Source organism: Strix uralensis, chromosome 1 (assembly GCF_047716275.1).
Source record: "Strix uralensis isolate ZFMK-TIS-50842 chromosome 1, bStrUra1, whole genome shotgun sequence".
Taxonomy (NCBI): Eukaryota; Metazoa; Chordata; class Aves; order Strigiformes; family Strigidae; genus Strix; species Strix uralensis.
This window is the reverse complement of record NC_133972.1, coordinates 115,097,636-115,241,814: the sequence shown is the minus strand read 5'-3', so window position 1 is coordinate 115,241,814 and position 144,179 is coordinate 115,097,636. Positions and strand designations below refer to the sequence as shown.

The 144,179-nt window shown below is 37.1% G+C and overlaps 1 protein-coding gene across 1 annotated transcript; it reads left to right on the top strand.

Annotated features, from left to right (window-relative positions):
• Positions 1-34,264: 34,264 nt before the first annotated feature.
• CDH7 (cadherin 7) lies at positions 34,265-117,048 on the top strand. Its single transcript, XM_074877663.1, has 12 exons — positions 34,265-34,775; positions 43,560-43,961; positions 72,792-73,086; positions 80,503-80,622; positions 82,895-83,062; positions 84,370-84,557; positions 94,032-94,285; positions 99,732-99,868; positions 101,815-101,936; positions 103,418-103,535; positions 105,639-105,890; positions 113,973-117,048. The coding sequence occupies exons 2-12, from the start codon at positions 43,752-43,754 to the stop codon at positions 114,464-114,466; spliced, it is 2,358 nt and encodes a 785-aa protein (XP_074733764.1). The 5' UTR covers positions 34,265-34,775; positions 43,560-43,751; the 3' UTR covers positions 114,467-117,048.
• Positions 117,049-144,179: the final 27,131 nt, after the last annotated feature.

Genomic DNA, 144,179 nt, shown 5'->3' with positions numbered 1-144,179 from the left:
ATTCAGTAATTTCTGCCCTTGATGCCACTGAATCCCATATTAATTACACTACACTTGATAAGTCTAATTTTCTCCTGGTATGACCTGATGGAAACTAGAGAGGGTGTTCTAGTGAAGAATTTGGCTATTGAGTTTCTCATATGCTTATATAGTAAATGTACTTGCTAGGTGTTAAGCTTGCCAAATAAACAGCATCTAATATGGGGAAGAGTGGACATTACACATTGATACCACGTACAAAGATTCCAACAATCCTGACTATATTCTAATAATAAATCTTGTAATGTTATGAACTTTCATATAGGCAAGTTTTAAATTTAAAAAAATGCAGCAGCAAGGATAAAATGTAATAATTTTTATGGGATAAATTTATCATCTCTAAATGGTTTACTAAAGGATTTTTTAAACATGACAGAATTCATCACGTTCAAAGAAAATTAAATAAATAGGCTCCTTTTTAAATATCTTGAACAACAAACAGTTGTAAAGCTCGTTTAGTATCCAGAGAAAGAGATAAACTCTACATTAACCATGGAAATCTAATTAGTAACAATGTATTCATACACTATATCTCTCAATGTACATGCAAAACAATAGCTTCCGTTGATGTCTTATTATACTGTTCATCAAATTATAAATGTAATATATTTTCTCCCATTTTGCATATAATATTTAAAAATATCTTGTCTACATTATTTTTTGTACTGTGGTCTTGGTTGGAAAACCTATGAATATATTTACCAAACAATTCATTTAATAGATTTTATAGTTTTTCAGAATGAGATATTGAACATTTTTTTCACTATTCCTCCAGCTCATATTATGTAAAATATTGCACATCTTAACATTATTGATTTTTTTTTTCCTTTAATGGAATACTTTGACATTCAAATTAATATTAAGTAACATTCTTTAAAGCTCTTTTGCTCAACTCTTGAGCTTAATAGGCTGAAATTCAATTTAGTGAAGCAGATAGGAGAGTGACTGTGCAGGGAGAGCACAAGCACAGTGGGTTTTGGGTGTGCAGTGCATCTGTGTGCAGCAGGGCTTATGTTCTAGCACCTGGTTTCCCCTTCCACGCTCAGTGCAGACTATTGCAATACACTTTATTTTCAGGATGCAGTTGGAAAATGCCAAGTATCTAAATCAGTGTACTGCAAGACCAGTTGCCTCTCACATGGTACAATTCATCATCATCAGCTTAGCTGGATGCCAGGTGCCCACCAAAGCCACTCTATCACTCTCCTCCTCATCTGGACAGGGGAGAGAAAATATAATGAAAGGCTCATGGGTTGAGTTAAGGACAGGGAGAGATCACTCACCCATTACCATCATGGGCAAAACAGACTCGACTTGGGGAAATGAGTTTAATTGATTACCAATCAAATCAGAATAGGGTAATGAGAAATAAAACCAAATCTTAAAACACCTTCCCCCTACTCCTCCCTCCTTTCTGGGCTTAAATTTACTCCCAATTTTCTTTAGCTTCTCTCCCCCCAAGCAGCGCAGGATTACTAGGAATGAGGATTACAGTCAGTTCATCACACATTGTCTCTGTTGCTCCTTCCTCCGCAAGTGGAGGACTCCTTACACTCTTCCTCTGCTCCATTGTGAGGTCCCTCCCACGGAGACAGTCCTCCATGAACTTCCTCAATGTGATTCCTTCCCATGGGTTTCACCTCTTCACAAACTGTTCCAGTGTGGGTCTCTTCCACAGTTGCAGTCCTTCAGGAACAGACTGCTCCAGCATGGGTCCCCCACAGGGTCACAAGTCCTGCCAACAGACCTGCTCCAGCCTGGGCTCCTCTCTCCATGGGTCCACAGGTCCTGCCAGGAGCCTGTTCCAGCATGGGCTTCCCATGGGGTCACAGCCTCCTTTGGGTGCATCCACCTGCTCTGGCATGGTGTCCTCTACAGACTGCTCCACCGTTAACCTCCATGAGCTGCAGGGACACAGCATACCTCACCATGGTCTGCACCACAAGCTGCAGGGAAATATCTGCTCTGGAACCTGAAACACCTCCTCTCCCTCCTTCTTCACTGACCTTGGTGTCTGCAGAGTTGTTTCATATTCTCACTCCTTTCTCTGGCTGCTGTTACTGTTGCACAGTTCTTTTTATTTCCCTTCTTAAATATATTATCCCAGAGGCACTACCACTGTCGCTGTTGGACTCAGCCTTGCCCAGTGGCAGGTCTGTCTTGGAGCCGGGTGGCATTGGCTCTATTGGACATGGGGGAACCTTCTAGCATATTCTCACAGAAGCCACCCCTGTCACCCCCTGATACCAAAACCTTGACGTGCAAACCCAATACATATGGTTTTAACAAAAGCTATTTTAAGTGCCTGTTTCCTTAGAAAGTTAGGAAAAAGACCTGTTTGAAAAGCCATTTTCTCTCCTTCCTCATGATGCCACGCTGCAGTTGTGACCAGCAGCCAGAGCAAGCCCATAGCCTCACTGTGCTGAAGAAGCTGGTGTTGCTGAAGGATCCATGAGTCTAGCCTATTCCAGGAGCCTCCCATGCCAGAGAACTGTTCTGGGCTGGAGTTGGGTCATCACCAGGGACTGGCAGACCTCTGAAACCCTGGGAGACACATTTTGAAAGCAAAAAATAGGGCCTGAAACAGATTATGGAAAAATTCTAGTTTTGGTACTGACCATTTGCTTGGGATACTCTGTTATATGTTAAAAATGAGGAAATAAATTACACTTAAACATTCTATCTGTTGTAATGGCAGGAGCAGACCTGGGCTCTTGTCTGAACCTAGAAACAAAGCTGCTCTTTGTCCATCCAAAGATTACAGAAATCATCTGGAAATCTCAGGTAATTGAGGCAATGCTAAGGAATGATTACTGTATTATTCATTGAAATGGTTTTCATTTAGCCCCATCATTTGGAGATGATGAAAAAGGGAAAATGAAAGGTAAAAGACAAATGTACCTACACAGAATGGTGCAAGTTTGCATGAAAGATGGTCATACACAGCATACGAAATACTGCTCTAAAGCGAAGATCCATGAGTTAATGAGAGTGTCAGTGGTGGTTAATGCATTGCTCTGCATGGGATATGAATTAGGCCATACCTTCCCATGGTAAGGAAAGTGTAATTTCAAATTGTCTCTGATATCAACATGCAACAACTGTGAGCAAATATTGAACTTGTAACGACATCCACTGCATTTCAATTACTGAATAAATTATGTCGCATATAATAGACAGTAAATACTTTGTTAATACTTTGCAACTTTTCAAATGCTAAAAAGAAAATAACTAAGGACTAAGAAAAAAGAATCCTGTTTTCTCAAAAACATGCAAAAATCAAAGTAAACCAATACTTTCCTGAAGGTGATAACAATTTTATCTGAAACAAACAAACAAGAGAATTGGAAAAATCATATCATAATAGACGTGTTTTCCTCCTGCTTATCTTCTACCTTCTCCTCAGCTCCTAGCTCAGATAGTCACAACAGTAAGGCAAATGGGATGACCTGTGTAGAACTCTTGAAATGTGAGTTGTATTGTTGAATAATCAGAATTTTTCTTCTAGAATGCCCATTCTGTAGTCTGAGCTAATACACTATTCTGAAAATTGAATATCTTTGCAATCATTTTAATATAGAAGAGAACAAAACTATGCTGAAAGATGCTTACATTTAAATAAATTAGAGCAAACTAGCAAATTGCAGAGGTTGATATACTGGATGAATTGTGGTCATGAGGCAACTTTATCTAAAAAAGGTTCAAAACATGTTTTATCTCTGAATTCTTGAGGGGTGAAAAGAAAATCAGCAATAAAGGAAGCAATAGGGGAAGCTTGCTTTTTCACACAGTAACCAAAACCTTTGTAAGCACAGATCCACTGCATAATCCCTATTTACTGGAGTCTAAACTCTTGTAGGCAAATATAAATATTCAACACAAGAATGTGTGCACAATGTAGACATTCTTTATTCCTTCAGAGCAAAGCCTCTTCAATATAGCTCATTGTCAATACAACTGTCTGTGTAGAGAAAAGAAAAAACCACATTGTCCACTGTAAACTTAAACCCTGCTCCAAATTGAAGGTTACTCTAATTTGAAACAAGTCTTTCTTGAGTCTTGGCATCAAGATTTTTTCAGGCAATAAATATGTATAAGCAAGTTCCTTATTACAAATTCCACAAAGGGCTTTATTTAGGTCTCAAACTGAAGTTTTTAAGAAAACCCTTTTTTGTGTGTGTGTAATGGGCAGTTGTTACGGAGGCTTCCAAATGAGCAACCCACCACCAATTTAAAAAAAATAAATAAATTTATTTTTTAATAAAACAACCAACCAGCTCTCCGTAAGTTACAGATTCGAATGTCCGCAAGAGGAGAACAGAATAACTTTCTGGGGTTTAACAACAACCCAAAACACTTTACAAAACCCCACTCCCCAGGGGTTTAACGGCAACCCCAAATGCAGACTTCACTTCCGGGGCTTTAACGGGAACCTGAAACGTAAAACAAAGCCTCACACCCCAGGGGTTTAACAGCAACCCCAAATGCAAACAAAACTTCACTACCTAGGGTTTAATGACAACCCAAAACGCTCTACACTCACCTGATAAGTGAGGGCTCTCAACCTCGAGGACCTGCTCAGGGCAGTGTCCTGACCCAAGGCACCTGGAGGAGTTTCCTTGGACGGCGTCCTGAACCCAAGGGGAGAGTCCTCAACTGCAGCGTGCTGCTCCAGGGGGACGAGCTCAAAATGGCTCCCCCAGGGGACTCCATTTATACCCAGGCCGAATCTGACCTGTAGTCAATAGTGGCTCCCATTGATCAAAGGTCTCAACTACCATGAGACCTTGAAAACAAAGGCAGCCAGAGGCTGCCACACTTCAGCAGCCAAGAAGCTCTGCTTTCACTGAGAAGATGCACCTGCCACAGCGGTTTCCACATTTCTTATGTTTGATAAAATTTGTAAACAGTCAGGATTTCATTAAATTACTGTGGCATACAGAGACACTGTAAATAAATATGACCAATGAACATAATCATTTTTGGAATACACAACGTGTGGCAATCATTTTAAATTAAGAATTCTCTAGTTCACTGTGTTTTTTCTTCATGTTGTCAGTGTGCTCTAGTGCAAGTGGATTGGTACTGTAAATTTTTAGTTAAGTTAACGGTCATTTTACACCATGCAGTGTAAATAGTTTGAATGTACCAAAAAAAAGGGGGGTGTGGGAGCACGACTTTTTTGAGTATTATTACTCAGTCATCTGAAAAGATTGGTATGTCATATTTTGTCATTTGATAATTATTTTGCAGTGTTCTTAGCAGACATATTGCTTCCCTAGGTAGAGATTGTCTGAAGATTTCATTACAAACAGGAGCCTTCAGGGAAGAATGCTGCCTAATGAAATTAATCATTGTACAGGTTTACACTTTAATAAGGTACTTTATAAGAAATTATTTCTAGATGAAATATATTAGTTCAGATATGCTGTTTTGACAGTCACCATGGTACAGGAGAAAGAGAGAGCAAGAGAGGAGGGAAGGAGGGGAAGAAGAAAGAGAGGGAGAGAAGAAGAAATGACCTCCGTACTGTCCCTTCCTTTTGCCCCCTTGATGCGTACCTGGAAACATTTGACCTCAGCAAACCATCTGGTTGTTAATCATGTAATAGACGATGTGAGATCTTGTTATGGGAGTCTGCTACAGACCTCCCAACCGAAGCAGTGAAGTGGATGAAGATTTCTATAAACAGTTGGGAGAAATCTCACGGTCACTTGCTGTTGTTCTTGTGCGGGACTTTAACCTCCTGGGTATCTGTTGAGAATACAAGACAACAGAGAGGGAACAATCCAGGACGTTCCTGGAATGTGTGGAGGATAACTTCCTCACACAGCTGGTGAGTGAGCCGACCAGGGAAGGTGTCCTCCTGGACCTGCTTCTTGTGAACAGGGAAGAGCTTGAGGGGTTAGTAAAGGTTAGAGGCCGTCGAGGGTGAAGTGATCATGAGATGATTGAGTTTTCAATCCTTGGAGAAACAAAGAGAGGGGTTAGTAAAACTGCCACCTTAGACTTCCGCAGGGCAGACTTTGACCCGTTCAAAAGACTGATTAACAAAATCCCTTGGGAGGCTGCCTTGAAGGATATGGGAGTCCAGGAAGGCTGGACATACTTCAAGAGCGAAGTCTTAAAGGCACAGGAGCAGGCTGTTCCCACGTGCTGAAAAACAAGCAGGCGGGGAAGGAGACCGGCCTGGCTAAACAGGGACCTTGGGTGGATCTCAAGAACAAAAGGAGAATCTATTGCCTTTGGAAGAGGGGCCAGGTCTCTCATGAAGACTATAAAGATGTAGTGAAGTTTTGCAGGGAGAACATTAGGAGAGCCAAAGCACAGCTAGAGCTCAACTTGGCTACAGCTGTTAAGGATAATAATAAATGTTTCTATAAATTCGTTAAGAGCAAAAGGAGAATTAGGGAAAATCTCCCTCCTTTATTGGATGCAGAGGGAAACATGGTAAGTAAGGATGAGGAAAAGGCTGAGGTGCTCAACGCCTGCTTTGGCTCAGCCTTTAGCAGTGGAACTGGCTGTTCCCTGGACACCCAGCCTCATGAGCTGGGAGATGGGGAGGGGAAGCAGAATGAGGTCAGCACAATTAAAGAGGAGGTCGTCAGAGACCTGCTAAACCACTTGGATGCACACAAGTCTCTGGGACCGGATGGGTTACACCAAGGGTGTTGAAAGAGTTGGCAGATGTGCTCGCCAAGCTGCTTTCCATGATTTACCTGAAGTCATGGCTAACTGGGGAGGTCCCATTGGACTGGAGGGTGGCAAATGTGACACCCATCTACAAGAAAGGCAGAAAGGACGATCCAGGAAACTACAGACCTGTCAGTCTGACCTCGGTGCCAGGGAAGGTCATGGAGCAGGTCATCTTGAGTGCCATTAAAACTCGTATAATGGACCACCAGGGGATCAGGTGTAGTCAGCATGGGTTTATGAAAAGCAGGTCCTGCATGACAAGATGACCCGACTATTGGACGAGGGAAAAGGTGTCGATATTGTCTACCTGGATTTTTGAAAAGCATTTGACACAGTTCCCCATAGAATTCTCATAGAAAAACTGGCTGCCCATGGCCTGGATGAACGAACGGTCTGCTGGGTCAAGCACTGGCTGGATGGACGGTCCCAGAGAGTGGTGGCCAATGGAGCTAAATCCAGCTGGCGGCCGGTCACAAGTGGTGTTTCTCAGGGCTCAGTGTTGGGACCATTTCTGTTCAACATCTTTATTGATGATCTTGATAAGGACACAGAGTGTATTATCAGTAAGTTCGCAGATGACACCAAGTTAAGCGGGAGTGTCGATCTGCATGAAGATAGCGAGGGTCTACAGAGGGACTTGGATAGATTGGATCGGTGGGCCAACGTTAACGGGATGAGCTTCATCAAGGCCAAGTGCCAGGTCCTGCACGTGGGCCACAACAACCCCATGCATCCCTACAGGCTTGGGGAGGTGTGGTTGGAGAGCTGTGTGGAAGAGAAGGATCTGGGGGTTCAAATCAACAAACAGCTGAACATGAGCCAGCAGTGTGCCCAGGTGGCCAAGAAAGCCAACGGCATCCTGGTTTGTATTAGAAATAGTGTGACCAGCAGAAGTAGGGAGGTGATAGTCCCCCTGTACTCTGCACTGGTGAGGCCACACCTTGAGTATTGTGTCCAGTTTTGGGCACCTCAATACAAGAGGGATATCGAGGTGCTGGGGCGAGTGCAGAGGAGGGCAATGAAGCTGGTGAAGGGCCTGGAGAACAGATCCTATGAGGAGCAATTGAAGGAGCTGGGACTGTTCAGTTTGAGGAGGAGAAGGCTGAGGGGAGACCTCATCACTCTCTACAGCTACCTGAAAGGACATTGTAGAGAGGTTGGTGCTGGTCTCTTCTCACAGGTGATTAGTGACAGAACAAGGGGGACTGGCTTTAAACTCCAACAGGGGAGGTTTAGACTGAACATTAGGAAAACAAATTTCACAGAAAGAGTGGTCAGACAGTGGAATAGGCTGCTCATGGAGGTGGTGGAGTCACCATCCCTGGATGTGTTTAAGGGTCGTTTAGATGAGATGTTGGGGGATATGGTGTAGGGGAGAACTTTGTAGAGTAGGGCTGATGGTTGGACTCGATGATCCCAAGGGTCCTTTCCAACCTGAATGATTCTGTGATTCTGTGATTCTGAGATGACTACGTAACTGCAAAGAATGAGGGTATATCCTACAGTGTATCAGGTTTAGTATGTTCTCAAGCTCTTAATTGTGCCCCACAGGTGTCAATGCAAATCAGATAATCAGTAGAGAGGCTGAACTTGATACAGAGGAGTTGGATTTTGACTCCTGTTCCTATCCCTTAGAATTTTTTCAGGTGGGTATTTGTAATGCAGGAGTCATCTGGCATTTTTTTTTCAGAATCATTGGTTCACTTGTCTCTGCTTCAGAGTATAGGACTTTAACTTTTTTCTTTTCCTTTTTTTTTTTTTTTTTTAATAGTGCACTGTCTATTGAGCTTGAGGTTACCTGCAATTATGCAACTAGGAAGACCTTTGATTTAGAAATAACAAAAACTAAATCAATGAATCCAAATTGCACGTTAGATATAATTTCTTACAACAACTCAAAAACTACTTTTAGTCAAACTTCATATCATTCACTGGTGATAGATTTCCCTGAAATCTATTTAGCTTATTTGTAAATATATTTTGCTTCCTATCCAATGTATTCTTAACTGTCTTTGAATATAAGCTAATACTTGGAGATTAAAAGAAGAAATGTGTTATAACTTTCAAGTGACCTTCATCAGTGTTAGTAGATGGCTGATGTTTCATGAATTACCATTTGAGACTTGTGTAACTGGAGAGTTTAGTCCTCATCTTTCTTTTCTTTAGATTTCATAAAGATTTTGTGTTGCCTCCAGAGTTAACTCCACAGGCAAGAAAATCAGCATATTACCTTGGGCACGAAATCAGAGTTGTCCCAAAAGTCAAAATCAGACAACACTGCAGATCATTCAAGGATGGTGGAGGATGATGCAGGAGCTCATTCTTCAGCTTCTTGTGTGTCCAGTGTTAGGTTAGTTTTCTGCCTGCCACATGCAGAAAGGCATGTCTTCTGCTTGGTGCTGGAGCAGGGGGTGCTGTTTTTCATGTCAGACGGTCCCTAATGGAAAAGGTATATGGTGGACTATTCCTTCCTCTCCTTCCATCCATGCATATAATCTCTTACAGATATCAATTTTTTTCTTTAACATTTGTTCTCAGAATTCACAATAAATGATCTGCTGAGGTGAAAACATTCTGCTACAACAAAGGGTATATTATGAATTTAACATAAAAATCAGAAATGTTAAAAATAGATAAGGCATATGAAAGGGCATAGCATTTTATTTGGTTTTATTTTTGTGAAGCTAGGTTTAATTCACAGAAATTAGCTAAAGATCTATAGGCTTAGTATTTTTCTCAGATAAAGAACACAATCTGCAAAAGAAAGGAGGAAAAAGCAATTATTTTTGGAATCATAAACTATAAACTATCAAATTTGTTAATTGGACAATAGCTTCTCTCTGAAGCTTAGCCAGCCTTTTATAATTTAACAAGTAGCCCTGATAATCTGCTATATTGTGCACAATCATTGTGCCATTTCTAATTAAAATTGACAAACCCCCTGAAACTTCCCCTGGACAAATGTGGCAAGTTTAGAATATCTTGAACTGGTTTAACTCTTTGAGACTGTATTTTTAAATAGGCACTTTTTAGAAGAGAAGCAACAATGTATAGAAAACTATAAAAAGCCTGTACAAATGCCCAGAAAATAATCATAGACTTCTTGTGATGATGTGTAAACAGTGCTTACAAAACCTTTACCATAGGAGAAAAAGTGGTGAAAGCACCATTTTCTCTCTAGGCATGTTAAAGATACTTTGTGCTTATTTGGAAGGGGAGTCTCTGAGAAAAATATTGTCTCATATACAGTGTGATCAGGGCTGCTGTCTGGATGGTTGCTTGTCTGTTAAACTTCAAACTCCTACTGCAAAGTACAGTGTGTGCTAGGGAATCTTATAAATGACCTACTTAATCTTGATAGAGGCAACATTGGACCACTTACTACAAAGGCATTGTTTGATACCTCCTCCTCTCCCACAACAAGGTGGTGTCCTTGTAGTGCAATAAAAGAGTGACTGGAGGGTGACGTGCAACAATTTGTGGATGAGGAAGCCAGAAACCTTCAGTCTTCGACTCTACATAATGACACAAAATTATTACAGTCCTGTCTTCCATAGCTAACTGTGATTAAAGCTGGTTGTGTAATTTAACATATTTATAGAAAAATATATTTCTCTACTTCTGTGAAAACAGTTCAGGCCTTAACAATCAATTTTTTGATCAAGCAAATTAAACAATGGGGAAAATGTTTCTAATATATACATATGCTCTATAGAGTCATGTAAGAATGTTTGCATTTTGCATATTTCAGGAGTTGAATTTTGCCTGCAGCAATGCAGAGCATTTCTGAAGGTACAGAGTAAATTCCTGAGACCATGCACGGGAGAGAGGAGAAAGAGTGGGGAAGAAATTACACCCAAATGCAGATCTGCAGCTAGTTGTATGTTAGGGGACTTTTGGAAACGGATGTTAACATCCTAACAGAGTACTGAAGTAGCTTTTATAAAGACATTTCATTCTGGAAGGAAAGTACATTTTTATTGATAGTAGCTCTCTTTTGCTGTATGGATACAGAACAGATGATGGTGAAGCCCCAGTCTTGGTTAAGACACCTAGCTAGTGTTGCAGTAGACATATATTATAATGCACATATTCAGTAAGCATCTGTTTTATAACAAGAACAGAAGTGTGTTCGTTGCATGTATGTGTTGCAGGTAGAAAAATCAGGAGATTGGTTGAAATACACGGTTTTGCATTCCTACTAAAGACTGTGTAAACAAAAACCAACCAAACAAAAAGTATTAGCCAGAATTCTTGTGGTTTCTGAAAAGACTTATTTTTCTCTATTTTATACTTGTGCCTTTACATGTGACAATGAGGTCCAAGAAGAGTTCTGTTTCCTTGAGAACTTAATGACACAGAAATTGGTTCAGGGAGAGGAAGATAGAGTTCTACGTAAAAGTTCTGTGATTTAGTGAGAAGAAAATCATTACAAGCTAAAAAAAAAAGTCCTTTCTCTGTCTTTATTTCCCATCTTTGCATATGTGTGTTTGGTTTTCTATTACAAATGAGTGAAGGCAGGAATTTTGAGAAAAACAACTTCTATTTATTACTTTAATTTGAAACCATTTTTTTGTAAGTTACTTGTGAAAAAAGGAAGATATAAAAGTCCATAAAAAGTTATGGACTCCCAGGCTTCCTAGTGCAATAAAAGGAGTCTCTTTTTAGATTGAATAATGCACCCGACCTAGCCTATGCTTCCTTGTTTCCATCTTTGTTGATGAGACATGAACAGCATTTATTTTCTGGCTGTCCTCTCCTTCTCTCCTTCTCTCTCTCTTCTCAAGTACTTGGATTCATGTATAGCATATTTTGGCTTCACGCATCTTCTTGCATGATGAAGCATCTGCCTGTGGTGCCAAAGCTACCGGCAGTGCCTGTGTCTGCCCCAGAGCACATTACAGATGGTAGTGTCATTGCAGATAATGATAGCCTAGCATACTCATGGTTGCAACAGGGGACAAATGCTGCTTTTGTTCAGTTTTCAGTGGCAGATCCACACTGCAGACTGGGGCAGAGAGGGGAAAACTCTAAAACAGAGCTGGCAATTTAGGCAATGGCCACTGGGTGGGGCAAAAGTGCACATCATTAAAAAAACCAAACCCCCCCCCCCCCCCAAACCGTGGATGATTTGTGGGAAACAACAGGGAAATCGAGCACGACCCTTTAGGAGGCCAGGAGATACTCAAATGTGTGAAATAACAGTTTCTACATACGAAACAGTAGACATTCTTCATTACTTTTATTACTTCCACAATAATCTACATCAGATTACGCAGGGGACCATTTTGAGGCATCTTGTCTTTCAGAATATGGATGTGAGTAAATCACGCCTTGTAATCTTCCATCATCCCCAGTGCTATTTTCAGTGGGGATTTACACTCACACGTTAAATAAACACTTAAATCCCCACTGTAGAATGGCAAAGGACCTTGCTTCCAGAGACTGCAAGCATCTAATATACATGCTGTTTATCTTTTGCCTTTGTGCAGCATAGTCAGATGAAGAAAGCTTTACCAGATCATTATATTAAGCAGAAATTTAACTTTATCACTATTTTTATTGAATGTAATGTTTTAACAATTGCATTTGTCCCAGTTCTCAGTTTAAGAGCTTGAGATCCTAAAAGAAAATTTACATTTTTTTAATGATTAACACAATTTTAGTGCAAACTGGCATTTTTTCCTCTTTTAGTTATCAACACTAATGAGAACATGGACCTCAAGATTATCCCTCATCCATGTTCAGCCAGTGTATCAGAAACACTGGAGAGAAGCCAGTAGCTGAGCAAAATAAATCACCCTGTGCATGAACTTAACTTGTTGTATATCCTTTTACCCATACTCAGATCTGCAATCTGTTTTCTGCCATAATGTGATTCCTCTGCTTGAGGTCCTTGAAGAGATTTCTTCCCATAGAACTGCTTTTCTTTTCATATTTTCCTGTGTGAAGGAAAACTGTTGGCCTTATTTCAGCAAGTCCTTAAAAAGGAAGACATAGGGAAGAGGGAGGAAGTATTACAGACATTTCTAACAATTTTTCCCAGACTTATTCCTGAAAAGTGATCAAAACCCAAATGAATAAACAGAAGAATCCACATCAACTTTATAACACAATTGTCATTTTATAAATTAGCCAAAGGAACTGATCTGCATATGGTCCAAGCACTAAATCCAGGATAGAGTATCACTCTTTCTCTTTAGAGAAGGCCTTAAAAATACGTTTATTTTTTTCCTCTTCATCTTCCCACTTCTCATGACTTTATCCATCTATAACTCTAGAAAGCCTCTCACATTTATGAACTCAGTAACTATTATCACTTGTGTCATAGAGTCAGTGGACAGGACAGTTTATAATACAATATCATTTTCTGGAGGGAGAAAAGAACACCATACCTTGTTTTCAGCAGAAAGACTAAAACAAGGTGATAAAATCATTATATTTCCTCAGTCGTTTAACTCCACATCTGGCACTATTTTTCACTGACCTCACAACTAGCTCTCTTTCTACAAACATCCCAAATAGAGGTACTTCCTGGGACCAAAACAACCATCTGGCAACGCTATGAGTCCTTCTGTCCCTAGAGAGAACTATTTCACCTCACTCTTTTTACAGGAGCTGACTGCCTGGACGTATTTCTACTTGCACTGCTTGGGCTACAAAACAAACTGCTGATTCCAGCCTGTTTCCTGTTCATCAGGCATACCAAACAGCAAAAATCATTAGAACAGATGTTACTATCTGTTAGTGGCTTTAAAAGAGAAGTCACTGGAGAGCTGAACTACCTGGCAGAAATTTCCGGATGTGAAATGGTCTAATGTGCATGACTTTCTTAATGCTCCTAGCCTGTGGATAAATGAACTTAATTCTCTGTTGTTGACAGCTTTACATTTTTCAAAATATTAAAAATATGAGGAAAAGCAAGCACAGTCACAGATAACAGCGCTTGGACTGCGTAGAGTGTTTCAGAGGAAACCACTGTGATAAACAAAAAAGCCTCTGCTACTGTCTTAGGATACCTTTTAATTGTCCTGTTGTGGTGGTTCTAAACATAGAAACAGAAAAAGTTAATCTCAACAGTGTATGTAGCTTTGCAGAAAGAGGGATAACTAAAACGTGGAGACACTACCCCTGGCTCACCAAGGAAGTGTGTAATAAAGCTGGATATTGGATATTGGACTCACATCTTCTGTCCTGTAACAACAAGATCATCTTTCCACTCCATCTTGCACTGCAAAGCTCAGAAAATGATGCTTTTTAATAATGTAATTCTGATAGTACTTATTACTTAAAAGATTACCCAGTGTTGTAGTACAACTGTCAGTCAAACTGTATCTGCTTATACCAGAGCTGAATCTGTTTCATAAGACATTATAAAATCTGAAGCACTTCAAACACATAGGTAATCACGACCGTATACAATGAGGATATTGAAATACAAGTTTGGGATTTTCCTCCAGGTAACTCACTCTATCTACTACTACAGTATAAAGCAGGGTCCTTCAAACAGATTCTGTTTTGGGGCCTAGCATACTTGAGCATACTCTAACTAGGTCTTCCAAGGTATCTTCTTCCAAGCATTGGAAGTCTGAGAGTTGCTCCTCTTCCAAAATGAGTCATGATCCCCATTTAAAGTAGTTGTAGCTTTCCAGCCTACACAGTGAGTACACTGCAGATTTCCATTTAGGTTTGTACCTCCTAACTTCCCATCCTTGTCTTCAACCACTGAGAAACTCTGTTTTTTCACAATTGTGTTGGGAATTAAATGTGGAAATACGTTCAACATGTGTTTGATAGTCAATAAACAATTGCCAATAGCAACTTGAAATATTCATTTAGGGCCTAAAGTAAATTTAATAAAAATTGCATAAGAGTTAATTAACATAAAACAGCCAAATGTAAAATGAATTAAATAAACTAAAATAAAGTTCATGTTTTAATCAGCAAAGCCTTGTTGCTTAACAGCTCCTCCAGGCTTAATGTTCAGCTTAGTTTCTGGATCACACTCTTTCAAATTGCTCCACAGAGACATAAATCTGACTGTAGTTACTCTATACTCTTGTGAGAGTGAGTACATGTGTATATTTCTGAGTGGGAATGTAAAATACAGTGTGTTGGTGTATTGCATGTGAACTAATAATTTCTGTAGTAGGAAAATACATTGTAATATTTTTCTCTTACAGAACACTGTCGAATATTTTCAACTTTCTTTTGTTTGGGGTGATACCAGAGAAATTCAGAAATAATATTGGACTCAGTTAGACTGTATGGAAGCAGAATAAGGTTATTGATGTCACTAGAATTTTCCTGAATGGACACCAACACATTTGAAATCTAACGCTAGCCCAAATTTCCCTCTTTTGGAGTGCCTTCACTGCAATTTTTCTTTCTTGAGAGGAAATAAAAAAAAACATTTCACAATCTGTTAATCCATTGATCTAGGATGCATGTATTTCAAAATAATGTCCAAATTTACACTTAAAACTCTTCAACTAGATAAATTATCTGGATTATACCATGTGTTAGCCTGCTCTTACTGATCTGTTATACTTCATTGTGCAATCCTCTGAACACTGTGAACACACGAGTGAAAATGCAGCTTAAGATGTCTTTTCTCCCTCCAGTTTCTTACTGAATTTCAGAAAAACTTGATCACAACATGCTCTAAGCAACAAGATTGCTGTTGTTTGACAAGGTACAGCATCTAAGCGATCAATACACTAGCTGGCCGCTTTTTGGATCTAAAGTGATGGGCTGAACTCCCAGTATGTCCACTGGCCCCCCTGGGACCCTGCCCTGGCTGCTGCATCTGGGAAGATGGTGGAAGAAATGTGTATCATTAGCTGTAACACTGGGTTCAGGATGTTTCAAAGAGGTATTTTTTGCGTGTTCAAAGATATGTCTGAATTTTCCTGATGAATGTAAAAAAAAACTTTAGGTTTTGTTTATAACTACATGGAAATCTGCTTTTATGGTCACCTAGCTTACATGTTTATTAATAATTTACTCCATTCTTCAGTCTACATTTCTGCTAAGGACTTCTGTTATCATATAAATTATCTGAGGTGGTATTTTTCCTAATTTTCCCCATCTGTAAGATCATAATGGTACTATTCTGTATCACAAAGATTGTGAAACAAAAGTGTCAGGAAGTGCTTTCTGAGCCTCAGATGGAAAGTTTCACACAAGTGGAAAGTGTCTTTTTATTTTCTGAAGTCTATAAATGAATCTGCAGCTCAGAGCAAGCTTGTGAAAAACAATTCTCTGAGGCAAAATAGTTCACATGGCCCTACTTAAGACAAACAGGTAATTTCTGTTGTGGCAGTTATGGGCTTCAAGTACAACTAATTGAATTCTAGAAATTTTTATGTGGGAGCAATTACTGAATGAAATCACGCTAATATTCATAATTAATATTAAGAACAACTTATTGGTTTTTTTAAGCAGTACTGATTTCAAGTATCTCATTAAATGACTGGAGATCACTACTAAAGAGGGTCCCCTCTGACAAGTCTGAAGCCATCAGTGCTGTATCTGAAAAGCAACACTTGTGAAAAAGAGGCCAGTCATCCTTTTACAGTTGATATGACTTAGTCACTGTATGAACTTTTCTGGGGTTAATCATATACTCAATGGAAAAGATTTTTAAGAGAAAAATGTAACAACGTGTTTGACAGCTGGGAGAAGACAACCTCTCAGGTACATGCTTGATTTTAAACAAGGTTGCTAAGATACAAGCTTTTGATGAATGATGTTTATAGTTTGAAATGCTTTCTCTAGGACCAACAACTCTGCATCAGTATCTCACTGCCAAACCCACCCACTATAACTGATCTGATTTTGATGTGATTTCCTACTCAAAGAACTTCTCTTTGGTAAAACTTTCCAAAAGAATGAGGCCTAGTGGGTACCCAAACTCATTTAAAGGCATCACAAGACAGAGGAACAACATGAACTGCAAAAATAACTATTGAAACACAGGTGGATTTTCCCTGTCTTGTACCCAATGATGTAATGTCACTTGGTCCCATGGAATCTCTTTTGATGGTATGATGGAAACTAAGGCAAATAACATTTTGCCTAAGATAATATTTCTTGGGAAATTTTTGTTACCTGATCATTGATATTTCCCATAAGCAAGGGTGGTCCTGGTTAAGGCATCCAAGAAATTGTGATAAGGGCTTTAAATCTATTTCAAAGCAGATTACATGTACTTAAACAGAACAAGGATATCAGCCCTGGACCTATGCCTTTTGCAGTCTCTCCACTGAGTTCAGATACAGCACATGCTGAAAAAAAAAAATGTTGCTGTGAGTTTGTCAGCAGAATGCCCCCAAATCAACACAAAAATAGAGGTCAGAACAGAAGTGGAGGGCAAATCAGTTATTGAGCAATCTCTAAAGAAAACTAAGGTCATGTTAAATGCAGCTTATGCAATCCTTTTTAAAGAGAAGATTCAATAAATTTATGGAGCTGCAATCTTGATTCTCAGGCTCAAACAAATGAGAGCTGAATGAGGAATACATTTTCTTTGTATCAATCTTTGCTGTTGTGTCACAGGCAACTGACCTCATGGATGACTTGAAACACAGTTCTATCAGTCATTGGATCCTTCAGTTGTTGTGTTTCCTTACCTGGGACCTCTGCCCAGCAGAACATTTTATGTTTTGAGAGATTGTTCATCAGTTATAAGGACAACTATTCAAAGTGAAGTAGAGGATCTCTCCAGACCAGAAAGAGAGGTTAAAGTACCAAAACATAACAAAATTTAAAATATTCAATGTCTAAGTTTAGATGCTCTACAATTAAAAATAGTATGATTTCAGAGGTCTTGCTTTATTTGCAGAGTTGTTCCAATATACAGCTATATGTGCAGACTAGTGAATGCATTTTGTTATATATAATGTATTCTAATTTAACCCTTTAACACTTATCTTCATAGGGCTTCTGTTGATTCAGCATCTACAGTACTTCTAAATACTGTGATTTTATTGATTTAACTTGTAATGTCCTAGCAAATCAGTTTGATGTATTTTTTCCTCCAGACTAAGAGAATTGACTTGAAAAGTGAGTTTACATTTTGGTTTTTGTTTACACCTCAGAACCACTGGTCAATATTAGATGAACAAAGCAACTAACTGAATTTATCAGTCTTGAACCCATTATTTTTAGTGCATATTTACATTCTAGGTTTTAATAGCAACATTCACAATATATCTCCCAGATACATAGAAACCACTGTAAGAACTAAAGGTAGAATGATCAAGGTATTTTATTTTAATAAATGAAATATCATCTGCATCTTCCCAAACTTGCAAATCTTATAGTATGAACATTCTTACTATCAACTAGCTCATCTGAGTATGGATGGCTTTGCTAGAGACAGAGCATATGTTCAGGTTTAACAAATCAGCCCAGTGTTCCACCTAGTTAAAATTACTTTTAGTAATGGTGATCATTGTGCACAATTTCAGGTGTGTGCTGTAATGCTCTTTCCAGCCAGCGATGGGGCTGAGAGGTGTAGTGTCTTCCCAGTTTACACTGATTGTTACTTTATGCCCAGGAAATTAAAAATTCATAGGAGATACTAAGGCATTTTATTTCTACATAATAAATAGAGAAGCATTTCCTCAGATACTCTTTTATTTCTTCTTTTTTTTTTTTTTTTTTTTAATCAGTGTTTTTCTTCTTGTAAACACAGATTTCTGTTGGTTATTTGTATACTGCATTAAAATATGCTTTTAGATGTATTACTATGTATTTTTACTCATGGTTTCTTCGTTCCACATTACAGCAAAATAGATGAGTGCATTGAATTGCTTTTTATAGATTTCAGTGTCTGATAGATGACTACGATTTTCAAAAGTATAGAGGGCATTTGATATCCAGTTCAATTCCTTCATGTCTCTAGGAAAGTAGTAACCTCACCAGACATCAGTTTTGTAGGCTCTTTCTTCTTTTCATTTGAGAAGAAATGTTCTTTTAAAATGTATTTTCTTTTGAAGGGGCTTGTAGCAAGCAGTAGTGGAATGCCCTTTGCCATAATCTCTCTAATTAGAGATCATGCTTGGGACAAAACGACCCCGCGTATTCATGAAGTTTCTGAAGAATAAATTTAGTTTGTGTGCTATTTGGGACCATTTCTGTGTTAAGATTGCTATATTTACTGAAGATAAAACAACTAGAAAAAATACTGTTTAGGTTCTTTACAGCTGGATTTTTTATCAATGGAAAATAACAATTGTATTTAAAAAACTCCAGAAATATTTTACCTCTTCCTCTACTTCAAACAAAGAAATCTTCTTAATCTCTATATAAAAGACTTGAGGACACTCATAAATATTTCTTGGGTGACCAAAACTAAATTCAGAATTCAATTTCAGGAAACATAACCTGTAACTTATTTTAAATGTACTTCATTTGATATGCAAGATTTCATGGCTTGTGTTTTACATTTTAAGGATTTTAAGTGATTGTAGTATGATTAAACTCTTCCTTGTTCCTGCTCTTTTTTGATAGGTTTCTCCTGTTACGTTATGATGTACTCTTCACTTAATTTCTTCTGTACTCTTTTTTTCAAAAGATAAGGACTGCTGTTGGACCAAATAATTAGACAGCTAAGGACCAAATACTTTTGGATGTGAATTTATAGCACAGTTCTCCCACAGTAATTGTGTGAGTGTTCCTACTGTGTGTCTGATGATAAGGTCAGGTAACCTGTATATCCCTCAGCTATTCTACAAAGGGAAAAACTTTATCAAATTTATTTTGTTACATCAGATCAGCTAATACATTAATTAATACTGTATTTCATATACTTTGTATTGTAGTTTTTTGTGGGAGTTGCCTTTGAAAGTGGAATTTATCTATAAATTTGTGATTTGAAATATTCAAACACCTTTGAATGTCCTAAGTAAGAGGATAAAATGGGTTGATGACTTCTAAGCCAGGGTATAGTTATAGTTATATCATCTTTGTAACTGTTTCCTAATGGGAAAGCATCACAATTATACTTGCAGTCTAGTCAGCATGAGAACAGTGTTTTACTCTGAACTGAAAATAGCAAAAGTAGTCCAAAATTGCATTTCAAGTATTTTAAGAAGTGTGCGCTCTCAGAATGTCTTAGTCTGAAGTTATCCTACATGTTGGGTTTTTTTCTCCCCCCTTATTTATTTTTAACCTGAATAACACCAAAAGAAGTACCAGATAAGTATGGAGGGAAATCAAAATATACTGAAGGTAAATTAATATATTAATGAAAACTTCTGGACTGGAAGGGAGCTTGTTCTTGGGTTTTTTTATGATATTCAACCCAGTGGCATATCTTCAAGCTTAAGTATCCTGGAATAGTTGGGGAATATTACTTTATGGAACACTTTATCTTGGAGAGACACCTGTATCCTAAATCTTCACTTTATGGCTAGTACAAGTCTTGTCTTCAGTGAGAGTTTTGTCTGAATAAGTAAGGAAGGAACTATTCACATAAAAATATATACATACACACACACACACGCAGATGCATAAACATACATATATAAATATGGAATCAGCAAATCTCAGAATACAATAAATGAAAAAAAGAAGGATAAAGAAAAATATAAAAATAGTATGAGTGTCAGATTTTAGAACTGGTGAGAGTACCATTTCATCTGTCAGGTAAGAACTACATTTAAATTCAACAAAAGGGAAATCTCTTTATTTCAAGATGTCAGTGATATTATTTGATCAAAAAGGAAGCTGAAGACATTAAATGAGGTTTTATAAGGAATTTTTAGCATTGGTTTGTCTTGACTGTTCAAGTAAAATTCTTAAGGGTAATTCACAAATGAAAATAGTGTTAATGTATGTTTTGTTGCGTAAGTATTAATCAGTTCGTGCTTATAAATTGCTTTGAGGAAGCACGTTGTGTATAGAAGGAGACATATTTTTACCATAATATCATGTAACTCCTCTAGCTATTTCCCACTTTCACAGTATATAATTTTAAACTATTCAGTAATTGATACAGACTTCCTTCTTGGGCAAAACTTGCATGAAAGAGCTCATCATTGAATTGTTCTACAAAGGTAAAGAAGTGACACTATGTTCACAATATATACACTTAGAAATGTTCCTGCAAAGTTACAACCAGTTCTGCGACTGCCTTGTTCTATTATTATACAAGAATTATAATACTGATTCAGATCCAAAGTCTGTCCTGAGCAGAGTCTCTCTCTGAGAAAGTGGTTGGTGTCAGATGTTTTAAAGTCCTGGAGCCTTCTCCATAGACACTCCATATCATACAGTCTGTCCCCACTTTTTACATTTTTTTTGTTTACAAGCAGAGATTCAACGCCCAAGCATGAAGTACTTCAATATGTCTCAATTTACAAAAATCTAATACTTGATATCTTGTGTGCAAAAAACCAAAGTTCTCCAGGTAGAGGTGGATGAAGAAAAGTTTTTGGCAGTCGTACACAGAAGCAATTGAGTGGACTGCTGTAACTATCATAATCATGTGAAAGATACTCAAAGAATAATGGTGTGTGCAAACAAACTCCAAAGTTTAGCTGCTTTTCATTCCCTAAAACCATCATCACCTCCATTATCCATCATCTCATTTTCAGTCAATTAATTTGCACCCATGTTCTGATTTTACTTCTCTGATGTTTTATTGCACTATCTGGGGATTATAGTGCAGTGTAACTTTCTGTATATGCTAATCCTCTCTCTCATAAATCATTTCTTTATTCTCATCTTAAAAATAAAACAAGATCAAAAACCTTCATAATCTTTTGTTTTATGTTTCATTTGGATAATTTTTTGATAGATCTTATAGATACTGTCCAAAGACTAGAAGGACAAGTGGGAATGAGTGAAGCCCCTTCTCTGTGAAAATATGACTGAAGTTGGTACTAAACCCTTGATCATGTTCCTAATTTGTTAGCATTTCAGTCTATATTCATGATATCTCTTATCAGGCTCTATTCAGTTTAAAAAAGATTGAGGACCATAGATTCCTGTGTAGTAGAAGGCATTTTACTTTGTCAGGAAGTTAGTTACCTACCTACCTAGTAGGACACTAACTGCAGTTGGTGGCCTCAAGGGCCCAACAGGGTGAGACTTGTGAACTAAACTGAAATAATGAGTTCTCAAGGGGGTGTGCTCTTCAGTCAGCACGGCGTTATGAGGGTCACCCACCTCTTCAGCATGGCCATATGCAAATGAGTGCCAGAGGTTCTGGTAGCAAATAATCATTGCTGAAGGGAGACCCATGAAGGGCTAAAAATGGTTGGAATGAGCACAGTTTACCCCAAAGGGTTCCCATGGATCTGCAGTGGGCTAAATTTCTGAATTGTTCTCCAGTCTTCTTGAAGGTCCTTGATTTGCCTGAGATTGCCAGCCTACCAAATGTAGGTAGCTCACATAAACATTAAATAAGGCAAGTGGTCATCCTGCATGCCAACTACAACCAGTGAAAACTGTGGTCGCTACAGAGAAAGAAGCCACTTCAGAGAGAAACACTTCCCTTTGTTTCCATCAGCTTGCTTCAGGTAGAAATAGAAAGACTATGCTAATGTAATTTCTTTATAACTTCTTTCTTTCAGGTAAATAGTCAAGGACAAAACTATAACACACTGTATCCTTCGGACCAGAACATCACTGTATGCTCAGTCCCAGTGAAAAGGGAAATAAGAAAGATTTGAAATAGTGTTTTTGACTTAGTTTTCCTTTAATTTGTAAGAATACTGGAGAGCAATGAATGCAGTTTGGTACAAATAAGGCATGCTCTGGCACTGCTGTGTAAAGACAATCACTTCTGGGTTGTGAGCTGGAATATATTCCTACTATATTTTCTGTCTCCTAATTAGCTTTTAATCCATAACATGACTGTGCATCATCCCCTCTCATTGCTTAATATCCTCAAAAGAAAAAAATTTTTCAAAAGGCTCTTGAAATTCTACATCAGTTACATCGCCTGCTTCTATTATGTATTTTGTTAACTATCCTAAGTAGTACTAACCCTTTAATAATGTAAAAATCTCTGTAACAATAAGCTTTGTAGTTTTTTCTTCTTTTCATGTTGTACTCATCAGGGATTCTTATGGACCTTTGGTCAGCGATACCAATTAGGAGCCATACACATATGGGAGATCAGACTTAGCTCCATACAGTTCTTGCTTGTTCCTATCAGTACTGAAAGTGCCTGGAGTACAATTAATGGGATGTGGATAGTACCTTTATTAAAACATGGCTAAGCAATAACCATTCATAAGTGAGGCTTTTAAAATTTCTTTTCTTTAGTGGCCTATCTGCTTAAATGGGCTTGAGCGTTTGGGTTTTAGGCTACAGTCTGCTGAGGCCTGTATATATATAGATATGACTTTTTTTTTTTAGATATCACCAAAACAGTCGTGCACACCTGAATATTAAGACTTGTACCATCAAAATGAATATATGGGAACTGATATGAGTTTTTTAAATAAGATTTTTTACCCAGAAAGAGCAGGCACAAGCTTTTGCACACTCAATATTTTTTTTATGCACAAGAAGAAACTGTAGAAACTCAAGTGAGAACTTGCTTCCTTCAACGCATGAACTCAGTCCATTTCTATTCCCTGGTGCCTAGCTTATTAAAGTGCACATCACCTCAGATTGACAACTGGCAAATGCCCATGCCCTTTCTACTGTTCTCCTTGGCAGTGTTTGACACTGTCAGTTATACATTCCTGCTTACATGTTGTAGAAATCTGGCAAGTGTAGGTAGAAGCACGCTGAAGTGACTTGATCTTTCTTGTCAGATTAATCCCAGAAGGCCCCATTTCCATCTCCAGAACTTGCCATTGAAGAACTTATAAGGTATAATTCCTTCCCCTTTCTCAGTCAATATCTATACTTTGGGAAACTATTATTTAGCAGAGGCTTGGGAAAAGACCAGCAAGAAGAACATATACCCCACTAGCAAAATGAAATAAAAACCAGATAATATACCAGCAGATGTGCTCAAATACCTTTTATATTGAGTTTCCCACAGAAATATGTATAAAGTTTCTGAAGGAAGTTTAAAGTGTAAGTTTAATTTTCTTGCTTCTGCCCTCTCAACATTATTTTTTTTGTTCTCCATAGTTATATATGGACTTGTGCTGTAAAGGTGATCAGGGAAGCGATCTATGTCAAATAAAACAAATCAGAAACTTCTCTTTTTTATTGCTTGATTTAACTTGAATCTTTGAACTGATCTATTTCACAACGTAGCCTCACACACATGATGTCACCCCAGCTGATGGGACAGTGAGCAGCAGCCCTGGAGGTAGGAAGGAAGGAGAAGAGGAATGTCTCAGCTGGATTTGTTACCAGCGAATTCCACCCATTCCCTAGCTGAAAACCACATGTCTTACAAACAGGAGTGAGTTTTCAGATGCAGGTCTTCAAAATTCATACACTTGGTATATCCAGTGCCTTAAAGAAAAGAAAGCTTTAAGAAGCACTATGAAGGAAATGTCATGAAACACATATTTATTTACTTATTGTTTCAAGGAGAAAAAGAAGTGAATTTTCTGTTGAAAATACAAGTTCTTCCTGGTCTTTTGTTAAAACTTTTCTTTGAACACACAGTACCTTTTTTTTTTCCTACTTTCTGTGTGAAAACAGTAGCAAGTAATAAGATGAAATACTAATAAAGGACAATTGAGATGTATCTCTGTTTTGTGTCTGTAATTCAAGGACTTAAAGATTTTTGTTTGTTTGCGGAGTCATATATCAGAGACTCTAGCATACCTTTTGGGCACTTTATTTTCTACATCTTAATGTTTCTGAGTCAGCGGGCAGATCTTTACATATCTCTTAGCTTCTGTTTCTATACCTGCTAATTGAAAATAGTAAGATCTTTTTCCTTTCTTCTCGAGCTTACTAAGCTACCTCATGGATAACTGTACTTCAAAGGCCATGTGCAATACCCAGTCATTCCATCTAAATGCAGAGCCAGAGTAAATGCTGTAATTCCTAATTTCCCCTGATCTTAAATCCATGGTTTTATGAATTAACATAAACATCCATTTTTTTACCAGTCTAGTAAAATTACCTATTTATCCATGGAGATTTTGTTTTCCTTTCAGAAGCATCAAAGAGTGCTTCCTTTTGAAGTGTTAAGTGCTTGGTATCGTGGCTTAATGCAGTACTGTATTGTTTTGTTTGGCCTCAGCCTCAGAGAGCTGTTGGTCTGATCCTTTACACAACGGAAAATTCTGTGATCCGATATCTGGGACGGAACCAAGTAATTGCAGGAGCTTGGCTGCACCGGGGAAAGGGGGAGGGTTATACCTTCATCTTTCCCTGTTAATGCCTGCTGTGTGCTCTTATCTTGTTTGGTAGATTAGAAAGAATTTAGAAGAAAGTAAACACTAATTTTCATCTTTTTTTTTAATTGCTTTTTTTCATTTAATTTCCCTTTTTTTTTTTTTTTTTTTTTTTTAACTTGGTTACCAGTTATGTAGCAGCTTCCAGTCACTGAACGAAGTTGATAATATGGTAGGAAATGGTGATCTCAGAAATAGAGTACTTGGAGACAATGTTTCAACAATATTGGGGGTGGACATACAACTGATCTTGAGTCACACTTACATCAAGAATATTCTTCCAAGAGCTAAACAGCAAGATGTTCCCAAGCCCGAACTGTCAGTGTTATTACTTTAAATGTTCCCCAATTAAATAATTAGGTGTAACTTAATAAATGTTTGAACACCTTTTTCTCCCCTCTTCTTTCAGTCCAACTGTCTTGTAGTTTATGTTACTATGGCCTACTTTTCAGCAAGAGCATGTCTTAATATTGAGTGTATCAAATCTAATCCTACGGTTTATTGTGGGCAGCCCCAGTCGGTCCTGTTCTAAGGCTTTCCCTCCCTTTCTGGTGAAAAGCACTTGTACCGTGGCCCTGCTGGTGGCCTGAATCACCTCAATTTGTTCTAGCAATCAGAGGCAGCTGCTCCATGTGAAAAGAGTGTGGACCACTGAACAGAGCATTAGGACTGACCTCAGGCTGAATGCAAAAGGCTCAGCCTTTTCTGCAAGGCCAGTCGAGCATGTGCAAACAGATTTGCTGAAGTACAAAATGGTCTGGTGATTTAAAGCAAGTTTTCTTCTCTCTTTCTCTCTTTTTCCCTTTCAGAAATGAAACAGGATAGAGGATAGCCTGGGTACAATCTTAGCAACATCTGTTGCCTTTCACTAGGGTCTTGGCCAAGGACAATATCTATACAAAGAGGTACTGACATTTTATTGAAAGAGAAAAAAGCCTTAAATAGAGAAGCGTTTGGACATGTTTCCCAACACACACAGTTGGGTCTTTTTATGGGTCAGAATGCTTTTGGAGAAACACATTTTTCCTCTCTCTCTCCTTTTTCTGGTGAAAGTGTCAGAAAACAAATCTTCAGCAAATTACAGAGCTCAGTGGGCTTACAACACTGGAGAACAGTTAAATTTTCACTTGCTTGCTTTTATTCTCTGAACCAAAGCATGTTTGACAACCAAACTCTTAACCACACTTAGTAAGAAGTGTGAAGGAATTTATGCTTGTTTCACATCTGTTACTTTCTAATTTCCACATTAATTTATCTTTTAAAATAACTAGTAATAGCAGAGGAGCAACTGCAGCATTTTAGCACTATTGCGATGACTGATGTTGTATGAAGATATATTTTGTAAAGTTATTTGTTATGTTTGTTTTCCTGTGTGCTCTCCCCCCCGCTATAAACATTAATTTCATCCAGCACTTAGGAAGAGGCAGTTACCTGTTTCTCTCTCCCTTTTTCCTCACATAGCTTTTCACAGGCAATTTTGCTCTGTCCAACCATGACATGCCTTCATAAAAATGACAGATGAAGCAGCTGAGTAACTGGTGGGTATATTATCCTCCTGCAGGCATCTGCTGCTCAAAAGGCACCTATTCTTTTGTTGGCCTTGAGACTGAGGATGTATATTGCATCCCATATGTGAAGACTTTCTTACCAGCCTTCCACTATTTTGAAGATAATCATGGTAAATTAAATAAAAGCTACTCAAAAGAAGTCTAGTAGAGTTATTCAATTACATAGATTAGCAATAAAGCTTTATGTAAGTACAAATTTTTACACACAGAAGATAGTGTTAGAATCCTCAAGAAGAAATCTTACGATGCCTCCACTTTTACTGAATTTTTGTTGAATGGGCCACTGTCACTAAGTTCAAAACAGCATGAATATGTATGGATGACCATAAGTTCCATGACATGAGATGACTTAAAGAGGCTGACTGATGTGTGCACTGTATACATGTGCATAGTAAATTATTAATATTTATCTATACGATGGTACTTCACACTGAGATCAGGGTGGTTGTGCTCTGTGTATGTCCCATGATTGACCTAAAAGTGCCTTGTCTCAGAAAGTTCAGAACACAAATACATATGACAAACTTCAGTGACTCAAAGATAAATAAAAGCAGTACTTCTGCTGAAAAAACAAGGCATGTAGGATTGGTAACACTAAGGTCAGAGTTGCTGAATGATTAGACACAGCATCCTAGTGACCACTGCCTGATGTCTCCAAAGGCCAGACTGGAGGAAATACACTAAAAGAGTGAAGGAGATTGAATGGCTCTTACTTCTGGTGCTAGGGCACTATACCATTAACCTGCTAAGTGTGGGAGGAAGCAGGTTCCAGAGAACTGCTATTTTCTTTCACCTGCCCTCAGACCACTTTTTCCCTTATACGTACAGGCATGGGTAGAAGTCAAAGGAAATAGGAACTGATCAACCTCTGTTTTTATTCTTGCAGCACAACCGTTGGTGTAACACTTTGGGACCTGCATCTTCATAGCAATAGGCGAAGATTTCCACCACCTTCTGTAGGAGTGAAAACAAAGTGCTGTGCTCCACACTCTGAGCTAGTTTTCTAACTGACAATGACTTAGACCTTTCATAAAACTTATTCTCGCATTGAATCAAAAGATGTTTTTCCACTGATTTTAATGAATGCAGAATCTATCCCAAGAATAAGTAGAAGCTGGATAGGATTAAGAGATTTATAATGTTTTTAACATTTTAAGTGTAAAAGCAATGTCTGAGTTGTCATTTCTAAAGAATAAAGATTGCTACATTAGCTGGGTGGAAAATGATATATCAAATTATGTCTCCTTCGCCCCTCACACCAATAATTGTGAGAGTGGGCAGTTCAAGATGATGAAGACAGTCACATTTTTTCTCTTAGCTCACTTGGAAGATATTTTCATGTTTCCTATACAACTGCTTACACGCTGGTTTAGAATTCTTTCTCCATAAATATTCACGTATAGCAATTTAGCATTTAGGTTAACATTCAGACATGAAAAGTTTGATTGCCCGAAGGTGAAAAAGAAGGGTCAGTAGCATACTCCTTGCTTGTAGTGTTTCTTGTGCTTATAATGCTCAGATTGTATGTTTTGTAAATGTTTAGTGTTTTGGGGTTGTTGGTGGTTTTTTGACTTGTTTTTTGTCTTTGGTTTCAGGGTTTTTTTGAAAGAGAAAGAGCTTGTCCAATTATTGCTGTGGTGAGGGGAAAAACATACAAATAAATAAAATTTTCTTACTTAGCAGGGAAGGTTATGAGTATCTTGAATACCAGTCACGATGCAGGACTATACGTAATTTGGGCCAATTATTCAGAAAAGTTTTCTAAAATTGCAGCTGTCATCTCTGATTTTGTTCATGCGAGCATTCAAGGTTGTGTTGACAAACTACCCTGGAACACTGAAATCAGGCTCGGGTTTAGAGGTCAGTGGGGGAGGCATTTCACATTAATTTTGTATAGTTGATGCAGAGTATAGACTGACCTGAAGTGATACATCCTGCTGTGCATGGGCAGTTACTGGGGGTTTTTTGTGTATATATTGGCATTTTTCACAAGTAACTTAGCTGCAGATTTTCAGATGACTGCTACTCAGTAGCAGCCCCCTGAAGCATGCAAAACTCCCTGAAGTCAATTGGACTTCCTATGTATAACTTTTCATAGGATCAGGCAAGTGTTTTCAGTCTAGATTGCAATTCCTCTGAAAAATTGACCTTAGTTGTGCCACAGTGTGAATGCCCTGCAGAATTGAGCTTAATATTCAACAGAAACTTATCTAACCTAAGTTTTTTCTGCATACATCTGAAAAGAGAGGAGCGCTGGTTATAAAAATGGTGACGATGCTTCTCCATCAGCAGGATCTTGCTGGCATGAAGCATTAATCCAAGACCCAACTGTTTGTGGATTTATTTATTTACAATTAGAACTATTGTGTTCATCAAGAGATGCTCATAAACATATCTATGTGAGGTCTGTTACAGAGCTACTGTTTAACTTCCTCAGTATGACTGCAATGTTAGTGCAGGTCCAGGGATACACAAGTAGTTGACACTTTCTTTGCACTTCTCAGAAACTGAATTTTCTTCTACTTCTGCCCTGACTGTGCCTTTCCTAGCAGTTTTGTTTAAACAATCTCCTTGAATGAAACAGGAAAAAAGGCTTTTTTAACCATTCTTCCTCCCTTTTAATTGTCTTATAATATCTCATTTCCTAGCTGTTTTGTTTGTTTGTTTGTTTTTTTAATTCTAATGTTTGTAAAATAATTTTATCGTTTTTATTTTCAGCACCTTTCTTTGACTGCTGCTGATTTTTTTTACTTCCATTATTGGTAAGCCATACTCCTTGCAGAGCACTCAGTGCACAACACTGCCAGCTTTGTCTTGCCGTATTCTATCTCAGTGCTGGCCAGCTTGGTACATCCACTTACAATATGATGAATAGCATCTGGAGCCTGGCCACACAGACTACATTCTGGTCTTAGGGCTTTTTTAAGCCATCTATCCTTGCTTGTACAAATAACCCATTCCTGTGTGGCCATAATGAAATTCTCCATTTCTCTTTTCAGTCTTCTGACAGCCTACCTGCCATTTGCCACCGTCTTCTTGTGAGATTTTAAAAATTCTTTCCATGCAGTTGTTTTTCAATTGATTTCTCCTTGTGCCGCTCTTACTGCTGTGTGACTAATAAATTACCCTCAATGGCAGATTCTTTTTCTTCTAATTTTGGAGCCTCCTTATGATTAAACAAGGCTGTCTCCTATCTACAGTTTCTTAACTTTACAGGTTCCTTTCCTACAACTCCCTCTGTTGCCTTTTTCTGTTCTTCCTGACAACATAAACCCCATTTTTATCTTCATTCACATTTATTCTTAGACAACAGTAACTTCTTGTTACTTTTACAGTTACATTGCCCTAGATTAACTAGATTTACTTCTGAAGAAGAATACCATTCTTGCAAATATATCAGTTAACCAGATTCGTCAGTATATGTGGGCCAAATATGTCATGAAAAGATTGTGGAAACTCAAGAGAAAATACAGAGGAACCAGAGAGGAAAAGGTGGAGCCATGATGGTAATGCTGAATTGATAAGGTAACACTTCCTAGATGGAAGAGGAGCTTATGGATACATAAAGAGATCTCATAAATTCACCAACTGAATCAGCATATTGTTATTTGTTACAATTTAGTTCATATTATTATGTCTTTTTGGATGCCATATCATTAGAGAACATTCTGCAAAATATCTTCTAAAGAACATGTTCCTGAGCTTTGGGGGGTTATTAGGTAGGTGTCCATAATTACTGTGGCTCCACAATGGGTGGGCAAAACTCCTGGAATATAGGCAACAGTGTAATTGCCTCCAAAAATCAGTTTCAATAGGAAATTAAGCCATAACCAGGAGGACATGGAAAGGCAGAGACATTCCTGTATTGAGTATTTTGTTAAAGGCAGTGAGTGTCTTCAGTTGCAATAGGCCTTTTGTTATTCCTTCTGCTAGTTGTAGAAATGAAAACAAAAGAAGACAGAAGACCAGCAATGCTCGGTTCTAGATTTGAATCAGAGCCAGTGTAACCACAGCAATGGTCAGTGACTTCCCATGTGATACAGAAGGTGAGAAATTCACATCAGAATTATAGCCACCTGTAAATGATATCTCTGGACAGCAGAAGTCCTTTTCTAAGAGTCATTTATAGAGACATTAGTGCTTGTATAGGGCAACCATGTGCTAATGGGGGTAAGAAGTGTTTTCCTTTAAAAAAGATCTTAAACTGCAAGCTCTCTGACTTGCCTCATGAAAGCCTAATACCCATACAAATTTTTAGGAAAAGTAAGGAAAAGTTATCATTTTGCCTCTGAGCATAATACATTCTCACATTGAAGGAACTCTGCAAGCTGTTGCTGAGTGCATAATGGAAGTTATTTCTGCCCACACAGTCAATGAATTACCAGCATCCAGGTAGCAGTTACCAGACATTGCTTTTTTTCAGAATGTATATTATGAGTTAGAAATGTTAATGTTGAGACACTGTCAGTGGCTCAGGGGACTGAAGGCAACTATAAAACCTTTCTGTTTTCTCCTTCAGGTCAAAATCCTCCCTAACCAGGGGCCATCAAAGCTCTCATTGTCTAAGAAGCATTTGAGAGCATGTTTCAAAGCAGATTTTGTGGTCCTAAATCTGCCTATAGATCCACTACACAGAACAGCAGCACAGCTTGTGCTGTGAAAAGGCATCCTTGACACTTTAAGAAGTCAAAAGATGGGAAAGGTGTCCGTACCAATGCACTCTTTGATGGCCTGCAGTTAACCTGTACAGGGCCTACCTAAGAGACAGTCTAGCATGGTCCAATGTTTGTTTTTACAAATCGTAGACTTTCCTCTGGAAATGGTACACCCTAACTCTCAAGATGACTAAATGCACTACAAAATATATTAGAAAGAAATACAACAGCACTGTAAGTATGGATTACAGCCAAAATGATACAGTCAATGTATTGGAATGGACTGACTCATTGGCAAAAACCCGCAATCAAGACAGTCAAGAACAAATTGTATTAAAAAAATATACATTTGCTTATGTTACTAAAAATGGTAGATTGCCAAAAGTGACTAAGAATAATTGCTTCTTTATATTGCCTGTGCAACGAAATTAAATTGCTCTGCTTAGTCACACTTTTTGCTTGGAGTCACTGGGCTGTTTTGCTCCCATGAAAGTCAAAGGGTTTAATACATTTTATTTTGATATGACAGCATAAGCATTTAGAAAAATAATCAGACAGAAATATCTATCCTATTTTCAACACAGTAAAAATAAGTTAAAATGTTTTTACAGACATATCATTTAATGAAAGGTTTTGCTTTAGAGAATATAGATTTTTGGAACATAAAGCACATCCTTGAGAGAGGTCTGTTAAGTTAGTAAGAACATAATGAAATACTCTGTGAAGGTCTATACTTTTAATTGGGTGATAATTGGCTATTCCAATTCTCTATTAGTAATATCTGGATAAGAATCAAAGTTAATAAGAAAGAATCCTTCCTTTATAAAGATTTTAAGTGATCGTAAAACTGTTTAGTCCCTATTTTGAACATGAAGAGGAAAGAAAAAGTTTGAAGATGTTAGGTAAAGTTTATGAAATGTGTGACCCCTTGTAAATTCTCTTTCTGTAATATCCTATTCCCAAACAAAGTTTTTTTCCCTCTATTTTTAATCTGTTCTATTTTCACCACTGAAGTCATAGCTACCGAATTAAGTAGGAAAAGATAAGGTTTCCATGTACTGGTTACATCTCTGAATGAATTTGAAAGAAGATAAAGCAGAGGTGTTTGTGATATTTAGTGAGGAAAAAAGATAATCTGTCCTTGAATTTTGTCCTCTAAGGATCAGTGCAAAGAGTCTTATTTTGATTAGTTTGTGAAAGATGAATTAGGGATTGGAGGAAGGACAAAGGAAAAAAGAATCCTTAATTACAATCTTAAGCAACTGTGTGCAATCATGTTTCAGGATTTTCTTGCCTGAATACATCTTATTAAGTTGTAACCATGCACTCAGACGCTCCATAACTTGGAGAATGAAGATTGCTTCTAGTTGCTCTCTTTAAACCACTTCTTCAGTTTACAAATGCTATGATGCTGAATTACCTCTCTCTGATTAGAAGGGTGACATTGGAAATCACATGTCAGAAAATTAAGCTAAAAGACAAGGAACACATCACAGTTACTCATTACACTTATTAAAATATTCGTGCATTTATGTATTAAAAGGCTACAAACAAATTCCAAACCTAAAATGATTAAAAATATCCTTTGAGATCCAAACCAATTATTTTGGTTTTTTTTTTTTTTTTTTTTTTTAAGTGACTTTATCTTCCCATTAATTCTTGTGGTGTTCTTGACACCACACTTCACAGTATAATGTATAATAGGAATGAAAATTAATTATAAATGCACATTATTAGTTTGTTCATAGTGTGTTGAGAATGCTTTTCTGGTAAAGTTATAAATCAAAAGACATTGGCCAAGGCTCATTTCTTACAGTTGCCCTTGGTAGGATCCATTGTTCTAAAAACAGTACGTGTTAAAAATATTTTTGTCCGTGGAAAATGTCAGTTCAGCAGCTCTGTCAACATTTGGAACCTCTGCCTTTTTTTTCAGGAGGCGTCCTGGCTCTTGGGTGATCACGTTTCTGTTGCAGGTCTGTTTCATTCTGCAGCCCCAAAAGGCTTCAGCAGTGCTGAAATGAGGCAGAAAGTTTGTGCTGCCGCTTTCGCAGCCGGACGAAGTGCAGACAAAGCGGGTGCTCATTTCCCAGAGCGGCTTCCCCGGGCAGCGCTGGGCTTGCGGGTCTCTGTGTGGGTGCTGCCAGGCACCAGCCCCCGCCTGACACCGCGCCTTCTCCTCCCACCGCTGCGCAGAGCTCCCGCACGGGCACAGTCGCCCCTCTCCACCGTTTATTCTATGGAAACACCTGGGGGTTTTTTTTGTGTTTGTTTTTTTTTGGTTTTTTTTTTTTTTTTGCCTCTCCTCCCTCCTCGCCCCCGCCCCCCCCCGCCCCCCGCCCCCCCCGAATCCGCCGCTTTAAACAGGGGCCGTGTAGGAGGGAGAGCAGCACTAGGGAGGCTGGGGGCAGCAGGGGTGCGGGGGTTTAGGCCCCTTGAGTAGGTCCCTGGCAGGTCTGTGCCTTGTCCCGGGAGAGCCGCGCTGCGGCCCCGGGACCAGGAGAGGGGACCCCGGCCCCCAGCTTCCCCACCGCCAGCCTGGGGAAGGGGCCAGGGGAGGAGGTGTGGGTTTTGCAAGTGGAAGCAGGGCAGGCTGAGGAGCCTGGAAGGGCAAAACTGTAAAGCAGGGACCCCGCAAGTTCGGACTAGTTTTACGACTTTGCCTTCACACCTAGGGAGCTCAATTGATCGCGGCTTCTAGGACAAGTTGAGGCGGGGGGAGGAATATATAAAAAAAAAAATTCTTAAACTCTCTCCTTCAGCTCCGCGTTTCAAATGCAAATCGGGAGATAGATTTGGCTCCCGCCCCACCCCCTAGCCCGGCTCCTGATTTTTATCCAAAGGACTCCATCTGTATATCCTGTCAAGGAGGAGGAGGAGGAGGAGGGGGAGGAGAGGCGGGGGGGAGTGGGGCCGGTCAGGCTGCTGGCTCCCTGGATCCCTTTTCAATAGCCACCGCTGGGTCTTCGGGAGGTACAAAGAGTCGCGGTGCCTCCGCCGCCCACCCTCGGACGGAGCTGGCAGCCGGCTCCGGCCGCCGAGCGGTGATATCCCCTGCCCAGAGCAGCATCCCCACCTCCTTTGCCTTCTTCCCTCCTCCCCCCTCCTTCCCTCCCTCCTCTTCCTCCTCCTCCTCCTCCTCCCGCAGCCACGATCCGCACCCAGTCGGAGCTGGGCTTGGCACCGGCACCCACTTCTCCCACCGTGTGCCCAGCGGCTGGCCGTGCCGCGCCGCGCCGCGCAGGAGGGGGAGAAGGAAAAGGAGGAGGAGCAGCGGAGCGGAGCGGCGCGGCGGCGCTCCTACCTCCGCGGGTGCGGGCGAGTGCGCGGGTGGGCGCGCAGCCCCCATGCCAGGAGGGAGCCCCGCCACCAGCAGCCCGGCCCCCGCCCGGCAGCATCCCGCCAGCACTTCGCCGCGGAGGCACCGTCGGCCCTTGGGATTAAAATCCTCACTGCGCCGGGGCGCCGAGGGAGAGGGGGAGCAGGTAAGTGCGGCTGCACCTGTGCTTTCCCTTGCTTCCCTCTCTCCCCTCCCCTCCCCTCCCCTCCTCTCCTATGTAGGCAGAGGGGGATCGGAGTAGTTGCAGGAGAGGGCAGTGTGCGGCTCGTCTCCCCCCGCCCCGTGCCCCCGAACTGCCGCCGCTCGGCCGCGGGCCGTGGCTCGGCGGGGGCAGCCGGGCGGCGCGGCCGCGGGCGCAGCGGCAAGTTCCGTTCTCCCAGTGCTCGGGGGCGGCCGCGGGAGCACCGGCACCAGCCGGGGAGGGGAACCGCGGAAAGTAAGAGCACTAACGCTATATGCGAGTGTGCACCTTCTGAAAAAATAAGAGAACAATAGCATCTCTCTGACTCTTTGGAGAAGTCTCACAGAGAAGCGGGGAGGTGAGGTGGGGGGAAGGGAGGGCCTCAGACTTCTGCAAAATGTAGGCAGCACTAAGTCCTGACTACCTCAGTCCTTTATGCCACACCAGAGCGGCTGTCTTGCTTGATCCGAGTCCGGCAGTGATGCTACAGAGCAAAAGATTACTGAGGCCAGAAAATTTCCTGAGTTATTTCCCAGAGCTTTCCTCCTTTTATGTCAAGGATGTTCTAGAGTTTGCAAATGTTGAAATGATGGGAGCTTATTTCTTTCATTAGTATTCAGCTGGTAAGGCTAGCTCTGCAGTGCTTGGCTGATACTGACCCTTCCCCCTCCGCCCCGTCCCCCCATCTATCCACATATCCACGCACAGGCATGTCCTGCTTTCCTATAATAGGTTGTGTGCACCGGTAGCAAGTCGTTTGTGACCTGGATCCTCAGACTTCTGGTTGCTAAATGCAGGAAAAAATATCCCTTTTTGAGATAAGATTTAGCCTTTACACTCATGCTCTCAAAAGGTGAGGTAGTTCAGGTGAGCCAGGATCCTGCAAGCGACATCTTCCCCAGCAAATCGGGGCATTTAGGGAGGGATGGGAGACTGAGACTAGTGAGGCACTCTGATTCTGGGAACTGAAGTGTTGATACTTTAATCTTTTCCCATTGCAAGGATAAAATCTTGTGTTCTGATAGATAACTTCTCAAGTCAAAGTAGAGACTTGAAAGGGCAGCGCATACTTTATAGTCTCTCTAACAAGACATACTGCCTTGCCATTTTTCATCTAAAACATAGGTGATTGTACAGCTTTGCAGAAAATAAATCGCTTTTCCAGGACAAATAAGTAAATACATAAAGGAGCCAAACTCTTAAGAATGCCAGTTTCTGAACCAGTCTCTCCTTGACAATGATGTGTAACTTTACTTTTCTACCCTTATTAAATTTATTGTTTCCCTGTTACATTACGTGAAGTTTGCAGGGAATTGTTACCGGTGAAAGTTAGATATTTATTCTGTTTCTAAAAAAGATAGTTCTGCATAATCTCAGGTGAAGAGCTATTTAGATGGGCAATAGCATGAAAGTTGCGTAAGTAAATTGTTTACTTGGAATATAGCTTCTGAAGGTACAACAGGTCAACAGATAAAGATCAGTTGGGAAATGATGCTGATTTGCTTTTAGCAATATTGTAAGAGTTTTAAAGATGCAAAAGTGAAGTGAGGATGTTTAGAGATAATACAACTGTGCCTCATTAGAGCTAGTTCAGTGCAACCAGTGTGTTATCATCTTTGGGGGAAAAAAAAAGAACAAAAATCCCACTAAACAAATCCAGAGGAACTATCTAGGGACCAAATGTGACATCCTGTTTAAAGTCCTTGTGCACACTTTTTAGCTCTCCAACCTGCAACTGCCAGGGGATCTAATCTAGACACACTTCTTTTTTAGGGTCATGAAGAAAGGCTAAGTAAGATTTAAAAAACAATTGCAAAAAAATCCACAGCAAAGTGAGAAGAACAAAGGAGCTAAAAGCTGATTCTGACAACTTTTAATGTTAAGTATGTCAAATATCTTGGGTTTGAGTACTTAATATAGATTAAAAACTACCTGGAATCTTAGGGAAATATCAAAGGTAATCTGAGCTACCACTGCATGTTAGAAGTGTATATCAGTTAACGTGAATAAAAATACAAACATCAGTAATGTAGACTGTTTTCTTGCAAAAAGCCATTAAAGACTGCAGTTTTAATCAGAGGGTGTTTCACAGTTATAATGGGAAACTTTACTGTAATTAAAGGCTGATGGAGGTCATTAGAATTGTGTTAAGAGTCAGATGACAGCCTCACAACTCTCATAGGTCTACTTTTATTGATTTAATAGCAAAGCACTCTTGATTATTTGTTATTGATTTAATAGCCAAGCATTCTTATCTTTCTATATAAAAGGGTAACTATAAAGCATTTGTGTAACTGCAGATCATCCATGAATTATCTGATGAGAATGGATATAGCATCCATGTAGATCTTTGCCTATCCTGTGTGTATAACTGTGTGCATGTGCATGTTGTGTCCATATTTTTCTGTTTCTTCAGCAGAGACTTGACTGAAGAAAATCATTATTAATGCAAAACCGTAGGCTGTTCTACTCTAAGTTAAAGTCCTACTTTGCTATAAACCTAGCTAAGCCTTTTCTCAAAAGTATTCAACTCACAAATTTACTTCAGTGTGCAATGAAAATAGAAAATATTTTAAACTTCAAATGGTTTGCAGATGAATATGCTGCTTAGGAGTCAGTTTTAGTGACAGGCTGGCTAGTAAGTTTCTGTCTATGTTTTCGGCTATTGGCTTCTGATGTGTTCAGCAGTTCTTCAGTGAAGGCCTTTCTTGAGCCATTCAGTTTCTTTTAGTTTATCATGCACATTTTTTTTCATGTACACTTTCATGTTACTACTGGGTATTGTTTTCTCGTGGCAATAAAAATCATTAAATTCTAGCTGAGGAAGGGTGCATAAAATAGATGATGGTTACTTCGGTTCTTCCCATCAAACCAGGCTTAACTCTAAGCAGTAATGCAGGAGTGCCTCCTCTGGGAATTCAGCGGTTCTGCAAGAAAGTCATCCCTAGGTATTACGTGAAGTTCCTCAGCTTGAATGAGGCTGCAGAAACTGAGCTTGTGGAAATTTAAATATTTAACTTGATTGGTCACAGATATACAAATACTGCTAGCGTTTCTTTTCAATAACTGATCAAATTAGCATAATCCTTTCCAGCAACTTAGATCTATAAAATGTGTCATAGCAAGGTGAAAATCCAACAAAGCACTTTCACATGGAGAAAGTTATGTTAAAAAAATTTAAATGTTTCTTTTGTTAATTTTTCTTAGGGGAAAAAAGAAACCTATCAACAACCTAAACAACTTAGCACTCTAGCCACATACAATCTTATGATCAACTGCAGAGCAATATGAAAGACCAAAAGCTGTTGCTTGGTTTTCTTTACACATTTTTTTGAATCTGTATCATTTATTGAAGTGTGCCTAGTGTTTTTCTATTGTCTCATCAGGTCCTTCCACCTGAGTCAGAGGGTATTGGAGCCAGTTTAGTGTAACAGCACCATATGTTTGGAGTAGTGATAGTTTTTTGCTTGATAACCAGATGCAGACTGCAGGATGTGCACTACATTTACAGATCTCCCATGTGAATATTTAGGCCAGTTAGCGGCAGGAGGTTGTGGTCTGTAGTTGTAATGTCATCTGGCACAGGGAGTTAATAGGTTTCATTGTACTGCCTTGACTTGCAGAGCTTCATTTCATGGAAGGGTCAGTCCCCACCTCACTTGCTCCAAGGCACCCTCCTTTTTTCCTTTTTTTTTCCTTCCCTGAAAATATGATAACCAGACGTTGCGATAATTAGACATGTTATCTTCTATAAATCCTTTGTCTCAAGGATATTTAGGGTGTGTGACAGAGAGGAACTGCAGGCTCATAACAAAGGGGAATTTTCTCTGCCATGGAAAGTGACACCCTTTCCAATGGGCATTGTAAAATTGAATGTCAAAACATAAATATTTCAGTGAGGGTAGTTCAGCTGTCAGGGGGCTCACCTGCTGATTCCACTGTGTTTAAGGGATCAAGGTTCAAGATCCAGTGGCAACAGTCACCCTCAGAATTATCTCAACACTCAAGGTCTTATTTTATTGAATGACTAAAGTAGAGGGAAAAAAACCCAAACAAGGGATAACTGTGCACTATTGACCAAGCTAAAGCAAGATTTACTAGCAGATGTCTGGGCTGCACTTTCAGAGACTGGGGTCCAGGTTTACACAGTAGATTTTGCAATGCTATCAAAAATTGAAGCAATGTTGATGAGAGGAGAACAAGGGGGGTGGGGGGTGGGGGTGGGGGTGGGCACAGGGAGAAGAAATGCCATAGGAGTTCAAAACTTCATTCTAAGATTTCAAAATCGACAAATGTAATCCAGACTGGAGGAGTTTAGTAGTGGAAAAGGTTTTGGATTTCCACTTCTTCCTGAAGAATTTTGTACATTGGAAAGACCTTAGGACCATATACGGTGAAGGACAAAATTCCATGTTAGATTGAAGAGGTTGACAGGGAAATTATGTGGTTCATAGATTATGATGGCACTGTGACACTGGTAGCAATGTGTGAGTGGAAGTCTGCAGGAATTTGCATTTTGACTGTAAAGGTTAGGTGGTACAAAGATGATCTCAAGACCCTTCAGCAAATGGCCCTACAAGGCTGGGGAAATCTCAGGGGTGGGGAAAGAGGGCTTCCATGAGGATATCTAGGAGACTGAAGATGTGTTTTGTCCATATCTGCTGGTGCTCACTGCTACACACAAACAGCAAGGACTAGTCTTGATGTGTTGTTTTAGAAATTATGGAGCAAAGCAAAATATTCAGAGAGATTTTCAGTGGGTGTAAATTACCCTTAATTGCTTGCAGTGAGGGGAACTATTCCTTAAAGCTGAGGATCTTATTCATGATCTGAATGTTTTCAACAAATCAAGATTGTCCCTCAGAGACAGTGCATAATAGTGTCTTTTTGACACTAGCAGATTGTTTTGGCAAAGTAGAGTAGTAACATTTTTCAGATCAGCAGTGTTCACCAGAACACTTCTGCTACTAGACTGTGGCTTAAATATAGTTCCATTTCTATACAGCAGATGGGAGAAAATGTAAGTTTTATGGTATATATTGAATAAGGAGGTTATTATTTTTTCAAATGTATATTCTTCAGTCTGAATGTTTTATATATCAACCAGCTATTTAAGAACACAAACATGAGAGATTAGATATTTAGTGGATATTATTTATGTATTTGTTTTGGATTCTTATAGCTGTTCACATAGACAGCACGTTACTGCTCTGGCAAGACATACTACATGCACAGTCCAGATCACAGAACATACTCGTTGAATTACACACTGTTTTTTATACTTTATATTTTTCATATTTGTGATTGTCAGGACTATATGAAAGTAAATTGGGAATACAAGTTTAGAAGAGAAAGGTAGAGCCTAGTGCTTTAAATATACCAGCAGACAATTTTGTTTTTAAAGCTTAAATTACTTTTTATGTAGGCAAAGCTTGAGTGAGGAGACATGATTGCATTTTGTCCCTGTTTGGGGAGGGGATTAACATTTTGGAGATCCAGAAATAAGATGTAAAGGTGCACTTCTGTCTTAGGGTAATTAATGACATCAATTACAAGTGCAAATATGGTTCAGTTCTGTGTACTCTGAGTTCTGTTTGTGAAGAAAGTGATACCATTTTATAAAAGAACATCTTTAAACACAAAATACAAAATGGTTGCAGGTCAGTTTTGCCTTCACACTCAAGCTTGTAAACACAAATGACAGAGAAGGCACTGGAATCAGAGCACTGCATTCCCTCTATTGCTGTCAGTGTTAGTCACATCCACTGCTGCAAGTGCAACCCTGAACACTGAAGTTATGCCTTGAGGAGGATAAAAAAACCCAACAGCACCTTTTAGTTTTCAGTTTTATGAATGCTGTGATGTTGCTTATGTGGACTTGTGGACTCCATACTTGAGGACCTCACAGAGCAGGTGATGTTGAAGTGCTAGTTACGCTTGGGCAGAAATATATATATATTTTTTTAAATCAATATAAATATGTATATCTAGATCAGTAAAAAAGGTAATGAAATGCAATTTAATAAATAATTATTCCCAAAACAGAAAAGATTTTTAAATACCAGACACTTTTACTCTTTCTTTGGGAAGTATCACACTCAAAAGGCAATGTGCTGAAAGAACTATAAATAAAAACCTAAAAAAAAAAGGGCTCTAAGAGGAATATGAAGCCTTATCCTGAAGAAGGGGAGGAAGGGAGGGAAGAATGTTTCAGAGTAGAAAGTGCTGCCACACCACTGAATAAAAATAATTGGAATTCTGGAGACTGTGTTGTTTAAGCATTTGAGAATGAGTAAATGACAACAGTTTTGGTTGGTTTTTTTTTTTTGTTTGTTTTTTTTTTTTTTTTTTCCAGGGGGTGTGAGTATTCTGCTTTTCATCAGATTGTGCTGTCTAGCATATGGACTGTTTTTCAGTTGGTATTTTGGGTGCATTTTTCAGTTCTGTGCTGTGGTGTGTGGCTGGGGACCATGGCACTCCATATGGTGGCTTTCATACTTTCCTGCAGGTGTAAAAGAAAGGATATAAGAGAACACTGTTTGAGATAAAGGTTAGAGCAATTCTAGGTTTGAAATGTCTGCTCAGAGCAAGAATAAGACATTTTGAACTGCTTCGTGGAAAGACTATAACATATTGTAAATGTTTTACTGACATTTCTTAAGAAAATCCATTTCATATTTTTATCTCTGTTAAATAACAATCTGCTGCCTCTTTGAAATAAACTGACAGTTTATCAATATCAGATGTCTTTAACCTGATGTAACTTAGACACAGAGAGGGAAAGTAAAGGGTGAATAAACAGCCTGTACTACAAACAACACTTATTTTATTTGAACTGAGCAGTAGGAAGTGAACATATCACCAAGGAAGCACAGCTACTTTCCTTGACACTCGTGGCAATGCTCTCAGTAATTACTATGGCATATAGTCATGATTCACCCAAAGGACCAGATCAAAACTGGACTATGACTAGTTGAGATTAATAATTTTAAACTATGCTCTGCTAGCGAGGATGATGCTTGCGTGTTAATCCCGCCGCAAAAAGAATCTTGGTCCATGTTGGAGAGATGCCTGTTACAACTATAGTATCACATTTTGGAAATTAGGGTCTTTAGGTAAGACATTGCCTATTCTCTTTGTTTTGCCTGTAGGGAGACACTGGATTTTCACATATGGAAGCTTTCAAATTGCTGCTGCTTAGCAAACATGCTCAGTGGGTTTGTGGTTTATCCCACCAGTCTCTAAGTAAAGCCTTTCTGGTGCAGGGCAGTACCACAGAAGGGATTACTATAAAAAGGCTTTAAATACAGTCTGTAATCAGAAGAGCTTTTTATTTGTTTCATGTTTCTGCCCTCTAGGTACCTTTGGCAGAACAATGCATAGGCATTCTGTAGCTAAAAGAGCCTGACATACTGAAAACAGCAGAGATCACATTTCACTCAGTTTTAATAGTAGTGGGTAGGGATATAATGATAATCTATCTAGAGCATTTAATGTGTATGTGATTTAATGTCTAGCCTTTTTAGATTAATTAAATGTAGAAAGGATGAAATCTTTCTTCCATGGCTTCCTAAGTAGTAGCGGTTTACTCCAAATGAATGCCTTGTTATCTGTTTTAATTTCATCCTCATTTTCACCTTGTGTTTGGCACATCTTAAATTCTTGTCTGCTTCATTGCTCCCTCAGACAAGGAGGATGTGTATTTCAGAGAAAGCATTGCTTACCTGGGGATAGTGCAGGTGATTCCCCTTGAAAGGCAAAGCTACTTTTAGTTCTGACTGATAGAACTTATACTTTTAAAAACTTTATATACTAAGTATGAGTTTTTACTTGACCAGAGAAGGCTCACAATTGTAAAAGGTAGAAAAAAAGACTTGTTTAATTATTCAAGGTTTTGTGGGGGGCTTTTTGTAAATGATTATTTTTTTAGTGAGTTCTACTAGTTATTAAATGATCAAGATTTTGAAATAAAAAGAGACAAGATGCACAAAAAGACAAAAATGGTATGTGTTAGTGCTGAAAAATCATTCGTCATTAAATCAATGTTTCATTGAAAACACAAAATCATATTATTCTCTGATTTTTCTGAACATATTTTTGTATAAGTATCTAAACTAGTGTAACATACTTACCGTACCTGACATTTGCTTTAGGAATGTAGTAAAAAGTGAGGAGACTCTGAGAGCTTTTTAGCAGGTCAGATTCAGATCAGAACAAATCATAACATCTGGTGTACTGTGACTAAGAATCAATCAGATTGTTCCGATTCATCTTATACTCCTTTATTTTACTTTTCAGTTATATGGAAGAGAGTTAAGCTAACATATGTCCTTGCCATTAATATAACTTCCAGCCTGTAGCTGGTTTGTCATTATATCATGGTAATGGCAAGTCAAGCAGACTGTAGCAGGCAGAGGAGGAAAAATCAAACCAAATAACTGTAAATAACTACACTTGCTTTAAAGAGAAATAAATTCAGCATTTGTACTGGGGAAACTGGTGTATTAACAGAACAGTCATGAGAAAACTTTATAGCTATAAATACAGCTGTATCAGCAGTAGTAATGACATCCAAGGAATACTCTCTAAACTCTCAGAGACTTATTATGTAAACTCAACTGTGTTGATGATGAGAAAAATAATAAATGAACATGTTTGATACATTATGTGAAAGCTGCAAAGAATTTGCATTCTTTTTTTTTAAAAAAAAGAAGTTCTGACAACAGTTCTTGTCTTTTTCCCATTTAGGTACCTATTACACCATTTCTTTGGTGAAGGCTATTCAGAAGTGGTGACTTCTTCCAATCGACCACTCCACAAATTATTATCTCTGGACTCCCAGCTGACACCCTGCCGGAGGCTAGAGCTACTGAGACAACTGGAATTGTGCCCGCTCTCATCAAGGTTTTTTCTTTCACGGGGAAAAAAAAAAAAAAAAAGATGAAGTTGGGCAAAGTGGAGTTCTGCCATTTTCTGCAGATACTAGCTCTTTTCCTGTGTCTTTCTGGGATGAATCAAGCAGAGGTCTCAAGGTCCAGGTCAAAGCCCTACTTTCAATCAGGGAGGACGAGAACCAAACGCAGCTGGGTGTGGAATCAGTTCTTTGTGCTGGAAGAATACATGGGTACAGACCCACTCTATGTAGGAAAGGTAGGGGATTTAAACAAACTTTGGAGGGTGCAGATGTTTGCTTTTTGATGTGTTTATATAGTGCAACCTGAAAATTGTAATTCTGTCAACATGGTTAACTTAAGCCAGGTTGGAACAAAGTTTCGTAGTTTGAAAAAGAAAAATGTTTAGCACTTGAAAACAGCAACATATTACGTTCCTGATTTCTCTTGCAATTTTCTTTAAGAGCTCTAAGTATTAGCTATGCTTCTTTAAAGGGGTATGATAATGAAAGTGTTTTACCACCACTGATACAAAGAAAATATTTTATTACTAGTATTAGATGTATTTTTTTACATAAGAATAGAGAAACATAATTATGAATATTCTTTTATAAGAGTTAAAAGCTAGTCCCAGAAAATAGAAGTTCTGTGCTATGTTGTTTGCTCCCTAAAAATCAGCACTACTGAAGGCAAGAGAGAAAGAATCAGGCATCTGAGGGTGTGACAAGTAAAAAGGAGGGCATGTCTGCATTACTGCTTTGCTTTGACGTTGCCTGACAGATTGACACCCTGGGGGCCTTGCTGCCCTCAGTGCATAACATAGCCTTGTGGCTTTACCTTCCTTCTGATGGGCACCAGGCCAGTGCAGAGCAAGCCCTTACATGAGGGCATCTCAAATGGCTCGTTTTGCATGCCCACCGCTGCATGTGGAGTGGAGCACACTGAGTACAGCTGTGAATCTGGGCCTTAGCTCATTCGCTGCCTTGTGCTGGTGGGTAATACACTTCTTTCAGCAATTATGAAGGAAAAAAGCCCACAAACAAACAAATAACCCTCTTGGTTTCTATGTAACGTTTATGTGTAATCATCTTATTGAAAGAAAACCCCATTTTTCTACCTAATATCAGAATCAATAAATAGAGTTTCTCATTAAAATATAGCAAATGCATAGAAAACAAGGGAGTGACAGCTTTTGGCAAAATGGCATGCTTACAGAAAAGGAGATGAAGTAATCTGAAATCCACCGCTTCAAATATATGAGTGCAATGAATTTCAGCTTACTAATTCATCCTACTGAGACAAAAACCTTGATGTTTATGTTAACACAGTTAAGCACTTAGAATTTAATCATGCCAACTGAATAATCAAGTTAAATGCGGAACTACTCTCATGATTACAGCTATGGTTGTGTTTAGGTGCTTTTCTGAACTTGGGCTGGTACTTTGCACAATTGAGCAAAGAAAGATGTGCTACAGTCAGAAACATCATCTCTTATTACAGCAGTCCTGAAAGTTTTTAAGTTTTAGATTACGTAGCAGTTTCCATTCTGATGCCATGCAGCTGCTGCTTGGCTTTGTGAGTTTTGTCTTTTAGACAAATTTGTTCTCAGATTGGAGCTTCTCTTGTGCCTCTGGAAAATGGCATATTTGGCATTCTTGCCCACTGGTGAAAAAGGAAGTGTGGCTCTCAAATTAGAATTTCTCTCCTGGAAAAGAAGTGTCTTTAAATACTCAACTGAAGACTGGTTTTGGTCTATAGCAATTCTCATATTCATTCAATTGTTATGTTATGGCCAAAGATGCTGTGGTAGCACTAGAGTACATGATATTTGCATGTATATGGTTATTTTTAGCTTCACAGTCTGCTCTTTCCTGTCCTTTACAGAAGTCCTAGCATTCACAAGCAGATATCTTCTGAAAAGCAAACCTTTTTTTCTGAAACAGTCTGTGCCCAGCCTACTTTTGTATCAGCAGTATGAATTGTTGGCTCTGGAACTCACATTTGTACCAGCAATTCATTTTGTAAGAAAAACAGATAAAAATTTGCACTTGCAAAAGGAAGCCCATCTTCCTGGAAACAGAATCCTTGCTGAGCATCTTATAAGATAAGATGAGCCCAGTTCCTAACCTTCTCACTGGAGAGGCTTTTTATTGTGTGGTTCCTGAGGTGCAATCATGACCAAAGCTGCATTCCCACGCAGGGGAGCAAAAAGGTGAAGAAGTGATTTTCTTTCTGTATGTTAACATATTATGTGTAGCACCACTCTGAAGTGAACAGCAGTCACCTTCCTCCCCCTCTTCTTCCCTTAAAAATATTGCCGTTCTTGTTTCAAATCCTTTCAGGAGGGTAGGGACTGAGAAGACTGAGATTTGGATAGGAAGGTTGGGGGGTTTTTGTTGTGGTTTTTTTTTTTCCTTTTCCCTTGGTGAAGAATCTACATCAAGCAAAGGGCTGGCATAACTCACTTCTCTCATCAAGTGAAGTGCAAGCAGCAACCAGACTCTGCCTCATGTTCTGCAGAGTGCTCTGCTCCTGGGGAGGTCAGTTCTGCACTGCCTTTCGTTCAGGATGCTTTGCAGGGTGCCAATCTAACTGTACATCCAGAAACGAGGAACCTTCCTCCAGATTTTAAGGGCTGTGAGATAAAAATGCTTCAGAAACACTCAGGCAAATGGATCTGCAATAGGGAATATTTTCTCCCCACCACTATTCAATTTTACAAAGCCCTAGGCAATTCTGTTTGGAAGGCAGCATTCGATGAATGTTAGGGTTACACAGCAAATCATTCAAGAGTCATGAAATACCAATGTTAATTCTGTGTTCAGCATTAACTCTGTCCTCCTGGGTGTGTGCATTCTGACACTTTAATTACATGATCATGCAGGGTAAAATCCTATTCCTTTTAAATAATGTAACAGAATTCCTGTTCACCTCAGTAAAACGAGTCTTTCACCTAAAATAATTTTTCAGTGTTTCCATGTGTCTTTCACAAGACTTCAGATCCATACCTGAGGTATATGACAGTATTCCTTCTTGCATCCTTGACATCCATTTATTGGCAGAATATTTTTTGTTGTTTTTCAGAAAAATGTATTTACTTTCTTAAGGTGGCAGGGGCCTGTTTCTCACATTGCTTTGGAGAAACCTCTGGTCCATCAGTTTTACACTAATAGGAGTAAGAGGTGACTGAGTTTTTTTGCTTTTTTTTTTTTTTTTTTTTTTAATGTAGGTCTTTCTTTTCCATGGTACAAATTTTAATCATCTTGGATTTAATCCTGAGTAATTCTGAGTGCCTCTTGGGAGGTGCTTAACATGTAATCAGATTGTGGACTGAACCATATACAATTTTTTTCTGTCTGTCAGCACAGCATATGTTATGTTCACTTAAAGGGCTGAAGCATTTAACTGTTTACCCCATTTACCTGTTTGGATAGGCACTATTATCTTCCAGACATATATATGTATATATGGATATACATTTGCAAAAGGGGTGCAGTTAAAGTAAAACTTTAACATTTTGCTGATTTTTTTTTTTTTAGTTGTTTTTTACATAACTGTCAGACATCTAGGGTTTGTTTTGGGTTGTGGATTTGGGTTTTTTTGTTGCTGTTGTTTTTTGTTTTTTTTTTAAATTTTATTTCATTTTATGTGTTCTGCTGCAAGAGTGTCAGTCTCCTCAAAAGCGTTATAATGACACAAAGACTCAGTAATCCTTTCATTTTTCTTATATAAAAAAAAATTAAAAAAATTCAAAAGAAGCCACAAATAAACCTGAAGAAGTGAAACAAGGCTGTGATCTCTATGTGAGATGCTGATTGATGACTTGCTTCACTGTTTTCTTTTGGATCCAAACCAGAGCACTTCTTCCAACAGCTCTAAATTTAGGTATAGTTAAGGACAGTTTCAAGCTCTTTGCTGAGTTCAACTCTTTTTTTTTTTTCCCCCTGAAACCTCACTAAGATATGAAGAACTGAAAAAAAAAGAGAAAAAGTCATAGGCTTGATTGAGCACAAACCTAAGAAGCTGATATTTAACTCTGAGAGGCTCACTGGTACTTCTCAAAAATAACACTTGGAAATTGTAAGGTGCCCTGCATGTAGTTTTTATTTATAACATATGGGGAAAGAAAGCATAAATCTTAACCTTCATTTTCTAGGTGGTAAAATCAATAAAAAAATGTTAAATAAGTGGGCTAAGATCATGTAGTTTGTTAGAGCTCACAGTCATGGCCTTCCAGTTCCAATTTACCTGCCTCTTTGTTTCTCTTCTAAGCATTTTAAGATAAAAAGGCTTGTTGAATTCAATTTTCAAACATGGACCTAAGTGCATAAAAGCTAATATTTGCATTATTATTTTATGGAGTAGCACCAAATGAGTGAAACATTAAAAAAATTGCAGTGAACCTAAACATTTCCTAGAAAATTGGTGCATTTAAGAGAATATACAGGTTTCTGCCAAGGCAAGGTGGGGAAAGGGTTTTTCAAGCAGCAGAATAACAAGAAGTGTATGTTATTGTTGGCATAGAGAGTGGGTTGTTTTTTCCAGCCTCATCATTTTGGAGGGAAGGAGGCCGGACAAGGAAGGACATTGGGTTTTTTGTGTGTATTTTTTGTTTCTCAAAGGTGTTGGTGAATGTGTCAATAGGATGACAGAATTATTCACATATGATTTTTATCTGTGGTGTGACCTTATATCAAGCCATACATATATAGTCTGAGGTTAGACTCTTTTTCTAGATCATAGCCTGACACTTTCAGATGTGGCTGATGACTTTTTGACTCACTTGGATAATCAGTGTGTTTACTAAAATACATTAAGACTGTGAGTACCGTGGAAATGCTGGCCACTCAGTCAAATTCAGACTGATATGTGGGAATATCAGCTGCTGAGAAACTGAGGGAATGTCATCTGTGATGAAAGAGCTGAGGAATTCTGTACAGAAATTAACCCAGATAGCTTTTCTTCTTTCTAGAAACTACACTACAACAGTTTTATTGGCACTTTGGGAAATGGAGAGGAGATGGGGTGAATTTATGAAGGCTAAGTGTAGGTAAGAGGCTAGGCTGCCTCATTTTCAGATAATGGAGCAGGAGGTGAGTCAGATGCAATTTTCTGAAGGGCTCTGTCCTTCCCACTGCCTCCAGAGGTAACCCATGGGGACCTGTGCTCTCTGTTCAGCCTTGACCTGGGGTCTCACCCCTCCAAGCGTCCTGCGCTAGATAAATGTTCATGCCTGCTCTGAAAGTAAGCTCCTGACTGAGAGTAGCTACAGCTCTGCACAGATTTTTTTATTATTATTTTTTTTCCCCCCAAGTACTTTTGGGAATAAAAATAAATAAAAAAAGCAACAGCAAACTCAACCGAAATCAACTATTCCTCATTGGTCTTTGTGGACACTATGTGAAAAACAAGATGGCAAAACTCAGAGAGAAACTTCCCCTTTGTTATATTTTTTTCTCCTTTTCTATTTATGTTATCTTTACTTTTAGCATAATCTTTGAAGCACTGTTGTTTTATATATTCTCAAAAGGCCATTTATGAAAGTAAAAAAGCAAATCTGCCGTATTTCTGATATTTATCTATCTCAGGAACTCTTTGTTGTTCTGTGCTATAGAAATTGATAACAGCTGGCCTTTTAAGTATAACGGGACATGCCATTCCTGTCAATGGTTTTCTACCACAAATGCTGCAAATGAAACAAATGAACAGACAAAATAGTCAAGTCCTCTTTACCTGCTTTGTGGATTGAATAGGTCTTGGCGAAGGGATACTTCAACTGTACAACAGTGGTATGAATTTATCATCTCAGTTTATACTGCGCAGTCACTAGTAGCACACTTTTCTTCACTGGATAGTCACTGTGGTCTTTGTGTTGTTCCATGCTTTACTTTATTTGGATTACACCAAATAACTGAGAACTGATTGACAAACTGAATGTTTCCTATTTAGCATGCAGGGCTAAAATGTCTCTGGGGAGAATGGTGAGATTAAGGCACACAGGAAGAATTATCCAAAGGGATAACCTAATATCTACTACTTTTTCCTGGTTGATTTCATTAGCCTGCACAGCTATAGTGTAATTTCCTCTTTCCCTCGTTATAGGAAGTCATCTTCTCACATAGCTGAATGGATACAGAAATGGGTTTTATGCTGGGGATTTAAAGTGATGACAATTTCACATGCTCAAGCACTAAAAGACAATTTGTATGTAATTTCATTATTAGAAGTGATAATAGAGTTGAGACACTTACGGTTGGATATTGAACCAGAACATGCAGCTTTTTGATCTTTTAGTATAATATAGAACATTGATCCTTAACATGTGGCATTACAGAAGAGGAAGGTTAGTGAAGGTGATGACAACATCTGTAAATTACGTAGCCCTCATCGCAGCTTTTTATTCAATGGCACAGCCATGCTATTTATATAATCCTGTAATACCAGTTCTGTATTTCAGTAGACTAATAAACTCTACCTGCAGTGCTCTGCTCTGAATTTCTTTTGAGTATTATTTAAAACTATATTTTATAGGTCTTTGACAAAATAGAAAAGCTAATTTTGCAATGATATGTAGATGCAAGTCTCCTGTATGCTTGTCTGATTATCAGAAAATGCCTTCTTTTCATGAGAGCATGAGATTTACAGTTTTCATGTCAGTCAAGCTCATGCTGCTTCAGCTGACTTTTTTTTAGCCATGTTCTAATGTTCCTTCTCCTTTTCATCTGCTGAGTTTGTTTTTAGTCCTCTAGTTCATGCTATTGGCTGTCACTCAATATCCAATTTACCTCTGTCCTCTACTCTCACAGTTGTGTATTAATGACGTTAGAAATGCAGCACTGTAAAACTAGGACTACCAAGAACTGTATCTGCATTATTCTAGGGCTAAGGAAGTGCAGTCATGAACCAAATTCCCACTGTGCTAGGCATAGTGCAAGCAAGAACAACCCTTGACCTGAGGCAGTGGTCTTGTAAAATAAGAGGCAATAGCAGATTAAGAAGCAATGACAGAATGCAGAGAAATATGGAGATGTTAGTCCACATCCTGAAAATATCTTGAGAACAAGAGCTCACTGTTGTTCTTTGCTATGAAGATAGAATATAATTTATTCTGAAAATGAAAATCATGCAATATTTTTAAATGTTATGAACAGATAACAGCTTCCTGCCTTTATTTTCCATCCCTTATGGTTGACAAGTTAGTTGACATTCATAAGTGCAGATCTATTTGATATCCGTGTTAGTACAAGGCTACTTCTTCTTTTAGACCAGTGAAGATAAAGGATATTTTTCCACTCTTTTCTAAAGATCAAAATGCATATGTTTTAAAGTTTTACATCTTGTAGCCTGCTATCATGCTACCTTTTCCATGTTGCCTTTTTTCTTATACCTGTACTGTTAGACATAATTGTCTGTCTGCAGACTCACTGGACATTCATTCCATGTGTTTAGTATTTTCCATGTGTCACAGTTTAAAAGAGCTGCCAGGACTATTGCTGCCTTGTCACAATTCTTCTGTTGAATTTCTTCTTTACTCCACACTATTGTGGGGGTTTTTGTGTTTGTTTTTTATTTTTTTAAATATTACATTGCACTTCTCGAGTTCCTTGTCTTTTTTTTTTTTAGTAATCACTTAATAAAATAATGCCTGTGTACACGTCAGTTTTGCAGCGCTAATTTTTGCCAGTTAAGGGGAGTACCTGGAACAACATATTTAGAGATCCTGAAAAAAATCAGAGAATGGTTGCTTCATGTCCAATAATTTGGCTTTTATATAAAAATATTGGTGATATATCCTGGAGAATGTGTGCAGTATAATCTTTTTCTCTTAGGATTATGCATTTCCCTTGAAGAGGTGGCTGAGTTAAGTGCTAATGGTGGAACTGCTGCGAGAAGAAAGAAGTCAATACACTAAGTTACTCACTTCTCTCAGAATAACTATTAGTTACCTTATGCTACCAGTGTCCTCTCTGCCACTTTTGCATTGAAAGAGACACTTACTGTCATGTAAATTAGAGACAAGTAGCTCTTAGAAAAAGCAGTGGTGTTTAGGCTGTTAGGAGAACTCTAATTCTATCCCAACTGTCCAAACCATAGTCATGATGTGGATACCAGCCTACACCACAAGCAGAATTTTGAGGCGGTCATAATGCTTAATCTCTGATAGCTTCAAGGCTGTAAGGAGGATCAGCCAGTTAGAAATAGGGGGGTTTTGTTTACATGATATTAAAAATATGTTTTTAACACCTAACTGCATATCACTTGACCTCAATACATAAATGGGAACCACCTTAACCTTCTCAGGCTAAGTGTAAATTTAGCCAATGAAGAAGCTTCATTGACAACAGAACACATCATGAAAAGATGCTGATCACCAAAATTAATAAACGTGGTCATAAAATTATACAATATATTTAGGATTAATTCTTGCAGATGTTTTTGACTTAGCTAAAAATTTACTACCGTTAATAGTTCCTTCCATATTCAAGTATTTGCTGGTGCTACAGCCCTGTGGTATTGCAAAAGTAATATTGTTAATTACATGGATGTAAAGCACGTAGTATGGTAGTAGTACTCTATAAATCATAAACAATATAGCAAAGAATAAACATTATTTTATCTTTCAGATAAATAAAAATACCAAGACAAATATAGCTCTTTTGCATATAGTAGTTCATGTGCAATTATTCATGCACCAGAAAATACAAAATATGCCTTGCTGTCTCAGTTTCAGGTTGTCTTTTTCAGAATGCTCCCCTGGAAGAAGGAGGTAGTTCTAAACAACTAAAAAGAAGGCAAAAGTTTTTCAATATGTGGTGTTTATTAAATTGTGTTGTTCATAGAGTAACTGGAGATTTAATCCAGAACCATGAAATCAGCTTTATCGACTCTAATAGACTGTTTGAGAATATTAATTTTGGAATACAACTGTTTGGCCGTTTTAAAATTGAATTTTTAACTGATGTTTTATTCTGTAGGTTAGTAAAAGAGGAATACTGAGGACAACATTTAGCCACATATTCCAGATTTTGACAGTGAAAAAAGTGCCTTTCTTTCATATAGTCATATAGTCATTCTTAGAGCACTGAAGGTCTGCATTACGTTGTTTCATATGGGTGAATAGGGTATATGTTGAGAACAGCTAAGGGCTGTGCAACATAATGTTCTGTCTCACAGGAGATTCTTTGGCCCTCTCTGAGTAGAAAGAAATAAATTAAATGTCATTTTCCAGGTGATACAAGGAGATTTTGCTGCATGAATTCCGCAAAATGTTGACATAGTCATACTGTCCCATTTAGTTTTTCTATTCCTGTAAATCACGAGAAATTACCTTGAGGACTATAGAGACATGCAATTTTGTTGCTGTGGATTGCCTCTGAGAAGAATTGAGCCCACAAAGTTATTTTCCATTTGAAATGCTTCCAAAATATGGAAACTCTGGTACTTGGATCCGTGTGTAAGGATGATAAGCTGCTTAAACATTTCATACTGAGGTACCAAATTGTAACCCTGCTGACTAAGCACTCAAGCTATTCATTTTCCTTACAAGGTAGGCAGGTGCTGTATTAGGCAAAGTTTAGCTTGTTATTCGGTAACAATGAAAATTTTCCAAACACAGTTGGGAAAAGCAGATGGTCATTTCTGAAGTTTCCATAATCATGGTATAAATGCAGTGCCATAAATTAGCAAAATACTTGCCTTTCTTATACAATTTACACACATTATATGGGCAGAGTAGGCATTTGGGAAAGTACTTGGCATATTTTTATGTTTCTTTTTTAACTTGCAGGACTATAATGCTGCATTGTGCTTATGTTAAAAACTGTTAAATAATTCCTCTTGCTCCTGGATGTTCATAATCTTCATGCATATGCAGACTGTTGTTCTCCCCACCCATCTTTTACCCCTTACTATTTAACTGTTGCTTAGCCAAGCAAAACATATTTCACACTTTCAGGAAGTTTTCCTCATTAGTCAGCACTGAAGTCCTGTGTTCATCTTTACTGCTCTTTTATTCATTCCCTCTATTTTTTCAATATCTTTCTGACAATAAAAAACCATGAACAAAAGCACTCTATTATACCTTCAGCTAAACAGGAAATAAGCCAAGTGAAACTGTTATTTCTTGTCTCATTGTATAACTCAAATTGCACAATTCATGTTTGTTTCTTCTTTGCAAGCTCATGTCCATTACTACTCTGAGGATCTTAAAGCCTTATTGCTTTTCTGTTTTATACTTTCTGCTGAACCAAGTGTACTCCTGAGTGCGTATCAATCTCTCTTGAACAATTTGGAGAGCCAAGGAAATATTAGTTGTTTAAAAAATTGTTTCAATTTATTTGTTTGACTGATAAACTGAATGAAGCCATGTCAAAGGAGGTTTTATGGAGGAAACTAGCAGGAATTGGAGTGATAGCAGTGATGGAGTGTACACATAAACATGTGTATACGTATATATATGTAGGAAACAATGGGTGTACCTTACATTAAGGAATAATTCCCACTTGTACTGATATATTTATTCAATTCAGATTTAACTTGAGATTGAAAGAAAATGTAAAGATTCTATTCTTAATGGCTTTAGTACAGGAAAAAGGAGATTGAAAATGTTTAAGAGAAGAAAAACATCATAAAGAGTAAGTGTGAGAATGAAAGGACCATGGTGAAGAAAGATGCTATGTTTTTCTCACTCCAGAGCCTGATGTAAAGCTGAAAAGAACATAACAAAGGAATCAATGAAAAGATTAATTTAGATTAAGATAGAACAATCATATGTATAAGACTTTGTTCCCTTTGCTGTTTGCTGAGGATGCTATATACGTGTATATGGGGCATACATTGGTTTAAGTCACATCAATCCACCACACAGAGGTTCTAGAAAGAAGATTTTGTAGGTACCAATACTAGCTGACTTAGTTATGTTAACACAGATAGGAAAGGTGGGCAGCTAGCCAGAGATCCAGTACACCCAGGTTTGAGAAATATGCAGGAGACTAGGTAGGTTAACTAACAGATGCAGTTGAAAGGGACCAAAAGGTGAGTAAAGCTCATTTGGAATCAAAAGAAGAAGATGCTACATACAGCAAGGTAATATGTGATACAAGACAGCAATAAAACCAAATATCATCAAGATACAAAAAAAAAAAAAACAAAAAAAAAAAACCAAAAAAAAGTGATTTTATGTTTCTTTTCTGGGAAGAGGGAAGAAAAGGAAAGATGTAAATATTTGTTATAAAAAGGAAAGATGTAAATATTTATTATAAAGCGCTCCTGGAAAGAGCTAGAGAATTCAGAATTTGGTCAAAAAAAACCTAAAACATGAGCAACATGACGCCAAACAGCATAGGACAAGAAAGAAAACCTTTCCATCCATAGAGATTCCAAGAATTAGTGGGTCAAGATAGAGTGTGAACAAGCAGAAAAGCAACGTACAGATCTGGAGGAGTCCAAGCAAGTCTGATCTCTCAGCAGATGGATGGAAGGATGCGAATATGTGCATCTGTCAGGGCAGCAACTGGGCCACGTCCAGACTGCTTCCAAATTAAGAGCTGAAAATCAAAAGGATTAATGCTCTGGTCTACTACTAAGGAAGGCAGCCTGCAGTTCGTAAAGTAAATTTGTGTTTGGAGTTAAGAGCATGAAATAATGACACTCGTGGGTTTTCTAGGTCTTTCAGAACCTCAGTAGATGTCTTTCCTTCTAGACTGGTATTTTGACATTCATCATTTCATGTTACTGTATTTCCTTGAAGCTATTTGCAGGCTACATGAGAATTTTTTCCTGCAGAGTGATTTCAGTATTCTGTCAAAATTAGATTTTGTTACGTACTATGTAAGCCACAGTATCACATTCAACAATCTCTCTTCATCTATTATTTTAGTAAATAGGGCTGGGTAGAAGATGATGGCCCATTCTGCTAGTCTGATGGCAAAATCATTATTCCAGAATGATTTTTTGCCAATTTTACTTCTGGTAGTGCAAAATGAAATCAATGACTGCTTTTCATGTGGGACGATACAGACTGAGGGCCCAGGTGCTTTGTCTTGCTTCCAAAATATCTGCCAAGCAGGCAATGAGGCTATGAGGAAGATGGAAAGATTAAGATGTCCACCTTGATGACAGATCCTTCTGATACCTTTAGAGACATAAGTGTCTGTATCTGCAGACTACGCTAAAAATTGAAGATATTTACCTTTGCTTCTGAAATAATTTTATCTTCTGTGTATTAGATACAGTGGCCCACCTTCCATTTCTGTCCATTTCATGTGTGCTTTGTACTGTGCTTAAACTGCAAATATCAGTTTGGAACACAGTTTTGGACTGTAGCAGGATGAGCTAACAGGTTGTGGATCAGATTCAATTCTCTGGAAAATTACTTTGTAAGGTAATTAGCAAGATACAGGGGAAACATGCTGCAGCTTAACCATCAAGGTCAGAAGAGTTAAGTTTATTACAGTGAACAAAGTGTTCGGTGATATTGCAAATTTTCCTGGAGTCAAACTCTCTTGCACCTGTAAATAACCTTTACTGATAACAGAACTGTGACAGAACCAATACAAGTGCCACTGTAGAGAGTAATGGGGTGAAACCTGATCTTTTTCCCCATAATTACGTTGATCTGTTGGAAATATAAATACAACTGGTGATGAAAAGTACATCCAATGTTTTCCTAATCTATTCTCAAAATCAAAGTACAGTTTTGGATTTGTTGGTGGCAACAGAAGTAATGTGTTAAAATAAGGTAGATTTTCTTTAACCCAAACCCATTAAGATAGTATTTAGTAATGTTTGCTAGAGGATAACATTATTTTATGAATGATGTTTTGAAAGGCAAGGTAAGAGTTCTGTTCTTCATACTCCTGAAGTTGTGCGTGTCATTAATCAGTATACCCTTCCTGATGATTTGCTGTAAGGTTGGGCTCAAGGAAAAATTTCAATACTGTTATTTTTTTTACCTCAACTGAAGATTTAAATGCCTTCAGGGTGGAGTGTGGGATTGTCAGAAGAAGCAGCAGGTTGGAAAAGGCAGCTTGGGGATATGAGTCTTCACAATGGCTTAGAAACTCTGGGTATCTTCACTAAATACAATATGATGGTCTAATATACATCTGATTGTTTACAGAGTAGCAGAAAATTTGCTCTTAAAAGTGACTGTATAAAATTATACTCCGTTACTCAGTAGATGAATTCTATGTGTGAGTCACACCTGCCTGTTCTGGTGATAATTTTTTTTCTACTTATTATTGCTATTAGTCCTGCTGAGCTAACACAGCTGAGAGACAGCAAACTGCATTCTATTATTTCTTGAGTGTCATACAGACGTGTTTGTTATGTTCTGCTAATGTACACCTGCACAACCCAGTTTTAAGCTATGGGACCATACATTTTTACAATGAGAATAGAATCTGAAGATAGCAGGGGGTTTGCTTCCTTATGTAACCGGAGGCATAATTCATCTCCTGGAAAGAAAGAGCTTGTCTTTACAAGAGTCAGCTAAGGTTGCAACATATGACTTGCCCACTGAAGTATTTGAAATGCAAGTCACAGAATAGCATTGCTAATTTTAAGCATGCAGCACATTAATAGAAAGCCTGTTTTCTGTCTTAATGCTTTTTTTATGATCAAATTGGTTTTCTTGGTTAATTCAGTTTCTTCTTTGCCAGTTAACATTGAATGCACTGGACTTGCTATTGAACAACTACTACCCTTCCACTTCTACTACTATTTTTGTGTATACATGGACATAACAACATGGCTCTATTACTGAATTTCTCTTTGATAAAAATTGAAGAATTTAACAGTGCATTCTGGTTCCTTTATTCTCTCATATAGCCGTTGTTTTTGCCTTCCAGTCTTTCACCTGTTTTAAAAGTAGTTGCAGAGCAGACTGAAGGGTATTCCCTATCTTGTGCTGTCATGAGCACTGACCACCAGTGTTTTATCACTTCTGAGAACATGCTTTAAAGTTTCTCATGTATTCTTCACAGAAAAAAAAAAAAACAAACAAATAATCTTTTTGCCTTCTCATAAATTTTATTGAGCAAATATGAGTAGACAATAATGGAGAAAACAAAAGAGGAATAAGCAATAAAAAAAATGTATGTAGGGAAAAAATAAGCTAATACTAGCCAATCACAAAATTCCAGATGAACAGAGGATCTGTGGGACCATTAGGAGGACAAAAGATTCCCCAGTTAGGAATGACGAATAGAGTACAGTTGAAGAAACATGATGACCTTTGAAGATATATATAAACTAGAGACAGGTGTGGGATATAAATTCCAGCTGTGAACTACAAGTGAGATTATTCAGTAGAATTTCCTGTTCACTTCAGAAAGTTTGATTTTAATGATATTTGAAATTTATACATCCTTAATCTTCATTCGTTTGACTGATCAGCTTGTGACTTTTTTTTGCAGATGCTTTTGTTTACTTGTGTTATTTTCACAAGCTAGATTTCACCTAGTCATAAGTAATAAAACTTTTTTACTAAACTGCTATTGTATTTAAATGTCAATTTGCACAGTTTTGAAGGGAAAAAAGTACAGAAAAATAACATAAATAAGAGATTTCTATTTCATGTGCAGAAAGAGTTACTATTTGGAAAATATTTACTAAATTTAAAATAACATTTTTCTTTTAAAAGATACAAAATTTGTAGAAGTATCTATTAATGTACAGGGCTCAGAACTTTATGAAGGGGATATAATTAGTTGTTTTTTATCTCTTAAAAACATAGGAGCAAACCCTTAATGAATGGAAATTGCTCTCTCCTTCCAAGGTGGAGAGCTGTGCTGATTTACACCAAGCTGTATAGAACTTCCCTAAGGGGGGATATTTAGCACAGTTTGTTAAATTAAGTGATCGTTTTAATGGACCACACAGAAGGTGTGAGACAAAAGTGAAAATGCCTTGAGTATAAAGTCCTGAACATTACAATTGGTGACAGAAGGCCTATCAATGAGACAGTAATCCTATAAAAATACAGAAAGATCAGATTGCTTGTCGAATTAGAATTGCTTTAATATGGATGCATGCAAGGGGATAGCAACGGAGCTGGAAACTTTCCATCTGCTTTGTATACAAAGTGATTAGATTGTGATCACTTAGTCCAAGAGGATAGAAATGATGCACAATTCTGCCAGGATGAGACATGCAAATTGGATCAATTAAGCTTTGAGAGTGCTCAGACAATCTGGTAGAGAAGTTTACATGCTGTGTCAAGTGAAACTTAGCAAAGATCAGTCTTGAATGCTAGGGGCAAGTATTATGGTGATTTAAGCTCTAATCTCCAAGAGTAATTCATTGTTTTTGGTTTTGGTTATAAAACCGATCAGATACTATGATAAAAGATCCCTTTAGGAGATGTTTGATGGTATACTCAAGAAGTATGACAGACAAATTAGTAACAGTCATGTGAGCTGAAATATTTAAGGTAGAAAAGAATAAATTCAGATGACTGCTCTTGTTTCAGTTAATGGAATACATGATGCTAATAACTTCTGTACCTTCATGTTGACCACAATGCTTCAGAAGCAGGGAGTGTTCTCATAAGGAACTCACTGTGTGTTCTATTTTTACTGAACCAGAGCTTACTCAAAAGGGAAACAACGTGAAAATGATCATTAGATGAGAGTGCTCTAATTTCATCAGGGACCACCTAAAAATTTGAATTATTTACGTTATACAATGTCTTTTATAGCAGCAAAAGGACATGTTTTTTCAGATAATCAGAGGGGTCTTTACATAAATTGAAAGTTCTCAATATATGTGAAGTACTGGAAACTTCAAAAATGAGTTTCTGAAGGGAGACTTTGAGCATTTTCAGTAGATTCCAGATGGCTTTCAGAATTAGAAACAGGTCTGCAAATTTGAATTTTAATGTAGATTCAGCAAGTATACATGACCAATGTAAGATAACACCTGCCATTTTAGTATTTTCTTATAATTTGTTTATCAATGGCACATTGATTATTTTCCCAATATTTAATGGCAGTGAGTAAGAAACACAGCAAGAATGTGTTCTGGTGAAAACACGAAGAACAGATGAAAAAATCCTGGGTTGGCACTGGCGTTGTACATGGCAAAACTCATATCTATGGACTTTTTTTGAAAATCGATGAGTGAATTTAAATTTTAATTCATAAATATCTTCTCTCATCATTTGAAATGTAAAAATATAATTTAAGGAAACATGGTGTAATGACTGCATAAGAATTTGGTGAGATTGTCTCTATAACACTCACCGTACTCACCAAAATAATAAAAGGCACCAGGAGAGCACTACCCTTTACATTCAGCTGTTGAAATCCTTCTAAGCTAGAAGGTTTTACAATTAGCCTAGTATTGTTCATGTTAAGACAGTTTGTTATGGTCTTGAAATACTAATGCATTAGCCTCCCCCCTCAAATGTTTTCTGAAAAACAGCACAGAACAGGGTATTAAAAACATTACTTTACCAGCCGTTAGTCCTATGCAGTAAAATTGCCTATCAAAATACTAATTGCTATCTTGAGATCAGTCTGGTTATATCTGAAAGCCCTGGCAGACCTGCAAATTTGAATGGTTAAAAAAAAAAAAAAAAAAGTTAAGAAGAAATCAAACCTTTTAAAGCATTTATTTGCAAAGGATCACTTTAAATGATCTGAACAGTTTAAGGCAGACTTTCAAATGTCCGTATTTACTGTGCATACCCTACTTCAGCTTGTTCTGAATACTGAACAGCTACAGTGTGAATTTATGTAATGGAATCACTTAAGCTTTCAATTCTGCTTCTTACAATTAGTCTGTGATGCACATTGCTGTTCATTAAAGCACCCTTCCTTTGCACAGGGATTAAGGCTCTATTTCAGAAAAGCGCTTAGACATATGCTTAGTACCAACTTTCATGAGCGTTAATCAAGTCCTGACATGCTGTACATGGATAATGATGATATTTAATTTGATGTAGCATAGGGTTAAATTTCCCTACTCTTTGGGGTAAATTTTGGTTGGTAAAAATGGGGTTGTCTGTTAATTAACTAGCCAGTATATATGAATGGATGGATATGTATTTCAGAAACACTTTTGGGTAAAAATCAATGTGATAAGCCATCTTCAGTGAAATACATTAGAGTAGGGGAAAAAAGAAAAAAAGAAGAAATTGTCCTATAGCCTACTGAGAAAAAACAACTTATTTGTCATTCTGTGTTTTACCTTTACTGAACTGCAGTGTTAGTAATCACTCATAGTAGTTAATAGAAAGCACTACAGAAATGTTAGGGTGTTTAATCAAGCCAGACTGAAAGAGAGATTTCTAAATGAAATGTAAACATGCTGACAACAGTAACTTGTGTTTTAAGCTAATAAGTTAACCAAGGGATTCTTCTCCTCTTTTTAAGTGAACTCATTTTAAGACGGAAGACAAGTGTCTACAGGAAGATATCTAATACTGCACTGTATTTGGTCATGCATTGTTTTGTCGTGTTATATTGTCATACTAGCAATGAAACTGTAATGTTTTGCTATAGATTTTCATTGCTGAATTTTCCATATGAAATAATTTACTCATATTAAAATTTTATAGTGAAATTTTACATTAAAAATTCTCTGTTCTTGCTTTATTTCCTTGACTGTCAGCTCTGAGCAGTTATGACTCTCCGCAACACACTTTCCCAGGGACTAATTGTGTGTGATATGGGCATTGTGTCAAATACTTAATTTTGTACTTTAAATCTAGGAGTACTCCCATTGATTTCAGTGGGAATACTTATGGGATTAGATTTGTGAAATGAGAAATATCTGGGTGGTGTAAAACATTTTATATTATATAACCAGCAAGATCATATGAAGAATTGTCAATTTCAAGTTGACTATAAATCTTTCAGGAAAGTCAGCACTAGAGTATTTCATTTATCCAAACACATAAAACTTTATAAAGAAAGACAATAAGAATTTAATTGTTAAGAAGCAACACAATAACAAACACTGATGCCCTGACACATATTTTATCATTTATGTACCTTAAAAATGGAGATGTAGACCAACATGTTAATTCTGCTTTGTTTTGACAGTTTCATAAATTTTATTTAACAAGTCCTTAACTGTTTTCAGGGAATTACAGGTTAGTGTGGCTGTGGACCCAGTTAATTACATATTTTTCTCTATTGTAAATCTTTCATCATTGAAATGATTAGATTGTGCTCTCTTCTGTAGTCCAGTACTTTATAAGCTTTTACAGACGCAGTCACAGTAATTACTTCAACTGCTTTACAGTTACATATTTTACCACTGTCGTCTAGTCTGTCAGGGTTTCAGCACCTTCCACTAACATGCAAGGTAAGATTATAAGTGGATTTTTAGAAGGATTAAACTTTCAAAAGCAAATGAAATTTGAGGAATTGATGCAACATAAAACCAAACCAAAAACAACAAAAAAAAGCTCTACGCCCTCTGGGTATCTGTTCCTTGGTACTAATGTTCTTTGGAAGCAGGTTCCTATGGGAAAAATCATTATCAACCAAGCAACGCTGCAAGCTATTTTGGATAGTTGCAACAGAAACAGGATAATCTCTCTAAACTATAGATCAGTAGTTTGACAAAGAAGAGACAACATGGGAGGTATAATTTCCACTTTATAATAAAGACATTCAGTATAAGTACATATCTTAGAAAATACTTTAACACAGAATGATTTTTTGTTTGTAAATTTGATATTACTGATATGGTAGTCAAATAAGAAGTGTGTATGATTATTTTTCCTGCTCAGTGCTATTACAGATAATTCTTTAGATTACAGACTTAGATATGAAAAAACAGATCCTCTAATACACTCTCATTTTCCGTGGTTGAAATCCTAGGCCTGAATGATCACGGCTAAGTAGAAAACGCAATACGGGAGAGACAACTTTCCATTCAGCATATTTGTATTCTTTTTTCTTGTATCTATTTTCAAGAACAAGGAAAAAGTAAAAGCATTCATTCTGCATTATTGTAGGTATATTGCTATTGCTATTGCTTTTCTTGTTTCACCTCCCCTCTTTCCCTCTTTCCCGTGCCATAAAGCAAAGTGCATTCATACATTCTCTGGTCATATAAATAAATAAATAAATAAGACTTTAAAATCATAAATAATTAATAAAGAATTAACATATTTTTACAATGTATAGTGGTATAAGAACAGAAAATATATCACTAAATATATATGTATTTATGCATACATACATATATGTATTTCATTCAAGATAAGCATATGCTCAAGAAACAGTTCTTTACTGTATGTATGTTAATACTGTGCAAGCAGAGATTGTTTCATGTGTAGGTGGGGAAGTAATTTGAGAAGAAGGAGTGAAGTTCCTTGAAGGCTGTGTTTCTGTAAGCTGCTACATGTGCATAAACTTTTCAAGCCCTTGGACATCTGCCAGCCCAGAGATACTCTTCTATGAAGCATACTAGGATCTTTGTTATTTATTTGCCATGCTACATTTTTTAAGCCTGATCACTTTCATAGAAGATATATGTGGGGAATGCAGGGAGAGAGCATCTTCACACAATTTTATTGCACTGCTGAAATAGAGAGTAGTGACTTTAAGAGAATTTTGTCTTAGAGCTTCAGTGATTCTCAGCAACAAGATAAATCAAATCACTGGACCAGTAAATATGTTAGTTTAGTATATAACAGCAAGTAGTATGGTGCATTATGAATAGATATGAATCATGTGAAAATACTATTGGTGTGTATGGAAGAGAATTTAGTCCCTTTCCCGGAGAATAAGTAAATGCAGGGACCCAAATACATCTGGTAAGAATAAACATTCAGGAATTTGTAAATAGAATTTCACTCCAGTGGTATTTTCACGTGATTTATTTGTTTTAGACACTTGTATAAAGGAGGTTTGAGTCACTGGTTTCTTTAATCAAAAATTAAATATATTTGGATAAAAACAGAGCAATTTTTAAATGGTAAGTCAGATAGAAAATCCACTACTATATGGTTTGGTTTGTCAGTGATGCAGTTTTGTTATTGAAATACTCAGAATGAGTACACCAAGGAATAAATACTGATGGACTGAGAGTGGTTTGAGAACAAACAAAAAATCCCAGAGCTGAATATTGAACAGGTCTGTAAGGATTCCATGTGCATATTGTTTACAAACATTGTGGTCTGTTTCCCCATTCTAAATTCTAATAATTTCTGAAAAGCTTGAAGTGTGTGTGAGGGGGAAGCAGGTCCCTTTTTTCCATTCCGATTCTGAACGTGTTATGTTGCCTGCAGGCTCTTGGTGGTGCTACAATACAATATTGCTGTCCCCCCACCCCCAATAAATATTATGCAATTAGTACGTGATGATACACGGCATACAGATGGCTTTTACCTCCCAAAGCTGCCAAACTGTCTTTTTAAGAGTGTGAATGACAAATAGTCATTTTGGAGAGTGACATGTCATGATGATGGCCCATTAAAACTACTCAAGAATACTCAGCCGGCTACATATGCCCACTCAGCTCCATCTACAGCAGCAGCTGCTTCTGAGTTCCTCCTGTAGCTGCACTAATCTTAATGGGCTGGCTGCACAATTCCCTGTCGCCACAGGGCATTTCGTGTCCTTACTAAAACTGGGGCGGGGAGAAGGCACAGATCTGTGAATGCATCATCTGCAGAGACTGGAAAAGAAGAGGACAGAATAAAGAAATGTACGTGTGTGTGTGCATGTGTGCATATGTAGGTGTACATGCATACACTTAAATGTACGCATACATTGTATACATATATACGGTCACTGTATCACTGGCTGTATAAAAAGCTAAATAGAAGTATACAGAGAGAGAACGTTATAGACACAATTGAGTGTAATTAAGGGAAAAAATGTCATAAAAATGTGACATGGTTGCTCTTATCATATCCAGTTTTCAGCATTTCCTATTAATTATTCAACTCACTAGCCTTTAGATGACAGTATCTCCTATTCCTAGAGGAACCTTTCATCTGAACTTTGTCTTCTACTCAGAAACCTTGAGGGCTTACTTAGATACTGACTGGAATGTTATGAATTGTAAGTTTTAGAATTTTGGTAATTCTATTTTGAATTTTGTTTGAACAATAACCATCAAGGAACTAAAGAAGTTTCACTGTTCTCTTTCCTGTTTCACCCCACTTTTTCAAAAAGTTGGCAAAATTAAATATTCACTTCACTTCATGTGGCTGAGGTGATAAGGTTATTATTCTCCTGGAGCACTGATCAGTCACTTAAGAGTGTATATATATATATATATACACTATAGGGCTATATATTTTTCACTAAACTCTTCCACCAACCTTTCTGATCCCTTTACTGGGGAAACAACACAGGGAAGGGAGGGGATAGTAAAGTCTAACTGCTTATTTCAAGTTTGATATTGGGAGAGAACAAGTCTGAGTAAATTAATAAAAATTCTTTTTTAATTTCTTAGACACAGAAACATATTCTGTAGCAGCAAAAAAAGTTCAGAAACTACAATAGGGGAAATAAGGATTTTTTTAAAAAGAATGTTAATTCAGAACAAGCTAATACTTATGCTACTCTCCCTGCCCATGTTATGTTTCTTATGTTTGCTTCTCTGGTTCCAGCACTTTAGGATCGATGACAATTTAAATTGCACACTGTTTCTTTTTTTTTTTTTTTTTTTCCCCTCCCCTCTTCAGAGTAGGCTTTTTTTTTTGTGATCTTGGAGTAGTAGTAATACATACCTTCAGTAAAATCACATCTGACCAGACTCAAGTTATCAGCCTTTTTAATTCCTGTTGCATTAAACAGAGCATGAAAAGAAGATGCTGGTGAAGCTATACAGCTTTACTCTCAAATATTGTTCTTTCCTAACTCCGATCAGTCACTGAAGATTGGCTCCACTTACTACTTCAGCATTTTCTTTCATTTGTATTTTTTATTTTTCCCTGCTCTTTCCTCCCATTTCAACTTGTCATTCTTCCTTTTGGCTGTCTTCTTTTGCCATCCTCTTGCCCCACCTGTTCTGCCTCATCACATTCATTTGAGGTCTTTCATTAGTCTGTTTCCCATTCCAGTTCTCTCCTGGTCCATGTTCTCATCCACTTTTGTTTTTTAATTTGTGCATTTTTTTACCTTTTTTTAAAAAAAACCCCCAACCCAGCAACTTAGTTTCCTCTCTTTCCTCTTTATCTTTCTTATTTCTTTTATTCTTATCCTATACTTTCTTAATCATACGCCTGCATGAATACCTTGATGGAACTTTGTTCTTGCCAGCTTTATACACTGTTGAATATGAAGATCTCGGAGGTCAAAATGCACCAAATGACATACAATTTGCCTGCAGGAAGGCTAGTAAGGACAAGCTGTAGGATGACACAGCTGGTACTCCCAAAGGAATGTGCCCTGGTTTTACCTTGAATGTGAAATGCTCTCATGTGATAGGTAACCTCTCATTATTTCATTGTCTTTGTGGTGATCCTGGGTAGACATATTGGCTTGTGGTCATTCATAGGGCTCTAGTATAACCCGCAAGACAAAAGAGAATTCAGAGACAGTCTGAGTTCAGACAACGTATAAGGACAGTGCCGGATGTGAGGAGATCTCAGGAATGTCTTGGACCTTGGCTGTCTCAGCAGCTCTCAGTCTTTGGTCAGCTCTGAGCACTCTAGAAACAATTTTGGGAGTTAGATCAACACAGAACAGAAGTCTTGTCTAGGCTGACTGGCTTTTGAGCAAACCTGCTATCAGCTGCTTGTGTTAGATAAATATCATGTGGTTATACTGTGATCTACAGCATGGGACCTTGTATTCCCACATGACTATCTCTGCACTTGCCTGACAAGGAGAAAGTCTGGACACAACAAAACAGTGCCTGAAATTGCTATCAAGTCAAAGTGGCAAATTCTGCCACTGTGGCACAGTTGTCTATGCTGTTTCCTTACTATACTGACAAGGAAAGTCTGGCAGCAGTACAGCTGTATTCCTTCTTTTAAAACTCTGATTAAAAATGTTGGCTATAACTGTTTATATTGACTTGATCTCTTGTCCTCAGTACTATCTGTTATGCTGAAAGCACAGACCAGCATATTTCTTTCTGAGCTCAGGCTTATAATATAGTTTTACATAAATTAATAAAACCAAAAGCAAAACAAAGTCCTCCAGGAGCTTCTTTATTACTTTCTCAACATTTCTTGGAAAAAAGACTTTTATAAGAAAATCATTACCTGTTGAAAAATACTTTCACTAATGCCTGGGCGTAAAGTCAATTATATGAATTAAAACCTTTGTTGACATCAATGAAATGTTGAAGAATCTATTTCTGACCCACATGACTTCTGTAATGAGACTGAAAAGGAAATTAAAAAAGATGTCTTAAGCTGTTGATGCTGAAATATGGTTACAGTTTACAAGAGTGAGTTTCATAGCTCTAGTAGTAGTAACTAATGTCTTTGTGAGACTCTTAAACTTGCAGAAATGTGATATGTGTGTCCATCGGATTTTACTTAAATGTTGACTCCATTGTCTATGCTGAATTTTAGATATTAGTTATTATTTACATTGAAATTGTTCCAAATCAGCAACATTGCACCCTTAATTATCCTGATAATTAACAAATATAGTGTTATATCTTAAAAAAATGAAGGAAAAAAATTGCAAATATCTAGCAGTTTATGAATCATTACAATTCAAAACACTTAACTAACAGTGATAATCTGAGGAGAAAAGGGGTTATAAAACTTCTATGTGCAACCACAGTAAATAGTGAACCCAAGAACAAAGTTTCAAGAATCTGGCTGTTGTGATGAGCAAGATTTAATAAAAATAGTCAAGTTAAGTCTTTGTTTCAAATCACCTACTTTCTTTCATCATCTGGCAATTACATGTTTAATCTGTATACACACAAGTTCCCTTTTTAAGTCTTCCCAGAAAGCAGGGGAGCATGTTGTATATGAAGACAAGAGTGTCTTCCTCCCACAGTCAATTCTCAGTTTGTGATAGCAAGTTGTAGTTATAAAATGGACAAGAAGACCATTCCTGGCTTGGTGTTCTTTCTTCTGTTTGTCCTTTTTTACTTCCTAGTCCCTCCTTGCTTTTAGTGAGAAGGCAGGAATAAAGTTGCAGTTGCGTCAGTTCCATATCACCAAGAACTATGAATGCTTGCACAGTCATGAGGAGGCAGTTTTCATTCCTCTCCTCCCTTTTTTAGTTACTTTCACAGTGAGAAGGGAGAGGGTTCAGGCAAGGTAACTCATCCTTGAGAAAACCTTTCACTTATTCTGCCAGTAAGTGTACATTTCTTATGGTCTCAGGGAGCTATGGAACTAACTTGTATTGAAACATCTCATGTTTGCTCTGTCTCTTTCTCACCATTACCTTTGTGATCCTGCTGGTGCTGAAAATCCAGCAATTTCTCATGTTCTCCCTGTGCTTTCCTTCTCCCAGAATCTGTAAACATTGAAATAAAACATTATCCATGCTGTCACAGGGAGGAACAACTGCAAAGATAGATCTTTGGAGAAGAAAAAACAGAGAAGAAAGGCATATGGACATTGCACCTGCTTTCAGGTAGTCTGAACTGAAAATCAGAGAAATAACAAGCCTCTCATTCAGACCTCAAACAGATCGGCAGTGGCCAGAAAAACTGCTTTTAAGGCATTACAGTATCTCTGCTTACTGATAAAAATAAATGTCCTTCTCTATTGAAAATACTTCATTAGCATATTTTAATGGCAAGTGATGCAAAATCACATCATTTTTGGTTGTACAGATCTGTACCCACAAAAAGACAAAATCCAGAAACTAGTGAGTATTAGAGATCTTGAAGAAAATATATTATTTAGGTTCCCCTAGAATAATCATCATCTTAAGGGGCCACATAAACATAAGTGCATTAGGTGAGACCCTATTCTAAGCTATATTGCTGCAGGGCCAAAAAATGTAAGTGAGGACAAAATCACATTAATTAAAGGAGTTAGGGTAACAGTGCCTTTGCTACTGGTAAAGCTTACTGCTTCCTTCTCTCACACATAACCAAACAAGAATTTTCTAAAACTGAGAGGAGTTTTAGGAGTTGGGCCTAAGAAGATATGAGTGCCCTCTTTTTAGGTTGAGACCAGAACAGTAGAGTGAACTCAGTAAATTATCTTCTAAAAAAAAAAAAACCCACACTTTTTATATGCACTGGCCCACTCTGCCTCCACAAGGCTTGTGTGGCTTTTTTTATTAGATTTGTTTACTCTCTGCTAACTATCCTAGAATATCAAAAGTTATCCTATTGATAAAAATGCATTATCTCTCTGCAGAAGCTTGCTGCTTCCCTTTTCTCTTCTCATGTACTCTTTCTTGTATATGATGTAATGTAGGGAACACCCAACAACAAAACTCTTAAAATCTTTAGCTAGATGTATGTGGAATGTAACAAAGAAGTAATAGGATCAGCATATAATAACTGGATCATGAATCTCATACTGGAAATAAGGTTAGTTGACAGCCAAGGAAAACTGGAGATTGCATGGATATTGTGTGGAGACAGCAATGGATGGAATTAATTGGAAGTATGCAACCATCTTTACCTATAACATTCCTCTTTCAGAAAATAGAGAGGGGCATTTTATTTACAATATTTATTGCAATGTCTTTCTGAAAGAATATGTCTGGGATGTTGCAGAACAGGATCAGGTGAGATTTACCCAGTGAATCCTTGAATCCTCCATGTCTCTTGAAACAAGAATTTAAAAATGCTTTTGTCTTGATCCTCTCTACTTGTAAAGTCATAGTCCCCATGTGCAGCTACAGACTGAGCTGCAGTTGTGTCTCCTACATGAATGTCTTTGTAGAAAGTGGGAGAAGTGATAGACAAGCTAGTAGATAACATCGCCATGGATGTTTTCTGGAGCCTTCCTGTAAAGTGCAACTGTCCTGAGGACTAATATCATTCTGTAAAATTGTTGACAAATTAATCACAAGGTCTCATTCTTAAACGTACTTAAAAAAAGGGTGAAAAAGCAAAACAAATCAAAACAAAAAAATCAAGAAAAAAGAACATGCAAAGTGTTTTCTACAGTCAACATTTTAAGGAAAATATTTCTTTTCACTTCCTAAGATGTTGAACTAAATAGCTGGAAGTACAGGTAGCTTCGGTAGTAGCACAGCTGTAAATATGGTGCAGGACTGCTGCATTCAAAAATGTTCTTTTTAGTTACAAATCACTGATGCTTCTACATTAACGAATTGGAAGATTTCTGTTTGCAAGGATTATATTGGGTGGAACTGGAATAAAGGTGATCTGAAAACTGCACCAAACATACATCTGGATTCTGTCAGCCTAGTTTATTTTTGCATTGTTATCTTGCACTGTACTTTGAAGTTATCTCAGACTGACACTAAAATGCACATAAAAGTGATGAAAAAAATTCTTTAGAGTGCTTTACAAAGAATTGATTGTAATACATTGCCACAGGTAAACTAAATCTTGAGCTATATCGCCTTCCTGGGGTTAAGTAAGTAGAAAATGGTACTTTACTAACTTGAGCATGGGCCAGCACTGTTTTTTAAAGGCTTAGTAGAACACACTTTTAATAAAAGGTAGAAAGAATTCTGGTCTCCCGGAGCCTCAGCCTTGAAGTAACAAGGGTCAGTGCTAATCACTTTAGTAATCCATGTGGTAGCAGTTTTCTACCAAGGCATCATTCCAAAAAGTGGCTTCTATTCAGCTTTTCACTCCAGGGCATCAGCCTGTAGTGTAATCCATGAGGAGATTTATGGACCTCAGAGTGGGACTCCTTAAAACACAATGTGTTAATCAGTGAGCCACTGAGTGAGCAAACGGGAAATGCTGAAGCTACAGAATTTCTTCTTTCTCTGGGATGTGAAAGCCTTACTAAGTGCACCTTTGAGAATTTACACTTATGCCCTCTCCCCTGAAGGTCTATTTTCTTGCAAAACACTGCTACAAAGTTATTCAGGATAGGATTGGGTCTAAAAACGAGGGGAAAGGGAGGCTGTGCAGCATGAGACCCGGGTGTGAGAGCTATACTCCAGTATGTTGATGGGCTAGGCTTCACCCCCATGAGAGAACGCTATGTTGCTCTCAGCAAGTTGAGACATGGAATCCCTTCCTTTCTCTGCCTGAAGAGATCTACGTGAACATTTCTAACCTTCAGAAAACTGCTTTGCCTATAAATTGCTGGGTATGCTGGTGTCATCTGCTTTTCTCTCATCCAGCATATCCTTATGTATGTCACAAAAGTTGGAATAACTTTTACAGGTATAATGGTAGAGTCTCAGCCACACAGAAAGATCAGTGCTCTGCTAGAATATAGGATATGGAGAAAACTTAATCATTTCAAGAAGACAAAGACATTGAAACTTTGCATCCCATGACTTCAGTTCTTCAGCAGCATGATGCTCAGTATTTCAGTCTAGACTGTAGGATTCTGGCTATGTAGGGGAACCCACACAATGCCTCTGTAACATACAGGGGACTTATGTACCCTGAATTAGGTCACAGAAGAATAAAAGAGGAAGAAAACCTAGTAAAACAAAATCAAGCCAGACAGGTTCTTACTTGCACAGGCTACTGCTTCTTTCTAGGGAAGATGGGTACTTTTCCAGTCCAGTCTGAAAAAGCAACAAGAGCCCCAGCTGCCAGATTTGTGAGATGAACAGAAGTATGTTTTATTGAATAAACCCCCAGCCATTAGGGGCTGATGAATATGCTAGTGCTGCAGATCTTGAAAGAGCCTCAATGTGAGATACATTTTACCTTGATCTGCTCACAATGTCAGCAATGACTATTCCTGAGTGTGCTGAAAAGTATGACTTTAAATGTTGGGGGTACCCCACCAAAGAAATCTCAGGTTTGTTTAGGTATCTCAGGAGTTAGGTAGCAGTAGAATGCGGATAAGACATATTTTGGAATAATGTAGCTATTCTGATTTAGACACCTTAGTTCTGTTTTTTGATCCAGCCCAAAGCTCAGACTCCATTTCTGTCCTAAATGAGAGAGGGAGTGCACTGTAATTGCATAAGTGCGAGATATCCAGACAGTGTAAGTGAAATACTGTCTATGAAATAGGCAGCTTCATATCCAGCTGCAAAGTTCGAAAGTGATCACAAATACTTCCCTGCTGAAATAGGAAAAGGTTTTGCAGCTGTGCTAAGTTATGCCTGAGATAGCAATTTTCTGCATGTATTCTGGAAGTGGTTACTATCTCAGTGATACTCCCAGATGAGAGAAAAAAAATGTTATCAGAGAAAATGATGATGATGATTACAGTAGAGTTACCTCCAAACTCAATATGACATGGAGCTGGGACAGGTATAAAGAAAATAAGAGACATAAAGAATCGAAACATCTTTAACACTGTCCTCAGCTATTTACAAGTAATAATCCACTTTCTAACAAACAAGCAAATACTTTGAATTTTACTGTTGTTCTTTTCACTTTTACCATATTGAATATATCATATGTGTCTGTTACTTTAATGTGAGATTCAGATCAATTACATTGTTGATACAAGTTTGAAAAGCACATGAGAATTTTTTCTCTGCTCTGTAACAGGAAGGTGAGATTCAGTAGTGAGCGAACTATCAATCAATCTATTCTAATTCATTTATTTGATATGTTTTACTGCTCTACACAGTAAACACTGAGGAAATCAGTATATTGTTTCCCATACATGCACAGGAGCAAACACACACTGACATTCAGTTTATTGTGACATTTGTTTGAAGTCTCACCCTTCAGTAGGATAATAAACTGAAACCAACAATATAGTTAAATTCAGGTAGGAATAAAATCACGGTTGTAATCATATGTGTGCATGTGTGTATGTGTGTGGCTATGTAAAACTCTAAAACTCTGGTATGAGAAGACTGTAAGACAACATCAAATGCATTTGAAAATTAGATTGTTTGCAGGAAAGAATTAAATTATCTTGCTCAAAAGAGCAAGCTGACAGATTCTAACAGTCCTTCACATGCTGTGCATGATAAACATTCAGCTTATCTTTCCAAGAACAATAAAATTTCATGTACTACTGCTTGACATAAGAATTATTTTTACATATCTCCATGCCACTGACTCTCTTGTAAGTTAATCTCATCTCTCATCAATTTTTCACCAGCTTCACTCTGATGTTGATAAAGGAGATGGTTCCATCAAATACATCTTGTCAGGCGAAGGGGCAAGTTCCATTTTCATTATTGATGAGAACACGGGGGATATTCATGCTACAAAGAGGCTGGATCGAGAAGAGCAGGCCTACTACACGCTCCGAGCACAAGCACTAGATAGGCTGACTAATAAACCTGTGGAACCAGAATCTGAGTTCGTCATTAAGATTCAGGACATCAATGACAATGAGCCAAAATTTCTGGATGGTCCTTACACTGCTGGAGTTCCGGAGATGTCTCCTGTGGGTAAGTGCAAAATACACTGTTGGTGGTGTGGGAAATTTGTTCCTATTGCCTTTTTAAAAATGTAATTATTTTTTACTGTATCACACTAAGCTACTTAATTATCTATGAGGCACCTGCAACAGTTAGATATCTCAAGACTTAACTGGAAATAACATGCTAGATTAAGTATTTACCCTTTCAAAAATGTTGTGAAACTCAAATAGCTATGTAGGGATTCAGAGAAGCATTTTATGGTGCATTTCTCATTCCAGAGCCCAAAGGCTTTGTTTTATAATTCTCATTAACAATAATAAGTTTCACACCTATGCTATGGTACTCAGAGGTGATAATATGTAATTTTGTTCAGATAAAGTCCGTTCTTAACAAACTCTTCAAATTCCTGCTAGTGCATAGCATATTTTTTTTGTAAGTGTTGCATATGTCAATTACAGTTTACCGTATATCTTTTCTAATACTGAAATCCAGCTCTCTGGGAAATATATGCAAGCAGCAAGGACAGGGGCACAACTTGAGATAGTTTAAAAATTCCAGTGGAATCAGAGAAGAATGGCTTTTAGAGGCTTCAGACTCTGTTGGAAAAGAAGAAATGCTAATTTTTCCTAAATCTGAAACAGAGAAGAATCTCAACATCAAATCTACTATCTCTTAATTTCAAAGAAATTAAATGCTCATTTGTTGTCAGGTGCCACTGTTCCTTTGAAAGCTGACTGATTCAGACCAGATTAGGAATTTGCCTCAGAGATATTTTGGTAAATTTTACTTTAACCTGAAATTACAAATGCAAACATGAAGTTAAAAAAAACAGAAGAACTTAATCTACTTCAGTGGAAATATGCGTACAAGAAGTCTCACTTCAGATTAAGAGAGTTATATGGTGACTGAAATTACGGTTTTCTTTGCTTAACTGATTTTAAACCATATCAAAATTTGATAATCTATTCAGTAAGCCTACCCATGTAAGATTTGCTATGGTTTCCTCAATACCATCTCCTGTGGTTTTGGATGTTAAACACTGCCTCTAAATTAGAACTAGAGAGAGAAAAAGAATCTTCCCTGTCTAAGCGCCCTGAAACAATCATTAGTCAACATTGTTTTTACATCTGAAATTCAGTTTAGGAGCCAATAGGAGATAAGTAAAACATTGCTAATGAGTTTTCTATTTCTTTATTTTACTAAGCACTGAGCATAGACACTATTTCTCATTCAATATTTGACACTTGTTCATTGTCACTCAAACACTGTGTGGATGGCTGAAGAGGCAATAGTAGCCTTGGAAAGAAAGATGGACACCACAGCTTTTGAGGAGTATCAGGGAGGAGATAAAGTTGTGATACATTGCTGAGAACTTTTTACTGCTACACTTCAGAAAAAGAGAGAAAATCAGATAATCTAAGACTGTAAAACCTAAATATCTTCTGTAAAAAATGTCTATTTTTAAAAAAAAAAATGTAGTTATATTTTAGAATTAGATTAAGTGAGCTGTAGCATGCAGCAATGATTAGAGTTTTGCACCTTTGTCTTGTGCCCTGAAAAACAATATCTGCATTTCCCTTTTGCATGAGTTACCTCTGTCTTGTCCTGTACTGACATATTGACATATGGACAACTACTACAGATATATGAGGTTTACCTACACACACACACAAATCCATGCCTCTACCTCTCATGCATGCTCCATTTGTTCCAAAACCATATTGGGAATCAATCTGTGGGGAGTGCACAGTGTTCAGTGGAGAACATAAGGATTATTTTTCAAAACGAGCTGCTTTTGCATATTTTGTTGAATCTTTACCACAAAAATGACTGAAAGAAATTCTCTCCCATACTGACTGAAGCACCAAATATATATTCAACTTATGTGGAATATTGTGCAAAATCAGTAACTGAGACTTGTGCACTCTCTGGGATTTGTGTCTTCTAAGGATGATTTCATCTTCATGAGCTTTCTGTAACTGTACATTTTAAACATCTTCATGGTTTGTACCACACAACTACCGGATACTACATTGTTACTGAATTAAGGATTAGCATGAAAAGCTTGTGTGGCACTTGTTTTACATAGTCACATTGCTTCATAGTTTATTCATATAACACAATTTTTAATTAATCACCTAGAGCATTCATGAAATATTAAGGAGAGAAACAAAGAATCTCTCTCCTATTTTGTTTAAAATTATATCCATGACAAGGATTTTTAATTGGATATTAAACAAAATGAAAGAGATTACAGGATTATAAACCCAAATTAACTATAAAGCTAGGAGAACTATAACCTTTAACCTAAAGGGTGCTTATGCAAGTATAATGATTCTGTATTTTATTTCACAAATATTTTAGGACATTATCTAAGGCTAATTGAAGTCAATCTTTTCTATTATTTGAAATTACTTTGGGTCAGGTTCAAATTATATTTTGGTCAGGACCAATTATATTGATTATCCTAGATAGGGTAAATATCTTGATGGTTTATAAGTGTATTCATAGGAAAAACCTCAAAGATATGGCTTATCTGAAAATCATAGGGCTTTTTTCTAGCAGTGTTATATTTCAAACAAAAAGATTGCAAATTGTAGTTAAAAGAGTATTAAAAGTGTGTTCCTATGATGTTGACCAAAAAAAATAGCTGATGTGAGATACTGATTTGTTTGGCTAGTCGCCAGGGGAACTGGGGATAAAACTTCCAATACCCAACATCGATTTTCTTTTATTTAATCTTCTTGACTCTCCAGACATATCAAGAGCTTTGCTTGTTACCCAGCACAAGAAATACCTTTCTTGCCAAATTTATTATTTCTGATTAAGATGGATAGAAGTATTTAATTTTTGTACTAAAGGAAAAAAAAAAAAAAACACAAACAAAAAACTCTTTATATCATGCTTAAATATTTGGTACAAATGGGTAATGGATTTTGAGAACCTGGATGAAGGGAGAGTGTCTCTTTCCAGTCACGGGCCCCCTCTGCTTCAATTTATCTGACCTTGTTGCTGGGCTGGGACCAGTCTTGGACTTTGTCTCCAAGTGAAGGCAACATAACAAGGCTGTGGGAGGAGATGAAGAGGGTGGAACCTGCCTCCAGGTGCTCTCTTTCCCTCTTTAAACTCTTGGAAAGGAAAGGCTGTGGGAGGTATTGCTTCATCAGTTCTGGATGAGAGCCAGTGGTAGAAGCACAGAAATTCCAGATGGTATGGAGCAGAACCAGGCTGGGTTGTCGCATGTAAGGATTAAGCAGGTATTATGGATAGCTTGATAGTAAAGGTGTTTAATATTTCTAGTAGCAGCTGATATCACACAGAAATGTGATGTCATTATGGATTTTTTTTTGTATTATACATATAACCCATCATTAATTGATATCAGTCAATGTCTTTAATAACTGACTGCCTTTAAAGATAGTTTTTAATTTATTAATGTGGCTACAATTCAATTTATAAGGGATTGCACAGTTTCAAAAATAAGCATTTTTTAAGTTCATCTAGTTTTAGAAACCGGTTTTCCCTTAAATGATTTCACCAATGTTAAAAATGGAAGTCACACAAGCATTTCTCATACAAACTCATTTAAAAGCTTTGGTAAAATACCACAGAAGTTACTAGCAAGCTTTTTAAAAAGCTCTGGGCAGAGGTTTCTAAAATAATAAACTCAGAGATTAAAAAAGGATCCCTTTAAAGGATCTCCAAATGAAAATAAACTTCAGCAACCAGTTAACCTTTATCTAACCCTATCACAGAAAAGGTTGATCTCTGCACCATCAGAAACATTGTTGAATCTTGACTTGGGTAAATTAAAGTACAAAATAATGTCCTGAATTCAAGATCCTCTCTGCAAAAACTTCTCCCTTCCTTTTGCCCTAATATCAGAATTTAAATAGGTCAAGTTCTCAGATTATTGTGATTCTGTAATATCTACCAATATCTATTAATGGTTAGGTTAAAAATGGTAGCTTACACATTCTGGAAAAAAACAGAAATCTGTGCCAGTCACACAAAATTCAGTGTGTTATTAGCTAGTATCAATAAAGAAATATGTGGAACACCCTTTGATTAGCAACATGGATTTTTCCCTCAGTATTTGCTGCAGTTGCTGAAAAAGTTTATGAAGTTGCTACATGTAGAATCTTTTTTAATGAACTGATATTCAAGCTTTGTTACAATGATATAATTGTAGAGAAAAATAATTGTAGAGGAATCCATATCTGAGAGGGAAACACACTTTTTCAGCAAATAGCCCTTATTTATTTTTTCATCCTGTATCAGATACACAAACTGTAAGAAATCTTTAAAGATGTAGTTGTGAAGCTACAGGTTGTAACAAGTCACTAATGAATGTTTGGGGTAGGGTCAGTGTCCTATTTACACCTGTAGTCTTGGGATCTGAACAATGCTGCCATAAACAAGATTTATGAGGACACTCATTTTGTTGGATGGGCTGAAGATGTGGTGCTGTTTGTTGACTGTCCCATGTTAGCTGTAAGTCCTAATCTTGGACACATATATGACAGCTGACCACCTCTGTTATGAAGTAGGGCAAAGTGTTCAGGAATAAAAGGAAGACTTGATTTCAGTGCAGGAACACATCTCTCCTTTTGTAAGATGATGTAGTTGGAACTATGATGTAACTACATTTTTTTTTCCTCAATCTATAGATTTATTGACTATCCATGAGTAACCATAGAGCTTTATTGGTTACATTTTTTTAAAAGGAAAATAAGCATATGAATTTAACATCAATCCATTGCAAGAAAAATTAGGACAGCTCTGTGTTGCAATGATCGTCCTTTGAAGGAATTCCTATTCTTCAAGAGAAATTTTCTGCTTCTGGGAAAATCTCTGGAAATCTTCACATACCAATCTTTCCATGCATTATGTTTCCTTGGAACTGATTTCCTACACATAGGACTTTTCACATAGTTAGCATACCTTATGTTAACTTGCATATTCTTTTTAAAAAAACAACTTAGGGAGAAATCTCCCTCTTGGCATGGGACTTCTGGAAGCTCAAAGTTTTTGTGTGCAACTGGTAAATAATTAATGACAATAGCAGTTGTTTCAAAAGATCTTTTCCCTATGAGGTTTGAAGGAAGTTGATTAGCACAAAGGGACTAGAAAAGTATCACTGTGTTTTAGTTGCTGGTTATACTCAAATGGGATGAGCGTAGAAAGATTTGGCATTAGAATTTCTACCTAAAAAATAACTTTTCTAAAGGATCTCTGTGTTTTAGGAGAAAGCCAATTATATTCAGATACTGACTTTATTCATCTCACAGAATGGAGAGGGTTTGTTTTCTACATCAATAGATTTTTACAGCAAACAAGCACTTCTAAGCTTACAGGATTTCCAAAATATCTGTGTTGACGTTGCAGAGCTCGTAATTTTTTGATCTTGTGTGGTCTGGAGTCCTTGAAAGCGGCAAGAGCAAAGAGCAAAGTCGTAACTGTGTGTGAGGTTTATAAACACTTTTGCCAATATTTGCAGACATTGTAAGCTTCATTGACAGGGCTTAGGGACTTTGTAAATGTGGTAAACCTGTCATTCAGAAAGAACACAGGATATGAAATAGGCACTATGATACTCTTGTACTCAAAAGCTGGAGAGACTCTGGCAAGTTTAAAATAAGACCCTGTATGAAATTACATTATAGAGTAATCTGTAAAATCAGTTTGACATACTGAAGCAAAGCTCTTAGTTACTGGTGAACAGAAAATTGATGTATTTTAAGTCCTATAACTGATAAATGGCTTGATGGATTAACTACCAATTTTCTTTTTAAACTTTCCATCTACTTAATAGTTGCCTGTGAAATTTCAGGTTGAGAAGAACCTTTTTCCTGTCCAAAAATATTAGGCAGTCCACAAGAGAGAAAAATTGCATTTAAAATAGAATTACAATCATAATACTTTGTCATGGATACCTCAGGAACAGAGATCAGGAATGTGGGTTAGCTAGGCCATAACTTAGGTTAATAAAGTTATCATATGGATGATCATTTCTGGTCAAAATTCATCCAGGTAAGTCCCATCCTTTATAATATGTACCATTATATGGAGGGCTGCGCTTTATCCTCTCTCTCTCCAAACCTTCAGCCTTGTCCCAGGACCCATTTATGGTCCTCAACTGCGAATTGAAAAGCTGAGAAAAGCGGATGTGGGACTGAAGAATTTCAGAACTTCCTCCTGCCCATTTCTTGAAAAAATCCAAATAAAACTGACCGGAATACAACTTATTGAAAGCTCACCCTGGATACTTGCGATTGCAGTTTATTCTTAAAGGGTGACTTCTAGACTTGCTGCTCTCATTTCCGTGTGTAAAAAATGTGTTAATTCAGAAAATGAACACTCTCTTTAACAAATGTTTTTCTCTAATCTTGTGTCTAAATCCATTAAAGAAGGTATCTGATTCTCTGTTGAAGACCTTTACTGGGCATCTGCCAAATTGCTACAATATTAATTTTCAACCTAACCTCCAAATGGGTCCATGGACTGTTGAATGGAAGGTCTCAATGTTCCAGACAATCTGCCAGTGAGAAAAAACAATCCTTTCTGGCCATCAAAGGATGGTGACTATGGCTAAGGCCCTGGCTCCCAAGTGTTGTTTTATTCTGCTCTCAGCATACATCATGGAAGCTGTTGTACAGAACAAAACAAATGGGAACTGACACGGAGAACATAATGAATAGGAGCTGGATACAGAGTGAGATCCTCACAAAATATACCCTTCTTGCTAACCAGTTAGAGATTTTGCTTTCTTATTCCTGTCAACAGAGACATTTCTTGCTCAAGAAATTTTTATGCAACAGATTATTACCACAACTAATAATGAAGTATTTCATATTTTTGAAGGAAATTAGTACTTTTTAAAGGAATGTAGAAATAGTTCTCACCAGTTTTTCTCTGACCCGAAACAGAAACTCTTCAGTCATCTCTTTATAAAAGGGCAAAAAATTTTATAGACTAAAAATATTTTTTTATATATGTATGTGTACAGTTATCAAAATATATAATACTTGTATGTGTATATATATTTGAATCTAACTACTCATTACCATTTTGGTATGCAGACTTCTCGTCAAAGGGAAACTATTACTGTATTTCATACTTAAGCATACTTCAGGCATCACCATTGTTCACATACCCTCCACCAAACAAAAGCAGAGATAGAGAGGGGGAACTGAGTGAGATGGTTTTTACTGCTGTAAGTCAAAGGGTGAGACTATTTGGGAAGACAGAACTCCGTAATAGCCAATACTAATGGTTTACAAAGAGGACCTCATACTCTAAGCTGAATCAGCATGAAGTGATGAACAGTTGTGAAAAAGCCACCTTACACTGTTCCAGATATATATTGGCACAGCATGCTGAATAAGTGTAGTTAAGATTTTTGGATCTTTTATGTACAATAGACCCTTAAAAATTTTGCAGGTACCTCTGTGGTTCAAGTGACAGCCACTGATGCAGATGATCCTACCTACGGTAACAGTGCTCGAGTGGTTTACAGTATATTGCAAGGACAACCTTACTTTTCTGTGGAGCCAAAAACAGGTAACTTTTCATAAACTCTATGCAGTAATGCTGAGAAAAAAAGAAAATGTGTATTAAAACTTGTTAGGAACTTATTAATGTGGTCTCTTGGTTAATGAAATACATTTGGATTTTCTTGATCTTTTAATTTCTTATTCTTCAGAACAGATTATGAAAACCATGCATCTGAGCAATGTGATAAGCAGATATTGCTGGAATAGGAATTTTTATCTTCTTGTCAATCTGCCAGTTCCCTGGTCTGCTGCCTGTTGTCTTTCTGATCAAGGATAATTTCAAGATGCTGTGAACAATTTTTTTTGCAGATGTTTGTTTTAGAAATATCTAAATGTCACATAGCAAGATTTTCTTAAGTATACATTTACAGCATGATCACCTCCCAATTTTACTTTTTAGACTGAAGTTTTTTTGTGGAAAAACACTGTGCTTCCTATCCTTATCTGATGTAATGTTTTGCTGCCACTTTCAAAACAAATTACTGGTGGAATATTTTTTACTATTTTACTATTTTTATGAAACTTTGTGAATATTTTAAGCCACAAGACTCAACTTTTAATTCTCTGTAAGTTTAATAAACATTACCCATTGTATTGTATCATTTCATAGAGAGGGAAAATAAGTTCTTGCTCTGCTCAGTTTAATTTGGTGTCTGAGCCTTCACTTACACCAACATGGAGAAGAGTTAAAATTTCTTTTCAGAGATGGACAGGTTGAAACAAAAGAGAAGCAAACTATTTACCCTATTTATCATAAACAATCTGTGATGTGAATCAGACCTGAAACCCAATGACATGACCAAAAGATCACACTCTAAGAACATCTAAATTTGCATAAATAAGTACTATAATTACCTTCATATTGCAACAGGTCCATCCTCAGCAAGGATATATAGCACTTTCTTTTTCCCCTCAATGAGTATGCTTTACAATGATTTTCCCCATCTCTCTCCCTCTTCATGTATATGTATGTACAATGTATATTGTCATAATGACTGCAGACAGCCCTTGAACAATAATATGGTAGTTTTTGCTAAATCAAAATCTTTAAGGATTCAGTCTGAAATGTTTGCATACATTTTCACTTTGATGTGATACTCAGATTTCCTGTGTGCATGATAATTATCTTCCAAATGATTGGGTAACATTGTCTGGCAATTTAACTATGATAGAAAAACAAGCAGGCCAGAAAAAGCTGTGTAGAAACAATAATGTTATGGAATTGTATATTAATTGTATTGTAACATGTTTTGTAAAACGGGTGAAATAGTGCCAGAAAGTCTGTTTGTGAAATAAATGTTTCAACCCAGAGATGATTAACGGCAAGTCCTGCATTCATAAGGGAAGAAAGAAATAAAACTCTAACTAAACATTCAACAAATATCAGATGAAGAGATATGTGTCCCAATGTGCCTCTCCTTTATTTAGTTTGTTTATGTTTCCTGTGCTGCTGACACTAAGTGCTGGTGGAGTAAATGGCTGCCTCTCTGGAAATCAGAGTTAGCGGCTGTACTGTGTACTGAACATGAAATATTCATAAAGTCATCACGTTTTGAGAAGGCATATTTATTTTTTGATCTATATCAACAGAACTGAAAGGATGAAACGTGGAGGTTTCTTGTGCTTTTCCTTTCAAATCAGTTCATTATAAATTGTATGCAGATTATCAAATGGATAACAAAAACTACTTCAGATATTATAGTATTTCCATTAATAAATCAAAAATCCCTTAATTACACTAATGCTTTAGAATTGGGTATTTTTAAAGCAAATATATGGTAAAATAAGGTAATTTCTTATACATGCAGAATATGGCATGATATCAATATTAGTAAGAGTTAATGAAGTGAATGACTGTTCAAGACATTGTGAAATGAATATTGACCTTGGAATCTTAAAAATGAATGCAGAATATTCTGTTCTTCCTAGCTCTAAAAGAATGGGAAATCAAACACAGATCATATCTTCCAGGGAAGGGAGTGTTACTCAAGACATTATGAAGTCTGTAGTTCAGGGAGAAGATAATCAGAAAAAACAGTCATGGATGGCATTACCCAACGAATCTAGTACTAAATAAAAATTGATGGGTTTTGGTGACTACTTAAAATAAGTTTGCAGTATGTCAGTTCAGCTCCTAGTCAAAAACTGTGATATTAGTGTTGAAGTTAATTATTTCCTCTCTTGTTGCAATCATTGATCTGCTACTACCTTTTAAAGGCAAGCTCAGCTTTCATGGTAACATATTTGTTTGTGCATTGACATATCTTGTCTTGCTGCAGGTATTATCAAGACTGCCCTTCCAAATATGGATAGAGAAGCCAAGGACCAATACCTACTAGTTATTCAAGCAAAGGACATGGTTGGGCAGAATGGTGGATTATCAGGGACAACGTCTGTAACTGTCACTCTGACTGATGTTAATGACAACCCACCCCGCTTTCCACGACGTAGGTTGTTTTGTAAAAATATGATTTGTAATATTATTTCTAAACATTGTTATTTTATTTACACATCATGCTATTTCTAAACAAAGAGTAAAAGTACTCAGCTTCCATGTTAAGTACTTTGAGAATCACTGAAAACAAGGTTGATTATTATTACTATTACTATTATTATTATTATTATTATTACTACATCGGAAGAATCTTTTGTCTTTACCTAATATGTTTCAGATCAGTTGAAATGATGTACAGCAGGTACATGTTAAAGGCAAAAAAGATACACATTAATAGATATTTATCTCTTGCCAGTTGGTCTTCAGGATACATTGTCCTGTAACTTGACTCATTCCTTCATATTCCTTTGACATTTTAGCAGGATTTCTCTTGTGCATACAGTGTTTCCTAAGGAATTAATCACAGAGAGCTGGAAAGTCATCTTCCCTGCATTTACTTTCTTTGAGCAAGATGGCTCTCTTCCTAGCCAAAAAAAAGGAGTACACAGGTGTACGCATAAACCTGAAGAGTTCAGTTTAATAGCTTTCTGTCTGGAATGCTTTTTTCTTAAAAAAAAAAAAAAAAAAAAAAAAAGTCCTTGCTAAGTAGAATTAAAATAATGTGAAGAATATATTCATGTCCACTCCAGCCTCACTTCCAATGATATAAAAAATAGATCTATTTCAAGCCACCAACTGCTTGAATAAATAATAGAATAACTGAAGTTATTTTTGAAGGTGAGGGTGTTATTGGCTACAGACTGCACTCAGATACCCTTTCGACAGCATATATATCATTTTGTACTTGAATGAAGAAGCTGGAATTTTCAAGAATTCAGATGGTGTACTTACTGTTAAAGAAATGAATATATATCAGTTTCTAGTCATAGTCAGATTGCAAACTGTCTAATCAAGACACACAGCTATAAGAGAATAAGAGTTTATATTGATATTATTTTACTTACTTGCTTTTTTTCCTCTTTTGTGAAAAACAAAGTAAAATATTTTCTGCACTGGAACTCTGTAGCGGGCATTCACCTCAAGATTTGCACTTAAGTTTTGAATTACGTTTTTGCATTTTTTCCTTGTACTTCTCTCGTCATAGGAAGAAATTATGCCCATAGTACTTAGAGTCCATTACAAAGAAAACCTAGCAAAAAAGGGGCAATTCTATTTTAAACTGAATATATTCTGTTAGACCGAGTAAATATTCAAGTACATGATTTAAAGGAAGGAAGATTTTAAGGGGGCTATTTTTTTTTTTTTTTTGGCCTACAGTCCCACAGGACTCCAAATTAATTAAATTTTCAAATTTCACAGGATCATATCAATACAATGTCCCAGAGTCTTTGCCAGTGTCTTCTGTGGTGGCCAGAATAAAAGCTGCAGATGCAGATGTGGGATCTAATGCTGAAATGGAGTATAAGATTGTGGATGGTGATGGTTTGGGAGTATTCAAAATTTCTGTTGACAAAGATACCCAGGAGGGAATCATAACAATTCAGAAGGTAAGTCTGATTTTTCTCACTGATTCTGTTTAGATCTGTGCAAGATGAGGGCAGGTAATGAGAGTATGGGCTTTTGTTTCTAAGAGCCTTATCTGCTGTAAAATTTTCCATTGGCATATTTCATCTTGACTTCAGTGTGCGTGTGTGTGTGTGATTTTGAGCTGTTTAATGACTTACACTGAAAGTTCTGGTGGGTTTTTTTGGCAATAGCTGTATTGTTTTGATGAGTGTTTTTTTAAAGCTCCTGCACATACAAGTTTGGATGGGAATCCAAGATATAGTCTCATTTGTTCTTGTATTAAAATGTGAAAATCTATCTTACAGTAAAAATGTAAGCTCCAATACAAAATACAAAATAGTTCCCAAATGTATTTTTTTTTTTTTTTTAAAAACCTAATTGTCTTTGGATGATATTGTTCTATTCAGGAGGCACACATTGCTAAAGTTAAAACTATGTATCAATAAGAATAGTTGTTTTACAAGATAATATATTATTAAAAAATATTTCCAATAAATGGAAATATTTAAAGAATTACTTTTTCTTCTTAGCATTCTATATGTACAGTTAGAAAATTAACATTTTAAAATTGAAAAATCATGTTTATATAAAAAATATTAAACCTCAGCAACACATATTAAAGAGTATTCTTTTAAAAATAAGTGTGCTGAAATATTTTGTAAGAAAATTTAAATTCTGAGGAGAACAGAAAAAAAACCTCAGCACCTTAGACAGAAGAATCTGTTGTCATATAATTTCATACTCTTAATGTGTGAACACTTGGCAATGACAATACTGAATCCATGGTCCTAACTCTGCTAAACACTTTAATACCCCCTAAAATGTGGGAATTATTTGATATTTTAGAATATGTGTAAGTATGTTCCTGAACTAGGAGCTACGTTTGTGGTTAATATAATTCCATAGCAGATTTTTCTTCCCTATATACTTTTTAATCTCTGCAAACTTCACTTACCAGTTGTGGGGTATTTTGTTTGTTTTGTTTTTTGTTTGTTTGTTTGGTTTTTTTCTTTTCCTCTTCTGGTGCATCAAATCCTTTCTAAAGCAATATAAAGCTTCAGTAACATTTCCTCTTTGAAATAACTTAATACTGCATAATGTTGTAAAGTAATGGGCTAATTCTCTGATGCCTTGGACACCTGCTGAGATCTGGTAAGCATCCATAGATGTTACAGCAAACAGAGAATGTTCAGCAACCTTGAAAGATCAGGCTCTAATATGTGTAATGTAAATCATCTTTTTTCAAGGCAAAGACATCCTTCTTAAGCTTCTTGCAATCTGTGCTAATTTCTGCTTAGCACATTTGAAATACAAGTGATGAAAAGTTAGTTTTCTCTTTGTTCAACAGCCAAATTCAGTGTGGCTCCTTCAGTTTGCTTAAAAAAAGTTTTTAAGCAAAGATGTGGAAGAAATATACTTATCCTAGAGAGAGAGCATCTATCAGTGCCACAGTGATCAATGCTGAATGAGTTGGGAGCTTCAGTTTCTAATTTGAGAACTGAGTTCATTTTAATTTTTAGTATGCTCCTGTCATCATGGTGTTTGTTCCTGAAATATCCTTATTCCAGTGTTGTACGGTGGACCAAATAATTGTCATTTATTGTTTCTGTAACCACTTTAGCTGGGGAGCTGAACTGGACATTTCAGTACCAAACATTTATCCTGAGAAGTGCTCTATGAAATAGCTATTAGACTACAGTAAAAAGGCTACAAAATTTTCACCTGTTGAAATGCACCAATTTACTAATCATTTTTAAACCTAGATGCTGCTATATTTCACACAAGAAATCAGACATTTTTGTCTGCAGTGTTAGAAATTTTCTCTCATTTTCCTACTGTTACTGACTTTCTTTCCTCTGTTATACCCAAAGGTGAGTCCCCATGCTGGATGCCCTTAACTCTTCATTTGCACTCCAGGGAACTTGATGCCTTGTTCAAGGCTGAAAGATCCTCCCTGTCAACCTGGCAGAGAACATTGGCTAGGAGTGAAGAAAGTAAAGGAAGAGCTCAAGCACAGTGGTTAATGGGCAACTGTACCTTGTTCTTCTCTGGAGAACAAGTACATAGAAGACCATTAAGGACAGTGTATGCAGGTTAAATGGGCTTCAACCACTGAACCTTAGCTGCCAGATCACTGTGGAGTTGGGCAGAGGTTATCCCTGCATGATAACATGTGCTTCTTAGTAAGGAATCAGGGAAGAAATGAAGTCTGTAGCCTGGAATCTGCCCAAACATTTTGCTAACCAGCACGTGACATTCTGTACACCTCCAAGTGCAATTAGCTCTCTCCTTTTCATGTCCCTGAAATCATCTGAGGCATTGAGAAATAGCTCAGCCTTCAAACGCATGCCCATCATTTTAAACTTGTGTGTATTTATATGCTCAGATGACATGTCTGTGTACACATCAAGCAGTAAAATGGCAAGACAAAGTTTTCCGAAAAGGCAAGCTTTGGTTCTAAATGCAAATGCATGCTTTAGCTTTGCATACTTGTGCTACAATTGTACATATAAATCAGCAGGCTGGGCATGAAAATCACAGCCAGTATTTCTGAGCAGCTGAAGGCACTGCTCCATTCATTTTTGTGCTGGGTGTTTTGGAGAAAGTTTGGCATCTGGTTGTCAGTGTTCCATACACAAACCAAGTATTTTACATTCAGTTTTTAGAAGAATAACTGTTTTGAGACAATTTGAAAAGTTGACTTCCTCACTAAAAACTAAGACATTTTTTAACACATAAGAAACATCAAGTAAAAAAACCAAGTTTTTGTAAAAAAAAAATAAATAAATAAGAGAAGTGAGATTTAAGAATTCGGTGAGCAAAGCAGGATTTCTGTATGCTCCAAGTGGATAGAATATGAAAAAAAAAATGCTCAAGGATCAGCAAAAAATGGAATTATTTGTATATATAAATTTGGGAAAATGATCTTTTTTTAAAGAGAGATACCAAGAATTGTGGTATTAGAAAGAGAAAAATGTTACATGGCTAGGTATTTCCCAAGATTACTTGTGTATAATGGAATTGACTAATACATATATTGATTTGAAAGTTGGCAAAATTGATGAATAAGATTTGGGTATGTTTAACTTTTGGTTTGGTTTGGGTTTTTTCCATGCACATTTGAACACATTTCTTCTCTGCACCCTATGTCACAGAGAATTCAAGACATCAAAAGTCAGCAGGAAAAAATATACTAGCTACCAGACTAAACCTCAGTTCAAGGTAACATTTTGACAATAGACTGGCACTCTTATGATAACTCCCTTGACCATATGGAATCAAACAAGGGAGGAATACTTTCTCTGTGTTTTCATCCTCTTGGTTGTTATCCCTCCAAAGAGTCGAGTAGGACTGCACTACCTTATGCAGCACAACTAAGGAGCATGCATGCCGTACCACTGTACAATATTTGCTACTATATGGTTTTTCACATACTTGTGACTCCTTATTTTATTTTGTCCAGGTTAGGATGTTTGAATCAGGATTGAATGACATGTGAAATTCATGTATTCCAGCAAGTTTCTTAAATTCATTCTAGATTAAAAAACAAGCAAACAACTTTTCAAAATATTCTTTGGGATAAGGACTAATTTTTGTTCATTAATTTGTGGTTTAAATAATAAGAGGTTAAATCTGGGTAGAACTGATTTTTTGGTGATATCAGCAAAGCTAGAATTTCAACTTATGACAGGAGCTAGTAAAACCAGTATTGAACAATTTACTTGGTTATTGGCACTAAAAAATAAAGTCTACCTTCTTCTGTAATACATTAACTGAATTAATTGACTGAATTCATATACAAAAATTTTACCCAGCACGTATCTAGGATGGTATATCAAAGTGCGTAAGTTGTTTTAGGCTGCCATACACTTGTTTCCAACCTGCAATAGGATATGAAAAATGCTAGAAGATAAACTTTATTTTCCAGAAGCTGGTATAAACAATGAGTAAATGGGACCCATAAACACAGTTCAGATCAGAATTCTCAGCTTACAGGAACAGTGGGAAAGTGGTGGGAAAACTAGTGAAGATCTTTTCCTCTAACCTGCTATGTCCATACAATTTCTTGCCTAGTAGTTTCAAGTCACTGTGGAAACCTTCCTATTTTTTTCTTGTCCCAATTTCTCTTTTATTAAATAATAATGATAAATAAATGAAAAGTTCTTGCTTGTCAAATGAAACAGAATAAAATTCTATTTTTATCTCGCACAGAGCAGTCTAAAGATACCACCTACTCAAACTTCATGCTAGAGTTCTGATGTTGGAAATAATGGGAGAGTTTGTCTATTCTCCATCCTATAGACACACTCTCTGTAGTGAACTCCCGAGTAAAGCTAAAATAGATGTGTAAATTACTTTTAAGCAGGATTTAGGAAAACATTGATCTTAGGTCATCTTTTCAGGAGAAAAAAAAAAAAAAAAGTCTTGTACAGTTTTTGAAAAGGAATTGGGCATTTATATTTCTTAGAAGTATTTGAAAATTTTATCCTGGTTCACACTGTGACTCAGTTCTCCATCTGTAGAGTAGGATCAATTCCTTCCTGTGGTTTAATTTGTGATTTACATTCTGCAATCAATGCTCTGTTAGTAAGGACTCAGATCATTTGCATAGCTACATTTCACAGTGGTGAGGGTGTTTGGAAGAGAAGTGTAATTTTTCTGAATATATAGGAGTTTTAAAAAATGTGTTGGATTTGTCTCTGCAGTAGCAACCTTAGAATTGAAGAAATATTTCTGGAAGTGAATGATGATCCAGACATTTAATACAACAAATTCTGAAGTGTCCATGCAAACCTATGTGTGTATGATTTCAAAGTCAATTCATGTTGACTATTCACAGAACCCTGATTGTAATACACATGAATGGAATCTTGGCTTCACTTTCTAAGCAAAATACATAAACAACACCATATAGCTTTTCGTTTCCAAAGCACTATTCCTAAAAATAGTGTTCTGAAACAGGCATCATATAAGTACAGATCTCACTTTATTCACAAAGTTGCAGTTTATAGTTAGACTTCAGTAATAATTATAGCTTATTAGCAAAACATCTTAAGATAAAAACCTGATATGTGATCTGTATACAACTCCACCTTTATCAAATACTTGGTGCTTAAAATAGTAATGGTAATTTAATAATTAAAAAAGCTGCAAGGTATATTTTTATTGTATGTATCATATGTGACTTTTTGGAAGGTTATGAGATCTGACCGAAGACATTTGGAACTCTGTGGAGAGATTTTAGTGAATTTAAGTGAAAAAAAAAAAAAAAAAAAAAAGCCTGAAGACTCTGAGGGTTGTCATGTCTTATTGTAGCAAGTGATGAGCATTAAGATTTTCCATGGTACAGTTCTTGCTCTGTTTGCCTTCATTTCTCACCCCAAAACATGGCCCTACCATCAATATCACCAATCAATTTGAATATTAGAGGGCAAAATGTGAAAATAGCGTTTCTATGTTTCTTACAGAAATGGACTACTAAGAGATTATTCTAAAAGCTGAGCTTGTTCTAAAAGTAATACTGGAAAATATGAAAATGGGGTGTTTATATGTAAGTTTTTGACCAAAAAACCTTTGTATTACTGTTAACATTTCATGGTTTTTTTCAGCTAGAAAATTTTCTTTCAGTTCTATATTAGAGTTTGGAATGTAAGAACTTGAGGCTTGCATGATTTCTTTGAGAGATAAGGTGCATTTGGTTGATGTACTGTAGTTTTCAATATAAAAACTTAACTGGGTTTAAAAATGGGATTTTCACCTCTGAAAAGTACATTATTGCAAAGTTATCATACAATAAAAAATGAGCATTACAAAAATGGACTTCCTGTGAATGATAACTTCATATCCAGCCTCTGTAATATAGATGAATTGTTTTGTAATTTGCTTCAGACAGGGTAAAATTCTCACCCTTAAAAAAAAAAAAAAAATTTTTTAAAAAAAAAAAGAAAGACCCCACAAACCCCCAAAAGAATGGATCCTGCACAGGATCTAATCAGATAACACTAATGCAGAGGTATTAATGAAGCTGTTAAGATCTATTCACTGTCCTGAAGGACTGAAGTATGCATTGCCCATTTAACCTTCAACACTAAGGAAGTGATTTGTAGTCTGTTGACCTGGTACTCCATTACTGGAATCTTGTGCTTTTGTTATAGCAGGACATAATGAATGCATGATCTGAAGGCCAGTTAAATAATGCTCTCCATATAACTGACATCAGTGATAATTAGATAAGAAGAAACAAAAAAAGGAAATCTTTTCAGTTCACTTTTTCAGTCTTTCATTAGTGTCAGTAGTATGTAATGTCTTTATTATACTATCTATGAATTGTTGAAACATTTCCACCAGGTCAAAAACTCTTGCATACTAATCATATTTTAGAGATTTTGTTTATTTTCCCAGATTATATTCTGCCTCAAAACCTGGTACTTGTGTATTCATCATAGGATCTGTGGATGTGTATCTTATAGGAACAGACTGAGAATGATGACTGTAGATTTTGTAGACACTGTCACACTCCACAGGAGTCAGACTCTGCTACAAAGAACCAAAATAAAATATTACTGCCCCTGTATAACACAATAGCATTTGATGTTGTAAAACGCCTTTGCCAATACATACTTCCGCTCTCAAAACGCCAACTGTTCCCTACTGTATATATACACACATCAGATTATTTATTTACTTATTTTTCATTAACAAGGACTCTTATATCTTTTGGAAACTATCAGCAGCATTGGGTACCAGAAGATATCTGATGGAATTGTAGGGCAGGATTCATATTGCTGAAAGCAGATGTTTACTTCTTCCAGTTATTGAGACTCCCTTACTAGTAGCTGGTGAAAAACAGGCATTTGTAAGTAGACCAGCTGATTTCTTCCCTAGAAGAATTTTGCTGAACTCACAGTAAGCACCATATGGTGATTTTCTCAGATGTACATGGCTAAGTTAGAGAAGGTGAAACGTTCTCTTAGTAAGCAAGACTGTTTAGAATATGCATCTACACTATCATTAGTTTTGCATCCTTCTCTATGAGAAAATACCTTTCTAATGAAAGTGGTTTTTGGTGTTCCTTATTAGTCTAACACTCCTGTAATCCAGTCAAATAAAGAATTATCTCTTTCTACACTACAGGAATGAAATATAATGATTTAAAAGTGCGTGTCAGCCCTTGTGATAAACATTCACATAGAAAACACATTTTTATGATTTCAATTATTAAAGTTCTCATTTAGTCTTCCTTAATCAGTATAGAAACATGGGAATGTCTTAAAAAAATAATTTAAATAGTATTTTTTCATTATTGTGCTTAGTCTGTTCAAATTAAAACATATAATTTGTCCAGTTACATATATTGTTCTCTATGCACTTTCTCTATTAAATCATAATTTTCATAACCTTTTTTTCTTAGATATGACTGTGGTGTTGATGTTAGTATGTCATAAGAAGCTATCTTCTCTGCAGTCTCATGATATATTTCCATGTGATTGGTTAAGTAGATTGCTGTAATCTCAGTCATCCAATTTCAACAGATATCACTGATTAATGAGAATGATTTATCCTTCCCTTCTCTGCTATATATTTTTGTATATTTTTACTGAAAATATACTGTTTGGTAAAGGCTCACTTTTTTTTTTTTAGCTCAACAAATCTCAGCCTTTTTTCTTTGACCTTCTTCAGGTTATAATTTCTTTAGTTAATATGATGCTTTTATTGGAAAATGAGATGTCTTAAGATATTTGTGTGCTTGGTTGTTTTCTCCTTAACCTTGATGCTTATATCAGTTGCTTAATTGTTATCACCATACAGTTATGAGACTTTTTTCATCACCCTAACACTACATGACATTTGCATTATGGCTGTGAGGTTTGATTCATAGCACATATATTGTACTTCAAATATAAAACCAAAATTAAAACTAAAACCAATTAAACATGCTTTAGCAATAAATACTGACCAGTATAGTGACCAGAATCCAGACAATTTTTCTTTTATGGCATATCTGGTTTGGAGAACTATGGATGCTACAGCTCTGATTCAGTGCAAGAAGTAAGCACTTGCTTAACATGAAGATCACATGTATTCCTGTTTGGAGAAGTCTTTTGCTGCCACACAGAGTTTATAGAAGTTCAGTGCCTTTCTGAGTGTTGCAATTCATTTTTCATTTTTAAATCTAGACTGTTTACAGCTGTGTTATAGCATCAGCATAATCTCTGATTTTAAGATGCTCATTTGGGATTTTTCCTACTGTAACTGGATGGAGAACTTAGACCCTTGCATTTGTAGGTCAACAGATATGTGTTTCACTTCTGCTGCTCCTCTGAGTGAGTACAGGAATGTTTTGCAGATGTTGTCAGATTATTTTGCAAGCACATTTCAAAACCCTATGATGTATTCAGAATCAGAAATGCGGAAAACCTTTTTTTAATCTGTTATATACAGTTGGAATTACAGTGCGAAAAGATAGTTGAGTAACCACAGTGCAGTTTTAGAAATGCTTGGGTCTTTTGTTGCTCTCCTTAATGATTAAACTTGGAACTGCAAAGGAATAGTTATCCAGGTATTTGGTGCAAGCTGACAAACTAAGAATATAGATATAGGTAAATGGTGCTAATATTAACATGAGGCTTTCTTTCCATAGTTGCCTGTAAGGTAAGATGCCTTTTTGCTTTCAAAATAATTTTTTTCATAGGACTGTCCTCCAGATCACAGATATCCCATTAGTTGTGGGACATAATTTTTAATTCTAATGCAGTATTTATTCCAAAAGAAACTATACTGTCATCAAAGAAAATTAAAGCAGAATGAAAGTGGAAAAATTAATATGCATTTTGTTTAATAAGCAAAACAAAACAAAACAATCTCCAGACTGCATTTCAGTATAAAATATTGTTATCTAAACAATGCAGTTTAACTGATTGCCACATTTTCTACACAAATTTATACAAAGCTTGAAGTAATAATCAATTAGTCAATCCCAATGTTATGCAAAAAAACCCCAAACCCCACAAATTTCTGAATGAGATGTTTTCACCAGTGAAATATATTTGAGTTGTTATGTCTGGGTAGTATGGCAAATTGTATCTGACATTACCTTAGATAAAATATGAGTAAGACAAAAATCAGTATTCATTCACAATGATGAAACAATGGGAGAGAATTTGGTCTTCACAGAAGTCACAAAAAGATTTTCCATTAACTCAGAGAATTCTTTCATTCACAGGGTAGAACTACCTTTATTGTTAAAGTCATTGGGGAATATTCACTAGCAAGACACTGTGAATAGAGTTTTGAGAAAGCTAAAAAATGAGCTGTCAACTATGCACTGCCAATCAAAAGTGCTGGTTGGATACAAATGGGAAAGTTCATTTTGTACTTACTGAGAGTTTTAAGTGAAACAGTTTTACGGCAACATCACTGGATAATAAAATTTCCGAATAACTTTACCTGTATAGGAACTGGATTTTGAAGCTAAAACAAGCTATACCTTGAGGATAGAAGCAGCCAATATGCATGTTGACCCTCGTTTCCTGAGTCTGGGACCCTTCAGTGACATGACAACAGTGAAGATCATCGTAGAAGATGTTGATGAACCACCTGTGTTTACTTCACGTTTGTACTCCATGGTGGTGTCTGAGGCAGCAAAGGTCGGCACTATCATTGGAACTGTAGCGGCCCATGATCCAGATGCCTCAAGTAGTCCTGTCAGGTAATTATAAGATGTCTTAATTGTTTATTTATTTAGCATTTGTATTGAAATTATTAATTTTGCTGTGGGGGGGTCTTTGGTTACACTGAAAGCAATTAGTTTTTTTCCCTTGAAGAGGGAGGTTGAGATGTTCTAGGGGTTTGCATATTTTGACTTTTATACTTCTGAACTGCAGAAACTTTGAAAAAATAATATATTTCAATCTCTGTAAAGTGAAGAAGAAAAGATATAATTTAATGATTCCAAAGAAAAGAAACCTCACCTATTATTCATATTTATTTCTAAGTTTAGGAAAAGTCTGTTACTATCTATAACAAGTTATGTTCTCTTAAATCAACCAGCACCAAAATATATATACAAAATATACTTATATGTGTGTGAGTCTGTGTGCATAATGATTCATATCATGCATGCACTATGCACAAGAATGTAATAGCATATAGACTCTTCCATGGCAAACCAGAGCTGAGGTCCCACAGAAAAAAAAAAAAAAAAAATTAGAAAAAACTCTTTACATGAGAGAAATGGATAGAACAAGACACATCCTGTCCTAATCAAGATGGTTAAAGGCAATAATCTTTTGGCTTTTGTAAACTCTGCTGCAGACAAATATCTTCCATTCAAATTGGAAGATATGAACACTAGAGATGCATGAAAACTGTCAAGAGCCTCTTCTTTTTTCTTCAGTGTGTGAAGAACCTTCAAGTCTTTCACAATCCAATGCCCAGGATCATAAAAAACCCATAAGAAAGCACAAAGTCTTGACCTTATGCCTTCCTGTATCTAAGGTTGTTGCATTTAAGGGGGGAATTAATTTGGTAAGAGATGAATCCCCTTGCATTCCAGCTGGTCCTCAGAGATTAGAGGGGTTAGTGGCGGCTGGACTTATCTCTTCATAAGTATGCCAATTAGGGCTGTAACTATAGGTCTGACACTGAATGAATGAACAGCCCATATGCTGTAGGTCCAGTTGCATTCAAAAGAAGCTGTCAAATTCACAAATAGTACGGTTTATTCTTATGCAACATCTACAGATTCTTTGAGATTGCCTACGATAAATGCACAAACTGCAGGTTGCCTATATAGAACTACACAAAAGAAAAATGATTGCAATCACACCCACTTAATTCCTGGGTACTCACTCTGCGTAGCCAAAGGCTCAAATCTTACCAAAAAGCATCCCTTCTGGGGGGGGTGGGGGGAGGGCGAGGAGCACAAACCCATCGATCTGTCCTTCTGATTTGGTGTTGGATTATCGTCCCTCCAAGTTAGGTACAAACTTGGGGGTAGTATTTATCTTAGTATGTATGTGTGAGTAGGTGGGACTGTAGTCAAGCCATTATCTTTTGATTAATGACACGGCACATTCCTTGGTGCGAGGGCAACAACTATTTTTTGTGGGAAAAAGAGGGAGGATGAGAAACAAGGCTGGCTGGCTACTGCAATAATCATCCCTTGAGAGAAAGGGGTAGAACAGGAGATAAATCTGTCCTTGAGATAAGCGAAAGAATGAGACCGCGTGGCCTACACCTTGCTTCACATGTCTCCTTGGCGCCACGACAAACACAAATCACCGGATCTCTATCCCGTCCTGTGTTTGTTCTGGGCACCCTGTGTCAAGGAAATGTGTATTTTACAGATTTTTCACTGTTTTGATTTTCTCACGCTTCCAACACCTAACAAAGGTCAAATCTCAATGATAAAGACTCACCACCTAGGTTAAACCAGTAATGAGTTACTTGTTAATTTTCTTATACAGAGTAGTAATATTAATTGTCAAAGGAACATGCAAAGGATCTAGAGGGTAATACTTCTGACTCAGGAATTTTGCGAACTTAAACATCTGCAGGAGGAGGAACACATACACAATTAAAAGTTAGTACTAAGTTTCATTTGTTTTTATTGTTCATTTAGGGCATACATAGAAAAGAACTTTACAGGTACAAAACTCATTTCGATGTCACCTTTTTTGATGATGTTAAATTTTTACTTTCAGGCGTTGAAGATTAACTTGGGACTCTAGTGTAGCTCTGTAATTTCTAAAGCAGCAGTCCTAAGTTGTAAAAATAAAGCATATGTTTCACTCCTAGAGGTGACATAAATGTTCTCTCTCTCTCTTTCGTTATATTTGCAACATATTCAAAATAGATGATTCCTATAATGTATAAACAAGTCCTAGATGGATGGTTGGCATGGATTTCCTTGTGAAATTTATCTTTGCTGAGCTCTTTCATTGCTGTGGCAGTGTTTTCTGGCACTGATGTTAGCATCTGGTGTATAATGTCAGGTTTAGCAGAATCATGTAGGGTAGGATTAAATCCAGTTCCATAAATGAATTCTCCATGCTCAGAATGCTATTGACTCCTGTGTAAACATAAGGATGAGTTTATTGGCCTTGATCTGGTTAATTTTTACAATTCCACCATAAAAAATAGTTATATCACCAGCTTAACTAATATCCTGAAGATTTCTTCTGCTTTGAAGTTGTTTGGAATTTGAGAGGGAAGAAAATAAACTTAGTGAGGGTTTATCTACACACTTGCGAACCTGCTATGTACATTGTTGGGGATACTGACAGATCATATAATTTAAAGCTGTCCTGCATTTGCTATGATATACATCAGAGACAGATTCACCTAAAATTGGAATGTGTTGAGGAGGATTAATGCATAATACCTTTCATGATCTATTTAAGAAGTTTAAATTATTAATCAATAAATAACTATTCCAAATTCCAAACATTGGTTTATATTTATATTGATTTAAAATTAGATTGGTTACAATTCAGATAATGTTGAAACTACAAGATCAGACACAATTAAAACTTAACAATAGTGGGGGGGAAGTAATAAATATTTTGAAAATAAGAGGTTATCTCATATGGACCAGAGAACTATTGATGTTTGAACTAGCTTAAATAAAGGATTTAAAACTCCTGTAGCTCAAAGATTTTCAAGTATTAATGGCTGAAAGGAATTAAAGCATTAAAAGTATTTAAAATTATCTTTTTAGAATAATAATATGGATACAACACTTGTAATTAAGTTAAGGGAAACTGCTTGTTTCCTATCCACAAAAATAATTTTTCTTCTTGCTTCATAAGAATCTGTCATCCAATTTATAGAACTTGTTTGCTTTCCCTCCCTCCCTCTTTCCTTCCCTTCCTCTCTTCCCCTTTCTTCCCTTCCTTTACTTTCTTTCCTTCTTCTCCACTCACTTTCTTTCCTTCTTCCCCACTTCCTTCCCTTCCCTTCCCTTCCCTTCCCTTCCCTTCCCTTCCCTTCCCTTCCCTTCCCTTCCCTTCCCTTCCCTTCCCTTCCCTTCCCTTCCCTTCCCTTCCCTTCCCTTCCCTTCCCTTCCCTTCCCTTCCCTTCCCTTCCCTTCCCTTCCCTTCCCTTCCCTTCCCTTCCCTTCCCTTCCCTTCCCTTCCCTTCCCTTCCCTTCCCTTCCCTTCCCTTCCCTTCCCTTCCCTTCCCTTCCCTTCCCTTCCCTTCCCTTCCCTTCCCTTCCCTTCCCTTCCCTTCCCTTCCCTTCCCTTCCCTTCCCTTCCCTTCCCTTCCCTTCCCTTCCCTTCCCTTCCCTTCCCTTCCCTTCCCTTCCCTTCCCTTCCCTTCCCTTCCCTTCCCTTCCCTCCCCTCCCCTCCCCTCCCCTCCCCTCCCCTCCCCTCCCCTCCCCTCCCCTCCCCTCCCCTCCCCTCCCCTCCCCTCCCCTTCCCTTCCCTTCCCTTCCCTTCCCTTCCCTTCCCTTCCCTTCCCTTCCCTTCCCTTCCCTTCCCTTCCCTTCCCTTCCCTTCCCTTCCCTTCCCTTCCCTTCCCTTCCCTTCCCTTCCCTTCCTCCCTTTTATTGTTTTCTTGCTTTCTTTTTCTTTCTCACCTCTCTCCTTCTCCTTCTTTCTTTCTTGCTTTCTTACTATTTTTTTAAAGAAAGATCTTTGGCTCTTCAAATTGTGTAGTGATAGTGTTAATAATTAGAGATCTAGGGGTTGGCAGGAGATTGACTCCCAGCTACAGGGCCTGCCAAGATTGACTACATAGCAGAGATGACAGGCATAGTCTCATGGGGAAACCTGCCAGCCTCAAAACAGCTGAAGAACACTGCTGAACAAATAAATAATAGTGCTGGCATGAAATAAAGTAAAAAATGAACTACAGTTAGCATAACATGGGGCGGGGGGGCGGGGGGGGAGGGGGGGAAGTGAAAGAGGGAGAGAGCCTTAATCCATGAAAACTGCTGTTACTGTTGTTTCATCTCTTTACTCTGGTCTCCCTCTCACTGTGACATAATGCGGTAAAACAATTCTAATTATGTAACAAGTGTCTGCTCTAAGATATTGCAGCCAAGAGGGGTAGATAAAAACACAATAATACAACAAAGTAGAAGCTGTTATATTACAACACAAAAAAACATGTAGTGATCATTAGATCACTATACCTGGGATCATAAGTCATAAGATCATTATACCTGGAAAGTCCTGTTTTTTAACTATCTTCCATAATTATTTCCTGCCATGTTGTTCAAAGGATTTGGTAAACTTTATATCAATAATCTGATGTATCATCAGTGTGACAGTATTTGTAATGATCACACTCAGTCTGATTCAGACACTTTAATTCATCCTAAGTGTAGGGAAGTGCTCTGGAGTACATACTTGATCTAAATAAGAGTGCAAGAATCTGACCCAATATTAAATCGAATGTCAAGAATATTCCAGTTGTAAATCTGCCTAATCAACTGTCCCTTTCTCTCAAAAGGATTATAAGCAAAGCACTCACAGGCATTTTGACCTTTTCCCTTATGCTATTTTCTGTTTGCTAAGGAGCTCATTTCCCCTTCCTAAAACAAATTTGGAGGTAAAAGATATGTTAAGCCAAAGAGTTAAGGGCATGAGCCTATGTTTGTCTAATGACAGTAAAGCACCAGGAGCTGACAGCGATGACATGCAATCCCTTGACCTACTCTGCATCATCTCTCTTTTTTTTCCCTGACCCTGCAGCTCTGGGTGACTCAGGGGCTCTTCTGCTGGTGATAGAAAGCTCTGTGCTCAAACTGCCAGCCCCCATGGGAGCAGTGCTCGGCTGGTACAGCCATGTAGCAAACTTCCAACTCACCTTCTCCTTAGCTGGGGTTCAGGAGAATGCTATTCCATGAATAAATTAAAGTTTGCCTTACAGCAGAGAGGAAGAAAGGAAAGAGAGGGGAATACCTATAACCTCACTTAAGAGGATGCTGTGGGAACAGAGCCTGCCGCTGTCAGCACAGGTCACTGTGTAACTCTCACCTCTGTATACAGCTTTGCTGCTCTCAACACCCCAGAGAAACTGGACAAAACAAAGCTCAAAATGGGGAAAGAGTGGAAAAAGGAGCTCTCTAATAAGAAATCAATGAAACTTTTTCACAAGCTGTAACTGAACATAAATCAAAAGTTTTCTTTCATTCTTCACCTAGGTACTCAATAGATAGAAACACAGACCTGGAGAGGTATTTCAATATTGATGCCAACAGTGGAGTCATTACAACTGCCAAATCTTTGGACAGGGAAACTAATGCTGTTCATAATATCACAGTTTTGGCTATGGAGAGTCGTAAGTAACAATTTAAAGATTTTATTGGCTGTTTATATGTAAAACTTCAACTTGATTGTCATCAGCTGCATTGAGAGAAATCATGACAGTTTCAAACCATGGAAGATAAAAATATCTTTTTGCTCAATGTAAAAGAAACTGATGTGATAAAACTTCAGAAACACAACAGATTAAGTATTTGCTCTTTCCTCTGCCTCACGCGTTGTGTAGTCTTTTGACTTCTGAAAAACAAGTACAAAGGAAGATGAAATATGTTAAGTCAGCAGTCTCAGCTGAAGTATCATTAGAGGAAAAGTGATACAGAGTATAGAGGAGAGCAGTTAGCCCATCTTAGTGATGGCACTCACTTAGAGTTAATTGTTGTTGGTCAACCACAGCATTCTTAAAAAGTATGAAGGAAAGGGGATGTGAATGCTTGTGTGGTTTCAGCTTCCTGACTCTAAGGTAAGACTGTAGAGGATATTTTGTACTTGGTATCTTTTCTAGTGTAAGAGAAAAAGTGTTAAAGATTTGAGCACTTCAAGCACATACAACAAAAATTCTGTTAATGCAAGTTTAAACCTAAAGCTCTGACTACATTCTATGAAAAACTATATATATTTGCCTTTATGTTTGAAGGATTTATTTCTTCAAATTTTATCCTTATTACTGCTCTGTTGCACTGTGATAATAAAAGAGTTATCAGTTCTCTGGGCTGCAATTTTCAAAATCTTCACTTCTTGTTTTCAATTAGGTTAATTTAATGTTTAATGTGAAAGCTAACTTTTATAATTTAGTGTCTGTATTAATTTGTCTTGTATTCTCAGGAGTAGAATTTTGGTCTAGGAGGCCAGCATGGGAACCAAAAACTTTCCTGGGTAGTAACAAAACTGACAAGGTAGCTAAGGGGTATACCTGGCACAAGTGAGAATCTAGGAGCACAAATAATACCTTACAATGTTTTAATACATATTCATGACCAGTTTGGTTTTCAATAAGCTTAGATCAGCAGAGAAAAAAGTTGGTATCAAAACTGATTACTCCTCTGGTATTTTACATGTGGAATAAAAAAACCCAAACCAAACCACTTTACATTTGGATGTATTGCTTTAAGTACTTAGAATATTTGCTGAAATCTGGTTGCAATACCCTATAAAAAGATAGATATGTATTTGAAGGTTTGTACAGTTTTTTATTCTGCCTTGCTCCATCACTAGTATCATCACTTGTGGTAAAAAAAATAATGCAATCTCTCATTTCCTTGGTCTAAAACAGAAGTGTTATCTAGCAAAATAATGAGTACACACTAATGTCTTTTATGCTTAGTCCAAAAATATCTACTGTTTAAGATTAAATTATGACATTGGACCCAGAACAGATTCAAATTTTGGCTAGAGATCTGCATCAGTTTAAGAATGTGATTCATACTTAAGGTGTTCAACATTTTAATGACAGTGTTAAAATACTTAGTTGTGTGTGAACTTTAAATAATTTGGGATTTGCTTGGGAATACAGCTTCCTCCTTTTTTCTGTTATACATAGCTGATGGAATTCTGATTTTAACTTCTTAATAGCCTGATCAATCTGAATTGCAACAAAAATGTTTTTAACCCATAACAAACATGCTATTCCTGAAATAGATAGTGCTGTTCTGGCTAGCTATACCCCTTGGCAATGGTTTTACATCATATTATTCTTACATATGATGTGATTCAGTGCTGTGATTAATGAGTTAGATTTTCAGTTTATCCCTGAGAGTCAAATCTTAGTTTAATTGAAGCAGCTGGAAAACATAAACATTGTTTCCACTAGGTCTAGAAGAACAAGCCAAGAGCTTACTTCGTCTTTCTAGTAGGGTTTGTAATTGATTTGACATGTATATGCAAAAGAATGAAAATGGAAAATGTACTGACCCAAAGAATAACTTGCAACGATCTTGATTGTTTTGTTGGCTTATTTTCCTATAGAGAATCCAGCACAGATTGGGAGAGGTTATGTAGCCATCACTATCCTTGACATTAATGACAATGCTCCTGAGTTTGCCATGGAGTACGAGACAACTGTCTGTGAAAATGCTCAACCTGGTCAGGTATGGCTTGTTAGTTTTCTTACTTTTTTTTTTTTTTTTCAGATAGGAAGCCATTCCTTATGAAAGCCTGCTGGCTTTAAGATAAAATATAATCAGTTTATGGCAGTAAAAAAAGATGTTTGTTGTGGAATACAAGGAAATACTAATCAAACACTAACATCTTCACCATAACTCTGAAGAGAAAGATTCAGGTGTAAAAATTACTTGTTGAAGCTCTGTCTTTCTTACTGGTTTAACTGACACATTTTTCTAAACTAACTTAATTTTGAATAGTATTAAGAATGCATACTGCCTCCTAATTTTTCTGGGAACTGGGAAATCATAACACGGAAGTTATTCTGAGACTAAAGGACTACCATTCCTAAAATGAGTACACACTTTTATTTCCCTTAGGAAGTATGGGCCATAAGGCCACAATTTCACAAGGGGGATGTTTTCCTACCATATTCTCCAGTGTTTTTAACTCCCCAAATGTCTTTCAAGTAGTCCCAGACTCAACTAAAAGTATCTGGTGTTGTTCATCCTTGGTGTCTCTCATATTTGGTCTTTTCCTCTCTACTTTGTAAAACCTCAGGAAAAAAAAAAAAACACACACACAAAAAAAAAAAACCCACAACCAAAATCTCATTTTCTCTTCTCTCTCACAGAAAACTAGTAGATGCTTCACCAACATAGATCCCACATATTCCTTGGGCAACTTTGCTCTTCTGTGCTGTCTCCCAGAATATTGTCCTTCCTGTGGCAGGTGTTGATTGTTGCACATTTCAAAATCACAGCATAATTTAAATCCTTAATGGAGAACACTGTGATTATTAGTTTATGTTCATGTGAAACACAGAATATGCATGCTGTTATTGGGGTACCTGTTTGTTTTCCCTGTGATCTAGTCAGAAGAGTTAGTTCTGCAGGTTCATGTTTTATGGATTTTCAACAACAGTGACACTTTTTTAGAGGCAGATTTTGACAGAATTTTAGAAAATAAAACTGGAAAAAATAATGATAATAATAAAAAAGAAATCCCATAAAATATTAGTATACTTATGACTTGGCTTTTTATTTGTCATGGTATTAAAAAAACGCCACAAATGTGTATTTAAATGCTCAAAAGCATAATCATCTCCTTGCGAAAGTTTACAATGTTGATTGCAGCCACTGATAACTACATAAAGGGCATCCAGAAGATACAGTTCTTCCACTGTTATGCAGTTCATACTCCAAGCTCTGGTGAATGACAGGACCTAACTTTCTCACAGGCCCTGCAGATCATTACTTTTGGCCAATAAGGTTGGTAAACGGAAGTAAAGAGTTGAGTAAAATTTTAGTTTTAATAGTGTCTGTTACATGTTCAGGAGATTAGAAAACCAAAATGCAATATGAGCAGGACTCAAGGGAGGGTTGATACTTTCATAGGTTATATAATGTACATGTATTTATGCTTCTTACCATCCCAAATAATAAAACCCCCATGTATCTCAAAACAGGTGATCCAAAAAATCAGTGCAATTGATAAAGATGACCCACCAAATGGCCATCAGTTCTACTTCAGTTTAACAGCAGAGGCAGCAAATAACCACAATTTTACACTGCAGGACAACAAAGGTAAGGACATTTTGTTTGGGTAAATATTCACCACTAATACCTTTCATTTTGAATATGTTGTGCTGATTATGACCTACATGAACTTCTATTCTGGTAAGGACATAAATTAAACTACAGTCAGCCTGAAAAATAATTTTATCTACAGATTATTTGTCAAGGGAATTAAGATGTTGTTTGAATCATTTAAAGCCTTGAGCCAAGCAGAGCAGCTTCAAATCTTTCTTTTCTTTTTTTTTTTTTCCTTTTTTTTTTTCCCTTCCTCCCAGAAATCACTCTTCGCACATTTTTTCCTTTGTATTTATAGGCTTTATCTAAATAAGATTTTACCTTGGGGCAGTGACTGAAAAATGTCCAGGAATTCATGTTTTATTAATATAAGTCAGGGAATAAAAAATGAGTGCGTGGTAAATGGAGAGGGTCTTTTTTTTTTTTTTTTTTTTTTTTTTTTCCCCCAGCAAAACACATCTTTCCAGTAAGTACACCACCTGTTGAAGAATGCTGTTGATAATGGAAGCTGCCTATGATATTTACACTGACGTCTTATGAGTATTTCCCTAAAGACTTATGCAGACTCCCATTGACATCACGTTTCTATTAGTTAAAATATCTGAGAACACGCTTCTAATTAGTGTTCTCATTAGTTGCACTGCATAGTACAGCAGCTGGGCATGTATCAGTCAGTTTAGCTATTAGTTGTAGCAAATAAAACTGAATAGACACTATGTTACTCCTGCATTGCTCTTTTATGGATCAGTACTAAACTAGAGCTACAAAGTCATCCTTATTAAATAAAACAAGAAAAACAGACATATGGTAGATAAAGGATACTGTTTTTACAGACAGACTTTGAACAATATTCTCTAAGTATAACATGTGACCTAATAAAGTTCTCTCACACAGCTATTTGTTGCCTTATCCTGTGTATAGTTACTGACATGCTCAATTTTCTTCGTATGAGCAGCTTGCAGTTCGAAACTAAAGACTGTAATAGTAATAATGATCAAAACAATAAAAATGCATTAGAATAAGACTCTATTCAGAAATCTGCCATTGTTAGAAAAGCTGTAAAGTATTTAATGAAAAGGCAGGTCCTCTTCCAGAGAACTTAAGATGTGGAAAAAGTAATAATATGCTTTGGCAATGCCATTAAAGTAAGTGGAGTTACAGGTCACAGCAGCAGTTGCCTCTTTCAATGTTAATTAATTTTATGCATATCTCATATGATTCTATATGAAGAAGTGTTTGCATATTTTGCCAGATCAGTCATAATAGATGACACAGTAAGATAACTTTACAGGGCTATTGATATACCTGTCGATAAATAGATAACTAGATAGATAGACAGATCGACCGACCGACCTTTTCTATACATTCTAGGAGATGTAACTCCCTACCTCTCAGGAGCTGTCAACCTGTATTGAACACAGTGAGTTTTGCACATATTTTCTGGAACACATGGACTTTTTAATCACACAACTCACAGCAGCGTCGAATCACACATTTTAGACTGATTATATTAGTCATCTTGACTCTCATATGAGTCGGAAAACAAGTGCATGTCTTTTTTACATGTGCAATTACCTGCATTTGTGCACCAACTGGATTTTTTTTTTACATTCAAAAAATATTTTATTGGTCTTCATAACTTATTCTCCTATTAATATGTTAATTCCCTTCCACTAATATGCTATCTATATCTGTAAATAATTGAAATAGATCCACAGAAATTAGACCTGAAACAGGTATGCAGGTACTTAATCTGATCACTAAAGGGTAATTTTTTCTTTTTTATAATGATCTCCTCTTCAGCTACCTATCAAGAGTTTGCAACTGTGATCTTAAGTAAAACCAAATAGACCTCTGCAGTTACAGTTCTGAAACAGTCTTTCATAGAAAAGAGTAAATCTTTTTCTTTAGTTGGGTATCATTTCTCAGCTGATCCTATCTCTGCAGCTTCAAAAATACATGACCAGGAAAGGTGAGCTTGTTGAAATAACATAAATGTGTTTGTGAAGTCTTTTAAACAAAAGACTGTATTATTTATAATGTTGTGTTTTAGAAAGGCCGTGTATTTTATATTTATCTTTTTATTCCTTTACCTAGATAACACTGCAACAGTATTAACCAGAAGAAATGGGTTCCGAAGACAGGAACAGTCTGTTTTTTACTTGCCAATATTCATTGTGGACAGTGGATCACCTTCACTTAGTAGCACTAATACCCTTACCATCAGAGTCTGTGATTGTGATGCAGATGGTATTGCTCAGACATGCAATGCAGAAGCATATATCTTGCCTGCAGGACTTAGCACTGGAGCCCTGATAGCAATATTGGCTTGTGTCTTGACACTGCTAGGTATGTCTTCTTCCTGTTACCCTTATATTCTGCTCAATGTATAGTAGCAAAAGATATGTATATATATATTTATGTATATGAGCTTCAACACACACACACATCCCAATTTCTGCAAACATGGACATCTAACATTCCAGGCAGAACAACATTCTGTATCATGAATCACACAAAATCTTTAGTTTGGGATTTTCAAGTTCAGATACTTAATTTATATATCAAGCTGTCTCCAGATGTATCTATGAAACAATAGTAAAAGAAAAAAGATCACTTCCATCAAATGTAATATTTAAGAGATAAACAATGCAGTTTACAGAAGTATTTGGTTTAACATACTCACCATATAGCCAGTATCGATGTGTGTCCCTTTTTCAGAGATATAACTATCTTTAAACATTTATTGATTTGCATAGAACAAAAGACATTCAGAAAATATAACAGGTGTAATTTACTGATGGGAAACATTTAATTGAATATCTTCTACAGAATGATCTTTTGTTAATTCTGCAACTGGTAGCACAGTTGGATTTTATGTGGTGTAGTGAAACTGCAACTAGATAAAAGACAGTGGAAAACAGTGGAGCAGTGTCAACATGTTAGTTTGGTTAGCATTTCTCATTTCATGCCTAGTCCTTAAACAAAGTGACTACATGCTATTAGTAAAGGCCCAAATCAAGGAGCAAAGATGAAGGATCATCCTTCATCTACACATTGCAGGATGCAGGTGAGCAAAAGTGCAGTTTTGCTTATTGTCAGATAGTTGACATGCTAACAAGGATATCGATTCAGCATGCAAGAATTTTCTTGAGTGTTGTTATCAATGGAGAGATTTTTCTATTTCCTGTCTGGACATACCAGTCTAAGGGAAAAGGGAAGGCCATAGTCTCCTCAGTTTGGTATAAACCCAATGGTGATATATCCATCACTATTATCCAATTTGAATAGGTCAAATCAAGAGACTTTCATCCACACTCCTGTTCATGGCAGTGTTTCAACGATGTATAGATTTGTCCTCTTATTGACTTTGATTCACCTCACTGTAAACCATTAGAAGGAAATGTCCCTTTTGCTACAAACATTTCTAAAAGACTCAAAACAGGAAATTCTCTTGCACTGCTGTTACTGAGTAAGGAAAATCACTACCTCTGCAATGAACCTAACTGACTTACTCACTAGCTGTGTATAGGAGGTGGCATTTCCAGAGTTTTTCGTCTTTGTGAAAAAAACCCTAACAACATAAGATTGTTTAAACTCAACACATGGTTAGGCCTAGGTTTAAGGAGAAATGGAAGGAAATGATTGCCAAAAGTTTTAATGAACACTTTAAAAGTGCCATTTCTCTGGGAGCATTTCTAGGTCATTTATACACCCAAATGATCTTTATTTGGACATGAAACTAATGGTAGAGTTCAAAAAGATACAGAAAAGATTCTGTCATGTCAACTGGCATTGACATCAGTGGAAAAACACCAATTTAAAACTTTGGTCCAAAGTACTTCAGAAGAAAAGTTCTGCAACAATAACAATTCACTTCATCTGAAATTGAAATGTCACCATTTCTGTTATATATAAAAAGGGAGTTTCAGAAGGTTACATGAGAAACTATTTTAGATACAATGCAGCCTGGCCTGAGCATAAGCTTTTCTTAAATAAGAGCCTTATGTCTTAAAGAAGAGCATTGAGTGGAGACATAGCATCTTATCAGGCAATAACTTGCTTATTTTACTCAGTACACCAGAATTCACATACAACCAGTAACTCAAGAAATCTGAGGTTTTATTCTGGTCATTTTTAGAGTGTGCTGAACAAACATCTGGCTAAGAATTGAAGATAAGCTCTCTGAACATAGTGTTCAAACAACAGGATGTGCACTGAAGAGGAGTCTTGCACATGACTGTCTTACCATTAATTTTATTTGTCAAAGAATTACACTTCCAAATTCAGCTGTCTGAATATATCACCACTGTTGATCCAAACAGACAATTGTACGTGCTGTCATCACCTCCAATCTAAACTGTTCCTTTTGGGTACAGTTCAAAGCTGCAGGAACAGTTTAGGCTGCAGTTGTATGCTAATCCTGGCTTTGAGTCTTGCATTTTGGTACTGTATCCTGATGATGATTTGTTCCCAGACAGCTGCCAGTCTTCACAAGGAAGAGGTACTTAAGCATCACTGCTGCCCAGTGAAACTCCAGTCAAGTCTTGTTGCTTGTCTGGTCCCAGAGCCTTTCTTCTTCTCTCATTTGCTCCTAGAAGACATTTTCTGGGATCAGCTGAATGGTAGTACTTCTAGGAATTTACTTTTTCCTTTTCCCTTTTCCCTTTATCTTTTCACATCCATTCCCGAGAACAAATCCTGAAGATCCACTAGCACAGCATAAAAATAGGCTTTAGCTGCTGGCAAGTGGTTCCAGGGCTGGGACCAAGGGATGAACCTTTTTGTGTAAGAGTTTATCAGTGAAAAGAGGAGACAGGCTACCGGATCAAAATTTTTTTTCTGACCCAAGATTAATATTCAGTGCAAATCCAGTCACATTCATCAATGTCATCTCAACTTGAGTGCCAGTTGTAAAGGGGAGGAAACAAGAGATTTGCAGAAATGTCATGGATACATGCATTCTGGCACTAGTATCTTGAATTCTCAACAAGCTCTTGTCTTCTTAAAGTTAGTATGATGTACATTGATACTTGTTCTTACCCTGTGCAACTCTTTGTCTAATAAATAAACATTTCTCTTAACCAAAACTCAGATTGTCTTAGTAGGATTTCTTAGTGTTATTATTTTTACTTAAGCAATCAATCAATTTTGTGTAAGCACAATGTTTTCACTGATGCTAAGAAGGAAGAATGTTACTAAATCATATTAATTAATTATAATTGCATATAACATGGTGTAGACTATTTTATTCAAACTAAAATAATTTTTAAAAGTGAAAAACTTTTTACCAACACCTTTTTCATCTCCCCATATTGACTGATAGAGATTAAATTCTAAATTGTATTCCGCAAGAAAGTTCCAGTACTTTGTTAATTACTGAAAATAGCTTTATAATTATTCACTCTGCAGTGAGGCTACGTTTAAAAGAAAAAAATCTAAAAAAAATAAATGCTTGTCATTTATTCTATTAAAAAGCATATGAAAAGCTAGTTTGTATTCATTTTAGACTGTACATTATTTTTAGAGAAGTAGGAATTTCTTAAGTCCTGTGAAAATTATATGGTAATTTAATTCGAAGTAATTTGTTTTTCAGTTAACATCTTCTAGACACAATAATTACACAAAACCACAAAAAACAAGTGTTTAGCATAAAATGTGTACATAAAATCAGAGAAAAAAAAGAATGTTCACCTGTAGATAACCAAATCATATTTAAGAGGTTAAAGATTTTCTTTGTATCGAAACAATGGAAAGCTAGATTGACATAATGCTTTTTCATTATTTTTATCTTCCATACTTCTGAATATAATCTATTAGTACCACCTATTTTCTTAGAAACACTAAAGAAAGCCTCCTAGTAGTGTGGTACTGGACTTTACAAGTTAATAATACATTGATTAAACCTCAAAATACAGATTAAAATTATTATTTTTTCAGCTGAAAGACAAGGAATTTGTTATTATTATCACAATACCTAAAAGAACCCAATTAAATCATCACATATAAATGTGTGATTCATAAACAAGAAGAACCAGTCCTAGTCATAAGCATCTTATTCTCTAAATAAAATGTTTACAGAATATGATTATGTAATATGTGTGGGTTTTGGTCTTGCAGTTTTAAAAGTGATGAATCTATAACTCTTTTAATTTGGAAGAATCCAAAAGATGGAAAGCTGCCAGTCAGAGAGGGACCTGGGGGATTTGACTGACAGCCGGCTGAACATGAGCCAGCAGTGTGCCCAGGTGGCCAAGAAGGCCAATGATATCCTGGCTTGCATCAGCAATAGCGTGGCCAGCAGGGACAGGGAAGTGATCTTACCCCTGTACTCGACACTGGTGAGGCCGCACCTTGATTCTTGTGTTCAGTTTTGGGCCCCTCACTACAAAAAGGACATTGAATTACTCAAACGTGTCCAGAGAAGGGCAACGAAGCTGGTGAAGGGTCTGGAGCACATGTCGTACGAGGAGCGGCTGAGGGAACTGGGGTTGTTTAGTCTGGAGAAGAGGAGGCTGAGGGGAGACCTCATCACCCTCTACAACTACCTAAAAGGAGGTTGCATAGAGCTGGGGATGAGTCTCTTTAACGAAGTAACAAGTGATAGGACACAAGGTAATGGTCTCAAGTTTTGCCAGGGAAGGTTTAGACTGGATATTAGGCAGTATTTCTTTACAGAGCAAGTTGTGAGGCATTGGAATGGGCTGCCCAGGGAGGTGGTGGAGTCCCCATCCCTGGAGGTGTTTAAGAGTCAGGTTGACATAGCGCTGAGGGATATGGTGTAGTTGAGAACTGTTAATGTTAGGTTAAGGGTTGGACCAGGTGATCTTCAAGGTCTTTTCCAACCTTGATGATTCTGTGATTCTGTGAAATTAGAAGGTGATTGAGTAAGCAATGCAGAAGGTGTTTTCTGAAATTTATAGACCCTATTAGGGTCACTCAATGTGGGCATTTAAAGGTTAGAGTTACTTTGCAAACATCAATCCAAACTGATTAAACAACAGTTATATATGAAGCTTGTTAAATGGGAAATTAAATCCTGAGTCTTGGCCTCTGTAATCCCCAAATCTTATCTGACTGTACTGGCAACTGCAAGGTATATCTAAATAGGTTATTAGTGTGCTGCTTAGATGTCTGAGGATCTCCAGTCATCAGGTTTATGAATCATGATACACCTAAGGCATAAACCAATGTGCAGATTTGCTTGCAGCTGATGCAGCTTATTGCTATAATAAATGCCAGGCTTAGGGGTGTAGCATATAAACAGCATGATCCCAGGTTGTCTCAGGGCTTTTATGGCTTCCTTACAATTATGTTGCAGTTGCCTTGAGTACAAAAGGAAAAATTAATACTAAAACAGAGACATATGCTCAGGTGACCTAAACCTGACTTTTTACCAGATCATACCAAAATGGAAATTTCATAATAATTCCGTAAAGCAAAATGGCAAAGCAAAAATCCACTCATGTAAAGGTGTTTGTTTAAAGACTGATTCAGGTGAGCTGAAACTACTGATATTATCATTACACCTATACTGACACAAGGATAAAACTATATATTACCATAACTAAAATAAATAAAAATTACATTTTCTCTTGGCTATTGTACCTGTTAAGCAAAATCAAAATTTCTAATAGTTCAGGTAAACCAGAACACAAAGATTAGTTTAGTTCTATCTTTATTAGCTGGGGTTATTTAATCATTATAATTAGTTACTTCTAATATAGATTGGTTTATTTATTTGTTAAATGACATACAAAATCAGTATTGCCATTTCATGTCTTTAGGATGAGTTTGGTGTACCAGTATAGAGAAGCTTCAATGTGCAATATATATGATCATAAAGCTTTTCCATCATATTATTTCTTCACTAAAAAGCATAAAATTAGGTTTTCTAGATGCTCAGCCAGTCACTAATTACTGACTTAATCTCTGCTTTTGTGCTAAAAAAACCCCAACACCATGATTTAATGAGAAATGGATAAACTTTAAAACCATTTGCACTTGATTTAGATATCAGTGAAATTTGTTTTGGGCTTGTATTCATCTTCAGTTCCTGCAATGCAGCTAAAGCTTTGTTCATTTAGAGGTTAAACTTTATTGTTCATAGCTGTTGGAAAGGCTAGAAATTAATAATCTCATAAAGCCATCTAAATGCTAAAATATTTAACCTTTAGAAAGACTCTATATTTTTCTTGGCTTCAAGCAAGTGTGAGATGTACAAGGAATATTATATAGAACATTCATTGTATCCCAATTTTTATTGTACCTTTAGGTGGACTTGCCTAGTAAGTTTCATATTTTTCACTTATTAGCAGGTATTTAGCTTTTAAAATGAAGTATGTTAACAGAGACAGTGGTGTGAAAATGCATTTACACTTGAGTAAAGGAAATTATTAGCTGCTTACTTATATAGCAATAAAAATTGTGGCAGTAAATGTTAAAAAAAAAAAAGTTATGTCAGTAGCAATCCTGGCTTAAATGTATATTTGTACTGTCAGCAAGCTAATTGTCTTTCACTTTAAAATATATTTTAAAATAAGGAAAAATATTAAAAGTGGAGTGCAATTGTTGTCTCTGATGACAATTTTATGTTCTCTGCTGTATAATTTGCAGCTCAATTTGTATTATACAAATATCAGAATGTTCTGAATTTTACAAAAGCCATTTTAAAGGTCAAAATCTTATACTGTCAAACTGCTTATGTAAATATCGTTCAAAGCAAAATGTCCCAAACTAGTGGCTTCTGAATTCAATACATAAAGCATGAATTAGAGAGATGCCAGGGGCAAAAAAGTGAAAGAGTGATGCTGATGCTGCAGTAGTATAGTCACAAGGCATCTGTTAGTAAATGGATCATTAGATGTGTGCCTGGTAGCTACTGAAAAGAGGGGAAATATATTGCCTAAGATATTCGTCAAAAAGTTTAGAAAAAAATTGAACTTGCTCCACTTTTAATTTTAGACATGCATGGCTCCAACGGAAAATAGAAAGAATTGAAGAAAATCCACCTTTGAAATCATCTCATGCTTTATCCAATTACAAATAGTACCATAACATCCATAGACATATGATAAAGTTTTCTGCATACACAGTCTCTGAATGACTGCTTTATTCTATCCAAGTGATCCCAATATTGAATCATGCCTCATGATCACTAGATTGATATTGGTTTTAAGAATTCCTCCATGAAAAGGAGGGCTTTCAAGAATGGCAGTCCTACATCATACAATTTATGGAGGCCATTTTTGAGACTACCTAGGGAAGCTCAAGCATAATTTTATCTGTATCAGCTTTTGCTTTTCCATATGTTTCTCCAGCATTTATTGGCTATCAAAGTACTGTAAGTAAAGATTGCAAACCGTAGACATATGAATGCATATAATCAGATATTCTTAAGATTAAAAATAAACATAAAATCAGAAGAGATTAATTGAATGTGGAACGACACTTTTCAACCTACTGTTATTTTTACAGTCATAGCAATGCTTGCTATCTTCTAGGAGTATCATTAACTCAGCAAATGTTATCCAGATGCTACAATATAGTATTAATCATTTTCTAGGAGGATGACTCACACTTCATTATGTCCCACAGATGGGTGAAATATTCATATTACTGGTTCCATATATTGTGTGTCAGCAATGATGTTTCTCTACCAAAACTGCGTTTAAACAAGAGGAGCCTTGAGTTAATTTCTCCCAGTTCTTTTGGGTATAACTGCAGTTTAGTATTAGCTTTCAATCTTAAAGAAATTTTAAGGATTAAAGTTTAAAAAACAATTACTTTTCTAGCACTGGCTGATCCAATAAACTCCAGTTCTAGCAGTTCTCATTAGATGTAATACATAAACTGCAAGTACAGTACTTTGCACTTTATAGAAAAATGAGGTCCTATATAGAGATATTTCTAATCCATGGACTAAGACAGTCTTATTTCACACATTGCTTAACAATTCCGTGTTCTCCAATCTACGATTTTTAAAATTAATTTTTTTTTTCAGCAGAGATTGGCCATATACTTTAATTCAGTCGCTTCCCAAATCATGGTTGTTAAATTCTATTCAGTGACTTTATGAATGTGCTTTTATCACTTGGGCAATTAAGAGTTCAGGAAAAGGTCTTTTTTGTATTTCATGGCTGTGAGATTGCAATAGTCAGACTGAACCAGTCCTAAAATTTATGTTTAGCGGACAGCATAGGATATAGAATTAGAGATGAAGACGTTAATCCAGAATGGTTTTGGAAATAGATTCTTTAACATCTATAAAGCTTATGGTTTAAAAGCTGTTTCAAAACCTGCTAGGTTTCAGATGTAACTGCCTGTTATTTCCTTGGGTCTTTGTCATATAAATTAATGAGTACTTCCACCACTAGGAAAAAAATGAGGAAACTTCAACAATGCTAAAACTCCGGTCTTTCTGTGTTCCAGTTCTTGTCTTGCTGATTGTCACCATGAGACGACGAAAAAAAGAGCCCCTCATTTTTGATGAAGAGAGAGATATCAGAGAGAACATTGTCAGGTATGATGATGAGGGTGGTGGAGAAGAAGACACTGAGGCTTTTGACATGGCTGCCTTGAGAAACCTCAACATCATCAGAGACACCAAGACCAGAAGGGATGTGACACCTGAGATTCAGTTCTTGAGCAGACCAACTTTTAAAAGCATCCCAGATAATGTTATTTTTAGGGAATTTATCTGGGAAAGACTAAAAGAAGCTGACGTGGACCCCTGCGCACCACCCTATGACTCCCTGCAGACATATGCGTTTGAGGGGAACGGCTCGGTGGCAGAGTCACTCAGTTCTTTAGATTCGATCAGCTCAAACTCTGACCAGAACTACGATTACCTCAGTGATTGGGGTCCTCGCTTTAAACGGCTTGCAGATATGTATGGGACTGGACCAGACTGCTTATACTCATAGCCTTGGAACCTCTCTCTGAAAATGCACTGAAGAATACTAAAACAGAAAACTTAACCTTACAGACTGAAGAAAGTTGTAAATATTTCTCCATTTTTAACCTTTTAGGTTTTTTTGCCTTGGTGGAACATATCTTCATTAGACTTGTCCTAAGGACTGCACTGACCACCCAAAATATGAGCATTTGGTGGCATTTTTGATAAAATGAAACGCTCAGCCACGTTCAAATAGATAGCAACGCTCAGATACCTGCAGAGGCAACTCACTTTCAAGAGTATCTTATGCACTGTGACCTCAATGAGCCAGTGATACTTTGTAGATGCTTTAGCACTATTGCTATATCTAGAACACAGAGTCTCTGGTATGAGATAAGCATAAGAAGAAACAAATTTACAAATATATAATTCAATACAACTTTACAATATATATTTACAGATGCAAGGGTTTTTTAAATAAATTTTCTTTACAGTGTTGCATGCAGGTCGCTAGGCAAAAAGCAGTACAGACATGAAAACAAACAAAATCCCAGAAGATAACTTTTTTTTTGCTTCTCTCTGTTCTCAGAGCTATTTAATTAGAAGTCTATAATTTTCTGGGTAGATTTATGAAAAATTAGTGTTTATACTAAGAAATTCCATAATGTTTATCAATTTACTGAAGCAGTTTACAAACTACATAAAATGAGAAAAATGGAGGGATATTCTTATGGTTGAAAAGTTTTGTGATGCCCATGTAGGTATAGAAAAAATGTTGCTATCTATTTGCTCTTTTTTATTATCTCTTCTGATTTGTACAGGAGAATTTATCCTTTTTTATTATTATTTGACATAAAGTGTTATATTTATTTTGGAGCTCCAATATCCACTAAATTCAGGTCCATTTTACTGCCTCATGGTATTTAGACTTATCAGAACATGCTGATTTTTCTCCAGTCTCAGATAAATGTAGGAAATGAAGCATGGAAATGGAGAAATTACAGTAAAGCAATCTCGCCCACCATTCATCTCTCAGAAAGGAGAGCAGCTCCAAGGACATGCAGTTGTTCTTCTGAGCCATTATAAAGTCTGAGACATTTAAATAAAATATTTGTACATTGGATTTTTGGAAAGAAGACTACAGAGGTAACTGGGAGTGTCTTTAATGCAAGATTTAATTTTCAAGGTTAAACATGTTATATGCTTCCAAGACTGTAAACACCTTGCTTTTCTCCTTCCCCTTCTCTTTTGCTGCTGATGAATCACAGTAAAAGACTCTTTTCAGTTTCTTTCTTATGTTAGCAAGTAATGCTATTAACTCCAGAAATCATCTTTAGATCCTGCTGCACATGAGTATTTTTCCCCAAAGGTGTTAACTCACTACACATAATTTCTACACTGGTTCAGGAGTGCCAAAACAGAAGGACAACTGCTGTTGGTTAAAATACTGTAGGATTTTGAAGTAGGATTTCATAGAATAAGATAACTTTTTTATGATTCTGACAATATTTATACTTCATCTTTCATGATTTATTACTAGATAATAAGGCATATATTCAAGTAAAATAGTGTTTTTAAGTATTATTTCAGATTGGTTTGTTTTAGGTAATCTGTAGATGAGTTCCTAAATTAGACTCTGCTCCTGCAAACTTTTTGCTTGTACCTAACTTGAAATGACTTGACTTGCCTGCAATTACTGAGAGACATACAGAATCATTTGCAGGACTGTGTTTGTGAATAGAAGGTATTCCATAGAGGATGATGCTCACTCTAAAAGTATTTTTCTGAAAGAAGGATCCTTGTACTAAAATTCTAATGTATGGGTGACACCAGGCTGGGAGATGGGAAATTATCATTAAGGCTTTGTAATTTTTGCAGCCCAGCATTATCTATTAACTATGTGAAAGTGGCCTTCAGCTCCATCAGAGAAAACAGAATAATTTTAATCATCTGCAACATATTTAATTTGAGTTACATTTTGGTAGACAATCATTGTTTCATAATTCATTAGATTTGCTTCTAGTTGTATTAAATATATATATATAGGTATATATATATATATATGACAGATTTTGTAATGGAACTGAAAGATATCACCCATGACTTTTAGTCATACATGTAAGATTTTCAATAAAAAAATTAAAAAAAAAGGAAAATGAACCATGTGTATGCAGTTTAATGAGAGCGAGATATACTGCAGGAGTTAAGCAGGTATTAAATCAGCAAGGTGCTGAGAGAACACTTAATCTCCTTGTTGTTTGTGGGAAGATAATTCATGTGTTTGGATTAAGATGTCAAAAATGCTGATTTTAGCACATAACACTCAAATGAGATTTAAATGTAGTTTAGAATAAACAGTACAACTCCCTTGCTTTTCCACATTCTATATCTGTAAAAGCCCACAAAGCTCCCCTCTTATGAAACTACATTAAGGGGTTTTTTTTTGTGTGTTTTTTATGGAAAGAAATATGCTTTACTCTAATGCCATAAAAACTCTTGCATATATATTTTCTGTTGCACAGTTCTAAAATAATTGAGTAGATTTGTTGTTACAGTATATATGATTACCTACTGATTATATTATTGCAATAAGAAAGAAAGAAAGGTGGAAATCCCTTACATTTGATGATAGACGTTACAACAGTATATACATATGATATGCATCATACACATACTATATAATGCTCTCCATAAATTACCATGACTATAGGTTTTCACAGCTTATAATCTGATTCAAATTCCTTCTTTGAGTGTTATTTATATCTCATAGCCTGATGTCATAAAGTATATTCTACTGACTAAACAGTGTACAATAGAAGAAATATTTTTTCTGTCCCAGAAAGTTATGAAATTATTTGAGGAAATTAATTAGAAAGGCCTTTTAAAAAGACTTCTCATTTTATTTATTTAACTTTCTGAAGAGCTCCAGTATCTATCTAGATGCCAAAAGCCCTCTTTAAAAACTATGTCAAATATTGCAACCACTCCCATCTTATAGTGAAATGCCAACATCTCTTTCCTTCCACCATGTGACAATTGAATAGGCTTATTTTAGATTGAGATTTCAAAGCACCTTGAAAAACATATGGTTTTAAGAGTGCTACTAAAAAAACCTGCTTAAAGTTAGCACATCTGAAGAAGATTTAAAGCAAGACTCCTTACTCTGCTTTGACCAGTGTAAAATCTACCGAATTCAATAGTTAAACAGTGGACATTCTGACTTATATTTTTTAATCAAAAGAATAAACTTAGTGTTCTTTACTAAGTTATATCTTCACTAAGACATAATACAGACCTCCCTAAGCCTACTTATTCTGATGGCTAGGTTAATAGAATCACTGCAGGACTCATGAAAATTGATGAAACCAACTGAAACCTAAGAATTAAAGGGGAAAAAAAAAAGCTTCCTTTTTACTTGTTTTTTTCTTTGTTGTTTTGAAAAGGGGTGGATTCATAAAAATTTCCCTTTACAGTTAAAGTTTTTTATCAGTTATTTTATCCTATTTACCCTTCAGGTGCTGGCACTCATCAATAACAAAATATTTCCAGTCCTTTTTTCTTTTTAGAGATTTTGAAAGAAAGCACGTTATGAAATATAAAATGGCAGTATCTTATTTTTATGAGCAAGTACTCTTGTATGATATAAAGAAAAGTAGTATTTTGTCATTCTGAAAAAGAAATAAATATACTATAAAGCTTACAATTCCACTGACTCTTAAGATCATTAAAGAGTTGAAAGGCTAACACAATTACTTATATCAAACCTAGCATTAAATTCTTGGTTGCAGCCTGTCATGTGGCTAATTTTATTTTTCTATATGTAGAATTTTTCTCTGCTTTAGAATCTATGTAGAGTGATACTAGTTTGAGACAATATTGTGATACTTAGATGAAGTCAAGTATATTTTTATTGATCTGTGACTCTAAAAGTGAATTGCAAAAGATAGAAATGACATTTTATTTATTTGAGAGAAACAGGAAAGTCTACAAGTTACAGTCCTAACTATGGTGTAACTAAGTTTCCCAGATATATCCTAACATATATTTACATCCCAGCACCATTTCTTCCACATAAACAATTCTTCCACTGCTCAGTATCAATGCAGCTGAAAATGTATTGTATTGTTTACTGAAAAGGGGTTTTTTTATGGATATCTACCTGCAGTTTTGTTCTTTGAATTAGGAGAATCACAGCACACAACAGGAATAATTTATCTCCTAAATGAAGGGAATGAAAAGAAAAATCCACATATGAATGCTATACTTTGCTTTGTGACTATTGTTTATCATTTCTCACAAAAGAGAAAAAATGTCTTTCAATGACGTGACACATAAAATGTGTGAAGCCTTAGACCATACAGTTGCAGACAGAAATATTTTGGTGAAAAAACCTGATTTGCCTAAGCATTATATGACACAAGTTTGTCATGGAATCTTTATGCATCTAATCAAACACGATGAAAGCAGAAAACAGCATAGGAATTTCTTGGAAATCAGAAGAAAATCTGATTTGAAGCCACAGTAGTGTATCATATATTTCCTAAAATTATATGTATATTTAAACATTTCACCCCCACACTATTTATTTTAAAATACTTTATTTAACCAGAGAGTATTCAAAAGAATTAACCTTACTCTCAAAAACTTTGTCTATCCCCGTTAATGTCTGATGTAGAAAATATAGTTTAGACTTAGGCAAAACTTTTAACATTGCCTCCACAATAAAAGGAAATTGTTTTTATTTTTTGACCCAAAATAGTTTAGAAGCTGTTAGAAGTGTTTCAAGGACTGCTATTTTCCTGATGATTTAAAGCCATAGATTATTTTATACTAAAATGGTATCAGATTGAAATTCCTATTACTAGAAATGGTGCAATGTTTAATGGAGTTTAATATTTGGTTGATTAACTAAGGTCATAAACCTATTGTGCATCATAGCAACAAGCCGAATGCTGAACCAGGACTAGAAAAACGTCAAGGATTTTATTTTCTCCATCTACTCCCCATCACCTCTGCCAAAGTCAAAATTTCTTTTCATTGTACATCAAAGCAAAAGTCATGTTGCATCTAAGTTAGACACAGTAGGAAATTAGATCTTGGTCTCCTGCTCGCAAAGGCTAAAAGTCTATTTATTAGGTCATTCTATTAAATTATTACCATCTGATGATGTCTTGACTCATAATTCATGCTACCTGAGGTCTTTGAAGCTGATTAGTTTGTGGTTTGGTGTTTTGTTTTTTTTTTTTTTGTTAAAACTGGTATTCTTGGTGAAAAGCTTACATTTGGATGAGTTGACTTTTTTTAATTGGAAATTTTGTTTTTCTTTTTCTTTGGTAAAAAACATACCAGCTGGGTATATCCTGACTTCAGTTTTGACTTCAAACCCACCTTTTGTCTTCTGTTAGTAGCACAAAAAAAAGTCCTGACATGTTCCTTCTCTTTGATGTCAAAAGTTATGAAGAAAAGGCTAAACATATCATCAGCGGACTGCAGTAAAACTAATCTGTCACCTTCTTTAAACACTAGCTCACAAACACTATAGTTAAACTTCCATTAACACCATTCAAATCATGATATGGGTCTAATCTTACAACCTTAAAATATACTGTCATTTTCTGGCCTACTATCAGCAATTTTTACATGTTTAGCAAAATCAAATTTTAGAATTGTCAGGGTTTGTTACCTGTAACTCAGTTTCATCGTTATTATATATATCATGATCTTGATTCACCGAAAAAGAGGAAAAAGTTACAAAAGTAAACCAGTACAAAATTCCTCTATGTGCACTGACTTTTAATGCAGTGTTTTAATTATTGCTCTGCCTTAATACTCCCTAATACATTGATAGCTTTTCCTTTCATTGAGACTAACTACTCATCAATTAGGATAAGTGTGATATCCAGCCAGACATTCAAGCCACATTAGACCATTCAAGTCTGACAAGAATGGTCAGTCTGAATTTTAATGTCCTTATATTTCCTTAATGATCAAAACATCCTTTATTATTATCACACTGTTGAAATTTTATGGAGGAAGAAGTGTTTACTGATGCACCTGAAAAATGCTTGGTAAAATCCTGACCATGTTGAAGTACTTGGCAGACTTCCCTATGGCTTTCAAGAGGTGTCAAGATGTATACATTGTTAGGGGAGACTGATAAATGACCACATACGTCACCAAGATGTGAGATTGTTGTGTTGAGCTGGATACCCTTTCTTTTTACACAGTCTCTTCTACGGACTTTTCCTTTCTAGAAGCCACAATCTGCATCTTTTAATGGTAATGCAAGTAGTTTTATAGGACATTTTTAACGGCATGAACTACTTACTATCAGCATAGTACACATAACTTTGTTATAAGAAACATTACCTTTACTCAAAAGGATCATTTCTGTGCACATGATAAATACTGACAGTGTTACAAAAGGTCTACACTTGATGAAGTACCGATGGTGAAATACTGATGAGAAAAAAACCCCAAAACTCTTCCTCCCTAATATTAAGAACATATAGAACTTCTGAGCTGTGAAAATCAAATTATTATACCTTTCCTCAGACTGTGTGACCATCTGCAGCTTTACTGCCTTCCATGACTGCAGATACAATCCAAATGAATCATAACCTTCCTGTTTTGGAATATGTTCTCTTGCTGTTGCTTGAGATTTTATTAACATATAAAGGGGCTTGAGCAACAAAATGACAGAGAGATTAAGAGTACCAAGCTTTTCCTGGTGTTTTTATTGCTTCATACATGACCTAATGATGTGAAAAATAACATTTTACCAGATGCTACTGGGATATAATTTCCTCTGAGCTAATAATATTTTCATCCTGTGGAACAATATCTTCCAACAGACTACAGTACATGGCCTCATCTTCTTATTAAAATATAAACTATTAAGAGGAAATATTAAACAGCTAAGTGATAAACTTAAGAAATTTGCTATTCCTCAAAACATTAAGCTTTCCTAGTTTATATGCAGTGAACACATAAATGGAACTGTTATAGGACATACAACCTGTTGATGCAGTTACTATTTCTGGGTGGATGTTTGTTCATATTTTTTCCCCCATGAGTTTCTAGTAGAGTTTGACTGTGACATATAGAAAAGAACTACAGGGATGAAAAAGTGCAATATATTTACCTCCAAGGACACTGTGAAGATTCAAGCAGTGTGAAAAATAATTTCTTTAAAACAGGTTAGTGAAAAGATGAACATTTTGTCTCCCCCTTTTTCTTCTGCTCTCCTCTTCCATCCTCTGTTCTCTCAAAGATAATATATGACACTAAAGCTCTTGCTAATATATCATTTTGCTCTTTTGGGTACACGTTTATTACCTTTTGTAGTAGTCCCATGTAGAAGGTGAATGGAGAACAAGCCAGTGTCAAAGTCAAAGCTTGGGAATTAAGAAAAAGATTTAATAGTTTCCTACTCTTTTTATATGACCTTGGCAAACTAGCTTTGAGGTAGAACTATGATTTATCTTTCAGTGTAAATTATTATATGATAACAAAACAAAATAATACAAAAAATTGATGCTTAGTAACAGCTGATCATGAGAAATAGATTAATATATTATGTATGACATCTTTTTACTGTGGCTTAGCACAGGTCAATATACCTTATTCAGACTCAAAGATTAATGTAGACCATCTTGGCACATGCACAGAGCACTTCGAGGAGGGATTTTAATTCAAATAGCTACTGTGGAATGTGGTGTTATTTCAGCATTCAGAAGCCACAGGTCCTTGGAAATAAACAGAGGTAACCAACAATACAGACTTCTTGTCCTTCTGGGAACAAGTAGATATATGCAGAGAACACACGAAAGGGAAGCTTTTAGAAATTAACACCTGTACTCTTACCTGTACTGTTACTCTTACTGTTAGTAATAATGATGCTGCCAGAGAGTGATATTGTTGGGCTTGGAATCAGAATATCAAGTTATCTGTCCAGCTTTGTCACTGATCTGCTCTGTGACATTGGTTGATTCATCTGTCTCTGTCATTTGTTGATATAAAGGCCTGCAGAGTAACAGAGCATTTTCAGTATTTTGGAGAATGAAAGTAGTATGGTAACCTCTATGTAATAAGTTTGTTTGTTTTCTATTTTAAATTGAAAATATGAAGTATACTCGTGGATAGAATGCAGTCCTGGCATAAGTCTAGAGTAAACTATTCCTGAGCCAATGTCAGCAACAATGTAATTTCAGTGTTGTATATGGGATAGCAAGGGAGCATCAAGAGACAAGCATTCCTGAAAATGACTTGACATTAGGAAGGCATGCGAATGCAATATGATAGTCATATTGCAGTGGAATGGAATGTTGTAGGAAAAAGCACAAATAAAGGCTGCTGATACTTTCATTACATACATCTTGTGTTCCACTGAGTTTCAGACAGAGAAGGAGAGATTGAATGAATTTGCTTATTCATTCTCTCTTTTGAAGTAAGTGTTCTCTCAAATCCACAAGGAAACAGTGGTGTACAAATATATTGGAGAGCTAGTATACTTTGTTCTGAGGTAAAAGACAGATTTATATCCTTCTGTTGAGTATGAACATAGATGAAGACAAATGCTCAATTGATGTTTTAATATAGAAGAAGCCATATTTGCAAGTAACCAGGAAAGGTTTTGAGAATGTATGTTCTCCTCAGCTAAATTACTTCGACAGCTGAAGCTTGTTACGTATCTTTGTAAACCTTATGGTTTAACTAATCTGAGATTAATAAATATAAACTTTATTGACATGGAAGCTCCATCTGAGGAGAGAAAATTAAGTCATCCTTCTTGCCATTCAATTATAAAAAAAACCCAATGGTTTTGTAAATTTAAAAATCTGTTCTCCCTTTGGAATGAGAAATTAAAAGCTCCCTCACTAGTAAGTTGTATTGGCAAAAAAATGTGTGGGAAAAGCTAATGGTCTTGAACAGACTATCTCATTGAATGATATGTCTAAAGTTTATCTGCCATATGCATCAGGAATCATTGCTCTGTCAGAAAACTAAAGTGAAGGCAGCTCAGGTAAGTTATCATCAATTTCACTAACAAAATAGGTTTTGCTTGATCACTTTGTCTTTGTAATTTGATGGTGGATGGAAATTATATAATTTATACAGACAAAATTGATACATTATTAATTTTAAAGCTGATCATATTGTTCAAAAATATTGTGTGAAATAATTTATCAAGATTCAGGCCAATAAAGTTGGACTGCTCAAACTTTTTCTGAGTGAATTAAAAAGGATGCTAATACTCTGATACCAGTAATAATTTCTAAAATGGGATCTCACAGAATGTGTTCCACTGTTTGCTTTCAACATGTTTAAATAAAAAAAAATTCAGGGAAACAGACGACATAAGAGTTCAAAGAGCTAAAAGAGGACTTTTTGTAACTACAGCAGCTGTTTTATTTGTCATCCAGTAGCTCAGACTTTGTGCACTATAGTGGCAATAATTTTGTACTAGGGCAGCAGTGAATTGACCCAGAGAACAATATGTTTTTCAATGAATGAGGCCAGGTTCATATCTTCAAAGGTATTTAGGCAGATGATCAATGACAGTGTGGCAGCTAAACACCTCTAAGGGCCAAGATCAAAACTGTTCCCTCATCTTCTAAAATTCCTGGAGACCAGACATCTGAGCACAACACTCTTTAGACAGTGAAATGTGACAAGACTTTCTACCTTAGGACATCTAGTTATAAGAGAAAAAAAGGTCATATATAACTTTCACCTTTTTATATATTGTTATTATACTGAAAGAGATCATACCAGTCTTTTATCTACAAATAACCAAAGCATTGCATGAAACTATCTGCACAATTCTCATTAAAACTGCATAAGCTTCATTCTTCAGAAAGACTCCTTGATTTTTCTTGGGAATCTTCAGTAGCTCACAATGAAGGCTTTTATAATTTCTAATTATTTTTCAGTTGCTATGCCTTCTTTCTCTGCTGCATGAAGAACCATACGGTAGGTCAATAATAAAGCTTCTCTTTTTACTATTTGTTTTTTTAATAGAATGTAATCTTTTGACACTCAATGTGAGCTGAAGTGTAAAATCAGAATATCTTGTATTTAGAAGAATAACAAGCGAGCTGGCCTTAGGACAGCTCCTGAATAGCTCCTGGAACATCTTATTATTTTTATTTTTTATGATTCTTCTATAAATAAGATCCTACTGACCTTTCCATTGCAAGACAGAGAGTAAATTTAATTGTTTCTATCCATAAAGTCCAAGAATCTAGAGACATGTGTTATTTACAGCTAACAGGCAGAAGAGTGTGTATGTGCAAGGTGACATGACGTTAGACTAAAAGAATGCAACTTTAACCAGCTTAGAAACAGGACATCTTGTTTACAATAGAGGGTATTCATCAGAGAGCTGTTAAATATGAATTATTAAACTTAGTGCACTTCAGAAAATGTAATTGAACAAGGGAGACAAAATATAAATTATGGTCTGCAAGCAAATAAATTTAATCTTCTCCTAGCTTTAAAATAGACATAAAGTATAATATTAACATACAATTTAAAGGTCAGTTAGTAGTTGCAGTCTGTCAGTATTATGTAGGTTAACCGTGTTGGCAGCTTGAAAAATAAATGACCAGTCACATGATTTTATAGACTTCTGTTATGCCCATACTCCTTCACCTTTCTCTGTTATTTTCCTCTCCTCATTTCCCTTCACTTCTTTCCTTCTTTAAAAAATATACTTTATTATAAAACGTCTCAATCTCTAAAAGGTTAAGAAGTACCAGGTACTCTCACTGCTTGGGTTGCAAAATTACATTGCAGCAATGGGTTTCATAATCAGTGCCTCTGGTACTGCTGCCTTCTAAATCCATCCAGAACAAAATTCTCTACCAATGTTTACATGCGGTCAGGATTTTACCTATTATAAAAGACAGACAAAAGACATAAAACCAATACACTGCCTGATGTCTTTTACTCCTGTCTCTATATTTTATGAATTCCAGAAGAAAAACTTTTCAAGAAACTGTGGTACTGTGTAGAGGAAAGGACAGAATAAGAAAGAAAAGGGACTTCACGTCTCAAGAAGTTAATAATGAATTAGGAAGACCCCCTACCTATGTAAACTGAGTTTTGAGTGGGAAGGAGATGATAGTCAACAATATTTGAAAGACATTACATTACTCTCAGCTGGCTATCAGAGAACCTATGTCAAATGGTTTGTGTTTTGGAACTAGGTCATAGAGAATAAATCTTACATAACTGCTGACCACTAATTTAATACTTTTGTCGGCAGTCTCAGAAAAAAACAAAAGGTACTGGATTAACACCCAGAGTAAAATACACTCTCTCTTTCCATCAAAATGTTCCCTTCAGGCCATTTTTTTTTTGGTCACACTGGTGAAGAAAACCTGTATTAGACATCACAGACCAAGATCAAGAAAGCTTCAGATCTTAGTGGACTGTTAATTCAGCATTTTTATAATAGCATTAGAAACAAAAGAAAATAGTTGACTAAGCAAAGATAATTCAAGTTAAGGTCAGTCATAAAACCTTTCTGATACTTAATCTGCTGCCATGGTCAACTTTCAAGACTTCTAGCAGTTATGTTCAAATCAGGTCAAAGGTAAGCATTAAACCAGGTATGTATTTAGATAGAATATAAATTCAATTTTTGACAAAGTTCCAATGTCTTCCTTTTCTCTTACATCTTTTTTTTCCTTTAAACTCTATGAAATTGCAGATGTTCAGTATGTGATAATCTCAGTAAAATTCTGGAAGTAACAAGTAACATAATTATGAAACACTACAATTTTCTAGACAAGTATTGTGAAATATTAATCATAATAACTGTAGGAACAAGATATTCTTGTATATAGAGCTGGAAGACATGTCTAGAAAATTCTGAAATAAAACAGTGAAATAAATTATTTTAGATCAGAAAGTTTATTTGTAACAGAATTAGTCACAGAAAGTAATGTGTGACTGAGGTGTTGAAATGCAAGACAAAACCAAACCTCTGACTTTTTAGTTTCTTACTTCTAATTGGTGATGTTGACTGGCTTGAATGAGGAACACAATGATTTGAATGTGAAATAGACAAAGAATTATTTTCTGTAAAAAGAGCAAATTTGCACAGGATCTTTTATTCAAAGCAGGAGGGCAAAATAACTGATATGGAAGAATTACAAGACTCACTGAATGAAAGAAAAAAAACCCCAACAAAACAACCTCAAACATGTACAAAAGAATATTAATAAGGCAAGCAGAGAGTATGGAAAAATAATCTTCAAGACTGATGACTATGACACCATTGCAAGGAAGTACTGAAAGAAAGTGAAAATAGTCAAAAAATAGTTAAGCTGAACTTTTAAAATAAAATTACAGCTGTCAGTGAAAAGATAAAAATAGAAAAGGGTCATCAGGGATAGGAAGCAGAAGAAAACTGATACTAGTACATGCTCAGAAAAAAGTAAAGATCAAGGTTAATCTATTTCAGTTGCCAAAGGAATATTTTTACCTCAGGTTTTTGGTTGGTTTTTTGTTTGGGTTTTTTTTTTTTTTTTAATGTGACTGCTACACAGAAAAAATAACGGTAACCCTTCACTAAAAAAAAAAAACAAAAACAAAAAAAGAAGTATGTAACAGAAATAAGGATACCTGAAATAGAAAAAAAGCTTAGACCGTATATTCTAACAAAATCAGGATACTCTATTAGTCTGTCCCTGAAGAGTCTATTCCTTAAAAGAATCATCACTTGAAATTGAAAGTCCAGAACTATGAATGAATGATGGCTATGCTCTCTAAATGGAGAGCAGGAAATACAACACTGTATATACATCAGATGCATAATCATAAGTGACCTCAGTGCTGCATAACAACTTAGAACATATTTTTGAGAAAAAATTACCAGATCCATGCAACTCTGCAGACCCTTGAGTAAATTACAAAATTTTATTAAAGATATAGCACATTAGATTCAGTCTATATATGTATGTTTGCAAATATACATATATGCATATTTTCTGACAGCTGATCTATTAGATCATCATAGTCAGGTCAGTCCAATCTATCTAGACTTGCAAAAGAACTTCATGCAGCTCCCTATCAAAAGTGATATTTCAACTGGACTTGTATTTACCAGAAATTATGAATAGCTAGGTAACAGGAAAGTGACATAAATTACATCAAACAGATCAGACTGGTAAGAGATTGGACAGTGATTTTCCTCAGTCACTATACTTGGAGTATATTTGGTTAATATTTTCATTAGAAACCTTCATGCAGGAAGTAAATGGATGCTCTGAGATGTGCAGGTGATACAAAGTGGAAAGTATTATCCATACTCCAGAAGACCAGATCAATAAGTGGATGTGGTGGTTCAGCCTCTGCCGGGGTCTGAGACCACGCGGCCGCTCCCCCTCCCCCACAAAGGGAGTGAAATACAAAGCCCCAAGACTGAAATAAGGAAAGGTTTAATACAACAATGCAATAGCAACACAACAAATAACAACAATAACAATAACAGTAATAGTGATAGCAATGAACAGAGCAAAATAGCTACCAAATACAGCAGTGGGAAGCACGATGTACAAAACCACGAGTGCACCGCGCTCCCGCGCCAGGAAAATGTGACCTGCCAGGATGTGACATCCGCATGGTATCTGAATAACCCGGCTAGAGCTCCCCCCCCACTGCTGGGGAAACTTAACCCTATCCTGGTTAAACCAGGACAGTGGAAGAATCTGATGAACTTGTGGACTAAAGAAATGGAAATTAAATCAAACTTAATAATACAAAATGAAAAGATATATACTTCAGGATTAATAAGAATTTAAGCCTATAAATTAAACTACATCAATTGTAGGTGACAAAGGAAAAATCTGAATACATTGGTGAGTAATGGGATAACATGTGAAAATGGTAATGATATCCTGGGATGCATCAAGCAAGGTATTCTCAGTACAGATAGGAAAACATTGTTCCCATTTTGTAACATGTTGGCACGATCTTATTCAAAATATTCTATACAATATTACTCATCTGATAATGATGAAATTAACCTGAATTAAGTGCAGAAAAAGACCATAAGAATGATTATGAGAATGGAAAAATCCCTGTGAAATCAAGTTAGAAGAGAGAGTAAAACAAATGTTGAGAGAAGTTTACTTTCTTTGTAGGTATGCAAATATAAGGACAAGAATGAACTGGTTTAGAAGACAGTGTTATGCATGACCATATAGATATAAAATTGTCATCAATAATTCTGTCATCACATTAGAGAGATGTTTTGAAGTGAGGTCCTGGGATAGCCTTTCTAATGTTTTTGGCTTTAACACAAAAGTTGAAAAGATTATAGAAGAAGGAATCACATAAGACAAAAATACATCAATCCTAATTCTCATGTTGAAAGGCTATGTGTATTCAACCCATTTAAATTCTCAAAGGCTCTTGAAATAAACTTAAAAGTTTCATCGATCAAATATATGGACCCGATTCCTTTGGTACCTCACAGAAGTAACATGTCACTGAGATTGTCTCCTAGGTGAATAAACTGGTTCTTTTTTGGCGTTCTGTTTTTCACTCTCCATCCCAAAAAGCACTTGGAGACCAATCACAGGCTACTGTACAGGTTCACAAGTGGCTCTAGCAATACTGAAAATTTTTCAAGTGCCTACATGGTATTTCTTGCTTAGATACTCAAGTGATCATCACATATCATTAAATTAGTAGTCAGAAAGTCATCCCAGACAGGCTGGCAGAAAACATTGGAAAGCTGTTTTAATTTGCTATGCAGTATCCTTACCTAGATGGTTTAATCTAAAAAATGCTCACATTCTCCCTGGAATTTAGGAGAGTGTCAATGCCCTTGATGCTCTTAGTTATATTTCCATATGTTTCTGTAGCTTTTGATATGATGTCAAAATACTGAAGTGTTTGGTTTGTTGAAAGAACATAGTAACTTGTGAGACATTCAGGTTTTTTGTTGACTATCCAAATAGATGTTCTTTAATCTGTAACTGGTGAACACTGGACTCTATTGCTGTAGCTCTCTCCCCCCCCCCCCCCCCAAGTTCTATTTCCTTATTTACTTTTATTTATTTATGAGTTTAAACTGTATTATTGACTGTCTTTCCAACCTTGTAATTCTTGTTCTTTGTGACCTGAAAGCAACATTTTGGGTCTGTGTTACTGAATGGGTATAAATCTGATTTGGGATTAGATGAAATTTATGTAATATTTTAAGATTTAGGATCAATATTGTAAAGAACAAAATTCTAGCTGTTAGAGTTTCTTAAATACTGCATATGTATATACCTACAAAATCACTGGTTTTACTTAAGCACCTTTGACTTATGTTTTTTTCCCTTTATTAATACTTATCTCACCTTTCCTAATTTCTACCATTTCTGGCTGAATATCCGAAACTACTTGTTGTCGTCCCCTACTCTGGGTCACTCAAGACCACTTTCCCAGTAGTTCATTGGGAAAAGACAGCTCACTCTGGCAGGTTCTAGCCTCATGATATTTGCACACAGGAGTCTTTAGCACTCAGTTATCATGACATGATGCTGCTCTATATATCAATGTATAGAAAAGAGCAAGAAATACAGAAGACAACTCCAGTATTTTTCTGTACAGTGCTCCAGAAGAGAAATGGGGGAAAAAGTAAACAAGTTTTGTTAGAGAGAAAAAAAAAGATAAATTTAGATTAAACAAAGGGAAATTCATATTGTTAATACTGAGGAGGAAACATAAGGTTTTCTTCATTTCATTTGCAATTTTACCATTTTTATATGCAAAAATAAACAAATGTAGACCAGTATGGAAACAGGCTTGTATGACAATATTTTTTTGTTTCTTAATCTTTGTCTGCTCCACTTCTTTCTCTGCTTTATCATGACAAGAATGTTCCAGGAAATTGTAGGTTATATTTTTGCAATTCTTTTGTTGTGTTTTTTAAAGCAGTGTTTAGTAATTTATACATAATAGCTTTACAAAGTATTTTTTTTTTAATGAATACCATTAATCTACAGAAAGCAGAATGCCTTATAATATTAGATCCAATGACAGCTGAATGATGCTGCCTTTAAATCAGAAATGTAATTGTTTCCCCTAATTTGGGAAAGGTCAGTGTAGAATGAAAATAATAATCATTGTGATAAAACTTTACATTTATATTACATGTTGTGTGTGAAGAATTCAAAGTATTTATCAAGCTTAATAGCATTTAGCCAAGTATTAGAGGTCTATTTACACAGAAGAAGCTAAGAATAAGGGCATAGACAATTTAAGCAATGTACCCAAGGCCACAAAACAATTCAATTCCAGTAACAAAAGTAAGATGTCATAATTTAAGTCTCCTTTTTTCCTAGCTATACCTCTTTCCTGCCAAGCACATGTCTTATAGACAAATACCTTTGTTCTCAATGGTAAAGTGAATTGAAAGGAAATGAAGCCACCTTGTGTGATTTTATTAGCTGACCTGTCTTGATGAAATATTGAATCTTCTAAAGATGGTGCACAGAATTTATCTTTCTGGTCCTAAATATGTTAATAATATCCTGCAGAAATTTTGGATATAACAGAAATGTGGCAGTGTCACTAGAGGTGCATCCTTACAACACCATCTTTTGCAGCTGGGTAGACTTAAGAGTAAAAGAGAGCAGATGTGATAGCGAAGGACTGACTGCATTAACAGCTTAAATAAAAAGTAAATGGCATATCAGACAGAAATGTGAAGGAAGTGAAATACCTTCTATCTAAATATACACATGCAGTCGCAGCTGTTTCCGAGGTAACACAATGTGCCTTTCTGAACAGTAATTCCCAAAAGCAGGTGTAACTTTCAAGGGATGAGTCAGTGCAGAAAGACGTTCAGACCCATAACATTTCTAACACCAGTAGTTAGTTATTTTAGGTGAATTTTTCCTTGTCACAGGCTTTTATATAATCACTAGCAAAACTTTGCCAGGAAAATAAGTGCAGTCTTCTGGCAATCTGTATCTCTGCTTCCTGTAGAGTGATCTGTGCTTCTGTATGTCAGTAAAAACAAGAACAAAAATAAGTTGATAAAAAAGTCAGGAAGAGTAAGAAAGAGTATTTGATTAAGGCTTCACTGCCTGACGGAACGGCTGTCTATAAATCTTTTGTGCATCTTCTGCGTTTGCAAAACTGGGCACTAGCCAGTAGTGTACAATGCTCCATAGGCAGGAAAACTAATTCTCTACTGCCTGAAGCCTGTGCAATTTCTTATAGCTTTTCAGACTACATATAAAATACCATTATTCTGATCATACTCATACTTCTTTGCACACAAGATAGCGGTTACCTAAGGCAGTGTTGAAGCAGACCAAGAAAGACAGGGAAGAGGACTCTCTTTATGATCGATAATTAAGCGAGAAAATGTAAAATAACAAAACACATGCATATTTATGAGCTTTCTTTTTTTTCCCAGTGTTTGAAATAGCATTAATCAATTTTTAATTATGAATTCAGGTAGGTGTTAAAATATTCAAACTGTATAAAATTTTCCAGTGGATTACCAATGCATTCAAACCCACCTAAAATTACATTTTTGTAACTTACCTATAAAAGCTGTTACTTAATCATCTCTGCAGAAGATCTATTTAAAACCTATGCACAGATTAAGAAAACAAGATTCCTGCTCTATCACCTTTGGGTGCTATAATGTACCTATTAGTATTTTGCTCAGAGTGCTAGTGGACTAAAATACCTAACAGTGCACAGAATGAATATGTAACGTCTACTTGTTAGTCTTTTAGAGTCTCTGAGTATACCTTGCTGAACTTTAGTCAATTTGTCACATACTCTAAGAAAGGTTTACAGTGAAGGACTACAGATTTGTAATTTTAATGGTTTTTGTGGGCTTGTTTTTTGCGTGAGGTCCCACAAAAGCTTTTACAAGATGTGATTAACTATTTGTTTCTCAGTCATACTTACATTTTTTATTCTCAAATTGAAAGTAGAAGCCTACAGTCAAGGGAGATGTGCCTGGCTGCCTTTCAGCACTAAAATGGAGAGTAATCATCCATCATTTATATTCTTCTCCCCCCTCACATACTCTTGCTTTTATGTGACAATAATTGTAGTCTAGATGAAACTGCATAGAATATAATATATCCATGTTCTGCTGTAGTTTTGAGAAATGACAATATATTTATGAGAATAATTTTTAATATTGCATCAGCATTTTAGGTAAGAAGATGATGTCACTCAAAGAAGCTTTGAAAATTTGGAGCGGTGTATCAGGACACAGACAAGATTAAGAAGTTAATAGCCACAAGAGAAAAAGAATAGTCATAGTTGAGACTAAAGACCCTGTAATCAAAAGTGAAAAATTAATATAGAAAAAACCTAGCAAAGAATGGATGTGCTGAAATGTTCTCAAAAGACTTTCTCAGCCTTGAGATGGGAATTGCAGTTCCAGGACTCAAGGCAGCTGATATGTCCTCGTCCGTACTACCCAGTTGAAAGTTGGAAATGGAAAGTGCTTTCACATCTCTAGGTGGATATATTCTTCCTGCCTTTTATCCCAGCCAGACTTTCTTTTCCTCAAAACAATCTGCCCATCATTGTATAAATATACTGCACTTCAGAGACTACATATTCTTTGGTAATGGCCAGTTTACTAGTCAGAGAGCCATGGACCATTACAAGTTCAATCATATTCCTCAACTGTCACATCTGACCAGACAGTAATGCTTACTGATTTGCATGGGTTGCTTACAAACTATGTAAAAAACCTACCATTGCATTTTGAGAAATGGCTTTAATCTGTTAGCTGATGCAAGAGAAACAAACAGAAACAAAGGAAATTGGTCCTGCAACTTTCATTTGTAGGGACAGTAGAATCGTTAAGATTGGTGTGAATGGAGAATGAAGAGGATTTTTTGACTATAGAAGCAATGGAAGAAAAAGCAGAAGAAAGTGACATCTATGAGAATAACATGTGCTGATAGCATGTAGATTATCAGGTGGTCATCAAGACCCACACACACCTACATGTTGAATCTCACAGAAACACAGAATCACAGAACCATCTAGGTTGGAAAGGACCTTGAAGATCATCTAGTCCAAACTTTAACCTAGCATTGGCAGTTTCCAACTACGCCATATCCCTCAGCGCTATGTCGACCCTATTCTTAAACATCTCCATGGATGGGGACTCCACCACCTCCCTGGGCAGCCCATTCCAATGCCTAACAACCCTTTCTGTAAAGAAATACTTCCTAATATCTATTCTAAACCTTCCCTGGCACAACTTGAGACCATTACCTTGTGTCCTATCACTTGTTACTTCGTTAAAGAGACTCATCCCCAGTTCTCTGCAACCTCCTTTCAGGTAGTTGTAGAGGGTGATGAGGTCTCCCCTCAGCCTCCTCTTCTCCAGGCTAAACAACCCCAGTTCCCTCAGCCGCTCCTCGTCCGACATGTGCTCCAGACCCTTCACCAGCTTCGTTGCCCTTCTCTGGACACACTCGAGTAATTCAATGTCCTTTTTGTAGTGAGGGGCCCAAAACTGAACACAGCAATCGAGGTGCGGCCTCACCAGTGCCGAGTACAGGGGTAAGATCACTTCCCTGTCCCTGCTGGCCACGCTATTTCTGATACTAGCCAGGATGCCATTGGCCTTCTTGGCCACCTGGGCACACTGCTGGCTCATGTTCAGCCGGCTGTCAATCAACACCCCCATGTCCCTCTCTGACTGGCAGCTCTCCAGCCACTCCTCCCCAAGCCTGTAGCGCTGCTGGGGGTTGTTGTGGCCCAAGTGCAGCACCCGGCATTTGGCCTTATTGAAACTCACACAGTTGGCCTTAGCCCATCACTCCAGCCTGTCCAGGTCTCTCTGCAGAGCCTCCCTACCCTCGAGCCGATCAACACTCCCACCCAACTTGGTGTCATCTGCAAACTTACTGAGGGTGCACTTGATCCCCTCGTCTAGATCATCAATAAAGATGTTAAACAGGAGTGGCCCCAAAACCGAGCCCTGGGGGACACCACTTGTGACCGGCCACCAACTGGATTTAACTCCATTCATCACAACTCTCTGGGTCTGGCCATCCAGCCAGTTTTTTACCCAGCAAAGCGTGTGCCCATCCAAGCTGCGAGCAGCCAGTTTTGCCAGGAGAATGCTGTGGGAAACGGTGTCAAAGGCCTTACTAAAGTCAAGGTAAACAACATCCACAGCCTTTCCCTCATCCAATAAGCAGGTCACCCTGTCATAGAAGGAGATCAGGTTTGTCAAGCAGGACCTGCCTTTCATAAACCCATGCTGACTGGGCCTGATCACCTGGTTGTCCCGCATGTGTTATATGATGGTACTCAGGATGAGCTGCTCCATCAGCTTCCCGGGCACCGAAGTCAAGCTGACAGGCCTGTAATTTCCTGGATCATCCTTCCGACCCTTCTTATAGATGGGTGTCACATTGGCCAGTTTCCAATCTGTCGGGACCTCCATGGTCAGCCAGGACTGCTGGTAAATGATGGAAAGCGGCTTGGTGAGCACCCCAGCCAGCTCCTTCAGCACCCTCAGGTGTATCCCAACCGGTCCCATAGACTTGTGTGTGTCTACATGATGCAGTAGGTCACTGACTGTCTCCTGGATTGCGGGGGGGTCGTTCTCCCAGTCTTTGTCCTCTGGCTGAGGAGGTTGGATTCCCTCAATACAACTAGTCTTGTTATTAAAGACTGAGGCAAAGAAGTCATTAAGCACCTCAGCCTTTTCCTCATCACTTGTTACCATGTTTCCTCCCGCATCCAGCAGGGGATGGAGGCTCTCCCTGGTCTTTCTTTTGCTGTTAACATACTTATAGAAACATTTCTTGTTGTCCTTGATTGCTGAAGCCAGGGTAATTTCCAGCTGGGCTTTAGACCACCTGATTTCTGCCCTTCATAACCTCACAGCGTCTTTGTAATCATTGTGAGTGGCTAGCCCCTTCTTCCAAAGGCTGTAAACTTTCCTTTTCTCCCTGAGTTTCAACCAAAGCTCCCTGTTCAGCCAGGGTGGTCTTCTCTGTTGCTGGCTTCTCTTATAGTACCTGGGGACTGCCTCTTCCTGAGCCATTAACACTTCCTTCTTAAAGAGTGCCCAGCCTTCCTGGACCCCTATACCCTTCAGGACCATCTCCCAAGGGATTCTGTCAAGCACGTGCCCAAACAAGACAAAGTCAGCCCTTTGGAAGTCCAGGATGTCAGTTTTGCTGCCCCCTCTCCTGGCCTCTCTAAGAATAGAGAACTCTATTATTTCATGATCTCTGTGCCCTAGTCGTCCTCCGACCGCCACATCATCCACCAGTACTTCTCTGTTCACAAAGAGGAGATCCAGCAGGGCACCTTCTCTGGTCGGTTCTCTCACCAGTTGCGTCAGGAAGTTGTCTCCCACACATTCCAGGAACCTCCGGGACTGGTCTCGCTCTGCTGTGCTGTATGTCCAGCAGATGTCTGGGAAGTAAAAGTCTCCCACAAGAACAAGGGCAAGCGATCGTGAAATTTCTCCTAAATACCTATAGAATATTTCATCCACCTCTCTGTCCTGGGTGGGTGGCCTATAGTAGACTCCTACTACAACAATCTCAAAACATCCATATCAATAGACAAATAACTGAGTAAATTTTGAAGACTCATATAGGTTGGACAGGATGGAGAATTAAATCTCTGAAGAGTCCAACAGTCACATGCAAAACTATCACACAGGCACCAACCTAAGAAAAACCAAGGAGATGATGAGTAGCAGGTGTTCCTTGGAATCTGTATCATTCTGGAACCAATTGATATTGTACAAGCACTTTGGTCACTGAATGCTGGAGAAGCTGCTGAGGCACAAAGATCTTGGTGCCTGTGAGTATGTGACTATGAGTGTTAACATGTTAAATTAGTTAGCTTTTTTGGTTTGGTTTTTAATAAAATCACCTTTCCATCCTAGAAGGCCTGCACTAAATCTTGTTACATTTTTGCTACAATGTTATGACATTATTTCCTACCTTCTCTATTTCCTTTTCTTATTTTTTATTTTATCACATATCCTCCTTCTGCGTGAGCTGAAAACAAAACATAACAAAGCAAACAAGAAACCCCAAACACCCCAAATAACCAGTCAAGATCCTATCCCTAAACATTTGTTTCACAGATAGCACTTTCCAGCCATAGAGGTTTAGAAGAAAGAATGATGGAAACTGAAGTATGGCCAGACTATGTACAAGTTCCAAAAACGTCTCCCTTAAGAGTCATTAAACAAGATGCCTTCCGTCAAGAGGATCTAATTCAGTGTGGCTTTTGGTACTTCATAGATCTTGTAGGACTTTTTTGAAAATAATTGTGTGCAATCCAGTAGAAGTTCAGTGGTGTCACGCCCCAATTTCTCAGGACAATGACTCAAATTCACTGATTCCCAGGTCACAATTATGGTGAAACAACACCTGGGATTCTTCAATTCACAAAAGTCAACTTTTAGTTGTTCACAACAGATATTGGCATGAAACTTTGTCAGTAAGCCTTGCAACCTCTGCTACAAGCGGTAAACTTCATAACATGCACAGAAAAACAGCAAACCTTACATCATACACTGACTAGCAGCAGATCTTATAACATACCCTGACAAGTGGCAGACATGCCCCGACAAACCTTGCCTTATATGCAGGGATACTGGGATAGAGAATGAGAGGAAAAAGTAGGGAAAGAGAGAAATGGAAAGTGAGAGAGGCAGGGAGGGAGAGAGAAAGAAAAAAAAGATTTCACCAGTGCTGGTCCAGCCAGACTGGGTGTCCAGTTCCAGAGGGCCGCTGCCACCTGGGGCTTTGACATGTGTCTTTTTATAATTCCTTGCCCCTCCTCCAGGCAGGCACTTGGACTCATTAAGTTAATTAGGCATCATGCATAGTCTATGCTTCTAGAATTCTCCTTGCTTTGGTGCATGTGTAGTTTGTGCCTTCAGAGTTTTCTGGAAATGGGTCAGTGGGCTTGGGGGTCATTGGGGAGTTACTCCCCTTTCCCTGCAAATATGACCGTTGTCTGACCTTTCTTCTTGGTCACGCGTTATGAAAACTGCTTCTCTATTCGCTCTTTATGGAGTTGCTCAAGATAGGGAAGTTCAGCCTCAGGAAAGTGTGGTCTGACCTACGTGGGACCTCCTCCTCTCACCGCATCTTCCTGCCATTACCTGCACAACCTTGACATTTCCATAGAAACAGTTTCCTTTACAAAAATCCTTTATCAGATGTTTGAGACATTAACTATGGTTTCATCGGATCTCACAAGTGGTTGGTTTGACTTGGTGGTTACATGACTTCTCCATCTGTGTAGTTCAGAGAAAATTGAAAGTGTATTAAAGGCAATTCAGAAGGAAAAATGTAGTTATTGATTATAAAAGTGGAACAGGAAGTGGATGAAATACATCTACAATGGCTTTTACAGTGTGAAGTGCAGCTGTTCTCTGCATAGCCAGCCAGCTTGGAAGGCCAGTGCAAAGGGGTAACAAAAGCCACTCTTTCATTCAGCTTTTGAGACATCTTGTTTTTAAAGGGGAATACATAGATAAAGTAAATTCTGATATTAAGGATAATTGTATAGATCATGAAGTATGTACTCCAAGAAAGGACTATCTGACTCTCTTAAGTATCACAGCATGCTGGAGGGAGTAGACAAAAGACACCAGCCCTGTGTTAGTTCTGAGAAAGTAAAAAATGAGAGGAAGTAAAACGAAATACCTCAATTAAAGGCCTTTTTTTTTTTTTAAAAAAAAAAGCCGCAACTATAGTGCAATTTCTATCAAGTCAGGTAGTTCCAAGCTCTACAAGCTATAAATGAAGTCTGTACATGAATGTCTCATATTTAATTAGTAGGTGACAATTTGGAATGTTAGCCACCAGCTGCCTACATGTCCAGATAATTCCAAAGTAAATAAGGCTTCCTGAATATTAGTTCGAGTTAGCTGCTTAATTCTGTATAGTTAATGTTCTTCCATTCTATACTGCCTATTAGTTTCAACACCACTGGTATTTGATTACTCAGTAAAAAGAGGGAAGGAGGAAAGGAAAGAAGGAATGAGACAGAAAGGTAGGAAGCAAGGATGCAAGACAAGAGCTATGAGGTATTTCCAGATTTTTATTATAACAGCTAGGAAATTTACGCATTGGGGGGGCAAGGGGGCGGAAAGAACTGTTCTTTTCAGTTCCAGCTTTTTGCTTAGACATTTCAGTGATTCAGTTCTGACTAATACCCATGGCTTGACCCAAAGGTACAGACGCAGTCATACTGACTCTGCTTGCCTTGGAACATGCCATTGAGAACCAAATGTACGGACCAGGCACAGATTTAACTCTGATATCCTGAAGTTATTTTTTTCCTTGTAGAATGAAAAAGCAGGTGAGAACAAGAGAGGACCTGCAAGTCTGAAATTTAGCTTTATAAGCAATGAAACAACAGCAGCAGCATTTCCCAGCTGTGCTTATTACTACTACACAACAGTGATAATTACTGAATTTCGATATTTATAGAAAACTGGTGCCTCATAAGTATCCAACTGCGCTTTTATCTAAGTACAACATGTGATCGTTTTCTATAAATACAGACATTTGGTAGAAACATTTTGTAACTGTTAAAGTACAGGATTAAGTTATGGTAATGTTCAGTAATTTATTTATTTATTTATTTTTAATACAGAAAAACACTGCCTTTCATGAAAATCAATATGACTCATTGCCATTTTCAGTGAACTCATCACTTGTCATTTAGTGATTTTTGACCATGAGGGCTATACAGGTGGGGTTTTTTTAGCAGTATATCTTGACAGGAAACAAGCAGACTACCAAAGTTTTTGCTCATGATGGCTAATGTGCAAAGTCAACGACTATGCAGGCTACAGTGCTGGAAACACTAGCACCAAGAAATCTCTCAGCAATGTGGAGCTGTACAGGTAGAATAAAACAGAGACATTGATTCATATGAGATAGGTGGAACATTTCAATTATTTACCTGCAAATAACCACAGCATCAACAAAAGCCTGACATAACATAAGATGGTTAACTTTGAACTTGGAATAGATTTTAAAGTCACCAAGGTACCTCAGAGGCAGAAGGCAAGCTGTCAGTAATTAATGGCTTGTGGATTTAAGAAAAAAGCAGGGTGTCAGCATTTACACAATGAAGAGTAGGAGAGTATGTGGGACCAATCTAGCTGACAACTGCAAGGAGTTTTGCAAATGTTTGCAAGTGGCTTCTTAAGAAATATTCATCTGAAAATGACTATACTTATAAATGGATTATGGTATCTAAAACTCCACATGCCTCTTATTGTCAGTTCTGGCTGCTGGTCTTCTTCCATCTTATTTAACAAGATTTACCTTAAAATGTTTGTTCTATTTTAACAACAGCAGCAACCAAATAGAAGAAAAACAACCAACTCTTTTTTTATGCCACACAAACCTCTTTATTTTTATTAGTCTAAACGGTTCCAAGGCTGTTTTTGTATAGTGCATGATATGTGTGTGGCTGCAGTGGCTATATATAACATAAGTACACAAAACTGGCAAGGTGGATTTCAGTCTACTGCTGATGAGCTGGCTCCTTTTATTCCTCTTCCTTCCCTGAGATAAACTGCTAAGCTTTCAAATGCTATCCTGCCTCCATGTAGTCATTTAACTAAAATGGATTTTAAACTTTTCACCTGTTAAAGCACTTCTTTTTCAAACAGCACTGAGGGAACCCAAAGCAATAAAAAACTGGCAGAAGTCCCAACGTCATTCAGAGAGGGGGAAGGGGAAAGCTCAGGAAACTAAATTGCTGCTCAAAATGTCAGCAATTAAGATTAATTGAAAATAATTAAGTACCTCCTATCTTCTTGTTCTTCTTCAGTGTTTATTTAATTTTGATATTACTACTATAGTAACTTCATGCACAAGCTGAAAACAAGTTAAAGGTGATCTGCAGTTTCATTCATGATGCTTTGCAGAAGTGTGTCAGGGTGCTGTGGGGGGCAGGGGCCATGTCAGAACAGAGCCTGGCAGCCAGGACCCATCCCACTGCCCCATCCAGAGTCAGGGCAGCCAGGGGGCCATGGGGGCAACCCCAGCCCTGGGCATCAGGCACCTTCCTGGGGACAGGGACAGGCCAAGCCTTGGCTGTGACATGGGCCTGCGGATGGGTCCAGCTTGGTGGAGCCCAAGGCAGGGCTGTGGGGACATGGACAAGTTGAGGCCAGTCCAGGGTGTCCCCACAGGAAATCAGGGCCTCTCCCCATGGCTCCAGATGGACAGAACCCCCTCGCCCATGCCAGCTCTGAACTGGCCTCAGTCCTCAGTGTGGTCCCATGCTCTGGGCCCTGCTGAATGGTGCTGCTGTGACCATTTCCAGGAGAGATACAACTGTACAGAGGTTTTTTTACTCATGGTCCAGGCAGGCTGCCCTCCATCTCTGCTTTGGGCAGGTGTGATGTGGGGCTCCCTTTTCCTATTTCCTCTCCTCTTCACCTAGGAAGGGTCTGGACTTCCTAAGCAAGGGCATTCTCTGCTGGCATGTGGTAGCTACTCTGCGTGAATGTCCCTGGTGTCCCAGGGACCTCAGCAGAACAAGAGAGTGCAGTTTGTGATTGTCTTCTCAGCCCAGGGACCCCCAGCTCTGTAAAAGCCACATAAGGAAAAGTGGACTCTATCTGGGAAATTACATTTCAGGAGGTTTTGATAGCAAACATTTTTTTATCATCTAAATGATGAGAATTCAAGCACAACCAACACAATCATAACCATAAGAGAAATCTGTCCTCTTTGCTTTTAATAGCTGAACACTCTTCCATTCTTCTGTTTTCAAGCTAGGATTTTAGAAACTGAAAATCAAAATTTTTTTTTGATATTAAAATGGGGGAGGAGAAGACAATGCTTTGTAAACAAAAGCACTTTGTGGAAGAAAGTGAAACAAGGTTGTAGTGACAACTAATATTCTTAAATAGAGAAAATAATGTAGTTGTGAAAAGTAAACTTTTGAACCCATCACGTCTTCTTTGTATCTAAAAGGGAAGGAGACTAAGGCCAGGCTGGTAGTGACTTTTAAGGTTCACAGAATCACAGAACCGTCTAGGTTGGAAAAGACCTTGAAGATCATCCAGTCTAACCATTAACCTAACATTGACCGTTCCCAGCTACATCATATCCCTAAGCGCTATGTCAACCCAACTCTTAAACACCTCCAGGGATGGGGACTCCACCACCTCCCTGGGCAGCCCGTTCCAATGCCAACAACCCGTTCTGTAAAGAAATGCTTCCTAATATCTAGTCTAAACCTTCCCTGGTGCAATTTGAGGCCATTATCTCTTGTCCTATTGCTTGTTACTTGGTTAAAGAGACTCATCCCCAGTTCTCTGCAACCTCCTTTCAGGTAGTTGTAGAGGGCAATGAGGTCTCCCCTCAGCCTCCTCTTCTCCAGACTAAATAACCCCAGTTCCCTCAGCCGCTCCTCGTCCGACATGTGCTCCAGACCCTTCACCAGCTTCGTTGCCCTTCTCTGGACACGCTTGGGTAATTCAATGTCCTTTTTGTAGTGAGGGGCCCAAAACTGAACACAGGAATTGAGGTGCGGCCTCACCAATGCAGGGGTAAGATCACTTCCCTGTCCCTGCTGGCCACGCTATTTCTGATACTAGCCAGGATGCCATTGGCCTTCTTGGCCACCTGGGCACACTGCTGGCTCATGTTCAGCCGGCTGTCAATCAACACCCCCATGTCCCTCTCTGACTGGCAGCTCTCCAGCCACTCCTCCCCAAGCCTGTAGCGCTGCTGGGGGTTGTTGTGGCCCAAGTGCAGCACCCGGCATTTGGCCTTATTGAAACTCACACAGTTGGCCTTAGCCCATCGCTCCAGCCTGTCCAGGTCTCTCTGCAGAGCTTCCCTACCCTCGAGCCAATCAACACTCCCACCCAACTTGGTGTCATCTGCAAACTTACTGAGGGTGCACTCGATCCCCTCGTCTAGATCATCAATAAAGGTGTTAAGCAGGAGTGGCCCCAAAACCGAGCCCTGGGGGACACCACTTGTGACCAGCCGCCAACTGGATTTAGCTCCATTCATCACAACTCTCTGGGTCTGGCCATCCAGCCAGTTTTTTACCCAGCAAAGCGTGTGCCCATCCAAGCTGCGAGCAGCCAGTTTTGCCAGGAGAATGCTGTGGGAAACGGTGTCAACGGCCTTACTAAAGTCAAGGTAAACAACATCCACAGCCTTTCCCTCATCCAATAAGCAGGTCACCCTGTCGTAGAAGGAGATCAGGTTTGTCAAGCAGGACCTGCCTTTCATAAACCCATGCTGACTGGGCCTGATCCCCTGGTTGTCCATTATATGACTTTTAATGGCACTCGAGATAACCTGCTCCATGACCTTCCCTGGCACCGAGGTCAGACTGACAGGTCTATAGTTTCCTGGATTGTCCTTTCTGCCTTTCTTGTAGATGGGTGTCACATTTGCCACCCTCCAGTCCAATGGGACCTCCCCAGTTAGCCACGATTTCAGGTAAATCATGGAAAGCGGCTTGGCGAGCACATCTGAAGGTTAACACACCTTCCACTGGTTTCTCGTGTCCTCAACTTTTTCTTCCTGGTATTCCTCATACAACTTGTGGATGCTTCAGATGTGACAGTAAATATTTGTAAGCCACCTGTATAAACCAGATGGATCAAATGATCCAGAAAAATTACAAGCCTTGTGAACTAACAAATGTGGAAAGAACTATATCAGATCACACTCTGAGTTTAACTTACATATACTGGTGTTATATGCTTTCAGACTTGATTTGTGTAGAGCAGAAAAAAATGTTAGGGATGGCAGAAGTAAGAAAGGTGTTTTAGTCTGAGAACAGGGAGAGGTAATTATCACCTGATAAACATTAACAACTGCAATGGCGAAAGGATGGGGGAAAATGCATACAGCATAAAAAGAATAGGCCTGTTGAGCTTTTGATTTTTTATAGTAATTTTCAGGGAAAAAAATAAAAAAGTTTTGATGGGAAAAAAGTTTCCCTGAAAGTGAAAAAAAAAAGTGAATAATGTTTACCAAACTTGACTCTGGATTAGCACTTCACAAATATTAATTATTTTTCTTATGTTTCTTAGTTTTCTTCTATAACCAATATATTTTCCCAGCTGCTATTATTAATGTTATGCCTGTGCTGGCAACAGAACATGGAGCATTCCTTAGCAATAGCTTATCCTCTACATCTTGCTTTTTGAGATGTCTGGGCAGTGAATTTTCTCTACTGGATACTTGCTCTGTCATCAGGTCTTCCTCACTCTTAAAATGTAAACTAATTTCTTCTGTCTTCTGATTCCTTTAATTTATTTCCTGAATTTCATTCTGAATCAGAGCATTTCCTCCAACCAGTTGGTATGCTGCTGGGCTTCTATTTCTTTTGTATGTAGTGTCAGGTACAGACACATCATCAGCATAATTCTCAACATTACAAGACATACCTGTATGGCACAAGACTTTTTATTACACAGTATAGACTGAAGTTAACCTAATCCCTTTTAAAGATGATTTACAGGTATAGCAGACTGGTGAATGTGGACTAATCACCCAACCTTCCCCATTTCACAAAAAATCTGAATATATATAAGTACATAAGACTTGTTAAAAGATTGGCTTTTTAGCCCAAGCTGTTGAAATTCGTGTTCATATTTTTGGAATTTCCCAGTCTTTCTGCTATCATTGCTATCATTATTGACAGTTTTTCAGAACTCAGATGGACAAGATTCTGAGCAGCTT

Excerpts from the sequence above, each read along its gene's own strand:
- CDH7 (XM_074877663.1), top strand. The coding sequence starts at position 43,752 with ATGAAGTTGGGCAAAGTGGAGTTCTGCCATTTTCTGCAGATACTAGCT. Across the intron at positions 43,962-72,791 it reads ACCCACTCTATGTAGGAAAG|CTTCACTCTGATGTTGATAA; the intron begins GTAGGGGATTTA and ends ATTTTTCACCAG. Across the intron at positions 73,087-80,502 it reads TCCGGAGATGTCTCCTGTGG|GTACCTCTGTGGTTCAAGTG; the intron begins GTAAGTGCAAAA and ends AAAATTTTGCAG.